Here is a 139881-nt window from a genome sequence, read left to right on the forward strand (position 1 = left end):
ATAAACCCTAACCTTAACCCTAATATTAAGTGTATGTACTATATGTATAAGCCATAAACCCTAACCTTAACCCTAATATTAAGTGTATGTACCCTAAACCTAAATATATATACTATATATATAGTGATAAACCCTAACTCTAGGATCAAATGATAGTTCGACCAAGTTTTGAACATTGAACTGGATCAAATGAAAGAGGCATGCAATTTTATACTTGTGTAAGGTATGCTATAATGATCGGGACCACAAGGCGAACACATTCAAATGGATGTTCTACAAACCCTAACCCTGAGAGTATGTACTACACATACAATAAATTAAGTCCTAACGCATAAACCATATTCAAGAAACTCAACCTGCATGTAAACCCTAAAACATAACTATAAGTACAATACATACTAAATATAGCACAAATTTATTGTTGGGGTATATAATAAGAATTTTTTATATAAATAAATTCAAAAATATTTAACTACAAGTACTGTACAAAACTAATTAGTTTATAAACTCTAATTTGGTATAGGGTACATAGTAATATTATCATGTACATACTATTTGTTTTTTTTTTTTTTTTTTTTTTAAAAAAAAGGAATTCCAAAAATATTTTTCTGGAATACACCAGTTAGCCACGTGTATTTTTATACACGTGTCAAACAGAATGCCACGTGTAATTTATACACGCTGCCATCTGGCCGCGTGTTATTTATACACGCGGCCAATTGTTTCTACGCCCCATCTGGCCACGTGGCCAGAGACACACGCTGCCATTTGGCCGCGTGTCTACAGTACCGGTACCGGTTACTGTAGACACGCGGCGAGTTACAGTGTTTTTTGTAGTGTTATCACCGAAAAAATCTCCCCCATTCGAAGAAACCGCTGATGGTTAATGCCCACGAACATCTCAGCCAAACCCACATCCCATGATTATCGCCAACCACTGACAGTTGAAATCCAAACACACGACCAAACCTACAATCCTGTGAAAATTGCCACTAGACCCACCAAAATCGGCCTTACCCACATCTTGTTCCCACCGCCCCATCGATGGTTCTGCACCTATGGACGTTGCAACAACCGGTCCAGGTGGGAGATTTGAAGGAAGGACCCAAATCGCAGTCGAAGGTGCCGCACCCAAGAACGTTGCAGCAACCGCTTCCGATGGGTGCCCCGACAGCGATTCGTAACGAGATCTGGACCCAAATACCACCAAACTGCCAAGATGATCTACAAGCATTCACCAATCATTCGATCTACATCGAAAAACATCTCAATCCCAGAAAAGGACGAGACTAAACATAATCTTCTACAATAAATCATGTTTACTATCAATCCATTGTCACATTTTCCAAAATAATCTACAAAACATTATAAATGCCACTACTACAAAAGTTTTGAACAAACATTATAAATCATGAGATAATGGTGCGGAAATCAACTACTTCCATATCATTTTGAACAAATTAAACATTACACATCAAGATTGTGATGCAATATATATATATATATATATATATATATATATATATATATATATATATATATATATATATATATATATATATATATATATATATATATATATATATTTCAATAGAGAAATGTGCAAAAAATACTTGCATCTTCCATATCATTGGCTCTTCGGCATCCGCCCAACCAATCCTCTACCTTTTCCATATAGCCTAATCAGCAACACATTCAACTCTATCTAATTAATTGTCTAAAAATCTCATCGCCATTTGGCACAATATGCGGATGATACATCTCTTGCATACCATCAAACATTCATTTATCCTTCCTCCACCCATGTTCCATTGGCAAGAATTGCATATGCCCAATATAGTAAATTTTTTCTCATGTTTAAATTAATTAGACTGTGTATTATTCATACAATAAGGACATGCAAGATGCCCTTTTGTACTCCATGCAAACAAGTCACCATATATAGGAAAATCATTTATTATCCACATTAAGGGTGCACGCACTGTAAATGCCTTTTTGGAGGATACATCATAAGTTGGTTCTCTGACAACTCATAATTCCTTCAATTCTAATATTAGAGGCTCTAGGTAGACATCTATCTTCATTGAAGGTAAACTTGGACATGCAATAATCAAGGATATAACATAAAAGAAAATTGTTTCACGCACATTCAAGGAGGCAAATTGTACGTACCAACATTACCGGCCAAGTACTGATGTAGTGTTCATGTTGACGAAATAATTAAATCCATCTAATGCTAACCCAAGCCTGACAAAATCCAGGTATTGTGAATCAAATGCCTTCTAGCTTAGACCATAGGTCGGATCCTTTAGTATCCCATCATCTATAAGCTTATCAATGTGCCACTTCATGTGTCTGATGATATAAACAACCTTTGTAATATCGGTTTCAAAGGATCTTATGCAATGTCAGGTATTGTGAATCAAATGCCTTCTTATGCCTTTTAGCTAGAAGGATCAAATGCCTTTAACCAACAGAGGCAAAATCCAGGTATTGTGAATCAAATGCCTTCTAGCTTAGACCATAGGTCGGATCCTTTAGTATCCCATCATCTATAAGCTTATCAATGTGCCACTTCATGTGTCTGATGATATAAACAACCTTTGTAATATTGGTTTCAAAGGAAACAATTGTAATACCTCAGTCGGATTTCTTTTCAATTTTAGAGATGACTTATCAGCCCCACTCATGTTCTGCTTCTACTTCAACTCTCTACAGGCTGTACATATTTCTAATTTCTCGAGTCCTTCCAAAATAACATACAACCATTGCGACATGTTTTGGAAGGCTCAAGTCCCTCACATACTTTTTCACCTCATATGTGTCTTTAGACAACGATACTTCCGATGGAATCAACTCATTGATAAATCCAAGCAACCATGTAAATGAGGCATTACTCCATCTACTCATACACTTCAAATTATATAGACCTACAATAGCACTAAACTTACTATGTTTCGGGAACCATTCATATAGCGGCTTATCAGCATCCTTAAACAAATCATAAAACTTTCATTGATCTTCTTGTACAACAACTTTAGCTTCCACACCCATTTGAGACACACCTTCATCTACTAGAAGATTATGCCTTCATGTATTGGCTCCCTATTAACGTGAACGTTAGTAGCCTGACTAGTACCACTTAAAATCTGTTCCCCATGGGCATACCATGTTGTATAACCTTGCAAAATCCCCATTCTCAAAGTCAAATGGTTATATACGTCACCGGGGGCGTGCGGGGGAGTGGGGGGAGGTAATATCTTGTGAATGCCACACTTCTTACATGGGCACTTAACTAACCCGTTTGTAGTCAAGTTGCTAACTGCAAACCTCAAAAACTCCTTAACTACATTAGAAATAAAAAAGCATATTGGAATTGAATTAGACCGTCTGGGCTTCTTTTCTCTAGGTAATAAGGAAAAAAAAAAAAAAAAAAGGAACACAATATAATGCTCTAGCATATTCTTTATTAATAATTATCATAAAGTTATTATAGTATTGTTGTTATAAGTATTTTAATAAGTACAAAATATGTTAAAGTTACTATAGTTATTTGTAACTATTATGTAAGTAATATAATTATTTGTTATAATTTATTACTAATAATTATTATTAGCTTCTTGTAAGTTTATTATAGACTGTTTGTATTTTATATTGGCAACATTCTAGTTGACAAAAACACTTTATGTAATGGTTGCTTTTTAACAGGATTATCGGTTCTATTCAGAGTCTTCAAGTAATATGGACAGTGTCTCATTTTATGCCATGTGTATGGTCACAAGTTTCTAAGAAAATGTCCATGAAGATTCTATGCAATTTCCAAGTCAAAACAACCGGTTCCTGTGCAATCATCCGGACGGGCCTTTGAAGGCGTCCGGACGCCCTGCAATGTCTAGAGGCTTCAGTGTTGAAGACGTCCGGACGTCAGAGCAACACCGTCCAGACGCTAGGTCAAGCTTCTCCAAATACTACATGAAGTTGGATTTCAGCAGTCGACACTGTTTGGGAAGTTTCTGCAAGACGTCCGGACGATGTCCAGCATTCCAGAATGTTCCGGGTTTCCTTTATGAGCGCGGAAAGGAGATATAGCAAAGACCGTCCGGACGTGGAACTATTATAGGAAGAATTGCGCTATTTTGGAAAGGCGGTTGCAGTCCGGACGCCCTCCAATATTTTGATCATAACTTTCTGCTCAAATATCAGATTGGGATGAAATTGGTGTCATTGGAAAACTAACAACAAATGATACAACTTGACTATCTGGACGACCAAGAGAAACGTCCGGACGCGCCCCCAGAGTCCGAATCTTTGTTGGTGTAGGACTCCTTATTTGAGTTGAAATAGGATTTGTAAAGCCTATATAAAGAGGGCTCTAAGCATGTATTATGTATAGAATTCGGTCTTAAATTCTCTTAGCTTTGAGAGGATGTTTAAGGAGAATCGAAGATCCGCTAGCTCTCAAGTCGTTGCCGGTTTGTGCTCAACAATTCGTGTGAAGTCTATCTTAGGGGTCGGCCCTAAGGTAAAAGAATCTATCAAAAACCCCTTCAGGTGGAAGATCTAGTTGAGAAGCGTTCACGATAGGTTTCGTGTCAGAGTTAAAGGTATAACTACTGCATAAGGGTATGTGAGTACGAGTGTCTTGTAACTAGCTTTGTTTTTGGATAATGGAGTTCCTGGGTTTGGTTGCCTCGAAGTGGTTTTTCTCTTCACAGAGTTCACTTTGTAACAAATATCTTGTCTTATTTAATTTTCGCATTTAAGATATTTTGTTGCACACAAACACACACACTTGGTTAAATTAGAAGTCAATAATTATTAACATAGACTATTCTTGTAAGTATGCTATAATGTATTATTCTTAAAAGTTTATTAATAATTAGCAAAAAATACAGTTTACCCCCCTCCCCCTAGAAGTTGGACCTCTATTTCTATCTTGCCTCCAATGTTTAAAAAGTGGTAATCAACCTCCCATCTCCCGACTAAAGTTTCAACCATTGGCAAGTTTGCCCATCTGTTAGCCATTTCTGTCTTCTATGACAAAAAATTACCCACGTTTGCACATGGGTTTTTAGGTAATAAAGTCCCCAAAATTCCCTTATTTAAAAAAAAAAAATTTTAAAAAAAAACTGAAAAAATTGGGAGTGAATGAAACCACCCAGGATGCTTACCCAGCAATAGGAGGAGATCACATTGTTGTGTCATGATTCGAGGCGACTCACTGAGAGCTTTGCTGAATAGTGGGACAGGATGACTGACACGTGACACATACATGGGACCATGGCCGAGAGGATCGTAGAGATACATACCACAGTGCAGAGGAGAAGTGGACTTGATCTTGACGTTGATGACTATATGCCAGAGGACGGCTTCTTTCCTAGAGATGGGATGATGCAATAGTTGTTTTGAGTTAATGATGTTTCTTTTTTGGATGACTATAGGCATTGGCCTAATGGTATTTTAAGTTGGCTAATGCTAGGGAGCATCACTCTCCATGGCACACTTGTAATTATTCATGGCACATTAAATTACAAATGTGCCATGGAGCAGTACTTTTTCCGGATGAATTCCGAAAAAAAAGTGCTGCTCCCTAGCATCACTCTTTTAGGTTATGTTTGTACATTTGGGTTGCTTCTTCTTGTTCTTTTCCCACCATAATGGTAGTAACTATTGTTAATTATTCATATTTATTATGCTTAATGTGGTACATTACGATATTGTTTTGATTAGATTAACTATGGATTTCTCTCATGTATTATTTTAAATTTATAGCATGCTTGCGAAAGGTTTAAGAGATTTTGTTTTCACAAACCCCAAGAATTTTGATTTACACTGATATTTTGAGGATAAAATTTTTATAAGGAGGGGAGAATGTAACGCCTTTCCTAGACAAGTGGCATTAATGTCTTTAAAAATAATAAAAGTAATTTACAAAACCCAAAGCCCTTACATATTATTTGTGAGAAAATAATTTCCAAACGAATACTCGAAATATTTACACTACAAAACAAATGTTTTAAAGGAAATTAAGGTTCTCGAACGATTGACATGCAACCTTAAACAATCGAAGACAACTGTAACCGAGCGTTTGGAATCCAACTTCGAACGTTCAAAAATAACTGCACGGAATGATCGATCACATAATGATAAATATTCTTTAAATTAAATGGTAGGAGAAAGAGAAAGGAAAAAGAAATTATTTAAATATTGTTTCAAATAAATGATAGAGGAATAAGATATGAAAGAGATAGTTTTTTATATTAGAATAATTTTAAGGGAACTATTTTTGCTTCCCTAAATTTAGGGTACAACTATTGGTTCCCTTGGTGTTTCCTTAGTTTAGGAAATAAGAGAATTTTATTCAAGGGTTTTTTAGGAGTTTTTCTTATATCTAGGAAAATGAATGAGATTTAGACAAGCTGCTGCTAGTGCTCTAATATGGTTAATGATGATTGTTAGGACTTCTAGGATCGATAGGAGTTGTGTTTTAAGTTTGAGAATAGATTTACAATTTGGATTCTGTTCACTATTTTTATTTTAAAGCATCAAACGTTCGACCCTTGAGGATCGAATGATCGACATTAAACAAAAATCAATAATTAGGGTTTATGTTGCATGATTAAGAATCTATGTGTAAGCTTAGGATTTCCATGCCAATCTAATATATCCCAAATACTATTGTATGTATTGCAGTGATGGGGAGGTTGAGATGTCCGATAATGAGGACGATCATCCAAGGTAAGTAAATGCTTATGGAACGGTTCTTATTTCTCTATGCGACATGTTTAATGATTTGAGCATACTTTAATTCCATTATGCTATAAGCCTAACTATTTTATCAATTGTTCATAAATGCTACCAAACGGATATTTGTTTATTAAATGGTTTATAATAATAGAACATATGATATAGATTGTCATGTACGGATGACGGGCACATGTATATATATATGGGCTTGTCATCCCTATGGTCAAGAGATTTATATTTATTTTTTGACATTGGATCCAATAGTTTTAGTGTGACCGACACAATCATGTTTGATTGGTGGTTACTACGAACAGACGTCATTAGCGGCGTGGGGCACCCGATGTCGGACTCGATCAGTTGCTACTGATGGACTGTATGCGAAAACATTCGGGACCCCAGTATTGTACTACAGGTCCCTCGGGATAGCGTCAACCTTATCGAGAATGGGTAAATAGCTTGAATAGACCATACAGAAAAGAGTTATGACTATTAAGCATATAAATTATCTATCAAGCATGATTTGTTGCATTAAAATAAAAGTGAATTGCTATTGGGGTTATGCTTCCTCTTCGATAAAAACAAATCAATCTTTTATTTTTATTGCCATATTAATGAAGGCAACACTCATTAACTTTGTAAAACAACCTATGGCATTCTGGTTCCCAAAGTTGAGGATTTCGAATCGGTACTAAAGGCTCATTGTATAGTAAGTTCCGTAATAATTTACTTATTAAGTCGTAGACTTATGTAAAACACATGTAAAACACCTCGGTGTTTTGCAAATTAAAAGGTTTGTCAAACTGTTGATGTGAACATTTTTCCTAGGATAAAGATGTCGAGCGAGGGACTCGTATTGTCAGGTTATCGTAGATAGATAGAAGTTGCTAATTTTGTAGTATTTCTCTTTGAAAGCTCTGAGTTTGTATTGATGATAATTAATGGTAATTGAAGAAAATTATAGATGTCTCAGATCATTCTTTTTTTGCTTTCTGCTATAGTTTACTTTGATAATTGGTGCTTGTGTAGTGAATCCAGCTAATTACAAATTAATTAATGTGGAGGCACTAAGAGTGACACTCCATCTTAATTATTTCAATTAATTAATTTTGGAGGCGTTAGAATGCTCTTTATCTCCTGAAACACCATAAACACTCTTTTCCTTGGACGGTTCTATTCGCCATGGCTTTTTGGGCTTTACAGGAACAAGGCGGTTTTCCATTCCACAAAGAGTAATGCTATTTAAGGTCTGTTTGGGTTTACAATTTCAAAAAGTACAATTTAAAAATGTGCAATTTGAAAGAGTGATTTTTAAAAACGCAGTTAAGCGTTTGGTTAAATCGCAGTTTGGCCTTTAAAATCGCAAATTAGCTTTTAAAATTCAGCATTTTCAAAAAAACACCTCCTTACCTGCGATTTGAAAAACCAGTTTTCTGTGTTTTCAATTCGCAATTTTATAAAAAAAAAAAAAAAAAAAAAAAAAAAAAAATTCTCAAACGGTTCATTTTCTGCGATTTGGTTTAAAATCGCACTTTTTGTCTACGAAATCGCAATCCCAAATACACCCTTAGTAAATACGACAATCATATAACTGTCAACTGTGATGACGTGGCAGTAAAAATCAATCCTTGCTTCTTTTTTTACAAGTGCTACAAGTGCTGATCCAATGACTAATTTTCACTGTCACATCATCAAGTTGTATGTCAGTCAAATGCTCACCAAAACACCATTTCCACCTGTTTAAGCCTATTGGGTTCTATTTTACCACTCAAATCTCCAATGTAGTTAGGCAACCGATTTAGTAGGCCACAATCTAGTGGGGTTTCAGGCTTCCAGCCAGGTCGCCGTTGTCTTCTGCATGGGCAGCCTATAGTCTGCAGTCTGTTACAATACCACTAAAGGTTTCTTTTGTGGTGACACTTCTCTACATGATTCACATAAACAGTACTCTTAATTACCTTGAATCCAACTTCACGAGATGAGAAGAAAATAAAATTACATGGGACAGAACTATATTGATCAAGTACTTCACAAAATCACAGCAATTCAAATATATTCTTTCTCAGACTCTTTAGCAAGAGTTCAAGGCTACACATTATAAAGGTGAGCAAAGGTGAGCAAAAGTCAAAATGAAGATTCGTGAAGCAATTTGTACTGCCTTAGCTTCTAGAAAACATGTTCGAGAACCAGAAAAACACTCCAAAAATGGGATCCTGTAAAGAGCTTTGGGAAGAAGACTAATTGTGATAATTAGGGATGGTCTATTGCAGGTCCTGCTTGCTCTTACTTCTTTTCATCTTTGCCTTAAATCTCGACTTGACCATGAGTGTCTGTACTGTATAAGCAAAGTTTCCTACAGCCATTAGAACTAAAAGGATCCCACAAAAAGGCACCTGCCAATAACAGCTTTCTATCAGTAAACATTGCTTCAGCAAATGCAATAATGTAATTTCTCATGTCCATTATTATTTCATTTGGTCAAACTGATGAACACAGGAAGTTTCTCCACAAAAATTACCTGCCATTCAGAAACAACCCCAACCAATGCAGTCTTGAGCAACAGTAGTCCAACATATGCCTCAAAACCCTAGATAAAATTCAGAAACACACAAACAGAAAAGCCATGAATATTAACTTAAACAAATTATATATAACAAAGACGAAAATTTTCTCATGATGTCACTATCAGGCAGGAAACCATACTCGTCTTGCTATATTTTTAGCACAAAATATCATTGATTTTTATGCAAATCTCTCTCTCTCTATCAAAAATAAAAAATAAAAGGGGGCACGATCACACTCAGGTCATTGTGATAACTTCAACAAATATTAATATGTTAACAAAGATGAAAATTTCTTCACAATGTCACCATCAAGCAAATTTCGTTCGAACAGAACCATTAGATGATGCTCAGCACTAATTCCAAAGAGCTTCAGTCGATAGTTCGATCGTAGCTCATTCGAACGAAGTTATGAGGTTTACTAGAACAATTCCTGTGAGCTTCATTCAATATTTTGATCGAATTTCGTTCGATTGAGAATGCGATGTTTGATCTCATTCGATCAAACTTAATGTTCGTTTGACCAAACTTACGGTAGGGTAGTTTTGTAATTTTATATTCAGGGCCGCGACCCTACTATTTAAGCTCAAAAGGATGGCCTGGCTGCCCAGACTTTATATTTTGTCAGTTTTCTCAATAAGAAACATTTAGGGAGTGATTTTTCTTCAATTTTCATGCAATTCCTCAATTTTTCTTTGAATTTGTGGAAGAGTTGAGTTATAGTGCTTGTAAATTCAGCTTCCCACTACGCCACGTTGTATCAGTTAGAATCAGAGCTTAGGTTCCTTTCCTGTCATGGGATGCTGCTCAGTTTCAGTTGATAGTTCAATCGTAGCTCATTCAACCGAAGTGATGATGCCTACCAGTATAAATTCCTGAGGAATTTGGTCAATATTTCGATTGATCAAGAATCTGATGTTTTGTCTCGTTCGATTGAACTTAATGTTGGTTCGACCGACTTGTGGTAGGATAGTTTTGTAACATTATTTTCAATGTTGTGACCCTACTTCCATTTAAGCTAGATAAAGACGGTCTAGCTGCCCAGGCTTTATATTTTTTTAGTTTTTTCAATAAGAAACTCGGGGGGGTAATTTTTCTTCATTTTTCCTGCCATTCCTTGATTTTTCTTGGATTTGTGGAAGAGTTGTGAGTTACAGTGCTTGTAGATTCAGCTTCCCACTACGTCACACTGCATCAGAAAACCCAACACACACTCGAAAGAAAAATAAAATAAAATATATATCAACTTACCTTCATCTGACATGACTTTTAGGTTCCCAAAACAAACCTTTTCACTGCAATTGTGTATATAGGTCATGCAATATATATTATATTACCACTTAGTAACCAAAAATAAATAAAAAAATCACATAAAGCCTCAAAAAACAGTTTTATTTGTAGGAATGATTAGCTCGAATATTCCAGCAAACTATGAGTTCCCCAATATTCTACATGCGTGGACACATAAAACCCCACCTGAGGATCCTAGAGAAGGAGAAGTGAAGTTGCACAAAATTTAAAGAGACGGACCGCTTCCAACCTTATCACGGGAGGCATTCTCACTTTGTCCCTCCTCCCTTATCCCTCCCCCGATCAGTGACCTTAAACCCTCTTGACCCCATTACTCCTCCCATGGTTCTTTGTTATCTTACCTTTGTATTTGCTCAGAAAAAATAAATAAGAGTTCCCCAGGATGGTACGTGATTTCACAATCCTACTAGGCTACTAGCTCAATGGAAGACAGAGAACTGCAATCCACTTGGGATTTTACTTATTTTATTAATTAAATATCATTGCATGTTATGCAAAACATATAAAGTTGTGAAAAATAAGTCTATGCAATAGGTTATATTCATCTTTAAATGAATAATGCTACTAACATGCTTCAGTAAATTTTTAAAAATTAACGACCAAGATTTTGTGTAAATTACCTGCAAAATGAAAAGTATGGGACACAACAACCACAATTGGCCATCCACGCCGGCCGTTTCTCCCCAGACAACATCCATTCTCTTAGCCTGAAAATAAAAGTAAAATAAAGCGGGAAACCATTTGTTCACAAACATGGAGATCTGTAATTGCAATAACATAACATGGATGATAAAAGGACAAAGAGGAGAGAGAGAAGGGGGGGGGGGGGGTGAAGATTAGGGGTCAAAATGTGCATGATGACCTATAACTGAGACAAAACAAGGCAAGACAAAAAAAAAAAAAAAAAAAATGGAAAAGTTTTAGATGCGGAGACAATTTGGAATGGCACCTTTCCCAATGCAATACGGGTATAGAGTCTCTGGCGTTGATATCTATTTTGTAAAAGCATTGCAACTCCTTGCATCATTGCCCATTGTAGAAAAAGTTGAACCCCTCTCTGCACAAAATTTAACTAGAAGTTATATACAGAACAAGTGTTATGGTTAACACATAAGCAAGCAAAAATAACCTGCTTTTGGGCACAATTTGGTTGTCCTTTAATCTCCCATGTCAAACTAACGACGGCCATAGCCATAGCACAGTAGTGATGGTATATCCACCTGTGAAATCAAAACAATATCTTCAGTGTGCTGCTCAACCCAGCCAAAACAAATAAGTACCATGTCAAGGGTGACAACACTGATGAACTAGAACATATACCATTCAATGTGGATTTGACAAACATACCACATTTATTTCTTTTCAGGCAAGTATAGAAAATTTTTATCAGTGAAAACAGGTGAAAGCCCTAGTCAGAGGAAGTACACAGGAAAATAGCGAACCACAAAGAAACACAAAATGCTAAAGTTCAAGGTATTTGCAACACCTATAAAAAATAAAAGTCAGAAGCAATAAGCAAGACATCAACTTAAAAATGATCGCAAGAAAAGAAACTTCAGGCTGTGGTTAACACGCTCCAAAGTATGACTTTTACCTCCCACGCCATTTACACAAAAGCAAGCGCATTGGAACAGCTTTCGTATCTGAACTCAGCCAAACTCAAACTCATATGGAGCTCAATCCATTAATTGTTCAGCCAAAAAAGTGAGTTTGGCTAGATTAGTTCAATTGAAAACCCTAGTCTCAGTACCAAACAAAGCTTGACCTCAAATTTCTCATTCCTAGAAAAACTCCAAATCATAGAATCCTCTCCAACTCTTCATGGATTTTCTTAATACAAAAAGTCAAAAAGAGTTATCTACCCATTCCAACTCTCAATCTTGCACTTTTCCAAATCATGGGTTCCAAGAAAACATTACACCATAACTTTCTCTGCAGCTAGCCATTGATGTCTTCCAATCTGTAGTACTTCAAAAGAAACCCAGAGAAACAGTTCTAAGGAATCTCTAAAGACCAAATATCATGCTAAAGTGAACTCTCTGACCATCCCCAACATCAAATCTAGCGTACAGATAAAACACATCCCAACCTCTCTTCACTCCCCTTTCAAAGACTAAACCCCATGTGAGAACATTCACTATGTTAGACTTTTTATGAGAGCAATGGGAATGACTACAATTGTTATATTACACATTTATAGTACTCTGTATTGTAAATTATAGTCTCTTTATATTCATTCACATGCTAGATGTAGCAAAATTAAGGAGCTACTCAGATTGTTCCTCGCTTCACCCCCCCATCATGCATGCAAGACCTAGATTAAATCTTCTGGTAGAAGCCAAAACCTTGGAATACTCAAGGTTTGAACATCCTTTACCATGAATAACGTGAGATAACCAACTCAAAACAATAAAAAGAGTGCATGTACTGAATAATGTCAAAAACAATGTATGCAATAGTAGGCCAGAGTATCAGCACAGATAGATTCTTTATACTAAATTACGAAAATACCAAAAGCAAAGTGAGAACATGAAGATACAAAGCACCAATAAGCTTTAGTTCAAATGGTACTTCCTCTCTTTGTAACAAGGTGGAGGGTGAGGTCATGGGTTCAAGTCCCACCGGGTGCGTAACTTACCAATTAAAAAAAAAAAAAAAAGACAAAGCAATGGCTAGTTTGTCTCAAAACATCACCATTGAACCTCTTTGACTCAAGCTTTGATGTTCAGACTTTGTTTTTGGGCCTCAAAACTTGTCAAGTTGCTAAAAGCGGGATGGTTAACATGCTCAAAAGGACGACTTTACCTCCTGCACCATTTACACCACATTGAACACAACAGATCATCTTTCATCTCTGAACTGCCCAGAATATGATTTATCTGGCATGGGCTACATGAGCTCCCAGTAATTTACCGGATAAATTGAGCTGAACTCAAACTCATAGAACTTAATCCATTATTTTGGAGCCAAAAGTGAATTCTCTGACCATCCCCAAAATCACACCTAACATGCTGATAAAACACATCAGAACCTCTCCATACCCCCTTTTGAAGACAAAATCCAGCGTAAACTTTCATTACGTTGACTTTTTCAAGCCAAACCAAAGCAATGGCAATGGTTACTATTGTCACCAGACAAATTTATGGTACCCTATATTGCACTTTACATCCCTTTATATTCATTTATATGGTAGATGCAGCAGAACTACAGACCTAGCACAGATTTTCCTTCAACCCTCATCACGCAGGCAACACCTAGACTAAATCTTCTGGCAGAAGCCAAAACTTTGACATGGATAAGATTCGAACATCCTTCACCATGAATAACCTGAGATAACCAACATAAAATCACGTATAAAGAGTGCATGTACCAAGTAATGACAAAAAAACAATATATGCCATAGTAGGCCCGAAAGTAGCATATAAATACTGAAAATACAAAAACTAAAGTGAGAATATGAAGGGATAAAATGATGGCTAGTTTGTTTCAGAACTTCACCATTCAACCAGATTGATTTGAGCTTTGAGGTTCAGACATAGCTTTTAGGATTTGATACTTGTCAAATTGCTAAAAGCTGAGTAAATCAATCCCAATTAACTTCATAACCCCACATACCACTATTTAATAATTTCAGCCATTTATAAAAGCTGAGGAATCCAAAACTGTCAGCCATTTATACCACTATTTAATAATTTCAGCCAAGTGTTGACTACCACCAACCAATATGCACTGGAATAAACTAAATCCAAGGCAACACTACTCAATACTTCATAACCCCACATTTAGGATGGGATGGGAATGAAGCAGGTTCTGAAATTCTAGACTTCAGACAAGAAAGCATAATGGGCAAGAGAAGATAGAAAAATTAGGAAAAGTGCACCTAGATATTTGCATGTTATTCTCTAGTCATCTAGATGGCCTGAAGAACCCAAATGATAATAGACGAAAGCTTACTTCAAAAAGAAAATACAAGAAAACAAATCCTTTGATCCCAAAATTATTTTTGTTATTAAATAACAAGTGAGGAATCTGTAGAACACCTCTTATTCCATTGCAAGATTCCTTATGCCTTTATGGAATTCTATCTTCGGCCTTTATGAGTTAATGTGGGTCATGCCTAGGCGGGGTGGTAGATCTCTTTGCTTGTTGGAAAGGGTAGTGTGTCTCTCTCAAAGGGTAGCGGTGTGGAAGATAATCCCTTTGACGTAGCGAAAGCGATAGATGTGAAAGAGAAATTGTGTTCTCAATGCACAAAAATCAACACAGACGTTGATAGAGAAAACTGATATATTATTGATGGCAAAAAAAAAAAAGGACTACTTATTCCAATAAAATTGATCCAAACTTATAGTAAAACCCTAAAGCTACGAAAGGTAATAAAATTCTCCTAAGAATGGAAATAAAAAAATACAAGAAAAATATAATAATTATAGAAATACTTCAAAGAAAACCTAAAGATGGAAAATTCAAATAAACGGTAAAATCCTAATCTAAAATAGAAATCAATAAAATTGATTTTCTTTGTCAACCAAATATGGTTGAAAATCAGCTGGGATATTGACAGATCCTCTCCTTCTGTATTTGCCCCGTCTGAAACCGAATAGAACTCTTCTAAAACGACGCTTTCCCAATATGTTCTTTGTTATTTTTCTCAACTTAGAAAACACCGAAAACATGGGTAAATGTTGTCTTACATCAGACACCCCACTTGAAAAAAACTCAAACTCAAGTTTACTTGGAGAAATCTACGTAGATAGCACCAAGACACATATGTTCCTATTTGTCTCATTCCATAAAATTTTCTACAGCAATTTCTTCTTGGATATCATCTTCAACTTCACCGTTTTCTTTGAAGGAATCGCCATTGTTTATTTCCGTGGTGATCGTGATAAGTTGCGCATGTGGTTGATGGGTTTCCATTGGTTTCATAGGCGGAATAGAGGATTGCAATGGTACGAATTTTGCACCAATCGCAATTCCGTCTTCATAGCCGAATTAACAGCCTGTGGTATAGGACCACAACCAACAATTGGTCGGCCACAAGCCATCTCATCGACGCAATTGTGATTGTGATAGTGATGCCTTCTGCCGCCGAGCCCAAGCCCAACGATGATTTGTCAAATCACCCGCAACTCGCGTTCGATACCACCCAACTGCCAATCATGAGCACAAACAAATGCCCAAAGGGCCTACACTCTACGCTCTTCGTCGTCGGAGTGGTTGCTTGCATTTTCCTCGTTTGCCATCAGACCAGAATAGTCAAGGCTCTAATACCAATTGACATAGCAAAAGCGATAGACGTGAAAGAAAAACTGTGTTCTCAATGCACAAAAATCAACACACACGTTGATAGAGAAAGCTACGAATGGTAATAAAATTCTCCTAAGAATGGAAATAAAACAAAATAAGAAAAATTCAATAATTATAGAAATACTTGATAGCAAAGAAAACCTAAAGATGGAAAATTCAAATAAACTATAAAATCCTAATCTAAAATAGAAATCAATAGAATTGATTTTCTTTGTCAACCAAATATGGTTGAAAATCAGCTGGGATCTTGACAGATCCTTTCCTTCTGTATTTGCACTGTTTGAAACTGAATAGAAATCTGCTCAAACGACGCTTTCCCAATATGTTCTTTGTTATTTTTATTAATTCAGAGACACTGAAAAATGGGTAACTGTTGTCCTACATCACTTCTTGCTTAATGTGGTGTATTTAGTGAAAAAGAAATAGTTGCAGCTTTGAGGATTGCGAGAGAGTGGTCGTGGAACTAAAGGCCTTTTCCCTCAAAACCCCATACCATTGGACAACCGCCTTTGAGTGCCTTCATATCACTATCCTTAATGAGTTCTTTTTTTTTTCTTTTTCTTTTTTTCTTTTTTATCTTTTTTCTTTTCTAGTTAGGTGTCTCTCTTGCATACTTCATGTGTACTTGGCTTGCGCTATTTTGCATTTTAATAAAAGAAATAAGCAGGATGGGTGTCACCTAGACCTGAGTCAAAGAACTCCAAAAAACCAGGCCCTGGATTAATGTTGGTGAACCATTAGTCCCAAAAAGTGGACCAATCATGTATATCATCAAGCATATCACACACTGAATCTCCTCCCTTCCCCCGCCCCACCTACCCAAAAATAAATAAAAATATTGCTAACTACAACAAACATGATTTAAGTTCAGGGCTTGCACTTGCAAAACCATAAGAAATTATCCAAATGGGGATCACGATGACCTAACACCAAACCCCGATCTATAATAACCTAGGGAAAGTGCTAGTCACTTATGCGCTATCATTCAAAAAAGACTAGTCAAGTTGCAATTGGTGCTCCCTACAATCACTTATAAAACTCAGTCTCATCTAGTAAGGAAACCAATGTGGGATTTAGTGTTATGAGTGCCTTTATAATCTACCCACTCAATGTGAGCAATTCATCCTCCCAATGTAGGACTGGGGTGTTACAATACTTACCCTTTAAATTCCTGGTGTCCTCTTCAAGACCACGTCATGCAGTCCTCCAATATCACATGGCATTACTAAGTTGCTCTAATACCATTTGTAACAACCTACAAAAAGTGGTAACCACATATGTACTATCATTCCAAAAAGACAAGTCAAGTTGCAATTGGTGCTCCCTACAATCACTTATAAAGCCCAAGTTCACCTAGTACAGAAATCAATATAGGACTTAGCACCATGAGTGCCTTTATAATCTACCCACTCAATGAGAGCTATTCATCTTTCCAATGTGGGAGCAGGGTGTTACATAGTTCATGTTATACTAAAACTAGAACTATATTCAATCAATTTAGTAGTAAGTTTGCTTATCTCGATAGCATATTGACTCTAACATATCCTTTTGTAAGTCACCCCAATTTTGGCTTCATCAATTCTACGAACATTATCAGAAGATGGTCTACAGAAAATTGCGTGTCCCCAACATTTGAGGGATTCCCAATTAGTTGAATAAACTCTGCCTCAACAAAACAAATGGCAGGCTAAATCAGATTGTACGTCTAAGTCATAAACCATAAGTCTGTCTATATGCAAGATTCAACCATCACAACATAAACAAAGTCATCTCATGTAGTTCATAAAGTTTCAAACAGTGCATCTCCAGGGTGAAAAGCATTCAGCTTCATAAGGAACCAGTAGGAGCCAGATAAATTGAAGATTTAGTAAAGAGGTATTGTAAATTTAAGTCATCACTGAAATTAAACATTGATATTTTGTGATATATAACATACAGACCATTGTTCACACATTATCAATACAAGAAACGTGCTATTAGAGCCGCTGAATGTGACAAGAAGCATGGTCATTGTTAAGCCAAAACTCAATGTCAGGAAAGATTGTGTGCATGTTTACCATGGACGAATATCACTTCCGTTCACCCTCAAAATGTTTTCTCGCAATGCCAAACCAGTATAGAGGAACAAAAGCCAACCCTGAAAGTGTAAGGTCCATATTAAACTGCAAATGAATCTTCAAATCAGACGTGGAGAACTTTAAGTAGGGGGATACCTGGTACAGCTGAACAGGAAACGCTGGCAAGCATCCATCCCAAATCCAAGATCTTAGAATAAGTAGCATTGATGGGAAAAAGAGAAACAGAAGGGCGGTTCTATCCTGGTCCAAAGAGATAAAGAGATTCAACTGTGAGTGAAGGTTCACTTTGGCATTTTTTTTTTTTTTTTTTTTTTTCAGTTTGGGGTACACGGAAAATGCACAAGAAAGATGATAGAAAAAGCTCGATAGCAATTAAGCAGAAGTAGAAGAAGCTTTATCTTTATAGAAGGTGAAGTCTGCTTCTGCTCAAACATATCGATCAGATTTTGATGAAAAGAAAAAAAAAAAAAAAATGAATTTGTTCGCATGTGTCATCAATCTGAAGGAAGAGAATATGTCATGCAAACGTGCTTCGAGAATAACAAAGAAGACATGATGCGGTTGAGAGTGAAAAGAATAATCTGGGTGTGAAATTAGAAGCAATACTCTGTAACTGTTGTACTCCTCTTTAACCTTCAGCTGGACGTCTTTACGAGAGGCACGCACATTGATAGGACCCAGAAACATCCTCAGAAACCCGCCTGCCCTCAAGTATCAGACAGAAATTAACAGAATTTATAATCAAAATACTACTTCTACTACTAATAATAAAATCATATAGGGAAGGAGAGGAGAGAAGAGAAGAGAAAGGGAAAAGCACCCTGAGCTTTGCCAGGAAGGAACGAAGCGGCATCTCCATCAACCACAACACATGTCGCTCTCTCTAATTCTTCTTGGAGCTGTTCAGAAGGGAAACAAAGAAATCTAATTTAAAGAGAAAAATCATATATCATTGAAAGAAAAAAAAAGAGAGACAAATATCGAGGGATGAATCAATCGGATCCAATTGAATGAATTGCCTTGTCGGCTAACTTGGGCTGAAGAAGCTTATGGGAGAGAAGAGAATGGAGTAAGGAGCGGAGGCGGCGGATGGAGGAGTCAAGGGACAGTGCGCGGTGACGGAGAGACTGCTCATCGGAGGAGGTCCTGGAGATGAAGGATGCGGCCGAGTCCTGCAGCTCCTTTGCCTGCTCGACGACTCTACCTACTTCTTCCTCTATATTCTTCGCCGACTCCTCCAACGTTGCGTCTGAATTCTCCCCCATCTCTTCTATCCGGATCGCCCTCTGATTTGATTCGATTAGACGGTCTGTTATTTCACGCAGAGAGACACTTCGTTTAGCTCTTACGCAATTCCTTTCTCGCGTTGTGCTCTCGTTTTCTTTTCGGAACCTCAACTTAATTGGAGGAGAGCCTCCCGATATCCACCGCTGCTTATTACGACTAAATTGTTTAGGCTACCAACCCTCTGGCCATCCTAATCAGAGACTAGGCATCTTATATACATACATATGTACGTTTAGTGGTAGCCCATTTACCAAATTTGATATGATTCTCATGAACAATGTAAATTGTGTAATCAACGTAGACCTACGTTGAGCCGCTGCATCAATCATAATTATATTTATTTTATTGTTTTAGTAATTAATATGCTAAATGTCACATAAACTTACAAATTGATAAATTTAATTACTCCAAGAACTGACGTTATTAGTGTTATGTGAACAATCGCATCAACTTATAGCAATCTTCTTTGTTTCATACTCTTTTTTATTAATGTTTCTGATGACTAGAAGTCTAGATCTGTACCACAGTACACTATCATCACCACCAGTAATTCACACTAGCGCCATTGCCATTTTCTCATGGCAATTACAATTATACCAGATCAATTTAGAGAGCCCTTCATGAGGCTATTAGAAATGCTGGGGCTGTCTCCATACTTTTCCCTGAATGCATTCTCATCTCCCCCCAATCTTGGCTTTTCATCTTTTTAGACAGTTAGAAGGATCCCCCTTAATTCTCTTTGGTTTCTGTATGCCTATGAGTCGTTAATATATCATAATTAAAAGTTAATATAAAAAGTCTAACAAATAAGTGGTTAATATATCATAATTAAGCTGAAAGCTATGAGTTTAAGTTTTAGATTAAATGGTGTCCCAAGGACACCCAAGTTAATCTCTCGCAAACATACTTAGAGAGGGGCGTACGTTAGTAACACCACTGCCGAACACAACTACTGTCCATCCCAAACAACAGTTTAGAGAACAAGAGGACACACCAAGATTCCAAACCAAGAGAGATAAGGGCATGGATAGAGTGGGCGAGAGTGTGTGGTGGTCAGATCATGCTTGGACTCTCTTTCGAAACCACCTATGCCAACTTGTAGAGTTAAAAGGAAATTGGCCCCCTGACCATGAATGTCAAGGACTTTCTATGCTAAATCCACTATCCTTATCTTCTTTCTGTAGGGGTTGTAACTTGCTCCAGTTTATCAACAACTTAATAGAACAAAGTACATGATGACTAAGCAAAACTAACCTTTTTTTTTTTTTCATTTAAACAGCAAAAGTATGCTTTGGCAAAACTCAAGTAAACACGACAATTCCCATAGAAGAAAAGAACTCCCGAAAAGCTGCAAGCAGAGACACAGATGCAGCAGGGGAAAAAATGGAAAATACGCTACAGCTCTTTACTAGTCTTGTTTCTGTGTAGCTTCACCAGTCCAGTAAGTTTTGACAGCAACAAGAATTTTCTCCGGATTGAAGGGCCCGCTTTCATGGTCCATAATCTGGCTCTTCCATCTCATTCCATCTGTAATACCCTGAATCTTCACAAGGACTTCCACTGTGTCCCTAAAGATAACTGTTCCTTCTGGCCTCAGAATTCTATCCATTTCTAGCAGAATGTAGGTGATATCGCACCTTCAATACACAAACACAAATTCAATCACAAAATGAATAATTATAAGACCAAAAGATCATTGAGCACATAGTGTGCAATTGTGCATCTGTCTCTCAAGTTTTACCTGTCCTGATATATGCTGAAGACTCCGCCTGCATGAATCAGATCGTATGTTCTTGGATACGTTGAGAATGCCTGACACCAATCCTGGTATGTCCCAATGAAACCCCGTTCATAAATGACGCCTAGAGTGTCCTGCTTCGAATTGGCAGGAACCACATTCATGACCCACACTGGATACTGTACCAAGGCAGCGGCGAATCCACCAAGGTAGGCATTCATGTCCATTATGTTCCTGTATCGTCCGTTGGATAGGGGAATGATCCGCTTGTAATGTGTCACTCTGTCTTTCCATAGTTCATTGTCCTCTTGGAATTTCTCAACTGTGATCCCTGGTATTGAACCAATAGTAATTCTAGGAGGGTTGGCAAATGCGCGCTGGGGCCACTTTTCCAACGCTCCACCAGCAACTTCATCTGAGCTGCTTACTTCCGGTAGCGGGGTTATGCAAGTTTCCATATTTCTGTACCTTTTCAGCACAAATGATACAAAGGTAAATGGAGTCAAACCACAATAGTTTTTATATATCAAATGCAAAACTAATAAGAGTGAAAGATGCCGTGGGAGTACCAAGCAGTGTCTGGATCATCCGACTTGCATAAATGCGGTGTTTTATACAACTTCCTGCTCTTAATGCACTCAATGTGGTTGATGGGCTTTTGCCAAATTGAAAGATCCTTCTTTTCAATAACTTTCTTCCAGCACAGGCTCTTGGCAACATCCTCAATTGCATCTTGCTCTTGTTTCAAATCTTCTTGTGTTCTTTCCCATCCTCTCCAGTATTTCTTCCAGTTGATAGGAGGGCCAGAAAGAATCCAGTAACCACCAGGCCTCAGAATTCTGTCCACTTCAATTAGATACATACCATCTGCAAAAATCAAAAGATGAGATGGGTACAAAATTTTCATACTGCAGTGTTAAGCATATTTATGTTTTTGCAATTTGTAATGTTAAGCAAGAAGGACAAAGTTTCTATCTTCCTTATTGTTTGATTGTTTTAAGTTTGTGAACTGAAATAGATACATACCATCTGCAAAACTCAAAAGATCAGATGGATAGAAAATTTTCATATTGCAGTGTTAAGCATATTTATAGTTTTTGCAATTTGTAATGTTAAGCATGAAGGACAACGTTTCTATCTTATTGTTTGATTGTTTTAAGTTTAAGAATTGACAAAAATACATAAATGCTTACCATATTTATGCCAAGGAATCAAGCAGCGGGAACAATGAGCCATATCAAAAGCCCTCGCTGGGTAAGGAAGCCTCTGTGAAGCCATAATGCCAATCATAGCAGGAACTCCCCGCTCCAATGCAAACTGGACCTGTGCTTCGTGTGTGTCCCTTGGTGCAAAAGACATTGCCAGGATGTCCCTCCTCAACAGGTAAGCACCCCAGCTTGCTACCTTAATACCCACAACCAAAACAAAAGACATTAGCAAATTGCCATCCCCGTCTATTATACACTTGGAAATAAAAAAAATTACACTCAACGACGGGTAGCTTAAACATGACATCAAGTAGAAGTCTTCGGTGAATGTGGGGAACTGCGGCCTTCATACTTCATAGGCCGTCCCAAGAAGTAAATAAGTTAAAATGAAATATAAACTACTTACACCACAGCCTGTATCTATTGCAGTTCTGATATTCCCGCTTCTGAGAGGAATGAGCTCGTCAATGTCATCAATATATGCATCAGCTCCACGGGGGAACATGGTGCCTCCTCCAGGGAATCTGAAACGCTCACCCTCGACTTGAATCCAATTCTGAACAGCCTTCTCAATGCTGAGTTCTCTATGGGGAATATTGCCATACCAGGCATAGTCTCGGCTCTGAGGCCATTTGAAAGGGGTCTTGTATCTTGGTGGAGCAGGTATCAGGCAAAGGAGGAGTTCTTCCTTTTTGGGGCAATGCCGCTCTCTGTATTTCAACATGTTACGATCGAATTTCCTTGCCCTCACTGGATCTTGGCAAGGAGTGTATTCGCTATAGGACAAAGCACAAGGCGGGAACTTCTGGACTCCGCCGGAGTTGTTGATCTCAACTTGATGATGGCTTTGAAAGTCCAATCTAAATGATGATGGTGATGACGACGACGATGGTACACTGTTGCCTGCGGGAGGTGATCCACCATCACAACCGACTTTATTGTAGACCTCCGATCGATTTGTGGGGGCAGAAGTATTCTGCCAGGCGCCAAAAATGTAAGACAAAATGCAGAGCCCACTGACCCCTAGGATCCAACTGAGGCGCTTCCTCTTGGATTCCAGCTGATGATGCTTTGGGGATCCACTGTACTCCTTTGCCATTTTTACTTCTGCAAAAAATAAAACAAATTTAGAAAGGAAAAAAAAAATCTCAAGAGAAACAGAGGAGGCTGCAATGTCAATATGGGTAATGAAGTGTTGTTGGGCTTACATATTTCTTGGAACATAGACGTTAGACCGAGTATAATCTTTCCATAACCACTCTCTCTTGTTTCCTAAAAATTATAAGGAAAGGAAACAACCAGTGGACGACAATCGGAAAGGGGAAGAGGCAGACAAGTTTTCAAGGGAGCTGGACGCAAACGGCTAATAAATCAACCGGAAAGATTCAAAGAACATGAAAAGATTGAAACTTTTAAGGGCGAAAAAAGAAATCTCAACAAAAAAGGACAGAGTATTAGATCCCACAACAAACAAAGCTAGCTGGTGCGCGGTAGGAACTGAAAACATTACCAAGTGAAGAAAAAAAAAAAAAAAAACGAATATCATAACCAAGAAGCAAAGGAAATCAAGAATACGTAAAGCGGTAAGAGAAACGTACCTCTTTCCAACAATAGAAAATTAAAAGCCAAAAATTAGATAAAGGTACCCTCTTCTTCAAACTTTATAGAACTCTTAACAAGAAACGAACTTTACAGAACTTTTTTTCTTTCTTTTTTGTTTTCCATATTTTTGTCACAAACGCACAAAAAGAAATGGGAAAAAAAGCCTCACTACATCTATGTAGTGGATTTTTTACCCGGGGGGCGGGGGGGAAGAGAAAGAGAAAGAGAAGAATCATACCTGAAGGTGATAGGCACAGCTAAAGATTCCCAGACTCTCCCAATGAAATGTTATTATTACAATGTGAAGCAAACATGGGCCTCCGTGGTATTCGAGTATTCTCCTCTTTTCTTTAATAAAAGTTGGGGTTTAGAAGTTAGAAAATATAGAAAATATTTTTTTCCTGAGCTAATAAATGTATATGATAAGTTTTGAAGCAAGAGAATACATGAATGAAGCTTGGAACAGGAGTTAATGGAGAGAGAGAGAGAGAGAGAGAGAAAGAGAGAGAGGCTAAAAGGTTAGAATAATGGGTAACAAAAAAAAGAAGGGTGTAAAGCCTCCGCCATTACAGGAAGTGATGGTGGTGAGCGTACACAAATAATAAACAATAAAAATAAATAAATAAATAAATAAAAGAGAGAGAAGATGAAGCAGATAGGACTTAGGAGGCACAAAGTGGACATTGTTTTTATCTATTCTTTAAATTTTTTTTAATTTTTTTACTAAGAAAAGAGAAGTGTGGATTTAGTCTACGACCGCATGGCCAGTGGCACCATTACCAAATGAGCGTTCCGAGGAGACCTGCTAGCCTCATTTTCCTCTCCACCCTCACTCTCTCATTTCCATTCCTTTTTTTTTTTTTTTTTCTTTAAAAACAAATATATCAACAAACAATTCACAACACAATCTCAAACTACTTTTGTCCTTACATTATATTAAAATATTTCTTCAAACAAAAAATACCCTTTAAAAGTATTAACAAACTAAACCTATTATTTTTCCAACTTCCTCTTAGTCTTGGAGCATATCATATATATATATATATATATATATATATATATATATATATAGAACCTGAACAGCTAGCTCTCCGTATACATGATGAATGGGATCATTTGCATTTCACTTCTTGTTCTGGTTCAAAACCACATTTCCTAATTCTGTAATCCTGTTCAGTAATAACATTCACAAACAATGGGATTTTGCAGTAGCTGATTAAAGTTGTAGTCACACCCATGCAGGACAAGGAAGCACAATAGTAATCAATAGGACTAATTAATTATATACTTAACCTCTTAAAAGATTAACTAAATAACAAATATATCAATCCGATCCTAGATAGAAAAGTTTTCTAAAAAGATATATATTACTTAGTTCCTATTAGTATTGTAATAGACCACCTCAGCACATAGGTATATTAAGCTAGCCTGAAAGGGATCAATGATGGACACACCGACACACAACACGTACAACATCATTATTGACAGAGATTGAGGTAAACAAGAGATCACGAGAACCTTGTGAGTGGCATACATGTCGCTGTTGCTGCAAATAATATATGGTCCCAGCACTTTGGCTGGTCTTTGCTCCAAAAGGCCCTGGAGAGATTATTGCTAGGCCTTCAAATTACCTAGAAAATACGACCAAAAAATTTACCTACCTAGAGAAAGATATATATATATATATTATCCTATAAATCAAAGTTTATGCTTCAGAGTAATGTTAGATTTATTGGTCTACAATTCTTTTATAATTTGTTCATATGTTTTAGTATATGATTGGAGTCCGGTTAACCACTAAAACAAATTTTTATTCACACATTTATCATCATTTCAGAGTCGTAAAGATAGAAACACCATTAACTCAAAAAGTTATCTGCATTATTTGAAAGAAAATAAAAATCATATGTGCTAATTATTAGCAACGTACATTTTTGAATTCAAAGAACTATAATATGTAAATTAATTGATTTATATTGTGAAGGGCTGCGGGCTTAAAAATTAAAGAATGGAAGCCTCCTTCCTCCCCCATTTCATTCTCGATCTTTCACATCCAATAATGACATCCAAGCAGCGCCATTATTGAGTTGCTTCAAATAACTCTTCTACAAAAAATCACCAATTTGGTGGCTCTTTTCTTGGCCTTATTGTAGGGTTTTTCTTTTTCCTTTTTTTAAATGTTTTCTTAGTGTACTATCTTGACTATATTGGAATGAGATTTGATTTAGGTGCGGTTAAAAAAAGCTATAGTATATTTTTTTATAATTTTGTCAATGGTCGAAATTATATTTTAAATTTTTTATATAAAAATAAATAAATTTATATCTGAACTGTTGATATAATTATATTATAATTTTTTTTTTTTTAGTACGTAAGTCAAATCCATTGGGTGTTTGTTAAAACTAAAAGCACATCCCCATTTGTGTATTTTTTTAAAATAAAAAATAAAAAATTAATGCAACTCTACGCAGTCAGCCGGTCGGGACTCAGGACCATACCATGCACAAGAAAGCAAAAAGGTCAAAGTAAGACGGAAAAGCAACATACGCAGTTTGACATGATGAAGGAATTTGATGCGATGTTGGTGAATGGTAGCCACGTGGATGTGACCTCACATATTCAGTCAAAAAAGCGACTGCATCTTTTGTCATTTTCTTTTTTCTTTTTCTTTTTTTTTTTTGAGCAAATTCGTAGTTTCCTCAAGTAGTCAAGTTAGGAACGAACTTATCCCCAACTTACTTTAATATATATATATATATATATATATATATATATATATATATATATATATATATATATATATTATCCCCAACTCCCGAAGTTGAAGGTTTGTTTCGATTTTTTGTCCGTTTTTTTTTTTTTGAACAAAACTCATAATAACTTCTTCATTGAGAAAACTGATCCCAAAATACAAAGTTTTTCAGGATCTAGGGACTCTTTGTTCCCTAGCAACAACATGAATAATACAAGCTGGAACTTGATCAAACCAAGAATCATTACAAAGAGAAGCCGTTCCTGATTTAGCAAGGTTATGAGCTGCTTCATTACAAGTTCTCTTCACATGAACAAAGGAATAGGAAACTAATTTTCCAGCCTCATGCTTGATTCCTTCTAACAAATGTCCACTTCGAGAAAGATAAGGGGGGGAAGAGTTAACATCATTTATGACTTTCAGTGCATCACCCTCAAGAATTACATTTATAAAACCAGCTTGGTTGCAGAAAATAACAGCTTGAGAAGCTGCCATAAGTTCAGCATTGTAGGCATCAGTTAGAATTGGAAAGGAAATACGCTTAGCTGCCTTTACATGACCCAAAAAGTCCCTAACAACCAATCCCACCCCAACATAACCAGCTTTACTATTGATGGCTGCATCAAAGTTTACCTTAAAGATTCCCACCGGAGGAGGCTTCCAACATGACAGTACAGGAGCATTTTCATATGTAGGCTTGGATTTCATTTCATCACCTTTAAGACACCTTTTATAGTCATCAATTAATCTGACAGCCTCTTCATAAACCTTATTTGGGTGTACAGAGATGCCTTCAAAAATCAAAGAATTCCTCCTCATCCATATTTCCTTATTTGTCCGTTAAATGCACGAATTGTGAACTCTGACAAGAGGATAGCAACTTCCTAGTTTCCTACTGGGCCCTTTTTCTTTTTTTCTTTTTTTCTTTTTAATGAATTAAACCATTTTATAACCGATTCAACATCTTTACAACACTCCAAAAAACTGGAACTCCAACCCTCAAGGCAAGCCTTAGTCACTAAAAAAAAATAAAAATAAAAATGCAACACAAACCCGCCTAAATCTGTCAAACCCAGCAACACAACACTGAAAACAAACAATTACAGAAAGGAAAATGTTAAATTTACAACACCAACACAACAACCACACAACAACCCCTCACATGAGGGTGGACCCCACACACTGGGGTCCACCCTCATGTGAGGGGTTGTTGTGTGGTTGTTGTGATGGTGTTGTGTATGAATCAAATCCCTTACAGAAAAGAGAAAAGATTCCACATAACTACAAGAGCCATCTACAAATCTGATATATGAAAATGCCCTTTAGCCATAATTCTCGCTCTGACTTCCCAACGAATATGTGCCAAGATATCTTCCTCCAAACGTGGATTGTTTCTATACAAGAGAATATTATGTTGCTTCCATAGGTGATACACTACTGCAGCAAAGCAAAGCCTACCCAAACAGGTCTTCAAGCTTTTCCCCCGAAGCGTTTTAGGGCCTCAATCTTCAACCTCATCCCTACTAGTCAGCACATCAAAAGAACAATCCCCCATAATAGCTTTTTAGATCCAACCACTAAAGCTACACCAAAAGAACATATGTTCTCTGTTTTCCTGAGCAGCATAGTGGAACAAGCATAGGCAAGGGCCCGAGTACCCCCAAGCACTCATCTTCTACCGAGTGACAACCGCATCCCTAAACACTAGCCATAAGAAGAATGAATATCTCGGGCTAGCCATAGAAAACCATACAGTCTTCCACCAAGGAACAACCTAATGTCTACTCCTTAGCTTCTCCCAGGTTTCTGCACAGAAGTATTTACCATTTTTGGACTCCCAAATATGAAGATCTTCTCCCCCCAGCTGAATATCCAAAAGGCTGCACTGGATTTCAACAATAGCATTAGATCTAGCTGAAGACCAAAACCATTCTCCATTCCTAATTGTTAGTTTGTAATTAGCTATATTCTGTTGAACAAAATCACTTCTATGTAATGATGCTTTTAAACAGGGATTTACCTATTCAAAGTTCTTATAAAAGATTCTACACAGTCTACAAGCCAGAAAAATCGGATCTCTTGAATCCGTCCGGACGACATGATATACCGTCCGGACGTCTAACTATCTAAAGCATCATCCGTCCGGATGACGAGAACTTTCCGTCCGAACCTTCTTCTGTGTCAAGAAGCTTTGAACTGTTCTAGCTTGCATCCGTCCGGACGTTTCAGCAGCACGTCCGGACGACGCTCAGTGTTCGACCAGCTATGAGATTTCTTTCCAAAACATAGATATGGGAAGATCGCTGCAATCGTTTGGACGATGTGGATTCCCGTTCGGACGCGCTCATCCATAAGGCAAGTTGCGCATTCAAAATTCAAATGTCCTGACGACAACATTCATGGTCTAGACACGCGAGCTACATATATGGAAATTGTGTGCATCAAATCAACCATCCGAACGACCATTCCCTTGGTCCGGACACGCGAAGCCTTAATATAAAAATTGCGTGCAGCTGAAGTGCGACTGTTCGGACGATAAGGCAACACTGTCCAGACGCAGCTCAAATCAGGAAAGAATTTCAACGAAATTTTGGAAAGCCGATTGCACAGTTGTCCGTCCAGATGCCTTATGTCTACCGTCCGGATGGTGCCTAGGTCTATCAAGCCAGATGCTCATTTAAACCTGCAGCCTATAAATAGAGGTCCATAGGCTTGAGAACTACAAGAATTCGGTATTAAATTCCTTAGTGCTTAGAGAGTTATATTGTAGATTTATTGTGCTGAGTTAGTCTCTCTTAAGCCGTTGATGTGTGTGATGTTGCTGCGCTGATCAGAAATCTATCTTAGAGATTGGCCTAAGGTAAAATATTTCATTAAAGACCCCTTCAGGTAGGAGACCTAGTTGGGAGGCGTTCGTGTTGAATTACACGTTAGAGTTCAAGGTACGACCACTGCATCAGGGGTATGTGAGTGCTACTACTTTGTAACTAGTATTGTCTTCTGAATAGTAGATATCCTAGATTTGGCTGCCCCGAAGTGGTTTTTCTCTTGACTGAGTTTTCACTTTGTTAACAAAATATTTGTCTCCTTTAATTCCGCGTTTTGATATTTTGTTACACACATCTTTGCACACACTTGTTTATATTAGAAGTCATTTTAATTTTTCACTAATTATATTTGACAGTTTAGCATTAATGGAAAAACCAGAATCATAGACGACCTGATAACCAAATTTGTCCAAAAGGCACCTTGCAGGATGCCAAGTGTCCAACCAAAGAAGGATCTTCTCACCATCTCCAAATTTGAATCGAATTAAGCTCTTGACAAGCTCACGGATCTTCAATAATTTCTTCTAGCTCCAAGAGCATGAGGTAGGAATAGAAACTGTCCACAAGCTCCTGCCCCTAAGCCAATTAGTTTCAGTCTAAGCAACCCAAAGAGAACCTGCTTTGGTAAAAAGGATCCAAATATGATTAAGCAAAGAAGCTTGGTTCCAAACCTCAAGCTTTTTGATCATAAGACCACCTTCTTTCTTAGGAAAACAAAGTTTATCCCAAGCCACCTTCAAGCTAGTGAGCTTTAGCATCAGTACCACCCCAAAGAAACCTATTAAGTTTTTGCTCAATTAGCTTGATAACCTACGTAGGGAGGATGAAGACCTTTGCCCAAAAGACTTGCAAACTGATTAAGACAGAGGACAAAAGCTTAAGCCTTCCAGCAAAAGAAAGTTTCTGAACTAGCCATGTGAATCTATTCGGGCAGTAATCTTAGCCACCAAGCTCTCATAATCCACAGAGGAAAGCTGTTTTGTGATGAGAGGTACACCCAAGTACCTTGCAGGCAAAATCCCTTCAAGCATGTGACCATCTCAAGAATTTTCTGTTTCAGATAGTTAGTTTTATCTAGTATACAATTAATGTAGGCCTTAATAAATAATTTCTTTTTTTCCAATTCACCCATTTTATTTGAGACTTAATTTTGACATTGATAGAAATTTCCTACAAATTGGTTTGTAGGAAATTTCATACAATCTACATATAAGAGTGACATGTGTCCTTTAAACATGTGAAAAACACTTTTTTTTTTTATTAATATTATTAAAAAAGCATGTAAGAAGTACACGCTTGAGTTCCATGCGTTCTGGAAGGCTCTATTTGTACTTTTGAATTTTGTTGAGTTATATAAGTTCTACTTATTCATAAAAAAAAAAAAAAAAAAAAAAAAAAAAAAAAAAAAAACATATGCAATTACGACTGTACAAACAGGTAGTTATTAATCGTAACTAACTGCTAACCGCATGCAGATGTAGTTAGCAAAAACTACTAACCGTATATGTAGATGCGGATTGCGATTTATCATAATCAGATACAAAGATTTGACACACGTATTCATAATTCACCCACTCAATGAACTTCACTTTCACAATCTAGAATACCACAATTTCTTTCATTCAAATCCCTAGTGTTCTCATCCGGACCCAATCAAACTATAGCGTCTTAGCGCCACATGGGGCTTGACACAAAAAATGATTAGCCACATTTACACTATACTCATAGATTAGTTTCACCTACTGCAATATGGGACTCGACACATACACGCTTTCATAATCTATTCACCTAATGTGGGACTTAATTTTCACAAAATGGTAGGAGGAAAAATTTTAGATGTATCAAATATCTGAGAATAATGCTACATACTATGCCCACATTTCACTCCTATCTTACTGGGTTGATGTGACACTACCATCGACCCTTAATTAACAAAGATTAATCCAAAGATAGATGTACAGTGCCACATCAATCCAATAAAATGGGTATGATGGAGATGTAGCATGTAACACTAAATATCTAAACATATGAATAAAGATAAACTTCAAGGGAGAGCCTCCTAGTTGAACTCAAGCGTGTATGTAACACTAAATACCATTTTTGGACTCCCAAATATGAAGATCTTCTCCCCCCAGCTGAATATCCAAAAGGCTGCACTGGATTTCAACAATAGCATTAGATCTAGCTGAAGACCAAAACCATTCTCCATTCCTAATTGTTAGTTTGTAATTAGCTATATTCTGTTGAACAAAATCACTTCTATGTAATGATGCTTTTAAACAGGGATTTACCTATTCAAAGTTCTTATAAAAGATTCTACACAGTCTACAAGCCAGAAAAATCGGATCTCTTGAATCCGTCCGGACGACATGATATACCGTCCGGACGTCTAACTATCTAAAGCATCATCCGTCCGGATGACGAGAACTTTCCGTCCGAACCTTCTTCTGTGTCAAGAAGCTTTGAACTGTTCTAGCTTGCATCCGTCCGGACGTTTCAGCAGCACGTCCGGACGACGCTCAGTGTTCGACCAGCTATGAGATTTCTTTCCAAAACATAGATATGGGAAGATCGCTGCAATCGTTTGGACGATGTGGATTCCCGTTCGGACGCGCTCATCCATAAGGCAAGTTGCGCATTCAAAATTCAAATGTCCTGACGACAACATTCATGGTCTAGACACGCGAGCTACATATATGGAAATTGTGTGCATCAAATCAACCATCCGAACGACCATTCCCTTGGTCCGGACACGCGAAGCCTTAATATAAAAATTGCGTGCAGCTGAAGTGCGACTGTTCGGACGATAAGGCAACACTGTCCAGACGCAGCTCAAATCAGGAAAGAATTTCAACGAAATTTTGGAAAGCCGATTGCACAGTTGTCCGTCCAGATGCCTTATGTCTACCGTCCGGATGGTGCCTAGGTCTATCAAGCCAGATGCTCATTTAAACCTGCAGCCTATAAATAGAGGTCCATAGGCTTGAGAACTACAAGAATTCGGTATTAAATTCCTTAGTGCTTAGAGAGTTATATTGTAGATTTATTGTGCTGAGTTAGTCTCTCTTAAGCCGTTGATGTGTGTGATGTTGCTGCGCTGATCAGAAATCTATCTTAGAGATTGGCCTAAGGTAAAATATTTCATTAAAGACCCCTTCAGGTAGGAGACCTAGTTGGGAGGCGTTCGTGTTGAATTACACGTTAGAGTTCAAGGTACGACCACTGCATCAGGGGTATGTGAGTGCTACTACTTTGTAACTAGTATTGTCTTCTGAATAGTAGATATCCTAGATTTGGCTGCCCCGAAGTGGTTTTTCTCTTGACTGAGTTTTCACTTTGTTAACAAAATATTTGTCTCCTTTAATTCCGCGTTTTGATATTTTGTTACACACATCTTTGCACACACTTGTTTATATTAGAAGTCATTTTAATTTTTCACTAATTATATTTGACAGTTTAGCATTAATGGAAAAACCAGAATCATAGACGACCTGATAACCAAATTTGTCCAAAAGGCACCTTGCAGGATGCCAAGTGTCCAACCAAAGAAGGATCTTCTCACCATCTCCAAATTTGAATCGAATTAAGCTCTTGACAAGCTCACGGATCTTCAATAATTTCTTCTAGCTCCAAGAGCATGAGGTAGGAATAGAAACTGTCCACAAGCTCCTGCCCCTAAGCCAATTAGTTTCAGTCTAAGCAACCCAAAGAGAACCTGCTTTGGTAAAAAGGATCCAAATATGATTAAGCAAAGAAGCTTGGTTCCAAACCTCAAGCTTTTTGATCATAAGACCACCTTCTTTCTTAGGAAAACAAAGTTTATCCCAAGCCACCTTCAAGCTAGTGAGCTTTAGCATCAGTACCACCCCAAAGAAACCTATTAAGTTTTTGCTCAATTAGCTTGATAACCTACGTAGGGAGGATGAAGACCTTTGCCCAAAAGACTTGCAAACTGATTAAGACAGAGGACAAAAGCTTAAGCCTTCCAGCAAAAGAAAGTTTCTGAACTAGCCATGAATCTATTCGGGCAGTAATCTTAGCCACCAAGCTCTCATAATCCACAGAGGAAAGCTGTTTTGTGATGAGAGGTACACCCAAGTACCTTGCAGGCAAAATCCCTTCAAGCATGTGACCATCTCAAGAATTTTCTGTTTCAGATAGTTAGTTTTATCTAGTATACAATTAATGTAGGCCTTAATAAATAATTTCTTTTTTTCCAATTCACCCATTTTATTTGAGACTTAATTTTGACATTGATAGAAATTTCCTACAAATTGGTTTGTAGGAAATTTCATACAATCTACATATAAGAGTGACATGTGTCCTTTAAACATGTGAAAAACACTTTTTTTTTTTATTAATATTATTAAAAAAGCATGTAAGAAGTACACGCTTGAGTTCCATGCGTTCTGGAAGGCTCTATTTGTACTTTTGAATTTTGTTGAGTTATATAAGTTCTACTTATTCATAAATAAAAAAAAAAAAAAAAAAAAAAAAAAAAAAAAAAACATATGCAATTACGACTGTACAAACAGGTAGTTATTAATCGTAACTAACTGCTAACCGCATGCAGATGTAGTTAGCAAAAACTACTAACCGTATATGTAGATGCGGATTGCGATTTATCATAATCAGATACAAAGATTTGACACACGTATTCATAATTCACCCACTCAATGAACTTCACTTTCACAATCTAGAATACCACAATTTCTTTCATTCAAATCCCTAGTGTTCTCATCCGGACCCAATCAAACTATAGCGTCTTAGCGCCACATGGGGCTTGACACAAAAAATGATTAGCCACATTTACACTATACTCATATATTAGTTTCACCTACTGCAATATGGGACTCGACACATACACGCTTTCATAATCTATTCACCTAATGTGGGACTTAATTTTCACAAAATGGTAGGAGGAAAAATTTTAGATGTATCAAATATCTGAGAATAATGCTACATACTATGCCCACATTTCACTCCTATCTTACTGGGTTGATGTGACACTACCATCGACCCTTAATTAACAAAGATTAATCCAAAGATAGATGTACAGTGCCACATCAATCCAATAAAATGGGTATGATGGAGATGTAGCATGTAACACTAAATATCTAAACATATGAATAAAGATAAACTTCAAGGGAGAGCCTCCTAGGATACCGTCTACCAGTTCTTTTTTTCTTTTTTTTGGAAATACCTTTTACCAGTTAACCCTTTTAGGAATTGTATATCCTGATGGCGATCACTGCGTTGACAAACTATCAGGCAGTTGGATTAAAAATACATACCGTGCATCAAAGAATTTGGAGTTTATCAGTATTTTTAAATGACTAATCAAAAAATGTCAAGTCACTTACCCATTTATAAAAAAAATAAACAAAATAAAAAACTGGAGTACAAGAAATAATTTCTACTAACGGATATTCATCGTGATTATGTAACTATATAGGATCATACTCCCCCTTAATCTTCCCCTTTAACGGATATTCATCGTGATCATTTAACTATATAGGATCATAACATGGGTGATATACATTTAATTAATGACGTGACACTGTGATCGATTGTAGACTAAACATATTAACTTTACACTCTGAATCTAATAACAAAGAGGTTGTATCTTACAAATTAAACTATAGGGAGGTTTCGTATTTTACGGCCCCACCACAGTAAGGATAAAATGAATTTTCCCTTATAATTTAGACACGAGAACACCTGCCATCTAATTTGCATTCAGGTCCCTCCAAATTAGTACCCTAGCCAAGGGCCCGGTCGACCATCAGAGTCCCGAGTATACCAGCTGATGCCTGGACGCACCCGATCCTAACCCCTCACTACTGCATTATGAGGATCTTGAAAAGGATCAGTTTTCTTCATTTACTGCAAGAATCTGTAAGGTGCTAAATCATGGGGCTGGGAACTGCAGTGCGACAGGAACCAACCAAATGACAAGGAAAATCCACAAATTCACTATATGCTGCTGTCCAACTTCTCTAGTTTCTGGACAATTGAATGATACTTCCTGCCTTTGTATACTTCAACAAGCGATTGTATTGCTTTGGATATCATCTCCTTCTTTTGGTCCCGAAGAGACACATTTTCAAGTTCAGAACACGTACTCGTCTCCCCTAATGATGAGCATAGCATCTTCAACCACTCCTCAAGAAATGAGGCTTTCTATGTGGAACACAGTTAAAAAGCCAAAATGAGAAAAATTTGTCATGCACTGAGAAACTATGGGAATATAAAAGAATAATCAGTTAAAAGCAATGCCCTTAAAACTTAAAAGGCAGAGAGATACTGAAAAGATTATATTACTACATGCTAGAGACACACAACATAAGAGCAACCAAAATCAGGCGTGCGAACAAGGTAAATTCTTGAAAACAGAGCATGGGCATAGCACTTTCAAAATGCTACATATATGCATGGCATGCACAAACATCAACATATGTTATTTAGTCAACTCTTCAGTAAGAGCTAAAGTTGTGATAATTTGACATAACTCTAGTGAAATTCAATGTAGACACACAATTCATTTCATTGTCCAACTCTTTGACACGAGAAACCATTGTTTAGAGTACCATAACTTGAACGCGCACACCACTTTTTCTCCACAAACAGTACCATAACTACATATTACTTCATCAAATCTTTAAAAGAACCAACTTTTTAATAGATCTAATATGAGACTACTCGCATTTGAATTTCACTTTATCTTTGGTTGTACGAGGGAGGGGAAAGGGAAAGGAAGTGGGGTGAAGTAGAGGGAAGGGAAAGGAATGCTATCTTCCCTCTAGGTGTTAAATTATTTAGAGGGGAGATTGTTTTGTGGCATCAGAACAGTTCAACCTTGCAATATAGTCTTTCTCACTTTTGTTTCTTCCATTGCCTCCCAAATTGGGAGGAAACAAAATGGTGGGGCAGGGGGAAGAGGATCCCTCCACCTTCCTTTCCTTCCCTCTTTCTACCCAACCGAACAAAGGAAAACTCCTATCTCTCCTCCCTTCCTTTCCCCTCCAATCAAACACAGTTAAAGAAACTTCTCCGTGCTCTGCTATGTCTTCATTGTGTATAGGTCAGCCAAGTGTCCAAAGTTACAGACTTCCATTGGAACATTATAGACAAGTATGAAAAGTGCAAACAAATGTCCAATGTGTAAAGCATTAACGTTTGAAGCATGTCTAATACAGCTGTCAGCCAAATCATAGTTGTGAAACCAATCAACACACACAGCCAACAGTACAAATGCATTGCAGTATAGAAAACCCGTTTTTTAAGCAAGGAAAATGTTATGTGTAACAAGGAACCCCAACATCTTTGAAATACTTACTTTCACAAGAAAATCTTTCAGAGGTTCCTGATCAGTGCTTGAAGCAAGGCTAAGAACATGCAACATGGTTGAGGTTAACTGTATGTGGAAAAACGAATAAATTAAATAACACACAGAGTAAAGGAAAAAAGCTTACTCAAAACATAACAGTTTTCCATGATTCAATAGAAATCTAAGCTCAAGGGTGGAATATAATAATTCAGAGTAATGTTAGAAATCGCATTTTTATACCACAACTATCTTCCAGCCCCAACCAACCCTTAGACTTTTTATATTTTTTATTTTTTATAATGATTGATCTAAGGATTGATTGAGATTGTCACGTCAGCATTGTAGAATAATTTTTATTTTTATTGCTAAGTTTCAGGCACTTGGTGAGACATGAACCCACAACCACACCCTCCACCTTGCTACAAAGGGAGGAAGTACCATTTGAGCTAAATCTCATTGGTATTGTGAAATAATTGTAAGATAAAAATGTAGTTTTTAGCATTATTCATTTAGATCTTATTAGAATTTTCAAAAATTCACATGTCAATTCAAGTGAAATTATGACTCATCATTTTTTTTTCTGCCTTTTCAAATGGACTCGGGAATTGTTGATATGAACTGTAAAACTAGTACTAATATAGAATTGCTCAAATGCAAAAGATACAAGAGAGCGTGACCTGCTTCTCAAGCGCAACCCTATATTTGAAACTTGATGGTGCTGAAATCTGGTCTGAACCTAGATTCTCTATTATATGCTCCAGACCTTGGATGACATCTGGGAAGGATTTCCCGTAATCTGCATTAAATAAAGAGAGGGGGGGGGGGGGGGGGGGGGGGGAGACTAAGTTACCTTCTCATTCAAGAAAACAGGACGGGAAATGTCAAATTGAACAATACAAGGGCATCAAAAGCAGGGTCTATGTTAAAGCATATCACGTGTTATCCAAAACAACACAAATCCAAACCAATTCTAATCCTATACGAGAGTCAAGAGATAAGATATTAGAATCAAACAAGCAAGTGAAAAGAGATTAGAATCAAACAAGTGATAAGTTTGAATACTATCACAGTTAGGAGTCTTTTGATGTATAGCTTTCTTGAGTTCTATTGTAGTTAAACTACACTTGTAAAACCTTATAAATATCAATACAAACTCTCTAGATGAGTACGGTGCAAAGCTAATACAAACTCACTAAAGTTCCTAGACAGAGGCAAAAAGCATTCTACTTAAAGCTTCCATGACGATGACAAACAGAAACGGAGACAAAGGATCTCCCTGTCTCAGACCTCGAGAGCTACTGAAGAAACTGGAAGGATTACCGTTCACCAAACAGGAAAACGCATCGAAGAAATACAATGCGCTATCCAAGAACTCAAAACCACACCTCCTCAACAAATAAAACTCCCAATTGACATGATTGTAGGGCTTCTCAATGCCCAATCTGCAAACCATCCCCAGGTCACCATATTTGATCCTGCTATCTAGACATTCATTTGCTATAGCACTGAGTCAATGATTTGCCTACCTCCAACAAACGCGTTTTGGGGCTTCGAAATAATCCTCTCCACAACTCGTCTCAGCCTATCGGCTAGGATTTTGACAGCAATCTTGTACACTCCACTCACAAGACTAATAGAATGAAAGTCCTTAACATGGCCCAGGATTTTTTTGGAATGAGGGCAATGAAAGTGCCATTAAGACTTTTTTCAAACTTCCTTCTAGCATGAAAATCATGGAACACTCCCATAACATCTGCTTTGATCACATCCCAGTAAACTTGGAAGAATGCTATAGTAAAGCTATCAAGGTCTAGTGCCTTATCACTGTTCATACCTTTGACCACCTCAAGGATCTCACCTTCCTCAAATGGTCTCTCTACCCAAGAGCCTTCTCCTCATCAATGGCATCAAAAGCAAGGCCATCCAACTTGGGCCCCCAATTAAACTATTTAGAAAACAAACCATCATAGAAATGAACAATGCGATCCCTAATTTCAATTTGGTCGGAAGATACTGAGCCATATACCAACAGCAACTCAATAGAGTTGTTTCTCCTATTCGAGTTGGCCACTTGATGGAAAAACTTACTGCATTTGTCCCCCTCTTTAACCAAAGCGTCCTCGACTTTTGCCTCCAACAAGATAGCCCTCTCTAGATCACTAATGACTTTGTTTTTCCTTACCTTCTCTTCATCACATAAAGCTCTCTCCTCCAAACCATCAAGAACCCACAATTCATCCAAAGGAATTTTTTTATGAGTCTCCACATTACCAAACACCTGTTCATTCTAGACTCTTAAATCCACTTTCAATGCCTTGAGTTTACGAGCCAAAATGAAGCTCAGGGAACCTTGAAAATGACAAGAAGTCAACCATTGTCTCACCTTGTCCACAAACCCTTCTGCCTTTAACCATATGTTCTCAAACTTAAACTTAAAGTATCTTCTGCCACAATCAAGGAGAATGGGAAAACGGTCTGAGCAAAGTCTAGGTAATCTTCTTTGAGACAAATCAGGAAACTTGGCATCCCAATCCAAAGAGAGAGAAAACCTGTCAATTCTTGACCAAGAAAGCAGATCCCGATTGTTTGACCATGTAAAATTCCCTCCAACAAGGGGAATGTCCATAAGGCCCAACTCAAAATCAAAGAACCCCACCATGGCAGGACAAAAACGAGCATCACCCAATATTTCACTAGGAAAACAGGTGACATTGAAATCTCCCCCAATGCACCACAGCAAGTTCCACCAACTAAGCATGCCTGCCAGCTCCTCCCATGAATACCTTTTATCACAATACAAATTATGCCCATAAACACCAGCAAAAGCTCAAGAGAAACCATATATGATGTTTCTAAAGGAGCAAGCACCAGAAAACTCCCCCACAAACTCTTCAATCTTCTCCGCAACCCCCCTATCTAACATAAGCAAGATACATCCAGAGAGCTCTGGAAGCTGTGTAATACCCAGGAAAAAGTAATAAACAACAAAAGAATAAAACCTAAAAATAAAGATAAATTCGAACTAGGACGCTCGTTAAAAGAGGTACGGACTAACACGGGTTGGCCTCACAAAATGTCGGATTTCCTTCATAGTCTGTGAAACCCATGCTGAAGACGTTGTCCTTGCATTCTCCTTCTTAGCAGTTGCGGGACAGCAGCTCAACGAAAAGGGTTCCTGAAGCCTCTTCAGAGAACACTTCCACATCCAGGCAAGGCTGAGTGACATTAACATCACAAACCCAATCTCAACAACGACAAAGACTAACCAGGTGGAAGAGCCAGATGCTGCAAACGAACCGCTAGAGACTCCACTTTGGACAGAGGGTTTTCTGTTGGCAAAGACGCATCGATTGCAACCCTTGGAGGAGTTTGCTCAACTCGCGATCCAGCATTGAAGCCGACAAGAACTGGTGGGTCCACCAGAGAACCACTAAGCTAGACGGAGCATGAAGCTACGAGACCCATATCCGAGCTATTTCGACCAGCTTCCACAACCGGGTCTAAAGCCAAAGAAGCAAGTGCCTCCCCAACACGTGATCTCATTACCCACTTAAAAGTGGGCTTTACATGAAAAGCGCATTTCATAGATTGTGTAAGAGGGCCCTCTTCTATTTTATCCGAAATTTGGGTTCATTGGGTTGTCTTTTGGAGTAGGGCTTTGAATAGGGGAAAAAGATACAGGTTGGGCCTTCGCTATAGGCTTCGCCAAAACAGAAACGGCCTGCTTCACCAAATTTAACTCTCCCAACCCAATAGAACGAAATCCCTCATCTACTAACACAACAGCTCAATCCACTTCCCCTTTTAAAGCCTTAAGTTGACTTCTCAAATTTCGAAGGTTCCCACTAACACTTGCCTCGTCACCCCCTTGTTACCTATTGTAGCGCGAAAACATGGAAAAGACAAGTCTGCAGCATCACCATGAGCAACAACCTTCTGAGCTTGAGGTACAGAAATAATAGAGCTAGCGCGGCCCTCCCTACGACGCAAGGTACGAGGAGCTCGCTTCAACATCATTGTCAGCGTTGGAGAACAACTCTAAACAAATGCTCCGCACTACCTAACACCTCTGCATATGTCCCGCCACCACCCATCATTAGCGCCTTACCCATAGAAACCAATGACAATCAGCCCATGCCAGTTGCCTGCGAACCATCATTGGACTGACGAGAAGACATGTCCCTGCTCCCCTCGCCGTGAAAAGAAATCCACCACCTTTCCCAGTTCCGCAGCAAAACTTTTCCAACCCCTCCTTTCTCGGCCCTCCGCACGAAATGGAACTTCTACGACTGCAACCCCTATACACCTCCACCGCCAAATATTAACCAGACCTATTGGAACATCTCTGGGCTATGGGAGCTTTGTTTCCATCCCTTGACGAATTGAAGAACCCGGTCGCCTTTGCCTTACGAACCAACACCTCCACCATGGACGTCCCCCCCCCACCCCAGGCGACAGAGAACTCAAAATTTTTGGCTTCAACAAAAAACCAGTTTAAGAACCCCATCGCATGCAGCCCACCCCAAAAACTACACCCACTCAAACATCAGAGAGCAAGCACAGAAGAAGGAAACTATCAACAAGTGCTGAGGAGAGAGAAAAGAAAAGGAGAAAGAGAGTTGAGTAATCCTGTGCTCAAGAACCCTAATTTATTTTTATTTTTATTTTAAAAAAAAATAGAAAGACAGAAAGATATCTTATGCCATGGATTTACTATGAAAACCAAAATTACATTGTAATCATGACAATGCAAAAAAGGATCCAGCCTACTACTCACCATGTATTGATGCTGGCACAGCCAAAGCAGCAGAAGCATGTATCCTGATCTTAAAGTTGGAAGAATCACGCAATAATAGTAGAAGAATACTAAAAACAGATGGAGCCCTGCCAAAAAAGCGAGAATACATAATTACATTATATTACAAATGTACAATAAGACATTTTCAACAGAAGCTGATAGGGATGTAAATAAACCAGTCCGTTCGACAACCCGCTCGGTTTAGCCTGATCCGAACTCGAGCTCAATGTTGTAGAAACTCGATCGTTACTGTAGAAACCCGCTCAATTAGTAAGTGATATATACCCGACTCGCTCGACAAAACTCGATAGGGGCTAGTGAGCTCAACTCGTTTAAAGCTCGACCAGATTGCTCGCCCGGCTTGTTAGTCCAACTCGTTAGCTCGTTCATATCTTACATATATATTAGTAAATATAGTATAATATTTTTAGTATTGCATATTAATTATAATACTTTGATAACAATATTTAATTAGTATGTTAAATTATCATATTAAGTTATTAAAAGTTAGTATATAACAATATATATATCACATCACACATGGCTAACAATAGTTATATATTATACTTATATTATAGTTACTTAGTTATATAAAATATATATTAGACTTACTATTTGTTCACATTATTTTTTTTTATAAGTAAACGAAATTTTATAAAAGCATAACGCGCCCCTCTAAGTACACTGGAAGTATACAAAAGGAAACGCATAAGGCAAAGAAAAACGAACAAGAAAATCAGAAAAGCTAATACACACGGGAGACAAAAAAGCCTCCGTCCAAAGATACAACGTATGAAAAAACGAAGCAACAAAATTCTCCATGAAATTCTCCAAGTCTTCAAAACACCTAAAATTTCTCTCCTTCCAAACACACCAAAGAATGCAAATAGGCACGATCTTCCAAACTGCAGCACTCCTTGACCTACCCGCCTTCCACCAACATGTGAATAAATCGACAACTCTCCTAGGCATAATCCAAGACATACCAAACCTAGAAAAGACATGATTCCACAAAGTAGTAGTCACATCACAATGAAGAAGAAAATGGTCTACAGTTTCCTCGTCTCTTTTGCACATGTAGCATCTATCCACAATGATGATCTTTCGCTTCTTGAGATTATCCGCTGTAAGAATCTTTCCAAGGGCTTCCGACCACGCGAATAACGCCGCCCTCGAAGCCTGGGTCCTCCACACACTCTTCCAAGGGAAATGACTGCCCTCACAGCCGGCCAAGGAGCTGAAATAGGACTTAACCTTGAACACCCCTTTCTTGGAAGGGACCCACCTAAGCCTATCAGCACGATCTCTACTCACCCTAGCTAAATGCAACACATGAAAGAAGGATGCAAAGACACCCACTTCCCAGTCGTGAGCCTCTCTAACAAAGCTCACATTCCACTGTATAGAGCCGCCCAAAACCTCCATATTATCCGCAACGGAAGCTTCCTTCATCCGAGCTATACCAAAAAGAATAGGAAATGCTTCCTTCAACACCCTATCCCCGCACCACAGATCATGCAAAAATTTTGTCCTAGCCCCATCCCCTACCTCCAATCTAGAGAGACCAGAGAAAATCCCCCACCTTTTCCTGACATTCTTCCACAGCCCCACCCCATGAGCACCAACCGGCTCGCAAGAACACCACCCACCCCACAAACTATCAAACTTGGCATCCACTGCAACTCTACACCAAGCTTCTCTCTCTATCCCATACCGCTACAACCATTTACCTAACAAAGCATGGTTGAACAACAACAACAAATGCCTAATGTGATGTATTAGTCTTGGGGTTTTGTGAGCTGGTTTTGTAGGGGTTTTTTGGGTTTCCTTCTGTTTGGGTTTTTCGGGTGTTTTTTCCCCTTCCCCTCTCCTTCCTGTTTTGGTGTCCTTTTGTATACTTCATGTATGCTTAGGGGCGCCTTTACGCTTTTTATAAAATTCACTACTTACTTATCAAAAAAAAAATTGGGGAACAGACTTTCGACCACCTCACCAAGTGAATTTTAGATTCTTCACCTAATCCACCCCAAAGAAAATCCCGTTGAAGCTTCTCTAAACGAGCAGCAACACTCCTCGGGAGATGGAACAGAGACAAAAAGTAAGTAGGTCATTGGCAAGGGTACTCTTAATAAGGGTTACTCTACCACCCTTAGAGAGATATATCATTTTTCAACTAGCCAAACGATGTTCAATCTTCTCAACAACCCTGTCCCAAATATGAGTGGACTTATAGGAAGCCCCCAAAGGAAGACCAAGATACTTAACCGGCAAAGTAGCAAACCCACACCCTAACCTTCAGACCTAAAGCTGCTTCAAACAGGAGGAAGAGACTCCGCAGATTACGCAACTGAGAAGAATGAGCACTACAAAAAATCATAGTATCATCTGCAAACAGAAGATGCGAAAAATCTACGTCACCTATTTTAAATCCATCCAACAAAACCCCCTTAACTGCAGCTGAGGCATTAGACCTCATGTTCGAGTTAGCTATTCGATGAAAAAAATTTGTGCATTTATCCCCCTCTTTAAGCCAAAGAACCCTAGACTTCTGTCTCCAACTAATCTCCTCCTGCAGAATAGAGTTCTCCAGATCTCTGATGACCTCATATTTCCTTATCTTCTCTTCGGGAGCTAAGCCACGTTGTTCATCCAATCTATCAAGAGCACATAAATCCTCTATAAGCATATTTTTGCGAACCTCCACATTGCCAAACTCATGTTCATTCCATCTCTTAAGATCAATCTTTAAAGCCTTAAGCTTTTGAAAGAAGATAAAACTAGGAGAGCCTTGAAAATGGTAAGACGTCCACCAAAGTCGCACCCTTTCCACAAACCCTTCAGCCTTCAACCACATATTCTCAAACTTGAACGGTCTGGGACCCCAGTGGATGCCTCCACAATCAATAAGAATCGGAAAGTGATCAGAACACAATCTAGGAAGCCTCTTCTGCAGAGTGTTGGCGTGAGTTGTAAAGTCAAAAGTAGAAGACAGGAAAATCTAGGAGATAGACATGCCGTGATTACAGGCGTAATACTAGGCGTAAATTGCGTATAGATTGATAAATGTAACTCTATTTAAAGTGTATTCGATCAAATGAAAAGATAAGAAACAAGATTTTATCCCTAAATTGTTCACATGGTATCAGAGCGGTTGTGATCTTGCCTTTTTTTTTTTTTTTTTTTTTTCCTTTTTTCTTCTTTTCTCTGGCTGGCAGAGCTGGAGATTGAGATGAGGGAGGGGGAGACGACCCACCTTCCTTGAACTGATCGACGTCACCCTCCGACGACCCACTTGCCGAAAGGACCGGGTTCCACCACACCCAAGGCTACCTCCCACTGCCGCACACTACCGCTACCAGAACGGCGCTACTGGAGAACACGCCGTCAGCCCACCACCAACTTCCGTCCATGCGCTCAGCCCAGGGACACTGAGGCTCCGACGTTGCAGCACCGCGCAACCCACGACCCACCGTTGACCGGACCCCGGAAGGATCGGGTTCCTCTATTCGGTCTTCCAGCCTCACTCTCCAGGCATGGGTTTCTTCGGATTTTTTTTTTTTTTTCACCTGCGCTTCCGGCCGGAGTTTCCAAGAAAAAGAGGAAGAAGAAATCAGAAACGGAAAAAAAAAAAAAAGAAGAAGAAGAGGACAAAAAGTGGAAACAGACTTTCCACTTTGTTCCCCAACTTTGTTCCCCACTTTGTTCCACTTTCCCGGATGTGAAGGGGACCAGTTTTTTTAGTAAAAAAAAAAAAAAACTTAGCTGCTCTTACCTAATCCTGTTCTTTCTGCTATGGCCGACTCTGTCACCGATGATAACCCACCACCAATATCCTCTATCCTTACCAACTTCACCAACCAAATGACCGAAGCCCTATCTAAGGTGCAGACCCCGACCTATTCCACCGAAAACGTTGCTGCCCCGATTGGTATCAAGTTGGACAGTTCCAACTACGGCCTTTGGTCCCAAATTGTCGAGATGTATATCTCCGGCAAAGACAAATTGGGATTTATCAACGGTGACTATCCACCACCGCCGACGACAGACCCATCCTTTCGAAAATGGCAAACCGATAACGCCATTGTCAAAGGATGGCTGATCAACTCTATGGACCCGACGCTCATCGGAAATTTCATCCGATTTCCCACTGCTAAAGCAGTTTGGGACGCGATTGCTACAACATTTTTTGATGGAAGTGATACCTCTCAGGTCTACGACCTCCGGCGACGGGTTACTCGTCTGAAACAAGCCGGCGGCCCCCTTGAGAAGTTCTACACCGATCTGCAAGGTCTATGGCGCGAGATCGACTTCCGGCGGCCGAATCCGATGGAGTGCCCTGCCGACATCCACCACTACAACTCCATGCTCCAGGAGGACCGAGTCTACACCTTCCTCGACGGGATCGACGATCGACTTGACCACATCCGGAGTGATGTGCTCCAAATGCGGCCCTTCCCCTCCATCGAGCAAGCCTACGCCCTGGTCCGTCGGGAGTCTCTCCGGCAAGCTGTCATGAGCCCGGACGAACCTCACACCACCTCTGGTGCGCTTCTGGCCACCAAGGGGCTGCGATTGCAGCCGACCCATAGTGTGGGTTCCGGTCGTGGTGCGACTTCCATCCCAAACCCGAGCAAGCCTCTCGTGACCTCTAGGTCACGCAATTCCGCAAATGTCCCGGATGGGACTAAATGCTCCCACTGTGGAAAGCCCTGCTGAGTCAAGAAGCCAAGTATCGCGGTTACCATCACTGGAGGAGGTGGCAAAACCAGAGCCAATTTTACCTATATTTGAGTCTGGGTCCACATTCAGGGGGTTGACTTGAGGTACTAGAGACAGATGAGGCTCAGCTGACATGGCAGCCATGGCAGCCACAGTCCCGGTATTTGTTTCTGCACCCCCAAAAATCTTTTTCTTCTTTGCCTGCAAATCATGCCACCAGTCAGGATACCCATTCTTTTTAAAACAAGTAGCAATCGTGTGGTTAGGCTTTCCACAGTGGGAGCATTTTTCAATTGCGACAACAGATGATTCTCAAGCAGCTTGTATTCGTATAATAAAATATGATGCTTCCTGCTTTCAGGCAAGTGAGGTGAGGCACTATTCGCTTTCGTTCAAAGCCCTCCTACTGCTCCTGCTGCTGATTCTCACATTTGTCACTTTGCGCATTCTCTGCCATCAATACTAAGCTAAGGTCTGCTCTTTCTATTAGCTATAGTAGCTAGATGGGAATGTAGCCTAGCTGCTAGTAGCTCTCTTCTTATAGCTCGGTAGTTGGATGTTTAATAATTCCTTTATGGTTAGAGCAAGCTAGGCAATATAAGAATAGATTCTATCGATCAGTTCTTGTTGCTTTCCTCTCCCATCCGGGACATTTGCGGAATTGCATGACCTAGAGGTCACGAGAGGCTTGCTCAGGTTTGGGATGGAAGTCGCACCACGACCGGAACCCACACTATGGGTCGGCTGCAATCGCAGCCCCTTGGTGGCCAGAACCGCACCAGAGGTGGTGTGAGGTTCGTCCGGGCTCATGACAGCTTGCCGGAGAGACTCCCGACGGACCAGGGCGTAGGCTTGCTCGATGGAGGGGAAGGGCCGCATTTGGAGCACATCACTCCGGATGTGGTCAAGTCGATCGTCGATCCCGTCGAGGAAGGTGTAGACTCGGTCCTCCTGGAGCATGGAGTCGTAGTGGTGGATGTCGGCAGGGCACTCCATCGGATTCGGCCGCCGGAAGTCGATCTCGCGCCATAGACCTTGCAGATCGGTGTAGAACTTCTCAAGGGGGCCGCCGGCTTGTTTCAGACGAGTAACCCGTCGCCGGAGGTCGTAGACCTGAGAGGTATCACTTCCATCAAAAAATGTTGTAGCAATCGCGTCCCAAACTGCTTTAGCAGTGGGAAATCGGATGAAATTTCCGATGAGCGTCGGGTCCATAGAGTTGATCAGCCATCCTTTGACAATGGCGTTATCGGTTTGCCATTTTCGAAAGGATGGGTCTGTCGTCGGCGGTGGTGGATAGTCACCGTTGATAAATCCCAATTTGTCTTTGCCGGAGATATACATCTCGACAATTTGGGACCAAAGGCCGTAGTTGGAACTGTCCAACTTGATACCAATCGGGGCAGCAACGTTTTCGGTGGAATAGGTCGGGGTCTGCACCTTAGATAGGGCTTCGGTCATTTGGTTGGTGAAGTTGGTAAGGATAGAGGATATTGGTGGTGGGTTATCATCGGTGACAGAGTCGGCCATAGCAGAAAGAACAGGATTAGGTAAGAGCAGCTAAGTTTTTTTTTTTTTTTACTAAAAAAACTGGTCCCCTTCACATCCGGGAAAGTGGAACAAAGTTGGGGAACAAAGTGGAAAGTCTGTTTCCACTTTTTGTCCTCTTCTTCTTCTTTTTTTTTTTTTCCGTTTCTGATTTCTTCTTCCTCTTTTTCTTGGAAACTTCGGCCGGAAGCGCAGGTGAAAAAAAAAAAAGAAATCCGAAGAAACCCACGCCTGGAGAGTGAACCCGTGAGGCTGGAAGACCGAACAGAGGAACCCGATCCTTCCGGGGTCCGGTCAACGGTGGGTCGTGGGTTGCGCGGTGCTGCAACGTCGGAGCCTCAGTGTCCCTGGGCTGAGCGCAGGGACGGAAGTTGGTGGTGGGCTGACGGCGTGTTCTCCAGTAGCGCCGTTCTGGTAGCGGTAGTGTGCGGCAGTGGGAGGCAGCCTTGGGTGTGGTGGAACCCGGTCCTTTCGGCAGGTGGGTCGTCGGAGGGTGACGTCGATCAGTTCAAGGAAGGTGGGTCGTCTCCCCCTTCATATTCCAAGAAGGTGACATCCATAGTCACATAGAGCCGACTGGTTGAGGGGTCAGGAAACCTTGTCTGATCCAAAATGGACACAAGCAATAAAGGAAGAAATGGAGGCACTCCTTAAAAATGACACATGGACTCTCGTTCCACTACCTGAAGGGAAGAAAACAGTAGGATGCAAATGGGTATTTTCCATCAAACACAAGGCAGATGGATCAGTGGAGAGATATAAAGCAAGATTGGTGGCAAAAGGCTATACACAAACGTATGGGGTTGATTATCAAGAGACCTTCTCACCAGTAGCGAAGCTCAGCACTGTAAGGATTCTATTATCTCTTGCAGCTAACCTTGATTGGCCACTACATCAATTTGACGTAAAAAATGCATTCTTACACGGCAAACTTGAAGAAGAAGTCTACATGGACCTTCCCCCGGGATACACAGCCTCCACGGATGTCAAAGTTGTGTGTAAACTACAACGGGCCCTATATGGCCTAAAACAATCACCACGAGCGTGGTTTGGGCGATTCAGCTTGGCAATGCGGGAATATGGGTTCAAGCAAAGCAACTCAGATCATACACTGTTCATAAAGCATAATGGAAAGAAGGTAACGGTATTAATAGTCTATGTGGATGACATGATTATTACAGGTGACGATGAAGAAGAGATATTAAGACTACAGGAGGAACTGGCCACTGATTTTGAAATAAAAAATCTGGGAGGGCTTAAGTATTTTCTGGGAATCGAAGTCGCAAGGTCTAAGGAAGGAATATTCCTTTCCCAAAGGAAATATGTACTGGATGTATTATCAGAAGTAGGGATGTTGGAGTGCAAGCCAGCAGATACTCCAATTGTTCAGAATCATCGACTTGGAGAGTATCCAGACCAAACTCCAACGGACAAAGGAAGATACCAAAGGTTAGTTGGGAAACTAATATACCTCTCACATACTCGTCCTGACATTGCTTATGCCGTGAGTGTAGTCAGTCAATTTATGCATAATCCTAGTGAAGATCACATGGATGCAGTAATCCGGATACTAAGATACTTGAAGGGGTCAACAGGAAAGGGACTAATGTTCTCGAGGAATAGCCATTTGAAAATTAAGGGCTATACAGATGCAGATTGGGCTGGAAGTATCTCAGACAGAAAATCTACCTCAGGAGCGGGGAGTCTATGCCAGAAGAGCGGGGAGTCTATTGATCATCTTTTGCTCCACTGTGAATTCGCCCGGGCCCTCTGGAGCTACGTCTTTATACTTTTCGGGGTTGAGTGGGTTATGCCCCGTACGGTGTTGGAGCTGCTGAATAGTTGGGGGGGGACGATTGAGGTTGGGCATGCTGTAAAGGCTTGGCGGTTAGCTCCTGTGTGCATGCTGTGGTGTATTTGGAAGGAACGGAACGCTCGACTGTTTGATGATGTGGAGACACCCATGGTGGAGCTACGGAAGCGGTGGCTCAATACTTTGTTTTATTGGATAGCGCCCTATTATAGTTCGAGTTCTTTTACTTTTGTAGAATTTTTAAATTCAATTTCTGTTCGTCCTTTTTAGGGGTTCTCTTGTATACTTCTCGTGTATAAGGGTTGCGCCCCTCTGCGCTTTTTATTTACATAATTACAATTACTTATCAAAAAAAAAAAAAAAAATCTACCTCAGGTTATTTTATGTTTGTAGGTGGAAACCTAGTCGCTTGGAGAAGCAAGAAACAAAAAGTAGTAGCACTTTCTAGTGCTGAGGCCGAATTTCGTGGAATGGCGAAGGGATTGTGTGAACTACTGTGGATCAGGAGGCTTCTTACTGAACTTGGATTTACTCCTACTTCAGAAATGGAGCTTTTCTGTGACAATAAATCTGCCATTGCAATATCTCATGATCCAGTCCAACATGACCGTACAAAGCATATTGAAGTGGATCGACACTTCATCAAAGAAAACTTGGAAGAGAAGATAATCTGCTTCCCATTTGTGAAGTCTGAAGATCAATTAGCAGATATCCTCACTAAGGCGGTATCAAGTAAAGAGTTTTACAACTCACTTAACAAGTTGTGCATGAAAGATCTATATGCTCCAACTTGAGGGGGAGTGTTGGCGTGAGTTGTAAAGTCAAAAGTAAAAGACAAGCGTGAGTTGTAAAGAGTCAAAAGTAGAAGACAGGAAAATCTAGGAGATAGACATGCCGTGATTACAGGCGTAATACTAGGCGTAAATTGCGTATAGATTGATAAATGTAACTCTATTTAAAGTGTATTTGATCAAATGAAAAGATAAGAAACAAGATTTTATCCCTAAATTGTTCACACAGAGTACCTAGAAACTTGGCTTCCCACTTAGGAGAAACAAAAAATCCATCAAGGCGAGACCAAGAGGGATTCTCCTGATTATTGGACCACGTAAACGACCCTCCTGTAAGTGGAAGATCCATAAGACCCTACTCAAAAATAAAGTCCGAAAACTCCATCATGGCGGCATTCAGGCGAACATCTCTCGATCTTTCAGCAGGAAAGCGAGTGACATTGAAGTTGCCCCAAAAAAACACCAAGGCAACTCCCACCAAGAAGAAAGTCCAGCCAACTCATCCCAAAGAGAACTTCTGAGGGCGTTGATGTTAGGACCGTAGACCCCAGCAAAGGCCCAAGAAAAGTCATCAACAACACTTCTAAAAGAGCAGGCAAAAACATACTCACCCACAAACATGTCTATCTTCTCGACAATCCTTTTATCCCACATGATCAACATACCACCAGAGGCACCATAAGAGGCTAAGTAACACCAATCAACAAAGGGACAACCCCAAAGACTTCTCACTATGTTGTTAGAAATAATCTCTAATTTAGTTTCTTGCAAACAAATAATATTTGCCTTCCATTGCCTCAATAAATTTCTGACTCTTAACCGCTTAACACTCTCGTTTAACCCTCTAACATTCCAAGAAAGGATTTTGGGCTTCATAATAAACTATTGTACACCCTCCCTTTTCGTCTACCACTAGAAGAGCTTCCACTATGTGCCTCATAGTTAACAGAACAGAGTAATCTATTTAGTTCCCTCGTACCTTTGTTAACCGATTTCGGACTAGAACCTGTTACCTTCTTATCATGACTAGTGATGAGATTCTCATACAAGGTCGAAATCTGACCTTTAGAGCCATCACATGTAATTCCCAATGGATGACGAAACTCTAGAGCCATCTTCAACAGCAGCTCCGGAGACCCCTTGCCAGAAAATCCCCTGACCTTGTCACTAGGACAACAGGAAAGAGGAGTTGGCTCTGCCTCAGGGAACGAAACTAATTCCAGCCTGTTCCTTAACCCCAAACCAGAAAAAAGGCTGTGGATAAATGGGCCAAACACCAACGAAGAGATAGAGGCAGCAGGATCTAACTCAACCAAAGAACCCGAAGGACCCAATCCAGCCCAGACAACCATCGCACCCTCTGTGTCTGTCGAAAAATCGTCCAAAACGCCCGATACTAAGGTTTTGGCCTCAGAACCAGGGAAGGGTAACTCTGCCCCAGAACTCTATTCCGATTGAGAGACCATGCTTACCGGAACAGGGACTACAAGGGAGAAAGGCGACCCATCGACGATCTCTGACACCGCCGGAATGCAACCCGTCGACTCAAGCGGACCCTTTCCAACCTCCAGAATCACTTCCGCGCCTGGTTTCCCAAAACCCACCAAAGAGCTCACCCCACCGGTTGTCTCTGAGGTTGCCGGAGACCTCTCTAAATCGCTGGAAACCTTCTCCGACGTCAACCCCATCACTAGAAACACTGCCAACTCAGAAGTCGAAACACTAGGGTTGGGCTTTACAATTTTCGATACCCAAAGAAGTCTTCCCATTTTCTTCTTCGTGTCCTTCTTCCTCTTTCGTCTAATACCGTTGGGCTTGGAGCCCGGCCCAAATAGAAGGAGCCCTTCACTAACACGACAAAGGGCTCGGTCCACGTCAGCCTTCAACTTCTCCAGCTGGCTACACCAGAGCGATAGGAGGGAAAACGTGTCCTCTTCTCTTGTTAGCTGAAATCCTGCAAAGATATTGGGCTGAGCAGAGGCATGTGCTCAACAAATGAACATGATTTATTATTTTGCAGTAGCATGACTGAGACCCACAGGAAGCCACTTAAATCCACCAAAGGCCTAAGTATTTCATGTACTTTACTATCTTTCACTAAGTGCAACATTTTGTTTTCCCCCTATATGCCAAACTGGAGTAATGTCAATTCTGCATGTCATTATCTCTCTCACAAATTCTCAAGATTGAATACCGCTGAATACAACCATGACTTAAAGTGGCAAAGGACAAAGAGAGAACATAAGCTTGGTTACCAAAATATCTACCAATGATATTTTGGGGAACAAATATTAGCATACACAAATACACCCAGCACCGGAACTACAACCCTCATTACACTTGAATCACTATGGTCTTCTCTATACATGCCCAAGTTTCAATCCCCTTATTCAACTACAATCTATAGGTATATGTATGTTTCTTACTTCTCTATCAAGAATTTCAACAATTAGCATGAAACAGGAAACCAGAAACTGAAATCCATCCGTAAACACCTAGATGAAGTATATGAACATCTGCCAGTATCAAGATAAAGTTTCCACTTGCTTATTCACCATTGCAGTTTAATCAGCTTATGATTATTTGTAAATCAGCACATTCAAATCAGTTTTATATCATGTTCTGAAAATCGTGAGACTTCGGGGGAAGAGCTAAAGAATATCAAATTCAAATCGCTTTATACATGGATTGGGGTGTATAATAGCTCACACTTTTCTAACTTTCTGAATTTTTGTTCTTTTTATCCTTAATGGGGGGTTTCTCTTGTATATTTCATGTGTATTGGGGTTTCGCCCATCTGCACTTATAGTGAAATTGATTTACTTATCAAAAAAAAAATTGTAGCATCAGCGCATATCTATATTTTGTTAATAAAAACTCAGGAAAATACGTATGGAAGCAAATAGCATCTCAACCATGCACGCATAAGTACCGTACCAATCCATGTCTTGCAGTCTTAATGTCTCGTTTAGAAATAGGTTGCTCAATGCATGGCAAACATTCCACTGGACCTGTTAGACAGACAGTCAAACTTAAAAGAGTGCCCAACAGACTCAATATTAAGAACAAACACATGCATACTTCTCAATCATGTTCAACTACAAAGGTGGTTCCACAAATGTAACAATGGGGATATGATACCTTAACATTCCCAGTTGTGACACATGAGATAAAAGCTTGGACCATTCTCTCAAGCCAACTTGAATCTTCTATAGAAGCTGGATGGAATGAGCTTGATGCATTTCCATGGCTACCTTTCATATCATTGCTTGATGTGAAAACCTCATCGCTATTGTTCTTCCGAGATAAGCCCACATGGTCCATTGGCTTGTAAAAACTACCAGATAAACTTGTACATTTAACAAATCTTGAGAGATTCCCAAGAGCCCTCACTGCATTTGATTTTATCTGAGGGAAAGGGAAAAGAAAGCACTTGCTAAAGAAACGAACAATGATTAAAAAAAAATAGGTTTGAAAAAAAAAATCATTATGGCGAGCTTGGTAGCTATAAAACAAATCCATTTCAACTTAAAGATCGTAGCGGCTGCTGAAAAAAAAAAAAGAACAAGAAAAAAGGAGTCAAACCTGAAAAACAAGCACCTCAGAGAAATGCAGTAATTTTAACTACAGGGAAGAGGAACAAGTAGAGGGGAAGGGCAAATGTAAAATGAAATTGAAGTGTTCAATACTATATCACCGTATATGTGATTTAGGACAGATGCTCTGCATCAATATGGTAACACAAAACAATTTTATAGACTTCTAAATCCATATAATAGTGACATAGATAATAAAATAAATTGAATTGTATTCCTGTTTTTGGAACTGCCATGTGAAAAGGTGTATGATACTTATGTATTAGATATATGCAAACTCATCTGGACTAATTTAAATTTATCACACGGAAAAACTCATTGAAGTATAAATATCTACCAGTATTCTAATACATGGCTAAAGCATCTATAAGAAAAAATACAAGGTCCTGAAAAAAACAATGATAGAGATTTCCAAAAAAAAATGCATCTATTTTGTTGGTCATATTGGCTAATGTGCTATATAAAGTTTTGAGAATATCTTGATTGACAGGTGGCTCCTGCATCCTGCCTTGTCCTCATCCATATTGATTTATTCGTTTACCAGTTATAGAGAAAATATCCAGTTGACTGAACTGCTGAATGAGATAAAGCCACAAAGAGGACTTTATAACATGACAAACTAGAAAGTGCATATTGAGGCAACATGTCAAGGACTATAAAAATACCTATTGCTTTGCACAAAGGGGGAAGAGAGAGAACAGAGATAGAGACAGACAGAGACGAAAGTATAAACTGCTACTTCCAAAAGTACGCATGAATGCAATGGGTCCAAAAAGAGAGTGAAACAAATTACCAAATAACAACATTTACCTTGTCTCCATCCTTTGTTAGACGCAAAGCACACTCAGTTAATAACGCAATTAATGAAGAGTCTGCATTTGAGTCAATAACAAATAATAATAATAATAACTCATTAGAAAAGGAATACACTAATACTCCAAAGGAAAAAAAAAAAAGGCTTAACTCATAAAAGTACTCGTGTAACCTCAAGCCCACCTTTGGATGGTTTTGATGGAAAATCATCAATACAGTGACGGATTGAATCACATATATTGGCCAATGCCCAAGAGGCTGTTATTTTTACCTGAAACAAGTACTTTCAAATAAGATTTACCTTCTATAGTAACAAATTTCAAATGTGTGATCTGAAATTTAAATTTGAAAAACAAAAATATACCGAGACCAGGGGATCACGAGTATTAATCTCAACAGCATGGATAAACTTGTCGAGGATCTCTGCACTATATGGTTTGAGTTTTTAGTAAAGTCTCTAGCCATGGTTCTTGCACAAAAACCAGTAGATAAAAAATCATAAGAATTTTACTAGACCATTTCATTTCCAAGTATTTCATAATCACCTTTGAGAAACTTGAGGAAAACATGAAATGACACCAATGGCTCGACAAGCAGCAGACCTAACTGAAGGCACCTCCTTGTATACGGAAGCATTTATCTACAATGATTTTGCAATTAAATCTATAACCTAATTAGCAAAGACATTCTGCTACATTCATCATAACACAAAGCAAAACACAGATTCAAGTACACGTTGCATCAAAACTTACTAATGAAGAAAGAATGAAATCTTGTTTCTCCTCCATGAGAGAGGAGAACACAGAGGAAGTTATACCCGCAAAACAAGTAACTGATGCAGCTCTCACCTTCCAGAGAAAAAAAAAACAATTTAGATATTATACGTTTGTGTGCATGTGCACCCATGAGTGTGTGCAAAGAGAAACCACCATCTCAATTTCTGGTACTTCTCAGACAACAAAAAAAACTTGTAATTTCATCTGGTCCAGAAACTTTTTCAGCATTGTTAATAACAAATTCTGCCCCTACATTATAATAGCTGCGGCCTACACCGGCTCTCATCCCTTGTCCAACAGTATTTAATCCCAGATCAAATTATCCATATAGACGATCAGAAGAAAACAGACTTCTTATTTGAAATAAATAAATATATATATATATATATATATATATATATATATATATATATATATAATGAACAAGCAGGTAAAAGGACATGTAAAATAATATTTGAAGAAATTTTAAGTGATGATTGTTAAAAATTTGCTCAGCTACCTTTGTCCATGAATCAAAACCATGAAAACAGTCTGCCGCCTGATTTTTCTATGCATTATACTATACCTCATAATCTTGCTGTCAATTTCCAAAATGAATACAAGGCATCCAACGAAGCCAACCAGTCATGAAAAGCTAAAAATTGTGGGGGTGCCCAGTTTTATCACAAATTGCAATTTCTCCTTTACAATGTTGAAGTAAGTAAGAAATGCTAAAAGAAGCTAACCACAAAAGTAAAATAGGTTTCATATTGACTTTCACTTTGATTATGAGCGCACAGCATACTCCTAGTGTGATTCAATCTCTTAAGAATCCTAGTGAGTGTGCTGATAGACTCCCGGTTGATCAAAACTCCTAGTGAGTGTTGATATCCCAACCGGTTGATAAGGATAAGGTTGTTTAGAGGAGATTTACTTGTAATTAGATTTCTATCTAAGAGTTTGTATTTAGAGTAGAATACTAGAAGCTAAGGCTTATCGTGTAAACTATATACTACCTTGTAAATCCTATATATAATTCAATATACGCTCACTAGATGAGCAAGCTTGAAAGCCAATATATTCGAAAATTCTATATGGTATCAGAGCTACTATAGACGTCTCCAGAATTTTTTTTTTCTTCCGATCATCATTATGTCTAACTCCCAGGATTCCTCCTCTAAGTCTACTTCATCCAACATCCTCTTCACCGTCCCAAATATGAACCATACCTTGAATATCAAGCTATCTAACAGCAACTTTCCTAGCTAGCGTACTCAGAGTCTGGCCTTTGTTAAAGCCAATGATGAGTATGGCTTCCTGGATGGTACAACTCCACCTCTAGCCCAGACCATCTTGAATACTAGCACCACTCCCGGTGCCCCTGTCACCATGGCTAATCCCGACTTCCTTCTCTAGTGTCAACGTGACCAGATGCTGCTCAACGTGTTGATCTCCACACTCACTAAACTGTTAGTACTTCATGCCGTCGGCTCAGCCATTGCTCATCAACTTTGGACAACCCTTGTCTCCATGTTTGCTTCCCAAGCACGTTCACGAGTTATGCAGATTCACTATCGCCTTGCCACAGCCAAGAAAGGTAGTTCTTCAATCACGGAGTATTTTCAATCCTTTAAAGGCATGTGTGATAATCTTGCTGCTGCCGGACAGCAACTCAATGACTTTGAAAGCACCTCCTACCTTCTTGCTAGCCTCGGATCTGAGTATGATCCCTTTGTCACATCCATCACCACTCGGTTGGATCCTCTTTCTTTAGATGATATTTATGGTCATCTACTTGCTCACGAGATGAGGATAGAGCACAATCTTTTCCCCACTGAGGTTTCTCCTCCAATGGCTAATATTTCTACTCGGGCTCCCATGAATCGTGGGAGAGGATATCGTGGTCGAGGTTGCACCATGTATAGAGGCAGAGGACCCTCTTCCGGTAGCCGAGGTAGACGTAATTATTTCTCTCAAGACCCTGCTACTCCTTCTCGGCCAATCTGCCAACTGTGGCAAGATTGGTCACACTGCTCCAAGATGTTATCAAAGACCGGACCCTGCTCTGGCTGCACCGTCTCCTCTGGCTTACTCAAATGCTCAGGCTTATTACTCCTCGCCTTCACTGCCTCCTGAAGAAAACTGGTACCTGGATACTGCTGCAACACATCACATGACAAAAAATTTCCAGAACCTGAATCTCTCTGCAGATGAGTACACTGGCCAAGATCAGATTCGCATAGGGAATGGTACAGGTTTGCCTATTTTACATTCTAGTTCTGCCTCCTTATCTCTCTCTAATCGTCCATTCCTATTGCAGAAATTACTTCATGTCCCTCCTATATGCAAAAATCTCATTTCAGTTCACCAATTTGCTCTTGCAAATTCTGTTTTCTTTGAATTTCACTCCTCATTTTCTCATCAAGGACTACAAGACCAGGCGTCCAATCCACCAAGGTCAACTTAACAATGGTCTCTATCAACTCTTCCCTTCGAAAGTGCCCACATCTCCATCCCAAGCATTCATTGGTGAGAGGACTACATCACATCGTTGTCACAAACGTTTGGGCCATCCGGCTCTTCGGATTGTCAACCTTGTTCTTTCCAAATTTCAACTTCCAGTTTCAACAAATAAGGCACACGCACCCTACACTGCCTGTCCACAGGCCAAGGGTCATCAATTGCCCTTTTCCCGTTCTACTACTACTATTTGTAATCTTTTGGACTTAGTTTATTTGGATGTTTGGGGTCCTACCCCACATCTTTCAATAAATGGAAATCGTTTTTATGTTTCATTTGTGGATGCTTTTAGTAGATTTACTTGGGTGTATCCTATCTCCTCTAAATCTGATGTCATGCTTGTCTTCCTAAAGTTTCAAACTATGGTTGAACGCCTCCTCAACACCAAAATTAAAAGTGTCCAATCTGATTGGGGTGGCGAATATCGTAATCTCAACAAATATTTCCAAACAATTGGTATTAATCATTGTGTGTCATGCCCTCACACTCATCAACAACAAGGGTGTGTGTTACGTACCTAGAGTAATTAGAATTAGGTTTTAAATTAGGTAAGTGTCGCATTATTATTTAAGAGAATAATAGGATTATTAGTATGGTATTATTCTTATAATAAATTAGGAAAATAATGAGTCTTGCTCATAAAGCAAGAATCCCAAGATTAAGGGATTTATATCCCATTATGTTAGGTTTTTTATTAGGAATGAAATAAGGGAATTAATTATCCCATTAGGTTTAGTATTATTTATGTAATATTTATTTATTTATTGTCTCCGTATTTTTAGCTTGTAACCCTATAAATAGGGGTATCAAAGAATGAATAAGATCAAGCAGAAAAATATTATCATTCAGCTCTTGTAGTTGATTAGGAGTTTTTTAGGATTTCTCGAATAATCCTAACTTAGGAGGCCCAGGGTACCTCGAATACCCTACTATCCCACGCACTTCCCCATCCAAATTACCATCGTTCATTCCCCGTTACGGAGGACCGTAACATCTGGTATCAGAGCCAAGTTTCGACATGATGGAACAACAGCTAGATCGCATGTTGAGCACTTTGGAGTCAACAGAAGAACGGCTCAAAAAACATATGGATGAGATGCTAACATCTGTCCTCACTCATCTCCAACAATTCCCTGCAGCCTGCCCAAAAGAAACCCCACCATCCCCCTCACCCTTGGCTAACCCACCCGGACAACAACTCACCAAAACCATGGCCACACCAAAAACCAACCCCCCAGCACACCCACTGCCTAAACCCACAGCCCCACCACAAATCGACCCAGCAGTACAATCACTACCCAAAACCACAGCCCCACCACCATACAACGACCCACAACCCACACCACTTCTGTTAGCCGCTCCACCGCCCAATATCCGCAACACCATCAACACCCATACAACCTCACTACCACGGATCAAATCATCACCACGGATCAAATCATCACCACCCAAATTCGCACCCAAAAATCCAACAAAACCCATTGCTCACGATGCAAACCCACATAACCGTTTTCTCAGGCTATGCCGCAACACTCCATCTCTGGATGTTGCTCAGTTTTCGGGTGCAAAAGGAGCAAACAGACGAGCTTGTGACTGGTTCCGAAGAAGGAAAAGGAAACGATACAAGCCAAGCTGTGTAGTCGACAGAAAGGACAACGTCCGAGGCTTCAAGGTTCCGCCAATTCGACGTTCCGCAAGGAGGCTTGGGAAGCTGACCCAAACTGGGCTGTGGCCCAGAGCGTTGTCCCCTGGCCGGTGGCACGAAACAGGAGTAGGAACAATGGGTGAAGGACTGACGGAGGGGGCTTCTCCTCCGGGCTATTTTTCCGATCGCCGGCGGCCACCCAGACGCCCCCCTGACGGTAATGACGCGAAGGACGGAGATTCCGGCATGAAGAACGGCAGCCCAGACCTTGCCGTCCAAAACATGGAATTCTTCCAGCGAGCTATGGACAGACGAGCAATTTTCGGCATCACGGACGGAGGAGGCCGTTCGAGCTTGCCTTGCGGAGAAAGAACAAAGATCGAGTCCGAGATTTTCGGATTTTTTGCTGGAAGAGAAGCAAGCCCGGGACATACGGCTGGAGGAAAACTGCAACAAATTTTAGCCGGCAAAGAAGGAATGAGATTTTGTGGAACAGAGGGCAGCGTGAAATCAGGGGGCCATATTTTTTGCCTAATCTGTCCCTATATTTAAGATTGCTGCTGAGAGAAATAAGGAATCTATGGGGAAAAGGGGTCACGTGGCACTTGAATATTATGCCATTTTTTTTTTCCAGTGTTACTGCCACATCAGCAGCACCTATTGGAGCAATCATTCGGACCTTGAGGACAAGGTCCATTTGAAGAAGGTTGGAGTGTTACGTACCTAGAGTAATTAGAATTAGGTTTTAAATTAGGTAAGTGTCGTATTATTATTTAAGAGAATAATAGGATTATTAGTATGGTATTATTCTTATAATAAATTAGGAAAATAATGAGTCTTGCTCATAAAGCAAGAATCCCAAGATTAAGGGATTTATATCCCATTATGTTAGGTTTTTTATTAGGAATGAAATAAGGGAATTAATTATCCCATTAGGTTTAGTATTATTTATGTAATATTTATTTATTTATTGTCTCCGTATTTTTAGCTTGTAACCCTATAAATAGGGGTATCAAAGAATGAATAAGATCAAGCAGAAAAATATTATCATTCAGCTCTTGTAGTTGATTAGGAGTTTTTTAGGATTTCTCGAATAATCCTAACTTAGGAGGCCCAGGGTACCTCGAATACCCTACTATCCCACGCACTTCCCCATCCAAATTACCATCGTTCATTCCCCGTTACGGAGGACCGTAACAGTGTGTTGAGCGGAAACATCACCATCTCATTGATACAACCCTGGCACTTCTTGCTGATAGCTCTCTTCCAAAGAAATATTGGGATGAAACTTGTTTAACTTCCTGCTTCTTAATAAATCGGTTACCAACCCCCTTGCTTAGAAATATTTCTCCCTTTCAAAAACTTTTCTCTCAAACTCCTGATTATCAATTTCTAAAGGTATTTGGTTGTGCTTGTTTTCCTAATCTTAGACCGTACAACTCACAAATTCTCTCTTCAGTCTAAACCATGTGTTCTTGGGTTATAGCTCTCACCATAAAGGCTATAAATGTTTTCATCCCAAAACTGGTCGAATTTTTGTTTCTCGGGATGTGATTTTCCATGAAGAAGTGTTTCCTTTCTCTCACGACAAAACCAATTCAGAATCCTCCCCAACAAAAACTTCTTCCTCAAATTCAGTTTCTGTTTCTCTTCCACTCTCTCCTACCCGAGAGTCGGTTCCTAATTCCCCCAACTCCTTTCCTTCCTCTCTTCCACTCTCCTTGTCTTCCACCTCTCCTGCCACCCTTTCTTCTACTCCTCCTAGTCCCTCTCCTACATAACCAGATGTTCAATCAGCACTGACTTCTCCCCGTATTCACCCTATGCGGACTAGATCTCAAAACAATGTCCGCATAATTCGACAGCTCATTGATGGGACTGTTAGATATCTCCTACCTCGGGCCTTACTTGCAGAATCAGCACTTATAGAACCCACATGCTTCTCCACTACTATCAAGGTCAGTGAATGGCGGACTGCCATGCAGGTTGAGTTTAATGTTTTACTTAAAAACCAAACTTGGTCTCTTGTCCCCCCCGGCAGCCAATAATGTACTTGGCTGCAAATGGGTTTTTAAGTTAAAGAGAAAAGTTGATGGTACTATAGAACGTCACAAGGCAAGGTTTGTTGCTAAGGGGTTTCATCAACATGCTGGGATAGATTATGGGGAGACTTTTAGCCCTGTGGTCAAACCAACAACAATTTGAACTGTTTTGTCCATTGCTTACTCTGCAGGCTGATCTATGCAGCAAATAGACATTCAAAATGCCTTTCTACATGGACTCTTGACTAAAGATGTCAATATGGCCCAACCGCCGAGTTTCATTCACTCATCCTATGCTCATCATGTGTGTAAGTTGCAAAAGGCCATTTACGGCCTGAAACAAGCACCTCGGGCATGGTTTTCTCGACTCAGTGGGAAGCTTCTTCATCTCGGTTTTGTTGGTTCCAAGGCTGATTCCTCTTTGTTCATTTATCGTACAACAGCTATAACTATGTTTTTACTCATTTATGTTGATGATATTATCATTGTTTCATCAGTTCCTGCTGCTATTACTGAACTTTTACAGCTACTCGGCACTGACTTTGTGGTTAAAGACTTGGGATCATTACACTATTTTCTTGGAATTGAGGTTATACCTGTGAAGGATGGTCTTCTCTCCCAACAGAAGTACATTAGGGACTTCCTAAACAAAACCAATATGGCAGATGCAAACCCGGTTAACTCTCCAATGTCTTCTTCCTCAACCTTGTTTGCATTCACAGGTGACCCTATGGAAGACCCATCTTTATATCGCAGCACGGTTGGTTCTCTGCAATACTTATCTCTCACGCGTCCAGACTTAGCGTTTGCTGTCAATCGTGTTTGTCAATTCATGCATCGCCCAACAAAGCTTCATTGGCAAGCAGTCAAGCGAATTCTTCGATATCTCAAGCATTCCATCACTCACGACCTGTTGCTGCACAAGAATTCTTCCACCTCTATTCAAGCTTATTCAGATGTTGATTGGGCAGGATGCCCTGATGACAGGCGCTCTACAGAAGCCTACTATGTTTTCCTTAGCAACAACTTGATTTCTTGGAGCTCTAGAAAGCAGCCAACCGTGTCCAGGACTTCCACAAAGGCTGAATACAAGTCTGTTGCCAATAATGCCACCGAATTACTTTGGCTTTGTTCTCTTCTCCAAGAACTTGGCGTTCCACAGCCTAATCCACCAAAACTTTGGTATGACAACATTGGAGCCACTTACTTATCGGTCAATCCCGTGTTCCACGCAAGGACGAAACATGTGGCCATTGATTTTCATTTCGTTCGAGAGTTAGTTGCTTCAAAGTTCTTAGAAATTCACTTTGTTCCAAGTTCTGATCAGATTGCGGATGTGCTCACCAAGCCTCTTGTAACTCCTTTGCTTCAAGCTCAACGTTCGTTCACTCCCACTGAACTTGAGGAAGGATATTAGCGCACAGCATACTCCTGGTGTGATTCAATCTCTTAAGATTCCTAGTGAGTGTGCTGATAGACTCCCGGTTGATCAAACCTCCTAGTGAGTGTTGATAACCCAACCGGTTGATAAGGATAAGGTTGTTTAGAGGAGATTTACTTGTAATTAGATTTCTATCTAAGAGTTTGTATTAGAGTAGAATACTAGAAGCTAAGGCTTATCGTGTAAACTATACTACCTTGTAAATCCTATATATAATTCAATATACGCTCACTAGATGAGCAAGCTTGAAAGCCAATATATTCTGAAATTCTACATTGATTAAACCAAAAAGGGAGAACCTACATATAAGTCATAGGGCCTTTGTCCTCCAGAGCTTAAACGTATGATGTTAGCAAACAGATACAGCACAATTGACATGCAGTGCTTATTATTCACCAGGTATTCCAGTCAATATCAGATCTAACTAGTTATTCCAGATAATATTCAATAACCATTGTCATATTTGGACCTATTTTAAAAACGTATCCCCTTACTTGCGATTTGAAAACGTGTACTTTTCCACGTTTTCAAACTGCAATTTTTTTTCAAACGCACTCCTAGACGGGATACTTTCAGCGATTTCTTTAAAAATGCACTTTTGGCCAGTAAAATCGCACGGCCAAATGGACTCAATCCAGACGAACAGCTTACTGAAAATTAAAGTGGATGCATTATAAACTTTCACTGTCATCATCAAGACGAGATTGCTTCTAAAAATGCCTGCGATACAGAAATCTAAAACTGTAAGAAAACTCAATTTTCTGTCTATGCGAATAATATGACAAATACAGAAGAGATATCATTTTGATAAACATAGAAACTCAAAGCAAACAAGATGAGAATTCCAACAAAACCAAATATGTTAATGACACTTGTTCAAAAAGAATGAAGAGACAAAAACCTAACCAACCATTGCAGAAGTATGGCATAAAATTAGAGGCATATGCTTCTCAATTGCCTCACACCACTGCTCAATTCCTGACGGGTATGCTTTGGCTTCACTTTTGGTAAGTTCTGTGCTATCTAGTTCATAAGATGGGGCTGATGAAATTTTCTTTATCCTTATGCACTCAGAAGTAAATGGGGTAACTTTATCATCCAAAAGATCCTCAGTTCCTTTAAATCCAGATAGTGCACGAAGACATTCATCCAAAACCTGAAAATTTTAACATAAAAAACTATGACAGGATGAACAGAGTAAGCAAAACAACAAGAAGGTAGTCCTGTCACAAAAAATAAAACTCGAGGTTCTATTCTATCTGTCCTTATACCCTCTAAAACTTTAAATACTGAGAAATTAACATTCAAGCCAAAGTTCTTACATCAAAGTCCCTTGGACAGAATTTCAATAGTGAAATAAATTCAGAAGATATAGACATCATGAAAAAGTATAAAACACCAAAAACATGCCTATATCTTATATATATGTGTAAATCCTCCTAATGAAGAGTTCACTGAAAGCTAGTGTCCGAGAAGTTAACCAAAAAAAAAAAAAACAAAAACAAAAAAACCATATGGTACAATCAGTGCACATCATTTAAGGTCGTGCTTGATTTCAGAATATAGCACAATCAGTAGAAACCATAGGAGAGAATGTTTGAATCTAAATGAGTTTAATCTGCCCCTTTTCCTTTGCCAGACAAATAGATTTCACCACAAACCAACAAATAAGGATTTTTTTTTTTTTTAATCTTTTGTATTTTTGGGTGTGCGAGTTGTGTGTGTGTGGTGGTGGGGGGGAGAACCAGACATGGGGAAGACATTCTACCTTGACAGCGGCTGTAATAACTTTATCCCCAATAAACCCAACAGTGTCTCCAGTATGTCCCTTCCATGGCCTTGCGTAAACTTCAGGAGTTGGTACCATCAAGAAGCCATAAACAATGGTGGAAACTTGTCTCCAACATGCAAACACTATATTTGGGTAATTGTGTGACACAGTTTTCAGTGCCTGCAACCAATAAGAAGAAAATGGCAAGAACAGCAGACGGACAGACAAGAATTACTAATCCCGCTATTAATTATAATTGTTAGAAGCCAACCATCACAAATGAAACAATATTAGCTTTCTTAAAATATTACCTGGAGAGCCTCAAAGCATACATTTGGGCTGGTTAGTTGTTCTGCATGTTGAAATAATGTAAGAAGAACACCTGACTTCTTTTCATCCTCAAGGAAGCCTGGAAAAAGGCATCAAATGAAATCCAATGTAATCAACAAGGAAAATATCAAAGGAATGAATGAAATTTCTAAAATTAATAATAAGTTTGGGGTGCAAATAAAAAATCCAGCCTAAAGAAAATAGGCAGTGGCAATGAGAGAAGCAATCTATACTTGCCAGTTTCTTGGCCTGATACTAAAGTCAATTAATAATGGTAGTCAGTAATGAACAAAAACAGAAGTTTGATAAGGACTGTTAACTACTGTTTGATAGGCTCTCTTCTGGTTTTGTTTGTGAAGTTCCCACACACAATTCTCAATGTGTAAGTTCTGAACTCAAAAGGCATGGTAGATGTTCAGCATCCACTGTGTACAATGTCTTTGTTGGGTTATAGGTGGTCGTAACAATTTATTTCAGGCTACTAGTAACCACATCCATGAGCACCTTTAAGAGTTATGCTATAAAAATAAATCAAGTGATGGCAGGTTGAATTTGAAAGAAAGCTTTCTGAGCATCATAGGGAAGAAAAACCAAGTGATTCCAACCAAGCCAACAAAAAAAATAAATGCATATTTTATCATTGATTGAACCTTACTATTATTCATCAAAATAAATCATTGATTGAACCTGGTGATTCATCACCTAAGCCTTGACAGACTGATGAAGTTGAAAGGAAAGTCTTAGGAGAGGCATTGGGTTACACTTATCAAGAAACCTTAAGACACTGAGAATCTTGTTCTTGGTAAAGATTCAGCATCGAGTCATGGGAAACTTATCTCAAAAAGAATTAATTGTGATTGCTTGCTGATTTAATGCAATCTAAATGCTAAAGGGCCCCAAGACAATGAATTCAGATCTGCTAACAACCAATTATGGCTTGAATCAGGGGGTTCACATGAGAATGAACTATCAGTAGCAACGAATTGCAGATCTTGGCAAGGGTTGTCCAGATTGTGTGAGATCAAAGCCAAGTTGTGTCTCAAGTCAATGGCCATGGGGTATCCACAAAGGATGAACCAGATGAAAGTTTGAAGCATGATGTTAATTGAAGATGATTGAGACAAGGGAAACAAAAGTACATAATTCCATGATTTTCTAAGTGCATACTAAACAACTCTACTGTCCCTAACAATGAAGTTGACGGTAAACCTGCCTGGATCTCCCTGTTGAAATGAAATAGGTAAAAATATAATCAAACTGCGTTGGAATATGTTTTTTATTTATATAGGTAAGTAGGATTATGTTCCACGCACAGAAGAAGGAAATGGTGGTGTATTGGGGGTGATTTTAATGTTGTTTGGTTTCCATGTGAAAGATCAGGAGATCCCAAACAGTCATCAGCTATGTTGGATTTTTTGGAATTCATTTTTTAGGGTTAATTATAAAAAAGCCCTCCAAACTAACAGCCATTTTTAAAGTAGTCCCCTGAAAAGTGTAGCACTATGACCCCCCCAAACTACTAAAGAGTGCCAAAAAGACCCCTTTTGTCGAAATATTTCTATAATACCCGTGCCACGTGTCATATATTCAATTTAAAAATAATAAAATTTAAATTTAAAAAACTTCAAATAAAAAAAACTTCAAATAAAAAATTTAAAAAAAAAGGGGGAAACGTGTAGATATTTCCACACAAAAAAAGGGGATTGAGCAAACCTGTAGATATTTCTTCAAAAAGCATTTGTTTGACTTGTATGGAAGGTGAAGTAGAAAGAGCTGCTGTCAAGCAACTAACAGCAGCAGCCTGTTAAAGGAGGTAGAAATATAATAAAACATTGCAGAAAGAGTAAGGGAGAGGGGGGATTCATATATATTTCCACATAACACATATCAGGAGACTAACCAGAAGACCACTCTGATCATTTCTGAATGAAAACCCTTCATTAATCCTTGTTTGTAGAGATGTGATAACTGTTGGCAACAAATCTCCAGGCATTCTTGAATATCTGAAGAGTGATCATGAATACAAACAATATTGTGACTAAACACATTTTCTCAAATAGAAGAAAGCATTCAAAGTATGATCGTACTGAAAGGCTGGAACATTCAGCATCAGAGTCTAAATGTGTAGAAACTCTGAATCAGTCCATTGCACGCTATCAACATGATAACCAGCACTTACCAATGCTCGTTTACTACTCAAAAAAAGAATTGATATCATATGCTCAAATTTGTCACTAGGCCCACTTATGGTATAATTAATCAACTAATTAGGTCCTAATCCTACCCTAACCTATATTTCAAATGGGAAATGCTCTACTTCCCAAATTTTCATCTCCAAAAGTGGTTCCCAAATAATGTATCACCATCTCTCATGAGATGGTGACGCATTTTTCAAAATAGTAGATCTCATCTATGATTGACACGTTATTTGAGTATCAACTTTTGGGAAAAAAAATTTGGTAAGTATAGTACTTCTCATTTCAAATTACTAGAACAAAAAAGTAATAGTGTCCTAATCTTTGTAATATATCATTTTTTTTATGACGAGAAACCCCTCCAAGTCAGGGCCACTTTGTGTACCCGCCCCTATCAGGTAAACCTTGGATCCGTGTAAAGCGCCCCTTCCACACGGATCAAGTAATATTCCGGTTTCGTCGGCGGGCTGGCACAAAAAAATTGTTTGTGATATATCATAGCATCATGTATTATTAATTTATTACTTGTATAAGATAGTTAACAACTTTAGGTGTGTATACAAACATTGTTGGGTAATTTATATTAAGAGGACATGGATCATCTATACACACGCCCAAGCTGCACAAGGTTATCCCAGTCTGACAGGTAGGTGACAACTTTTTTTGTATAGAAGTAATTCATTTCATTGAAAAGAGAAAAGTGGCGCAACCCTAGTACACAGGATGTTTACAAAGATAGTCCCCACTAAAGGCTAAAAGAACAAAAATCCACAAATTTAGAAAAGTTGAAAAATAAGAAATATTATATGCTCCTGTCCATTTAAAGAGTGATTTAACCAAAATGATCTTGAGCTCTTCCTTCAACTTCTCATGATCTTCAAAACTTATTGCATTCCGCTCTCTCCATATGGTCCACATTAAGTACAACGGGGCTATCCTCCACACAGCTAGAACTGAACAACAACCCTCCTTGACCTTGCCAACAATCTAACAGCTCCATCACCTTTTCAAGCATAGCCCATTGGACTCCGATGAGGGTAAAGATCTCACTACATAAGTCTCTTGCCACTTCGAAATGAAGAAGAAGATGATCTGTAGATTGTCCGCTCCTCTTACACATGCAACCCACCCATTCCACCACTATTACTCATCTTTCTCCAATTATCCAAAGTCAAAATCTTACCAAGAGTCGCCGTCCACACAAAATAAATAAATAAATAAAAACTTACTTTCAAAGGTACTTTAACTTTCCAAATACTCCTCGAAGGAAAAGAAGAACCCCCCGAAGTAGATAACTCGTGAAAAAACAACCACACCCCAAACTTCTTCTTTGAAGGAACCTACCAAATACAATCCTCACCACCTTGTCTCCGTCTAAGAGAATACAACCTAAAAAATGCAAGCACCACATCTACCTCTCAATCATGTACAACTCATAAAAAAAAAAGATACATTCCACTAAATAACACCATTAGAAACTTGCATATTGTCCATAACCCACGCCTCCAAAGTGACGCAAGCTTCCCAGAACTAACAGACGAGAAACTAACCCAACCCAAAACCTAGGTCACCATTAGGATCCAGAAGCACTCACCCTAGCACAAAGGGTCACTGTAAAACCTGTCCAGAAGCACTCACCCCAACGCCACCAATGATTTCATCAGCAAAACACACTCGGCCCGCCCCGACCACCGCTCGGAACACTCCTCCACTTCTCTTTGCTAACCGGACACCAACAAAACCAATCTCTAAACAAAACTCAAACGATTTTGCTTCCACATAGAAATATCCTAAGTATCCCATCTCTTGAATCACGTGAATACTTAAACAAACAAAATTCCGTTAACACACCTAAGAAACAAACCTCACACCCCAACACTTACCTCACATGCTAGCCATCATCTCGTCTCTCGTGAGAAGCTAATATATAACAAAATTATTTATATCTATTTCTTCAAATATTATCAAGAAAATAGATGGGAGATCCAAAAACAAGGAAGAAGTTTCCTCTAGGGGCCTTGGCAAAGCTGGTAAATGATTCGATAGGGTTCCAAAAGGACAACATGGGAAGCAATAAGTAGTAGTAAAGCAGATTATCAAGTAGAGTAAAAGAGAAAGGTTTAAAGAATATAAGATCACTAAGAGAAGAAGATTCATACGGTGTGGACGATACTAATAGCATGAGAATCTTGAATAAGGATGCCAGCAATCTACCATGAGTTTCACGCTGGACTAAGAACAGAATCCCTACACAAGATAGATATGGAACAGTTGTAATACTCAAGCATGTAAACAGTAAATAAATAATTTTGAAGCATAGAAAGAAGGCAACAAAAGAAAGCACAATTTGCACCAACCTAAATGAAGAGTACAGCAATGTATTTTGTAAAATTACCAGATGGCCAAAGCATAAGTTGATAGGAAATGATGACATTAATCATTTAATTAATATTCTAAAACTCTCTCTCAATAAATGAGGAATAACGTGTAGAATATATAACTGAAATAAGAAGTAAATTTTGGAGTCAGGGTTCGATTTCAGGACCACTTCCCCTCTCTTTCCTATTTTGGTGTCCTTTTGTATACTTCATGTATGCTTAGGGGCACCTTTACGCTTTTTATAAAATACTCTACTTACTTATCAAAAAAAAAAAGTGAATTTAATCATTTAATTAATATTCTAGCATATTTCAATACCTGTATGTAGTTGCATTAGTATTTGTCCAAGAGAACTTGAAAGTGCCATAAAAGATCCAAACTTAGAAGATCCTTTGTATTCAGCAACCTGCAGAAAAATGGAAGAAGGCCCATCCAACATGACTTCCAGAGCTGAGGCAGATGCAATTCGAGCCTGGGCAACACAAAACAGCATGTATTAGCCTGTTAGCTAGGAAAAACACCAAAGCAAAATCATCATATGAGTGACAAAAGATGTACCAAAACTGTAGCAGATTAAAAGAAGTTTTATGTGTCATATATCAAAATTTACAAAGGAATTTAGATACTAACGGGGGCCTAGTTTTAATTAAATAACCAAAAAAAAAAGAGACAATTACACATAAACGAAAAAAAAAAAAAAAAAAAAAAACCAGTACCTTTAAATAAGGATCATATAACAAACATGTCATTAAAGTTGCTTCAAACTTCCTGTATATAAGAAAGAAACAACAAAATAAGTGGAAGGTTGAGAAATTTAGGGATAGAAGAAAAAAGAAAAAATATAACAAAAACAGGACAAAGTACGACTAATGCTTCACCTAGGTTGTAGAACATCACTGGTTGGAAAAAGCAGAGTCCACTGGGTAGTAAATGATTTGTAATCAGCTTGACAGAGATCCTACCCACCAAATTTAAAAGGAAAACAGTAAAAGTAAGCATTGAAAAAAGTTACCAAAATATTGTTTACTAGAGGTAATGATAATGGAACTGTGCAAGGGGCTAAGCTAACAAGCAAAGCACAACTTTTCTCTTTTGTGATAGGCAGTAATTTATTAACAATGCCAAAGGTAGCAAACATGCAAAAGGGACATCTAAAAATTGAGTAACAAATAAAAATCAGGGTAACTGACACTTCCCTCCCACAAACTACCACCACTTATATCACTTAAACTCACAAAGTTTAACTTAGTGCAACTTAGACCCTATTTTGAAGTTTTGGTGTTAGTTTACCCCCTTCGTCTAAATCAGCTATTAAATTGGCAGAAAACCATATTCTAAATTTCCCTTTATGTGAAAAGAGTCTTAAACATTTAAAAAGAAAAAAGAAAAACTCATCAATCCCATTCTCAAATACCTCTTTTATATTGATTTTCAACATAAGAGATAGAAAATTTTTATATCTCTTAAACAAACATAAAATTAGGATGTTTGTCAATGGACACTAGTGTGGTAAATTTATTGGAGGAAAGCGTCATTTACCCTAAAAGTAAACGGAAAAGTGCTAAACTAAGAAAGAAAACTGACACATGCTGTTTAGAATGAGGGGCCAAAGGAGGGTTGCCATGAAAAGTCCACATGTTAAGCATTTTCACAAGAAGAGGATGCACTAAAGACTCAAACCTGCACACCTGTGCATGGCAGCTAGAGATTTTTGTATAAAACCTATTCACTGAAACCAAGAATATATTACATAGGAAAAACCCATAAGTGCTATTCCAGGAGCGATGGTCTCCTTAACAGACGTTCACCAATAAGTATAATACTTAGTGAATCTAACAGCTTAGTAACACATCTAGATATAGGATATTATACTTGTTGTCAAGTGGTACCTCTGCTCCTCCAAATGGGGGAGATATAGGGTTCAACCTAAAAGAGGAGGGAGGATATTGGGGTAAGGGAGGGCTATCAGTTCTGTATGCTACTATTCCAATTTGATCTTTAAAAACATAGCCAAAAAAAAAGGATGAATGAGAACAAGAAAAAATGGTGTAGTGAGCTTACCTGAATGCAAACAATGGCAGCTACTCTGACCTTAGAGTTCTGAACAGTGTCACTGTCTTTAACCAATACATCACTGTCACTGTAATCAGAATCTGATGATGTGAAATAAACCGTAGAAGATTCATGATCTGAGAAACTTTGAGGATTCTGAGCTTTCTTCTCCTTCATATTTGAAGTTTCCATTTTGCGCAAGTGTGGAGGCCTATATGGACTATGATCTACTCTATTAGGTTCTTCCAAACTTGACGTACTCACTGTATGGAGTTCCTTCTCCTGGTGACCAACAGCTGGATATGTAAGTTGTGTTCTACTACTAAGGCCATAGGTAAAAAACATTCGTAATGCCACTACAAAACCTGTTACCTGCAGAAAACATCACAAAGTTAGAGATTCTAAAAGACAATGGCTGGAGATAAATTCATCAATCGATCTAAAGTCCAAAAACACAAAGAAGTTGACTTACATGGTCAGAAAGGGAACATTTAGGATCCATAAGAACCAAATGCAGACAATGCAGGAGAGATGCATAAAACCTGCAAAGCAAAAGTACCACCAGTCATGAGGACGACAAGAAGATTCAAACAAATACATCAAAACAAACAATCTGAAGGAGCTTTTTTGTTTTTCTTTTCTTTGGATTAAGTTATAGAAAAGAGGAGGAATACCTGGACATAGCATTGTCTTCCACAAGCAAGCTCTTAGATGCCAAGAAATCCACCACTTTCCTAAGAACCTATTGAAAATAGACCAACCTAAGCATGTATATAGATAGACATCACCATATAGGAAAAGAAAGGTATGCCCACCTCAATCATTGATTTCCAAACATCAACCGGAATGGATGTCCCATCTCTCGAGACAGTTTCACCAAGCATAGAAAAAGCGACAGTCTGGACTTCCCATAAACTGCAGTATCTGGGTACTCTCTTTCCCATTTCAGCAGCACACTTTTGGTTTCTGATCGAATGAGATGAGCAAATTAACTCTGAGTGAGAGCTCACAATAATGCGGAGAAGGAATTTCACTAGCTGGATATCTTCAGGTGGTGAACATTTTCTGTGACAGACACTGGTAAGCCGTCTGAGGTGGGAAAAAGGGAAGTTAGAGCATGGTTGTAAGAATACATTTTCTGTGGTATAATGCTGCAATGCGCCTGAGGCCATAGCTAAGTGAATCATAGAAAGACGGAAAAGGAAGTCATAACCAAGTGAAGCTTGAAAATAAAAGAAACCCCGATGCCATTTTATAACTTTGCAGATATAGTAATAGCACTATCATCCCATAAAAATGAACTGGGCCAAAATGAGAAGGGGCAACTCGTAGAACATGTTCGAAAACTAACCTTATGGTCTCTAAGCAGTCCACCATGGAAGTAATTCTAGCAGCATTGGCTAAAGAATCAGCTTTGTTAAGAAGATATTCAAGCATATTTGCAAAAGAGTCAAGTATGAGAGACCACGAAGATGAGCTAATCTCATAGGAAACACGACGACATACATCATGAATCTGCGGCAAACGCAACGAAGAATAAATCAGGGCAAGAATCAATACCGAAGAACAGAGAACCAAAAGTAAAGCGCCGAGCAAATACCAAGTTTGATGTGTGAGAAAATGTCGCGGTCATATCTTGCGGGCCGTGACAATTAGAGGAAACCAATTCCAGCATAAACAAGATGTCGGAGGTAACCTATTCCAGTAGCGAGCGAAATCATACATTCATATTCATAGAAATACAAATGGAAATCCACGTTCAATGTGAATATCTTTTTATCATTGCCATACACAACTGGGAGAGGGAAAAAGCGAACCTCGTGAGGAGGAACATGCGGGGCGGCAGAGACGAGAGAGTGAGAATGGGAGAAGACGAGATGCTGAAGGAGTTGGGGAATGGAAGAGGAGGGCGTGGCGCCGGCTCCACTTGCTAGGGTTTCGTCTCTCAGCGTCAGAAACGCTGTCCTCCATGACCTAACTGCCGCCGATGATGATGACGATGACGCCATCCGCTACCGGAGCAAAAACAATCCAGCGATCCGGAAAAGCCTTAACCGCTACTGCTACTACAACAACAATGCATAGTAAGAGAGCGCGGTCCTCAACGGTAGAAACTACGAACTACTGTATGGTGAATACTGTTTGCTCTCTCAGAAGAAGGAGGCGCCCGCTTGCCTTTTGTCTATTTGGTTAAAACATCCGAGGTTTTCTTTAAAAATATTTAAATAACCAAAAAAGCCTCTCAAACTACGCCATTTTTAAGGTTTTGGGATTGGCCTAAATTACGAATCATTTCTTGTGATATAAAAAGTTCATGAAGGGTCTTTGTAGTAAATTATGATTACGAATCACTCCTTAAACCTGTTTTTCATCCACAAATATAACAGAATCCGTTAGTTTGCCACGTTATATAAATAGTGAGACAACCTCTAAATATCATTTGTATTGTAATCTACTAATGAACTTTGTTTACTTGATAGACAGAAAACGGGTTCGATAGGTGATTTGTAATTATAGTACCATAGAGAGTGATTCATAATTTAGGTCAATCTAGAGACCAATGGTGCAATTATCCTTAAAGTTTTTAAAGTAATCTCTTTATTATAAAGTTTAGCACTATGATCTCCAAACTACCAAAGAGTGTTAAAAAAAATCAATTTTTAAAAAATATTCTTATAATACCCTTGTCATGTGTCATATATTCAAATTAAAACAATTTTAAAATTAAAGAAATATTTAAAATATATATTTTTTTTAAAAAAAAATAGCCAATGCCACCCAGGCCCACCCTCATTTTAGCCAATAAAGATTGCCGGCTACTCCCATTTTGACTAAAGGGGTGGCTCATGGCCCTTGGAGGTGGTTCAATCACCCCCAAAGAGCAAAATAAGAGGTGGCCGAAAGCACCCTTAAGGGCCAAGTCATCCCATTTGGCCTGGGAGCTACTCCCACAAGACCAAAAAAAAAAAAAAAAAAACAATAAATAAATAAAGTTTAGGGTTTGACCTTTGGCGGTGGCTGAACTACTCTTAAGGACCATGGGATGGCTCTCAATTTTTTTTTTCAAACCTTATATATATATATATATATAATTTTTCTTTAATTTTTTAATTTTATTATTTTTTTAATCAAATATATGACACGTGGCATGGTATTCTAGAAATATTTCAATAAAATGAGTATTTTTTGCAATATTTGATAGTTTGGGGATCATAGTGCTACACTTTGTAGTTCATGGGCCACTTTAAAAACAGCCAGTAGTTTGGGGGCTTTTTTTGTAGCTTTTTTTTTTTTTTACTATTATTCCTGGGCTGGATTTTGCCTAAGAAGATCTACTGATATTCGAATTGCAACAAAAATCAGACTGTTTTTTCGAAATATTTTGCACATTATTGAATTTGTGTAAAATGAGTAATTCTATACGTTATATTCATACGTTTCTTACATGCGTCTTTATAAAAATAATGTGGCTTGTAAAATCACCTTCCAATCAAAATTTAATATATAGTGACTTATCATAAATCAAATGATAATTTTACAATACATATCATTTTTAAAGAGACAAAAAAAAAAAACATGAATATGCAATCTAGAATTACTCATGTATGGAAGTCTACAAAATTGCACATATTTGAATTTATTAAATCAACAGAACAACCTAGCATTCTTAGTAGTCTCATCAAATTTTACTCACCAAAGTAATTAAAAATCACTTTTCTCTATTCTGGTGAGCTACTTTTTTAAAAAAATTTCAGCAGCCTCACCATTTTAACTATTCACTGTCAATATTCCATTTAAATTATATATATACATATTTTCAGATTTCTATATTTTTTTTTCAATTTAATCTTTTTATATAACAAGCTACCATATACCTTCATCTTTTTTTTTTTTGAATTACATACACCTTCATCTTGAGATTAGATCATTGATAAAAAAATTTACAAAAGTTTTCATTTGCTTCTTAACTAAATTCAAGAAAGAAAGAAAAAAATAAATAAATGAAATAACCACAAAGTTTATGTCAGAGACAAATAAACCTTCATGTCCATGAAATAAGGACATCATCGTGTGTGAGAGATGGGAGATGAGAGAAGAAAATGTGAGAAAAAAAGGTAAAAAGTGTGCTGATATTGTGAGAGAGAAAGAAGAAACAAAATTGATGAGAGAGTTGATGAGTGAATATTACTCATCAAAATTGGTGAGTATTTTCACCCACCAAAACTTTTTGGTTAAAGTGGTGAGGCTGCTAGTAGTGGTTTTTTAGTGTTTTCATCAAATTAGCTCACTAAAATAGTTAAAAAATTATTTTGGTAAGGCTACTAAGAATGCTCTGATATGCTTTTAAAAAGTATTTTTTAAATAGATGAGAGAGTACGAAAGAACAGAAAAGCCTACAACCATAAACCAAATACAACTCGAAAAAAAAAAAAAAAAAAAAAAAAAAAAAAAAAAAACTAAAGAGAGGCCTATCAAACCAAAGGAAGTACAAAACTACCAAGGAGGATCTTTGTCGTTGTCTAAAGGTAAATCCAACATGAATTATAAATTGGTGGGAAAGTTGCCAATATAATTAGTTGTAGCGACGGAATAAACAATGTTGTGAACAGGTGTTCGCACCCTTATTAATCTTAATGGCTAATCAGCTGCCAAATGTACCAAGTAAACTAAGAGTACCAGAACTAATATGACCAATGCTCGCAGCAAAGATGACTCTTTTGAAGACTAAATATAACAGTTAAGAAATGATCTCCTCTATCCTAATTCAATCTCAAGTATTTCGTTCAACACCAAGAGATCTTATTAATTCAATCAACAAATACCTTGGTAATAGATCGGAATCACTTACATCAAAGACAGAGTATTATCTACCTTCATAAGATTTTGTCAGAAATTTGTATATATGGTAATAACGAAGTCAATGAACTGATTTTTGTTTGACAATTTATGAATTTAATACGTGCGTTAACTTTAACCATCACAGTTAACTTGCCCGCCCGAGCAGATAAACTCCATCGAAAAAGTATCTCACTTCAAGGTAGGAAAGTTGATGATGGCATGTATAGTGCGGAAAGCAGCGTCTACCAACACACATTAATTAGGAGAAATGGGCGTGGTGACAACTGACCAGGCCCCAGCTTTGAAGTAGATTTGACATTGGTATTGGAAGATGCATAATTGGATTTGGTGCTGTTAAGTTGCCTGTGATGCAGGCAACTTCTCGTTTCTATCTGTTATATAATTCTATATTTTATGTCCTATTTTTATTTTTGTGTTGCGAACGTTAAATAATGAAAGTGATGATGATGCACAAGTGGGAATGCCACGTTGACGTTCATTTACTGATGCGGGCCTCTTTTCTCTACCACGAGATTATGAGATGTCCTTCGATGGACACTTATAGTAGCAGATAAATATGGAGGTGGCGCTTTGGAAGTGTCTACGTCTCTGAAATCTTTGAGGTCTCTCTCTCTCTCTCTCTGTCCCCCACCAATGCGAACAACAATAACATAATCACCGTATCTGTTTGTCGACAAGCTCCGATGGTTTCGAAGCCCACTGGTTTATCAGTTTTCTTTATCTTTATCTGCCTTCTGTTTTTATTTTTTTTTCACAGCTGAGATTTTTTCATTTCTCATTCTCCATTGGGGTTTACTGCAGCAGAACGAGGCATATAACAAAGTTGGATTCCCTGTGTCAGTGATTACCAGGCGGTAATTGTGTAGCTAATTATCTATTCCACCCATCAAGGGCACATTATTATGATTACAAGATTTCAATTATCGCTTCTTGGTGGTTGGCTGGTGGTTATGATTCATGAATCAACACCCGCTGACACTAGCAATTTAGAGTTTACACTTTGTACCGTCACACACTCCGAATCGGACAAACGAAAAGCGATGGGTGTAGAAATAGGGAATCGAAAAGATAAGAGAAAAGGTGAAACAGGGAACACTATTAGTATTTGTACAACCTTTACAAGGAAAATGATTACTAAAATGAATTAGAACTAGAAAATAATGAAGGGGAAAGTAGATTGTTATTGATTCTTGTGAAGAAAAACTTTTGGTGGAGCATTCTTAAAAACAAGAGAGTCTGAAAATCGTAAGATGCCTTTTCCTCAGAATTGGTTGAACATCAAGAAATGCCTCCTCTAGTACGTGTAGTTAAGAAGAATGTAGAGGGAAAAAGAAAGAAGTGATTGCAGGCCCCATTCCAACATAAGAAAAGTTTTTTAATTTGGTAATTATGTCCCGATATTACAGGTCGTCCTTTATCATAAAAAAAAGACATCACACTTCTTTTTGCAAAAATTCAAAGAGTAAAATGGTAATCTCCTCAAGCGTACGCATGCATATCTTGATGCCTGGTGCGCATATAAATTATGCCAGTCTCTAATCCTACGCAATCTCTCTCTCACTCTCTCTCCCTCTCTCTCTCTCTCTCTGAGCATAAGTACCTCACCTCAAAAACCAAAAACCAGAAAAGCCATAAACATTCCCCTTTTTTCTCAGTTAGCCGTCAGGCGTACTCGAAAGGCAGAACCAAATGCGACCAGTACCAGACCCAGCAACACTAGCTCCACATGAAATACACCTATCCCCACCACTCGCCGCCCCAACAACAACATCAAGATGTGAGCCACATGCCTGCAGGTGGCAACCCTACTCCAACTCAGGAGATTTTGAAGCAAACGCGGCTGTGATCTTCATCGTCCTCCTCTGCGCACTCATATGCGCTCTGGTTCTTAATGCCGCCATCCGCTGCTTCCTACGCGGTGGCCGTCACCCACCACAAGACAACCTTCCTCAAAACCAGCAGCAGCAACAACAACAGCAACAACTTCATCATCAGCGGAAGAGCACCCTCGAGAAAGATGCAGCTGATGATCCATTGGCGGCAGCTCCCACGCTGGTGTTCTCAGCTGGGATGAAGCTGGCTGGGACTGAGGCCGAGTGTGCCATTTGCTTGTCGGAGTTCATGGAGGGAGAGGGAATTCGGGTGCTGGGAAGGTGTACGCATGGGTTCCACGCGCAGTGCATCGAGAAGTGGTTCTCCTCCCACGCCTCCTGCCCCACTTGCCGCCGCAGCTGTCTCCCTGCCTCTCCATCTCCACAACGAACTTCCGAGGCCTGCCAAAGCAATAGAATCCAGCAGGACCTCCCAACCGCCGATGGAACTCTCTCATGATTACCCATCGGAAGTATACATGTGTACGTATGTACTGCAGCTGGCTAGCTAGCCAGCAACTAAGAGTATCAATTAATAATTGTCATGTTTTTTTTCTTTCATGGAGTAATTCCTATGCAATATCTATGACAACCATCTATATAGTCTTAAGCAGACCTATAACTATGGAGTCTGATCATCCAATACAAACATCCCTCAAGAGGATTGCCTCTGTAATCTCTCGCGTCTTGGGGGAAGGACAGCCCTCCCCGGCATTTCTATCGTTTCGTCGTCTACGATAACTAAAATGATTGTGGATGTTTCTTGAGAAATTGATTTTTCAAACAAGTAGAAATTAAAGGTCAGTTCCAAGCAAACAGCAGTTCTTTCAAGTATGTTTTTTACAGTAATCCTTTCACATGCGCTCAGGGCAGCATTCACCTTCAATCATTATTCAACTGGCAGTCATTACAACCAAACATCCCCTCCTCCCAAAAAGAAAAAAAAAAACAAAAAAAGTAGCGAAACGACAAAAAACTTTCATTACTTTTGCACGACAGTTGAAGGTCCCAAACGTCTTTTATATATATATATATATATATATATATATATATATATATATATATATAGGGGATAATGGAGTTAATTGAAGAGATAAGTATGCAAGTTAATTTGTGGGATAATGGAGAGAAGAGATAAGTATGCAAGTTAATTTTGTAACCGTTTCACTGTTTCTGACACAGACAAATGCCGATCTATATCTCTTCAGTTTCTGAAATTTCCTACCCGAAATTTTTTGGGAAGGAAATGACAGAGGAGCCCGAAGTGTTCCGTGCAGGTGAGGGCACTATGAAATTAACTATAGATAGGGTTGTGCACATTTCATGTATTCGTAATGACCAAGAAAGAAAATCAAACAATATAAGAAACAAACAAATAACACCATCGCTCAATCTGACAACCGAAACCAAACAACAAAATACAATGACAAATCTAGGAGGACTTCCTGTGAACAATGGATTCATCATACTCTGCCCTTAATTTATATCCACATGCATTCCAGCGAGACAGAACATTCTAGCATTACAATTACAGCCTGGTACCCAAATTAAATATATAGACAGAAGTTCAAACAAATAGACTCATTGAAACCTTGCAAATCCAAATAAAAATCAAGAATAATAACGATAGACCAATTTATGGAAGGCTACTTGGCCCTCGGGCCTATCCGAAGCCCTAGATAGGGACCAAACACCCATATTTCGCATTCTCGAGAACAAACAATACCCCGACAGCCCTATAATCAAAACCCGAGGGTTGGTGGTCTCGGGCGCTCCCATCAAGCGCCTGGCGGAAAATCCAAGCCTTCATAACAATCAACAACGAAACTACTCTGACGCACACTTATAGAAGGTAATATTTGTCAGCAACTGCCTATGACCTATTGATAGATTAAGATCCTCTTAAAATATTTGTCCGAATTTGAGAGAACTCAGACATGTGATTGTAAGAGACCACTTATGAAATCTACCTGATCGGATAATTGGTTAATTTTTATTTGGTCAGATGAATCTCATAAGTGGTTTCTCAAAGTTATTAACTCGAATTCTTTCAAATTCGGACAAATAATTTAAGAGAATCATGATCCGTCGGTCACGTCAATGCAAGGAAATCCGTACTCATATGATGCTCCCTAATTCTATGATGCCACGTGTCCCAGGTGCATACACCTTTATAGATAGGCGATCACGGGAACAATATAATTGCGTCGGCGTTGCTAAAATCTTGCAGGAAGATGAGCTCCCGTCCTAAAAAATGTTGACGCCTTTACAAGTGATAATCTATATTTCAGACTTACTGTGGCGAGTTTTCTCTATTTGAGGATATTTAGTCTCGTCTCAATCAATAACATCTTGTAAAGGCGATTTCATAGGCGCTACGATCCTTCTGTTGTGACGAAACCTCTCTGGAGTCTGATGTTCCCACCAACAACAAACACGAACCATTCCACAGGGAAAGAAAGGAGACTCTGATTAAACCAAGCCGAATAGCTCCAAAAGCGGTGACGAACTCCGAAGTTGAAAGTGGCGTTACAGGTGAATATACGACTAAGAAGGATAATGATAGGAATAAGGATGGTGATGGAGGAGTTGAGGGACGCTTTTCATTTCGTTTGCTCTGTAGAATTCTGGAGAATGGCAGTGTTTTGGACACTCTCTCTCCTCATCTCCTATTGTCACCTCTTGTTTGCTCCCAATTCTAAGTCCTACCCACGTTGCGCCCCTGCAACCTCTTCTATCAATATCAAGCCCGTCTGCATTATCACCGGCGTAATCTCTCATCTTTAGATTTTCTTGCCCTCAAGAAATTTAATGAAGATTGTTCTTTTGTTTGTCCGATTGGTTTTGTCATTTGTTGTAGGCCACATCTGGGTTGGGTGCGGCCACTGCCTATGCACTTTCAAAGCAAGGTTTCTGCGTTGTTCTTGGTACATCCCAAAGTTTGACACTTTAAATGGGTGTCCAAACATATTTTTTGTTTTTATGTTTTGACATTGTAAAAGGATACACGAATAATAGTTGCTTTTTAAATCATGAAAGAAACATTTTGTTCTGTTTTAACGAAACATTTTGTATAGCTGAAATTCGTTTTGCCTGCAGTTGGACGGTCCTCCCATTTGTTATCGAAGGTATAGCCTTTTATTATAAGTTTAATGTTGGGCATGGCTTCTCCATTTTAAGCTTTTTCTTACATTTGTCTCTTACTCTTTCTGGGACAGACAGTGGGAGAGATAAAAAGTTGGAACAAGGATGCCCATCTCAAACATTTTGAGGTTGACATATCATCCTTCCAGTCAATATTGAACTTTAAGGGCTCCCTTCAGCAGTGGCTTTCAGATTCAAATATGCATTCTTCAATTCAATTATTGATTAACAATGCTGGGATACTAGCAACATCATGTAGACTCACGGCTGATGGCTATGATCAGTAAATTTCTTTACTCACGACCTTTTTCTTTAAAATAAAATAAAATAAATGAATGGAATCTGGTTATTATCCTGAAACAAATTTCCATTGTTCATGATAAACCCGTGCAGGCAGAACATATTCCACCAAGTTGTATGAGTTTAAGCTTTCTGTTGATTTGTATAATTTGATCTAACTTGTGTAAGTTGCTTGGTGACCTTGGCACCTCAAAATCTAACAGTACCATGCTCATTTAAACTTGAACCTCATGGAGATACCCACAAGATTGTGTAGAAGTCTTTTTTGTTCTTTCTTTTAGGTCTTTTATGTTCAGTATCATATCTTTTTCTATTTTGCAAAATTTGTGTTTGTTTGTGGTACATGTTCAGCTGATTTTGGCTTTACATATAGATCTCATCGCAAATGATTGAATTAAATATCTTAATCATTCCAGGATGATGGCTACGAATTACATTGGTGCATTCTGTCTGACCAAACTTTTACTACCACTTCTCACAAACAGCCCTGTTCCTTCCCGGATTGTGAATGTTTCATCATTTACGCATCGATCTGGTAAATTGGTTCTTGGTTATGTATGTCAAACATTTTTCAGTGAATACTCGGTGGTGATTTTGGTCTTTACCATAACTATCTTCATTTTTGGGAAGAGCCTGTACACCTGTAATTGCTTTCTGTGTTCCACTTGCTCAACATTGATTCTATGCCGACACCATAACTTTGGCTCTGACTCTGAAATTTCTGTTCGTTTGTGATAATACAATCTGCCTTCATGGCGGCCTAAGTTGAAAATGGGGAGGCAAAAAGTTAAAGAAAGAGAATTGTAAATGGACGTTGGTCCCCAAATATTTTTTTCCTGACATTTTGATGTGGCAAAGAGGCCATCAGGCTTAGGTTGCAAAGTTTCATCCATATAGTGAACCAATGTATGTGCTTACATGCTGACATCTGGCTATTGTGCTGCTTGAAAACGGAAAAAGAAAAAGTTCACGTTGATTAGATCCATCAAGCTAAGATATCCTATGATGAGGGTGCTTGTAATATTACATTTTCCGCATGATGATTGATTTGTTTAATATGTTATAGTTTCTGAAGTATTCCACCTAGTTGAATGGCTTTATCAACAGGAGTATATAGTTAGAAGAGTGGAAAGCCGTCATTGCATCTACTAACATACTATTGACAAAATTAATCAATTATTTTTTCTTCAGTTTTTAATATGCAGGTTGATGAGGAAACCATTTCTGGGAAGTGCTTTATAAGATCAAAACGATATCCATATGCTCATATTTATGAAAATTCCAAATGTAAGATGTAATTGTTCCATTAGGTATATCAAATTACCTTTTATCTCAATCCTAACAAACAGCATGTCATTTTCTGATGTAGTATGCCTACTGCTGTTCTCTTATGAGTTTCACCGACAGCTTGATTTGATGGAAAAATCTCATCAGGTCTCTGTCATGTATGTGATTACAAACTTCTTCGTTCTTTCAATCTTTTGGGGCTTTGAACTTATAATACCTATCGAATATGTTATTATCACTAAACTTCCTTGAGTGTAATAATCTGAATGCATCTTTGACATTTTCTGTGCTTCATGCATTAAAACTAGGGTTTCTCTCTCTAGATTTGTCTTGTAGACAGAACTTCTTGTCTGTCATTCTCTTACCATGCACAAATTTTTTCTTTTCAAGGAAATTTTTAATCATCTGCCATATTTAATTATTTATAGCTTTACTCAAATGCTGTTATCCATTATGCTTCATCAAGATCTTATTAACAGTTATTTTTGCTTCTTGTTTGTTCCTGATTTTGTTTGATTTGAAGTGCTGTGGATCCTGGAACAGTAGAAACCAAGATTATGCGGGAAGTTCCTTCATGCCTTTCTGGTGTAGCGTTTTTAGTCTTGAAACTTCTGGGCCTTTTGCAATCACCTGAAAAAGGCATCAGCTCTATTCTTGATGCAGCCCTTGCCCCACCAGTGAGTTTGACTCAGTCTAATTATTCATATCTTCTTGAATTGAATGCTGACACTCTCCAATAAAAAATAGAGTTTGTTATTAATTGTGTCTTTTTAACTTAATCAAAGCTGTTGTGCCTACCATCTCATGTGTCAGTCCAAATTCCAATGCCAATATTTGTGTTAGCAATTTAACTGTGCTCCCAAACAATAGCCATCAACAGCATTTGGCATGTTATGGTGTGATGGTAATGCAGCTTTAAGGGTGCTTTCTAGCTATATTTTCTGGAAGTTTGCAGATGCTTTTTCTCTTTAGGAAGATTAAGCAACTTATGCTCTAATAGAGCTAGCACACCTTTTTTTTTCTTGTTTCATTTTACTGAAGTTGAAAAGGGACATTTTTGGTTCAAGATGTATAAAACTACTCGGTGTTTAACTTATATCTTGAATAGTACACAGCAGATAGGTTACTGAGAATTGATGTAATGACCTGTTAGAGTCATTCTTTCTTCTTGAAGCTATTCCCAAACGCACCCCTTTAGTGTTTAGTGTGAGTGTGCATGAATCCATTTTATTCCATTAGTATTTACATGAGATGATAGATCTAAAATAAGATTGGCGGATGAGTGGTTGGTCAAGCCCTTATGTTATTATATCCTTGAAGATTTCAATTACTCTGCATGTTCCCTTGAGTCGGTTTAGTCAGTGAGTTACTAGAAGCTCTCAATTGAGTCCTGACATTATTTTCATTTGCTGAGAATGAGGAATCTTTGAGTTGGGTATGATTCTCCATTTCTCGTTGCATGTGTTAGAAACACTTTGAAAACTACATTGAAATTGGATTTTGGTGTACTGTTGTTCACTTGCTGAAGAAAGAAATCTAAATAATGTATTCCAAGTCAATTTGTTGATTACTGAGTTAATTAGTTTATTTCTGTTTCAGGACTTATCTGGAGTATACTTTTTTGGTGGAAAGGGTAGAACTCTCAACTCTTCTGCACTGTCGCACAACACTAAACTTGCACAGGAACTTTGGAACACTTCATGTGATCTGTTTTTGCAGTCACAGTTTTTTGTTAAGGAACTTTGTTAAGGATTGCGATAGGGAGGGATTCTTGGATTCTCTTCGTCAACCGAAAGAATGGAGAAAGATTGTGTATCTGAAATGGTGGCAGTTAGCTTATACCAAGTGGGTTGACTGCCTGCTCCTTGAGATGTGTTCTCACTTAGCTTTCGTCATGGATGCTTTGATAAATGAAGATCTGTAATTGGAACTTGTTTACATTTAAGCCTTAGTGAAAGCCTTGAGAGCTTTTCAGGAATTATGGTTCTTTAAAAGCAAGGCTGACAGAAGAAATGTGCAACTCAGCAATGGAAGCCAAACAAGGACATCATCTTTGGGACAGGTTTGTGTTGCCTGTGGGTAAAGTCAAGAAGCAAGTGGAGGTGGAGTCCATATTAATAAAAGTTGTGATATAAGTTTCGCCAGCAAATCTGAAAAATGTTGGTGTTAGAGTCAGCGAAGGAGTACGAGAGTGTCAAGTGAATACATATCGTAGCAGTTCATTTGCATGCCATCTCTTATGTGAATGCGTATGTTGTAGCAAAATTCAAATGAATGAGCTTGTTATCCCCCTTTTCCAGGGATTTTAAATGTATTTTATACCGCTGCAGGGGCGGAGCCAGCCCCACCCCCCCAAGTTGGGGGCCAAATTGAAAAACAAAGTTTTGGAGGGGCCAAAATTAAAAAAAAATAACAAAATTTGAGATAAAATTTTAATTTTTTTGATTTTTTTTGGGGGAGAACCTTGGCCCCCAAGCCCCTGGCTCCGCCACCAGCAATCGTCCTTTTTTTCCAGCAGGTTAATAAAATGTTTAAAAATGCATGTAAAAATTTCATACATTTTAGACGTATTCGCTTAATAAACTGAATTTAATAAATTTCTTTGCTTTAGTTTGGAGAAGAACTATGCTATGTTTGTTTTTTTGGCCAAATAAAAGAGCAAAATTAATTAAACAGGGATCGATTTATTCGGAAATGATTAATCGGGAGTGTCTTAATTTTCTGGAATAATTTCAAAGCAGAATTCTGAAAATATTTATTACCTTTCTCATTAATCTTTTCAACATTAATCGATCTCAACGCTAAAAATAATCGCGTTGTGGTGAAGTCCACGTGAGTAACACGTGCTCCTACTTATGAGTTATGAATGAAGGGTTTCAAGTTGTTACCCTGTCCCTCTGCGAGCCCGTGGCGTGGTGATAGTTGAAGGCCGAAACCCCAAGTAGAAGAAGCATAAGCAGTGGCGAGCGGGAGTCGGAAGAACTCGGCAGCAGAGGAGAGTAGCGGAGACGTGGTTGGGAGGTGGTGGAGCTTCTTGGAGTGGAGGTATTGGCACAATGATTGCTGTTCGTACGTTCGTGAGGCATTTCTCGCGAAAGCGCGCGGAGAATCTTAGGAAAATCAACCCGAAGGTGACCCCTCAAGAGGCCTCTTCCATTGCTCAAGACCTCTACCACGTCATCAAGCAGCGCGGCCCTCTAACCGTCTCCAACACTTGGATTCACGCCCAGGTTCCGCTTTTTTCTCTCTCTTTGCCATTTAGCTATTTCGAATCGTGTTTTGAATATTACGAACCTTGTTTCATGTTAATCATAAATGTAAATTTTGATATTAGACTTAATTTAAGTATCAATATTTTGATCTGTATATCAGATATTAACAATCCAGAAATAGACTTATAGATACAGAGATATCTCTCACAAACTAATTTGTCATCAGTTTACAATAAAAAGATCAAATCAAAATTCATCAATTTTTTGTTATTATTAGGTTTAATTAGACAAAATACAGTAAATGCAATAGAATCACCAAATTTTTGTCTCTGTGGCCCCATCCACAAGCTTAGACAATCCAATCTTAAGCTATATAACTTTTTCACGAAACATTTAAACATGTTTAAGTTTTCCTTAGGTCAAATCTCAATGTCATAATCCAAGGAAGCGTTAGCTACATCTTTACTATACTCAAAAGACTAGTTGTTTAACAAATCTCGGTAGAACTCAACTGCTTGCAAGGGGAAGGTTCTTAAGAGCTTATATACACATAGTTAAGATTATACTTAATCGATGTGAGACATTTAGGATTGTAGCATACTACTACTCTTTGCTGCCAATGTATCGATGGCCCATCATTTCCAGTGGGTGCCTTTGTGGACCTTGTCTATTATAAGTAGCAGCCTTCCCCAAGTTACCCCCTCCGTAACTCAGCCACAAAGCCGCAACTCATATAATCTCATACTCGACAAGCAACATTCAATCTGATACTCGACATGGTAGCTGCTTTGATACCAAATATAACAAACCTCAGGTAGAACTCACTTTTAAAAACTGGCTTGTAAGGGAAGGGCATCTAAGAGCTTATATATACATAGTTAAGATTGCACTTAACTGATGTGGGACACTTAGGATTGTAACAAGTTGAAGTTATGATTAGGGCTTCTTAAAATCTATCTCATGGAGCATTTCCATCAGGTCTAAGATTCGAATCCCTTTGGGTACAAACAATTCTTTGGGGCCAGCCTATTGGCGAAGCTGGAGTATTACCCGATTTGGCAATTCGTGTGGAGGGAGCGGTTTTCATGGATCCAATGTTTATCTGATAGGGGTGGATACATGATGTAGCCTTGGTTTGGAGGAGTTCCTCGTCATTAAAAAAAAAAAAAAGGTCCACACTCATGGAGGGAGTGAGTTGGAGGCAAAAATCTAGGCCCTTGTGGTTAAGGGAGGGCGATAAGTACGCAAAGTTTTTTCATAAAATGGCTTACTCCAATAGAAGAAAGAACTCTATTGATTCCTTATTGATTGATGGTACAATTTCTACCAACCAATCGGAGATTAGGCGAACACATTGTTTAGTTTTATAAAAAGCTGTACACCGAGTAGTTTAGTTAGAGGCCTTTGGTGGACACTGTTTTCCTTGATTCTATTGATGAGGTTGAGGCTAGTTGGTTGGAGAGAAATTTTGAGGAATGGGAGGTGTTGGAGCTAGTGAAAGCCATGAGTGGGGACAAGGCGCCAGGACCTAGCAGTTATTCCATGGCATTCTTCCAAGCTTATTGGGTTGTTTTAAAAGAGGACATCATGAAGGTCTTTCATAACTTCCATACTAGATATAAGTTTGAGAGAAGCCTTAATGCTACGTTCATCGCCCTCTTCCTGAAGATTCCAAGAGCTGACCTAAGGATTTTCGCCCAATCAGTCTTGTGGGTGTAATTTAGAAAATTACTGCTAAGATTCTAGCAAACAGGCTTAAGGTGGTATTGAGGAAGATTATTTCTAAGTCACAATGCGTTCATTTGAGGTAGGCATATCCTAAATCTTGTTCTTATTATCAATGAATGCTTTGATAGTAGATTGAGATATATGCTGAGAAGATGAGTGTTTTGGGGGAAATGGTGCTCTTGGATAGCTCACTGTATTTCTTCGGTGTGCTTCTCGATTTTGTTGAGTAACACCCCCATAAGTTTTTTACTTGCTCTCGTGGCTTGAGACAAGGGGACCCTCTGTCTCCTCTGCTGTTTGTCATTGTGATGGAGGCGCTGGGTAGGATGATTTCTACTGCAGTGAGTAGTGGTTTGTTGTCTGGCTTCATTGTGGGGACATAGATTGATATCTCTCATCTTCTGTTTATTGATGGTACTTTGATTTTCTGTGGGGGCCCACCCAAATCATCTACATGGGCTAGGCAAAGAGTTCAAATATCACTTAGTTAGTTGGTCTAAGGTTTGTTTGCTGATCTCTGGGGGAGGGTTGGGGGTTTGGAACTTGTTGCTGTTCAACTGTGCTCTCCTAGGTAAATGATTGTCGCGTTATGCACTTGAGAGAAAAGTTTTGTGGAGAGTGGCGGTGGACTCTAAATTTGACAGTTCATGGGGTGTGTGGTGTTCTAATGAGCTTGTTGGGGAGTATGGGGTGGGGTTATGGAAGAATATTAGGTAGAGTTGGGGGAAGTTTTCTAGTCATACCAAATTTGAGGTGGGAGATGGTTCCAAGGTTAGATTATGGCATGATCTGTGGTGTGGAGATTTGGCCCTTAAGGAAGCCTTTACAAATTTGGTATTACTTGCACAAAGCATACTTGCGGCTCACATGGAACTTTTTGGTCGTTCTATTCAGTGGAACGTGAGCTTTGTTAGAGCGGCTCATTATTGGGAGGTAGATGTCTTTGTCTCATTCTTTAGAGTGTTGTATTAAGTGAGAGTAAGTCGAGAAGGTGAAGACAAGCTGTGGTGGGTTCCCTTCAGAAGAGGTTTGTTTGATGTTAATTTTTTTTAAAGTATCTTGGGCCGTAATGATGGCTTCCGTTTCTCTTGGAAGAGTGTGTGGCAAACTAAGGTTCCGTTGAGGGTGACATTTTTCGCATGGTTGAGGGACCTAAGAAAGATTCTTACCACGGACAATTTCAAGAAGCGGCATGTCATTGTAATTGATAGGTGTTGTATGTAAAAGGAATTGGGAGTCTATGAAGCATCTTCTTCTTCATTGTGAGGTTGCTTGTGCCACTTGGATTTTTTATTTTATTTTATTTTTTTCCACTCGATTTGTGCTGTCTTGAGTTATGCCTAGACGAGTACTCGACTTGTATGCTTGTTGGTGAATTGCCAGAAGCACTTGAAGTTTTAATGTGTGGAAGATGATGCCTTCGTTCCTTTTGTGGTGTCTATGGAGGGAAATGAACGTCTTCAATTTTGAGGATTGTGAAAGGACTTTGAAGGAGATTAAGTCGTTATTCTTTAGTACCCTGTATCTTTGGACAGCAGCTTTTGTTTCTCATTTGGCAATTAGTTATCATATTTTTCTTATTTTTTTTTGCTCCTACTAGCTAGGTGGTTTCTCCTACGTACCTGGTAGCGCCTTACGCTTTTAATGATATCTCGATTACTTATATTAAAAAAAAAAAAAAAAAAAATCCACTTATGAAGCCCAATTTCATTTAATAATAAACAAATATGGAACTTATGCCACACCTTCACAATCCAACCACCCAATGGGGACTTGACTTTTTCGTGGTTTCACGGTCAAATAGTGGCTCGAAGTTGGTTTTGTTATTACCTATACAAGATATGTTTTTTTGAAAGCCGAGCCCGGGCTCTTTGTTAATGTTGGTTTTTTTTTTGCACCTTTCTCCAGTATTTTTATTACATCGATATCTATATGCATAATTTTACTACTTTTTGTCTTACCATCATGATCAATGTGTCCTTCCTTCCTTCTAGAGTAATGCAACCTTCTTTGGTCATTATAATATGACATCAAGACTTGCTCTTCTAGTAAAATTCAAGCTATCATTATAAAGGATATATGTATCCTATGTTGAAGGTTATTGTTGAGATTTGTGTATAAATCTAAAATACAATAAAAGCGGAATAATAGCATAAGTAAGAGAGAGAAAAGAGACAGAATTTGCGTGGTTTGGTCTATGACTTACGTTCACAGGGTAAAGGCCAAAGGATTACATTATGCTCAATAACTTGATTATCTACAATATATAGGTCCCTATTTATAGTTAAATAAGTCGACCTATATAAATAAACCTAAATCAACTTATACTAAGAAACACAAATCGACCTAGACTAGGAAATATAAATCAATAATATTATATTCAGAATATATTTAAAATTTTGAATATATTCTAACATCCCCCCCTCAAACTCAAGATAGAAAATTCTAGAAACTTGAATTTGAAAATAGAAAACGGAGGTTGGTAGGGAAGATTGGCAGATGCTGCTGGAGGAGACAAGAGGCTGGTGAGCGGTAGGTGATAGCTGGTGGTAAAGACTAACGAACGCTAACTTGAGCTTGAAACTGAAAAAGGAATGATCCACTTATTTTTTCTTTTTAAAGGGGCCGGCAACGGGCCAAAAACTAGAAAGGGGCTGACTGCGGGCCATGAAATAATCTAAGTTAACTTTCTAACCTGACTTTTCTCCAAATTATTTGCCTATGCTTGCATGGACAGGCCAAATAAGCAGACACTGGTCATGTTCTTCATTTACTAAAGCCAGTATGGTTGTTGTTTACTGAAATACGTCATGGAAATACTTCTGTAGCTAGCATTAGATTGTGCATGTCAATGTAGGGAAACTTAGGATAAGTAGACCATCTCTACTACAACATTATTTGTTCTTGAAATTTGAAGTGGTACCAGAAAACTATATCTGCATTTGTATAAGCTTTATTGTTTTGATTTTTTCACAACAGGAATCTGGTATTAGTGGATTGAACAGCAAGACACACCTGAAGTTAATGCTCAAATGGATGAGGGGGAGGAAGATGCTGAAGCTGCTCTGCAACCATATTGGTTCGAGCAAGAAATTTCTGCTGACTACTTTGCCTGAAGAACCTGAAACTGAACAATTGAAAAGTCCCTCTAGTCTGAAACTGCAGACTGAGAAGCCTTCCATAAAGCGGAAGAAAGCAAACTAGATAAGATGCATGTATCAGGGCCTTTTCTTCAGATCGGCAAACAAATGGGGAACTTACCGTTTATGATCCACTGTGACATGAGTGCTTCTTTCAGATGATGTGTGTTTAACATCTTTCGTGCATCATGATTGCTGTCAAAAACTTTTTAGCTCTTCCCCTTTACTATGCATTTAGATCCAATACGGACTACGAAGATCCAGTCTGTTGATTATCATGCTCTTGTGGGATTTAGAATGAAAATTTTGGGATCATAACAGAATTAAATACTATTTTTGTATCTTATCACTCATGGTGTGTCGTACCTCTCTTGAAAGTATCCTCCAAGAACTATTGGCCATATTTTCAACGCTAAAAGTTATTTCCAAATCTTGGTTATATTTATGAAGTATTGGATAATGTTTGGAATGAAGTGTCATCAATTTTACCTCCTTCATCCTTGGGAATGCCATGTAATAGAGGCTTTAGTTCTTTAACTCTCAGGTAGCCTAGGCCTTGTACAGAATCATCCATGCATTTTCCTCCATCCTAGGAATGTAAAGGAGGATGAGGTTCACAAAAGGACTATTTCTTGACTCTGGTGCGGTTCAGGCCCTTCTAAATCATTATTCATTTTCCCTGCTTGCAATGTGGGATTCACCCACAGGGATCTAAAGGGATTTACTTTTGCATAGTGGTATTCACCCCAAAAACGGGCTGATGGCAAGACAACATAATGAATGTCTAATGTATGTCTATAGAGCTAATAGATTTTGGCTAGAACTTTAATGCTTACTGGGGGGTTAAAAAGGTTTATCCTAAACTCTAGGATTTCAATGCCTGCGTCAGGATCAGCCTGCCCTTAATTTTTAAAAAATAACTAATGCTACTAAATGAATGCTAATTGGTGGATGGATTGTTTACCCTAAACTCAAAACTCAAGGATGTCACTGCCTACGTCAGGGTAGGGGTGCAGTTGGCTGGCAATGAGGACTAGAACCGTGAAATTATCAACTGTTGAATTAATATGCCGGCCACTATATATATATATTATACGCCATCGAAAAAAATTAAAAGATGAATTTAAAAAATAAAAAATGATGTCACATTTGGATGTCAAATGAGAGGAATCGAAGAAGGCACGAACGGTTCAAATCCAATTGACCTATAAAGAGACTAAAAAGAGAGGCTTATTCTCGTACTATCAGTCCTAATTAGCTTGTCTTTTATTACGTGGGTTGAACTCTGGAGTACTGTCCCGAGTATCTCTCCCTCTGTCTCTGCGTATCCTCCATCAATCCTGGTAAGCCAACACAATCTCATCTCTCCTCGTCTTTTTATTTGTACTTTCTTGAAGTTCACAACGTGAGAGATGACTATGTTCTGTATCTGGAAGTTTGATGAATACCCTTTGTTTTGTCAAAGGTAGGAGCCTCAGTTTCTTGCCAGCTCGGGCTATAATTTGCCTGCTCACCGGCTATGCACACGACATGCCTTATTTTATTTCTCTAGTAATATAAGGAAGGAGCCAACATTTGCACTGTTACATGTCTTCTGCTAGAACATCAATTTCTTGAATTTATTAAATGTTGAAATGGGAATGCTTTTTTTTTTTGGATGAATTAATACTTTTATAAACCAAACACTTCAAAGTACAATCACTCCAGTAAAAAACTGGATACACCCCATACAAACTGGGAACAACACAAACCAACCAATCGAGAACTTCCAACCCAAACCAGAAACAGTTCATCACAACTCAAAGCTACAACGTAACCTCTCTCTCTGCAATAGGAGACAACCAAGGCAAAAGAGCAGAACCTACAACTTCCACTGCTTTGAGAGCCTAACAGAAAGAGAAGAACTCTTGACCCTTCTGTTGTACATTACTCGAGTCCTAACCTCCCATTTGATACGGGCAACAAGGGCTTCTTCCGACAGAGTACCCCTGATTTCCCCACTCTATACAGATTCCATTCCTGAATAAGCCTCTGATTGAAAACCGTATCTTTGAAGCTGCTACTAGCCAAAATCTTTGTCTTCACCTCCCACCTGATTTGAGCTATAATTTGTTCCTCAGAACGGGGAACATTCCCATGCAGTAAATCATTACGTTGCCTCCATATATGATATACAGAAGCACCCAAACAAAGTCTGCAAAGGGTAGTCCAAAGACTTTTCCCTTTAAGAGCAGATGAACTCCACTGTGCAATGTCCTCCCAAGCCTGCTTGGGATAACGAATAAAACAGGCAGCAATCACCCTTTTCCACACCCTACCACTGAAGCTACAAGAGAAAAACAGGTGGTCTCTACTCTCCAAGCAGCCATAACAGAAACGGCAGAGAAGATTGCCTCCATACCCCCAAAGACTTATCATTTCCTTGGTGGGAAGAGCATCCCGGAAGACAAGCCAAAGAATGAATGAGTGTTTAGGAATAGCATGAGAAACCAGATTGTGTTACACCAAGAAACAGTAGGGAACTTGTCTCTAAGTACCTCCCAAGTCTCAGAACAGGAATAAATTCCCTGTTTAGACCTCCAAACAGGCATGTCACTGCCTCCAATACTCACCTCCGGAAGTCTACTTTGGATGGCAACAATATTGTCAGATCGTGCACCCGTCCAAAACCAATCACTATTACGAATGATAGAAGACACTTTAGCCTCTAGATTACTACCAGCATCATAAACAGTTCGGAATCCATAAGCATCCAGTAAGCAGCCATCCAGATGCCAATTGTCAAGCCATAGAAACACTTTGGTACCATCACCAATCCGAAAGTGCAGAAATTGCTTAGCTAAATCTCTGAGCTTAAGGATTTTTCTCCAGCTCCAAGAAATGGGAATGCTTTATAACCTTGATGGATTTCTTTCCCCCAAAGTATATTTTCGTTTGATGAAACTCATGTTTGATGTTTTATGGCAAATCAGTCAACAATGAGCTCCTTGAGTGCAAATGATGACTGCCTTGGATGGGCTGCAAGAGATGTATCTGGAGTTTTATCACCTTACAACTTCAGCCGTAGGTATGTTTACTTAATCTCTTTTTGGGGAAAAGAAGATTATAGAGCTTGTCTTTTCAAGGAAAGAAAGCAAGAAAAAGCCTTTATGTTTATGCATTATTCATTAAGCGTGAATTTGGGTGTCCCTGAATTTGATTAAATTGTATCAACATACGAATCCATCATCTTGACTGGGGCCATGAAAAATGAAGCCGTCACTGTAATCGATGGGATAAGTAATTCTGTTTCATAAAATGCCTTACTTCAAATTTCTTGTCATGATGGTCATGATTCTTGAATCCCCAATTCAAAATTTCTGATTTATTTATTGAAAGTATAGAAATGTGATTGGAGCCATTAATTAAATTTCAAGGGGGCAACCAAATGAGCCCCAAGTGTGAGTTCTCATTTCAACTCTTTTCAATGTGTCTATGCACTAGTATCAAAATTTCAACACCCTTTTTTTTTTTGGCCTTTTCTTGGATACCAAATGGGTTATTTCATTTTTGAAGAAAAAGAATAGAATTTCTACTATGAAGTTTGTTTGAGCATGCCTTGCAGGTCCTATACTCTTGTTTATGCTTTTGTTTTGCTTAAAAATTTCTTACTAAGGAAGTTGTTTAGCCTATGTTTGGTTCTATACTGTCTTCTAACACATCTATTGATGGTCACGTTCATTTATCGATACAAATAATGAAGTAGCTAGAACATATAATACTTATGGAGTTGTATATGATAGATTATAAGCAGGCACTAGATGTGATGATTTCTTTCTTGAAGTACAACCATAAAAAAAATAAAGGAAATGACCAATTGCGCTTGAAAGAACATAGATAATGTTCTACTTATATGTCATTTTATTTTGTTCATGTGTATTTTATTCTCTTGGATGTTCATAATGGGAATAATGGGAACAATTTACTCACTGAAATTATATAAATTTTTGCCAGAAGTGAATTCCAGATATTGATTTCCCATATAATTAGTTGACAATAATGGTCCTGTACATGATTGGTATATGATTTTTAGAACTGTGATTAAAAAATAATTGAAACTTGGATCACGAATATGTTTTTTATTGATTTTGTGCTGTTTTTATAGGATATTCTGATTAACTTGAGAAACTTTATTCAGGGGTCTTGAAAGTGATGATGTTTCAATAAAAATCACACACTGTGGAGTTTGTTATGCTGATGTAGGTTGGACGAGGAATAAACGTGGGGATTCAAAGTATCCTTTAGTGCCTGGGTAAGTGGACTAAATTGTATTCTATGAGTAGTCTTAGATGTCCTTGAACTAATATATCTGTAATTGCAAACCAGACATGAGATTGCTGGAATTGTGAAAGAGGTTGGTTCCAATGTTCACCGCTTCAAAGTTGGCGACCATGTTGGAGTAGGAACCTATGTAAACTCATGCAGGGATTGTGAGTATTGCAATGATGGACAAGAAGTTGTTTGTGCCAAAGGATGCGTTTTCACTTTTAATGGTGTGGATGCGGATGGTAGTATTACCAAAGGAGGATATTCCAGTTACATTGTTGTCCATGAAAGGCAAGTATTCTCTGATGCTAAACTATGTTCTCTTCCTTTATTTTATTTAAATATAGATTGCAATTGCAGAAGGAAACGCGCCCCCACTCCCTGTACACTGCTGAATGTTTGAAGCTATTTCTCACATTTGCTTAGTTTTTCCATTTGATTCTTTGAACCTTACAATCTCATGCACTTGCAAAATAAGAAGTGTCTAAGTTCATACTAATTGGAGATGATGTGACTCTGTGGAAGTTATTTGCCAACTCATTTGATCATTTATTCCACGGAGGTGCTGCATGAAGGTGATTGATTTTGGTGGTGTAATGCTTGGGGCTTCCCAGGGGGCCTAAGCCTTTGGCACTATCGCCAATGACTGAACATGTGCTATATATATGTGGCTGAGTTTATAAAACATTTCCATTATCATAGAGCTCTCTCTCTCTCTCTCTCTCTCAACTTATGATAGATTTGACATATCATATTCTTATGCATTGTTTCTACTCTTGCTTTGTCATTTACTTGGTATTAGAGCTTTTGATGAATGAAATCAAGGACGGCTGCTCAACATCAATATATAGATCTTGCTGATGGTTGGGTTTTTAGAACCTGCATCTATATTCTGCATGCTATTGGGAAAAGGATACAATTGTCCTTGTTAAGGATTTAGAGCAGTCAATGCAACAAGCAACCATACTTTATAGTTTATACCACTACTTAGAGCTTTTTGATTTTATAATATGACGACATAATTTTGACCTATTGACTTGAAACTCAGGAAATTGGGCAAGTTATTACCAGAGATTGAGAATGTCAGTTTTGATCTTGAATATACAGGTATTGCTTTAGGATACCTGACAACTATCCGTTGGCTTCAGCAGCCCCTTTGCTTTGTGCTGGAATTACAGTGTATGCTCCCATGGTGCGTCACAAGATGAACCAACCTGGTAAATCTCTAGGAGTGATTGGTCTTGGAGGTCTTGGTCACATGGCAGTGAAGTTTGGGAAGGCTTTTGGGTTGAATGTGACTGTGCTCAGCACTAGCTTATCCAAGAAAGAAGAAGCCTTGAGTTTGCTTGGTGCAGACAGATTTGTGGTTTCATCTGACCAAGAGCAGATGAAGGTAGACTTATGTGTGCTTGTTATAAAGTATCCGTTTCTCTGTTCACACAAGCAATGTTGAAATCGATGACCTATCCTAATTGTTGTTGAATTGATGGTTGTCATGTTGTTTGCAGGCCCTGGATAAATCTTTCGACTTTCTAATTGACACAGCATCTGGTGATCACCCATTTGATCTCTATATGTCGCTGTTGAAGATTTCTGGTGTTCTAGTCCTGGTGGGGTTCCCAAGTGAAGTCAAATTCAGCCCTGCAAGCCTAAATATGGGTACTTACGACAGTTTCTTAGATTTGAAGAGCTTCATGAAATTTACTCTTTTAGTTAGAACGTGTTACCTTTGTAAGTTAAACATATAAAGTGTACTGAACTGCATGCGTTGAACTTTTGGCAGGTTTGAGAACCATTTCCGGTAGCCTAACAGGTGGTACAAAAGTGACACAAGAAATGATAGACTTCTGTGCTGCTCAGAATATTTACCCAAACATAGAAGTAATTCCAATTCAGTATGCAAATGAAGCTCTCGAGAGGCTAATAAAGAAGGATGTGAAGTACCGGTTTGTGATTGATATTGAGAACTCCCTGAAATGAAACTGCTGGAGAAACAAGGAATTCCTCTTCTCAATACGTATATTCTTAATTTTATGCATAATATTAAGGTATTGGATCAGATATTGAAACTCAAAAGCATTTGTAAGTAGGTAACTTGCCTGAAATAAGTGGATGGGTTGTAGAGTGGTGTTTTAAGAAATGGTTTAATAAAAATAGAAGTATGGACTTCTAAATATAGTTCTTTTCTATTGTTGTCATGTGCTTGGCAAATGTTATTTTGCACTGGACTTCTAAATGTAGTTTTGTAATTTAAGGTAAATTTGCGACATATAACGTATAGTTGACATATGATATGTCAAACGTGAGTAACATGTCATTAATTTAGTGGTTTGACGTGACATTCTGTCACTTAATTAGACAATAAGTTAATGAAAAGATCGATCTAATTAAAATAGGGGTAAAACCGAATGACTTAATTTTTCGAAATTGAAATCCCGGTAACTAAATAATTGAAATTACAAGAAAACATTAGGACTGACTTCGACATTGGGGAAACTATTTATGCTATAAGCTGCTATTCAAAAGCAATTTGAAATAAAAATTCATGTTACCATCAAAGCTGTGAAAAGCCAAACAGTAACTGTTTTCATTTTAAAAGATAAAGAAAACACCATTAAAGAAGCCGCAAAAAGCTTCATCAAAAGAGGTATAAGAACTTTAGAACTAAGGCTCCATTTAGTGGGGCTTTTCTAGCTTGGGGTGATTTTGCTAAACCTGCATCTTGTTTGGTGAAGTAAATGTTGCTCAGCTTTTCATCACCAAATTTGTGAAGCAGTTTGTGCCTTTTAGACGGCTTTTTGGAAGTAGTCCAAAGATGGGTTAAGATTCCTAACAATGCTTAGGATATTCTACGGAGTTAGTTTCTTTAAATCTCAACCATTGTCTTGAAATCAAATGGTTGAAATTATGCCATATAATTTATCACTTCATTAATTACCATAGCAAGTGATAAGTATGGTAAATAATGAGATGATGAATATTGCTGTTATGGAAAAATCTCAACCATTTAATTTGAAAATAATGATTTGAGATTTAAAGAAATTAATCTACTTTGTAGAATACCCTAAAATTTCATGAAAATTCATATCGTCAAAAGATTGCTTCTAAAAGCAATTGAGCTTTTTTAAAGTTGAAACTCTATTTAAAATGATGTAAATTTCCTACAAATTGGGTCGTATGAATTCTTCCATCTCAGTCTCTAAAAGTGGCATGTGTCCTTTGAATATGTGAAAAATACTCTTTTATTTTTTTATTTTTTTTTATTACTATATAAAAAAAAAAAAAAAAAAAAAAAAAAAAAAAAAAAAAAACTTGTGTTTCTCGCATGCTAAAGAACAAATAACACTTTTAGACACTAAATTTAAAGAATTTTCCTACAACTCAATTTATAGGAAGTTTTTGTATGCATGGTAGATTTGGTCACAGGTTTCCTCAAAACAGAAATATGGACGTGGGAAAGTCCATTGTTGTTATGATTTTCGTTAGGTAAAGTCCTTGGTACCAGATCTTGTGTTCTTTGACTTAGCGTAGCAAGGAATATCAATTTGGGTTCCAGAGCAACCAACAAAGGTTCTTTGTGCAGGAGGGGATACAAAGGTTCTTTGTGTTTGTCTGAAATTTGTGTTTTTTGAAGTTTTGTTTTCTGCGTTAATCTCCTGCATCATGTTTTTAATATTTCTCATAGATGCCTAGATGGGAAGATCGATTTGCTTTTTGTTTCTCATAGTTGGGTTGTTTATTTATTATTTTTTATTATGACACTAACCGATCACGGGGGATTGCTAATATTTTTTTTGGGATAATTGCACCGTTGGTCCTTATGGTATGCCATAATTATTTTTCACTCTTTATGGTTTAAAAAGTTCATGGAAAGTCCATGTGGTATGCAATAATTACGTTTTACTCCCTGAGTCGATTTTCCGTCCACCATTTTGACGGACTCTGTTAACCTTACACGTCAGCGCCACGTGTCGCCAATAAGATGGCCACACGTGTCATTCTTAATAAAAAATAAATAAATAAACTTATTTTTTAAAAAACAAAAACAAAAACAAAAACCAAAAAAAAAAGAAAAAAAGAAAAAAGGGCAGGCCAGCCACCCCTAATGAGCTGGGGGTGGCCTTCGGGCCACCCCTAGTAGATCTAGGGGTGGCTAGCCTGCCCTTTTTTCTTTTTTGTTTTTGTTTTTGTTTTTTAAAAAATAAGTTTATTTATTTATTTTTAAATAAATTTATATTTTTTTATTAAGATGGACACGTGTCGCCATCTTATTGGAGACACGTGGCGCTGACGTGTTGGGCTAACAGATTCCGTCAAAATGATGGACTGAAAATCGACCCAAGGAATAAAACGTAATTATTGCATATCACAGGGACCTCCCATGACTTTTTAAACCATAGGGAGTGAAAAATAATTATGGCATACCACAGGGACCAACGGTGCAATTATTTTTTTTTTTTTTTTTATTTTTTTATTCGGCATTACTAATATGTTAAACGAGAGTCATGAGACATATGTGACAAATGGTTATTTTTTATGATAAAGTGACCATGGAACATATTTTAAACAATATTAATAGTTAAGATATAAGAGGATTAATTCAACCACGTCGAAAAAAGTTGATTTATGGAGAAGTTGTGTACGTGTTGAGATATGAAAATTTGTACACACTTTGTATACACACTCACATTAGGTGTGAGATTCATGCATACGAGATAGATCTTAAATGCATGGATCCCACACTAAATGTGAGTATGAAAAAAAAAAAGAGTATGGATAATCATTTTTTTATATCACATTAGTACGTACATCAACTCTAGACCAAGACATATAGAGTGTGAAATCTATGCACATGAATCTCACATACATGAATTCTACATCTAAGACTTAATATAAACCAAAATGATGTAAAAATAATATATCTTTAGAGTTTAATTCACATTTTGTGAGCGAAACGACGTACGTTGGGTGAGAGACACAAACCGTCGCATTTAGGGAACGTCCGAAGTCTACGAGTGGTGAGATCACACTGTTGCCACATATTGGCCCAGCAATTGGCAGTTGGTTCTCAATTTTCGTTTTAAAAAATTCTCAAAAGGATGACCGAGGTCCGAGACTCCGAGGACGTCATTGCATGCGTACGTGGTCTGGATGTTCATCTGATACTATAAATAGTAGACAAAGGAGTAATTCATCCTTTATTTTCATTTTCATACTACATATCTCTCTCCCTCACAGTCAAACGTACATGTTCTCAGGTGAGCCACTTTTCCTTGTAGAGGCAATCTTGTGTATGTCCTACAGTGTTCATGATGTTCATCATGTCATGATATCTATATATTTATTTTATTTTACTTTGAAGTTAATGGTGGCTACGAATACGATCGATGTTGATGGATTACTTTCTGTTTGACCCTATATATTACTCTTAAGAAAACTGATATTTTTTACTGCCTTACATATATATGATGGACAGTACTAGTCAACAATGAGCTCTGCAACTGCAAATGAAAATTGCCTTGGATGGGCTGCAAGAGATGCATCTGGGGTTCTCTCACCTTTCAAATTCAGCCGTAGGTTTGTTAACTTAATTTTCTCCTAGAGGAAGGAAGCTTAATTACAGAAACAAAGAGAAAGCCTGCAATTTGATATAGATAGCGTCATTCTTTGCTTGATGATACATATGGTGCATAATAAAGATTGATTAACAAGTACTTAGGAAAAAATCATTCAGGGCTGTCGGAAAAGACGACGTTTCTATAAAAATCACGCACTGTGGAATCTGTTAGGCCGATGACCAGGAATAAATTTGGAGACTCCAAGTATCCTGTAGTGCCTGGGTATGCATGTGCACTGATTTAATAGAATTGAGTAATTTTTACATTTGAGTTCACTGACGTATATATGATGAATCAATGATTATTCGCATTGCCAGACACGAGATTGCTAGAATTGTGAAAGAGATTGGTTCCAATGTCCAACGTTTCAAAGTTGGCGACCATGTTGGGGTGGGAACTTTTGTTAACTCTTGCAGAGATTGTGAGTATTGTGATGAGGCGCTAGAAATTCATTGTCTTAAGCGAGCTGTTGACACTTTTAATGCCATCGATGTGGATGGTACAATCACAAAAGGAGGATACTCCAATTTCATTGTTGTCCACGAAAGGCAAGATTTTTATGATGTTACAGTGGTTAAATGGATGAGGAAATTTTTGCAAATGCCATAGATGATATGAGGATACTAGTTTTTTTTTTGTCTTGAATTCGCAGGTACTGCCTTAGGATTCCTGAAAGCTATCCATTGGCTTCAGCAGCGCCTTTGCTTTGTGCTGGAATTACTGTTTACACTCCCATGATGCGCCATAAGATGAATCAAGCTGGTAAATCTCTAGGAGTGATTGGCCTTGGTGGTCTTGGTCACATGGCAGTGAAGTTTGGGAAGGCTTTTGGGTTGAACGTGACAGTTCTCAGCACAAGCATATCCAAGAGAGAGGAAGCCCTGACTCTACTTGGTGCAGACAAATTTGTGATTTCATTTGACCATGACCAGATGGCGGTAAAATACACAGAGCTTCTTAAAGTAGACTACTAACCACTTGATTTTGTTGAATTGATGGTCATGAGCAGTATCTTTTTCTGCAGGCCTTGGCTAAGTCATTGGACTTCATAATTGACACAGCACCTGGTGATCATCCATTTGATCCCTACATTTCGCTTTTGAAGACTTCTGGTGTCTTGTCCTGGTAAGTGCCCCGAGTGAAGTCAAGTTCAGCGCTGTAGCTCTTTTGCGTGGTAATTTGACAATTTCAGACTTAAAGTTCGTATTTTTAATTGGAGCTAATAGTTGTAGCTTGGGAGGTTAGAAAAATGGGGGCCTAAAGAACTCTATGCTTAGCTTCTTAGCAGGCACGATAACTATTTCTGGTAGTGCAACTGGAGGCACGAAAGGCACACAAGAAATAATAAACTTCTGTGCTGCGCGCGACATTCATGCCAAGATAGAAGTGATTCCAATTCAACATGCAAATGAAGCTCTTGAGAGGCTGATAAAGAGTGATGTCCAGTACTGGTTTGTGATTGATATTGAAAACTCCCTGAAATGAAACCATGTAGAAAAAAGAGGGATTCCTCTTTTTCAATACAAACACTAACAAGTTAAACGCGGATTTGAGGAATTAGACCAGATAGAAACTCAAAGAATAAGGTCATTGACTATCTCATAGCTTGGTTGCAGTGCATTTTCTTCTATGTAACAATATGCACGTTCGATCATCTTTAAAAAGCATGTGGTTCTATGTAATTATTTGCAATTTAGTTATGGATGTGTTTTTCTATTTAGAATATATTTAGGTAATAGTATGTAATTTCGGATGGTCAATCTTCTCATTTTTTTGTACTTTGCTTATGCTTATATGTTAGCTTGCTTGGGATTGCTTTATTCTGCTCTATTTCAAGGAGATGATGGTTTGAAAGGGTTTAAAGCACTAAATGACGACAAAGTATTAAGGGCATGGCTGATGGAAAAGTTTGATCATTTATGTTATTATTTTGAATCTTCCTGCACTTTCTTCTCCTTCAGAGTTACTTCAACCAAATGATGATATCGGTCGCCTTGACAATCAAGTAAAACTAATGCATCTTTCGCTATTCTACCCAGCAGTTTGAATGAAAGTATAGACTTTAGCTGGTTCTAAGAAGTCTATACAGAAAAAGAGATCCTAGCATGACTTAGTGTTGTACTGATAATAGCTTCTGATAATCATATATGTATCTATTTACTTCCCAACAAATGCACCTATTTCATTTCGTTTCAGCTGTGACAGAATTCCTTGCTGTCTCGTTGATGGATATCTCCACCATTTTCTTATCATCGCATCCTTTTCCATTCTCTGGTTGCCCAGTGACAAGATTTTCTGCCTTTTTGGCCCAAAGCACACAATAAAGACCCACAAGGATGAGAAATGCTCCTACCAAGCTGGATAAGACCAAGCATACCAAAACTAATTAAGATCTGTAACGTTTCATATATATATATATATACTCCAAAAAAAGAAAAGAAAAGAAAATATATTTGTGAGAGAACTAACATTCAAATTGTTATGGTAAGAAAAACCATGAATTAAGTTACAAGTGGAAGAAAGAACTTTTGTGAACCTGCCCAAGTGTAGTCGCTCTGCAAAAGCAATAGCTGAGAATATGCCAACGACAATTAGGAGTAGTGGAGGACTAAACATTGCTGCAAAAACTGGTCCCTTATGGCTGATACACCATGTTTGCAGGTAGTAGACTAAAGCTGATAACACCACTCCCTATTACAAAAGTTAAGCAGGAATATATGAATTTGGCGGTGTTTCAGGTTCAACTAAATCATATCCCATTAAAGGGATGCGTTTGTGAAGTAAGCACTCACAGAGTAGATGATGGTCAATCACCATCTTCTTCATCAAAGTCACTCTCGGCACCGGCAGCCTCGGGGGGTAACTCTTCCCTCGGACGACCTCCATGGGGGTTCTTCTCGGGGGCATCTGGCAACCACTTTTTGCCAAGCTCGACATACTCATCTCTAGCAGAGGCAGCAATCATTTGAAAAGCAGACATACAGGTAGTCCGATGTACGTTAAATCGTTCCCGATGCTTATGGAAGTACCGGAAGTTCTCAAAACCAATTTGAAAACCGCGTGTCCAAATCATATCTCGAAGCCACGGAAAAAAGGACAGCTCCTGCAGGTAGCGGGTGGCCTTCGCCTTCCAGAAATGGAGTCCTCGCCGGAGCCGTTACACTTCTCCCGAGACTTCCGTAAATCGGCCTCGGCTTTCTCACGACCCCCCTCTGCCCGTGACACCGCATTCTCCAAAGTTCCGCACAGCTCACGAAAACCTTCCTTCGAAGTCCGGATTTGATTCAGATCCTCAAGAACCCTGAAATGCTCCTTCGTCGCTCGCTGGGCGCAGATATCAACTTCTTTGGCATGCTCCACAAGCTCCCGATTCTTCTCAGTGGCGACATCCAAAAGCTCCTGAAGCTGGGAGTTGGCGACCGACAACTCAGTATTCTTCTGCTTACTCTCCAGAAGCTCCTGTTCCTTTGTAGCCAGCAAGAGGCGAAGATTTCCCACCTCAGAGCTAGGCGATTCCAAGGACGGTACTCTTCGGGAACCAGAAGCCCGTTCCGGTTTGCTCAACTCCCGAGGATGACCTGACTCATCAGGGTACTCACTCATAGCCCTGTGAAAATCGTCGTACCAACCAGCCACTCGAAGCGTGGACTGCCAAGAAAATAAGTAATCAGAAGTATGAGGCCGAAAAAAAATTAAAATAGAAGTTTCAGAGACATACCGCGTAATGCTCGAAGACCAGTTTATCTACAAACATGGCCGGAGTAAGCCGACCCTCTCCTCGGGTGTAATCTTCAGGCAATAGGTTGGTAATAGCGGTAAGAGGATGCCCTTTCAAGCCTTTTGCCAATGATTTCATTAATGGCGATTTCATCCCACAACGACCTTGGATTGGCCCGCCTCGGTAGACGGGGCCTAGCTTCTTGGACGCAGCAGTAGAAGGGATGGGATCAGCCTCAGAGAAATCAGCCCCAAAAGCATCCTCGGGAACAAACTCAGAATTTGGAGACAACTCCTGAGGACGAATGCGCAAACGTGTAAGAGTAGTCCCAGCCTCGAGTAGCTCGAGGGACTTGTCAGCTCTGGCTTTCTTCGATGGCTCTTCCAAGGAAGCCTTGCCCTTGTCTGCTTTTTCCTCTTTGAAGCTGGATGGGCAACCTCAGCAATGGAAGCATCCTTCTCCGCGGCAGGGGTCTGGGTCACAGTAGTCACAGCCTCGAGGAGCTCTTGGGACTTGTCAGCTCTGGCTTCGTTTGAAGGCATGGGGCGAGAAGAAGAGTCACCTACTCACCTCCCTGGCGAACAAAGGGGACCTCCGGAGAGTAGCCGCCGGAAAGCTCATCTTCAGACATGTTTTGTAGAGTTGAGATTTTGAAGGGAATTTGAAGAGAAAATCGAAAAGCAGCAGCAGAGGTTTGGAAAAGACGGAAGCAAGGCTTGGGTAAGTCTAGCATTTCAAGAGGAATGATGCACGGGAAATGATGCACTGTGACTGTGACTGAGCGGCAGCGGCGGGGACAAGGCGAAGAGATACGTCTACTCATCAAAAGGCGAGACGAAGTTGCCACCCAGCAGCCGACACCTGTCTCAGAATACCACGCGCCTAAATACGAACAGCTTGAGGGTGGACGCGTGGAAGCTACAAAAAAATTTCCATGTTAATGGACAACAGGACAAGGAATTCAGACGGGCCACGAACTTCAACAGACGGAAAGCAGTTTTTGGCTCCCATAAATGGTTTTTTTTTTCTTTATTCAAAGCAAAACGACCTCGTGTAACGTAGAGACAAACGTTTAAAAAATAAAAATAAAAAAAATAATTATACCGTTAATCTATGTAGTATGCCATAATTACTTTTTACTTTTTATAATTTAAAAAGTGAATGAAAAGTCATTGTGGTATGCAATAATTACAAATCGATCCATAACATCAAATTCTGTTAAAATTTTTAACAGATTCTATCAAATACCACGTTAATGCCACGTGTCGCCGACATGCACATCTTAATAAAATAATATAAATTTATTAAAAAATAAATAACCCACTTCTCCAGAAACCATCACACCGCTGGAAACTCAGCACGCCGGCCACCACGACTCCAACCCCGACTACTGGAAACCTAACACCCCAGACAAGCTCGGACTAAACCACGACCTCGACCACACTTCTGGTCGGGGAAGGGCCAGATCCTAGCTAGCCGGCTGAGGATGGGCTGGATCCTAGACAAACGGCCGAGATCCGGCCATTCTGGCCGGGGATGGGCCGGATGCCGGACATACGGCCGGGATCCGATAGTTGTGGTCGGGGATGGGCCGGATCTCGAACAGACGGCCGGGATTCGGCTGTTGTAGCAGGGGGTGGGCCAAATTCTGGACATACGGCTGGGATCCAGCTGTTTTGGCCAGGACGACGACGCTACTGGACTAATAGAGTGATCCGTTCGTGGCTGGAAGGGTATTTTAGTCTTTAGGTATAATGCCATGTCAGTTTGTAAAGTTTTCTTTGTAAAAAATTTTGTACCCCTAACATTTCTCATATCAGAACACTCTAGTGATTTTAGAATTGTGTGCCTATAAATAAGTTGCTACCCCAGATATAAAATTACCCTCTAATCTCTGAGTTTATTCTACTCCCCAACCTCCCAAAAAATTGTTTATCAAAACTGATTTAGGCATCGGAGTGGGTGAAGTCAGCACCCCCGACTTGGCACGGATCTACACTCGTTTGTGACGAATTTACGCAGATGTACAGTCTGTTGCTGCCTCTGCAACTTTGTAAAGCCCATTCTATTATTATCATTTTCAGACATGTCTGTTGCTACCTGTAAAATATTAAAGGAAAATGTTTTAAAAGTGAAACTATCTATCCAAATGAGATGAAATCAGTTTAAGAGATGATAAAAGGGAAGGGCCAATGGGCCAATTTTTTTTTTTGCTTGGGACCAATAGACAAAAAAAAACCTTATAATTTTTTTTCTTCTTCTTATGAGTTGAGGAAGGGCATGGCCTATACCGCCCCCCTCCCTCGTAATAGTCCTTTCGATAGTAATCCCAAAAGCCCCTCGGATCTTTAGTAAACCCTTCAAGAGGCTCAAATCGGTCCTTGTACGAACCACCATGTGTTTCCTGTTTGTTCCCCAAGAGGGGGGCTTCCTTGTCCTACATCATCCTTTTTTTTTTTTGGGGGGGGGGTATCCTTTAGCCACAATAGCTGCAATGTATCTCATTCTCTAAATGATTGGCCTACCGAGGTGGTAGTCTAATCTTCCGAGCGTAGTGACTACCTGCCGGGGGCCAATGACTAATCCCCTAGTCCAATGTCTGACGTCACTTCAGGCATTGGGCCTTGAATCGTGAGCAAATGATCAAAGGTCTGAAAAGCCCCCCCACATAACTCGAGTGGCTGACCCCATGAAGGAGGTAGGATCAAGCAAATCTCAAACTCGTGACTTTATGAGTATCACACCATAGAAACCGCGAACCTTAACCGCTAGGCCAACCCCTTAGAGTTTCCTACATCATCCATGCTGCCTCGTTGATGGATATCTCCACCATTTTCTTATCATTGTATCCTTTTCCATTATCTGGCTGTCCAGTGACAAGATTTTTTGCCTTTTTGGCCCGATGCACCCAGTAAAGACCCACAATGATGAGAATTGAGAAATGCTCCTACCAAGCTGGGTAAGACGAAATATACAAAAACTAATTAAAATATGTAAAGTTTCATTTGTGATTTAAAAAAAAGAAAAAAAGAAAAAAAAAAAAAGAGAGATTTTTGTAAGAGAACTAGCATTCAAATTGTTATGGTAAGAAAAGCCACGAAGTTGTAAGTGGAAGAAATAACTTTTGCAGGTCAAGTTCTTTCTCAAGTTGTAATTAATGCTAGGCGTAAATATATAAATTACAAGTTACAATTATATGTTTTATAAGATAATTAAATTTCTTTAAAATTATAGCTATAAATAGAGACAACGATGGCCAAAAGTGGGCCTTATGTGTAATATTTATATTTTTTTCATATGTTTGTTTCGTTATCTTCTCGTGTTACTAGTAATATGATGTCCAAGATTTTTAAAAATCTTGGATTAAAAATATATTTTTTAATTACTCGACCTTGGGTTGAAAATATATTTGAAGCTCATCCGAGTGTTTGAGCAAATGGTCAGGTTTTGAAGAGTCAAAACGATTTTTTTTTTTCTTTTTCAAATATTTGTTGCACAATTGTCATATTTTGTACAAATGTTTATATCATGGGGTGCGAAATTTATTAAATGCAGAGCAGTCACTATTAAATATAGTCGGTAACTAATTAAAGAGCACTCACAATGAAATAGCTTAACAAAATGTGAAAAAGTGACTCCATTGAATTATCTTTCCTAACTCTAAAATAGAATTTTCCTCCATCTATAAACAGTGCAACGCTTCATGTGCCGTTGCATCGTTCACATATGGATCTTTATTCTATTCCTTCTCTATGGGCGAAAAAGGCGGAAAAGTGGGAAGTTGTATTTTTTTTTTCCTTTCCTTTCATCTTTTCTCCCGCTTCTTTCTCTCGTCTCTACGTCCTGAGCTCCCTTTTTTTTTTTTTTTCCCACATCTTCTCTATCGATTTGGCAAGGTCACTGCTGTAACAAGCTTGTTACTGATCAAGGAAAATAAATAGAAAATGTAGGAATGCAATGAAAAAGAGAGAAGAAATGGATTAAGGAAAGAAGGAACTGTATAGCTATATTGATGGGGGCAAGATTTGAGGTCGCTATTCTTTGAGTTCGGATTAATTACTTTTTCTTCCGTTCAGATCAGAAGTGAGACAGATCCTCCCTTATAACCCTTTTCCTTATTCAATTAAAGAAAAAATTGGATGCCCCTCCCTCTCATCTAGCTCCCCTTTATAGAGTCTAATTCCAAGACCCGCCTAACCGAAATGAAAACAAATAACAAAAATACAGCTTCAAATCATAACAGAAACAGTTTGAAAGGAATTAAGCAAACGGCAACGTTTTATTCTCCAGCATGAAACATCCACGCCCGCTGCCAACTAACTCCTCATGCCCGAACCTTCCACGTAGCCCTCCACGTGTCAGTCCTGCATGAGCCCCAATTGGTAGGTTCGTTACAATGCCTTCCCCTTTTAAGCACCTTGTTCTCAAGGTGCTGGATGAACAAAAACTAACTCATCCTCTTCTTATCCACCCAAGCAGCTGGTTGTAAATCCCTTGGATTTCCTTGGCATTTTTTTTTTTTTTTGAAGCCTCCACATTGAGCCAAAGTCTGCACGTCATTCACCAACTAAATCACAAAACTCAACACTTTGACTAAAAACCACAGGATTCGTTGATTTGAAATTGAAGCAAGACCATTCATCAAGTTCAGCCACCTTTAAGTGTTCAAAAGCAATTGAAGATAAGCTTCTCAATATGCTTCCGCGTAAAGCTAATAGCATTGGATCAGTATTCCCTTAAATTTCTTTTGACATTTGAGATCTCAAATTGTTAAATCACAACCCTCATTTGTAAAGCTTCAGAATGTGTCAAATGTCTACATGAAATAAATGCTAAAATAATCCAAAATAAACTCAAAAAAATATAGGCGAAAATGCCCTTCACCATCTCTGGTTGAACACCAACCGGAGATAACCAAACCCGGCACAGCCCAAGTGGAAGCCGCGCTACCACGTGACCGACCCGACCCTGACCCCGACCTTCGCAATCATTGTCGACGTCGCAGTAGGGGTCCCAGGAGAGGATGATGCTCGGGGCTCAAGGGCGTACGATGCTCGAGGTTCGCGATCCATCGTCATTGGCCGACTCCTGCCAGCTGAAGTCCCGGTCCTAATCTCGCCGACCGGGACTTCAGCCGGCAGATCCAATTGGGACGGATCAGGATCCCGCCAGATCTCCCCGACTGGGACACAGGGGTGTGCGGCGTGTGCGGGAAGCCCGAGGTTCAGGTCGGGGTCAACGACATGGTGGTCTGCGACAACAATGTGGTGGTCTGCGCCGAGAGTGCATGGGTTTCTGGCAGATCTGCGCCGGTTGTGCGTTGGTTTTCGGTGTGTTGTATTGGGTTTTATTCTACATTTAAGAGGAAAAGACCTCTTAATGACATTTTCATCTTTATTTTTGTGAGATTGTTTTGGATTATTTTAGCATTTATTTCATGCGGACAGCTGGCACGTTATAAACTGTTAGATGTAAAGGATAACTAAGATTTAAGAATTTGAGAACCTCAAATGTCAACAAAAATTTGAAGAGATCCTGATCCAATAGCACCCACGAGTTTGGACTAAACCACAAACAAATCCTTCAATTACTTTAATCACTTGCTGCCAGCTAGAAGCATGATCCACAGATTCCAAACGTGGTCACTAGCTTTTTCTCACCATGCTTCAACTTCAGCCTCCTGATGCCACGTCCCCTATTTCCCCACCGGCCGGTCTAGGGGCGACCGAACGACCTTCGTGGCCCTTGGAGGTGGTTCGGCCACCCACAAGGGCCAAAACCCACCTTCCTATTTTTATTTATTTATTTTTTAATTTTTTGAAAGTTTTTAATTTTTTTTAAGCTTTTTTAATTTTAATTTTTAAAGATTTTTAATTTTTAATTTTTAATTTTTTTTTATATATTGTGCCACGTGTCATTGGTTGACACGTGGCAGTCAGTTAAAATTTGGACGGAAAAATAGACAAAGGTACCAAGTCAGTTTTTTCTCAAAACCCAGGTACCATCTATGAAGCAAAATGAAATTGAAGTATCAAAAAATAAAGTTTTTAAACCACGTGTATCAAATATGTCTTTAACCCTATAATTTATCACTTCATTAATTACCATAACAACTATTAGCAAGTGATAAGTATGTTAAACAATGAGATGCTGAATGCTGTTATGGAAAAATCTCAACTATTTAATTTGAAAATAATGATTGAGATTTAAAGAAATCTACTTTGTAAAATACCCAAAAAAATTCATGGATATTCAGTGTCAAAATATTGCTTCTTAAAGCAATTGAGCTTTCTTTAAAGTTGAAACTCTTTAAAATGATATAAATTTCCTATAAATTGGGTTGTAAGAATTCTTAGAGCCCAGCCTCTAAAAGTGGCATGCATACCTTGAACATGTAAAAAATACTTTATTATTATTATTATTATTAATGCTATAAAAAAAACATGTGTTTCCTGCGTGCTAAGGAGCACATAACACTTTTAGAAACTGAGTTTAAAGAATTTTCCTACAATCCAGTTTGTAGAAAGTTTTTGTATGCATAGTAGATTTGGTCACAGGCAGGGACGGAGGGAAGGGGTGGCTAGTATAAGCCATGGCCCCCTCTCAACTCTTAAGAAGAAAAAAAAATTAAGGTAAAAAAAAAAAATTACAAGGTTTTTTTGCCTATCGGCCCCTAACAAGAAATTTTTTTGGCCCATTCCCTTTTATTATCTCTTCAACTGGTTTCATCTCATCTGAAACGATAGCTTCATTGCCAAAACTATTTCCTTTAATATTTCACGGGTAGTAACAGACATATCTGAGAAGGGTAACAATGAAAGGAGCTTTACAAAGTTGCAGAGGTTTTGTTCAAAGTAAATGAAAGGGGTTTAGTAAAACAGTATATTTAGAAGAAGACAGGTGTGGACTCGAGGAGTCACACGCCTAGCAAAGCTTGGTTTCCTAAGGATGTGTGGCAAAGGTAACGTAAAAGGGGGATTCATTCCAATATAGATAGATGGCATTAGAAAAGTCTAGAAGATATGTTTAGCAGAATGTGTTTTGTATAGAATATAGTGTGTTTTGTATAACAGTTAATTAGCTACTGTGTTAATTAGAGTGAGTTGTTCTAACAAAAAAAGTAAGAAAATGTTAGCTTCAAGAGCTATGTCATCCACGTAAAGCCTTGCGAGAATGTCGAGAAGCACACAATTCATCCAATTGAAATTTCTCAATTTCAGTACAAAAAGAAATTGAGACTTTTTTTATTTTATTTTTCATTTTCTAAATCTTTGGACATCGATTTCCTTTACTTTTTCTTTTCTTTTCTTTTTCAAAAAACCTTCTTTTCAATTTTGCTTATTGATTTTTAATTTGAATGGAATAATAAAAATATAAAAACTGGATTAAGTTTAATTTACTTAAAATTTGACTTTATATATATATATATATATATACACTTTAACCCTTACTTAAAAAAAAAAAAAGAAAAAAAATTATTTGACCTCTTCCCATTAAAATATCTGACTCCATTGCTGGCCACCTCAAAACAGAAATATGGACGGGGGAAAGTCCATTGTTGTCATGATTTGTCCTTGGTACCAGATCTTGTGTTCTTTGAGTTAGCGTAGCAATACAAATTTGGGTTCCAGTGCAACCAACAAAGGTTCTTTGTACAGGAGGGGATACAATCATACAAAGGTTCTTTGTATTTGTCTAAAATTTGTGTTTTTTGAAGTTTTGTTTTCTGCGTTAATCTCATGCATCATATTTTTATTTCTCATAGATGCCTAGATGGGAAGATCGATTTGCTTTTTGTTTCTCATAGTTGATTTTTTTTTTTTTTTTTTTAAAACATGTAGCATGTGATACTATATATATTGCTTAAAAGGCCCGAGGGCATATATCTTGAAAAAGAGGTACAAGACCCCTACACTCTAAGCCAGAAGGATCTGACTTAAAAAAATCTGCCGGAGCAGAAACACCAAATTTTACCAGAATTACATTTAAGCCTCTCTTACATTAACGCTCACTCTCAAATAAAAGAGGGCTGATCTAGCAACTAGCCAACAGAAATTCCAATAAAATTTGAGTAATACATAGACAGACTGTACCGAAGGAAACAAGAGGAATACACAACACAAAGTAGAAAAAACAAAAAAAAAAAGCTACTGGCAGTAGACGCAGAAGCAGTTTCTCCCTGAGACGGCTACGCGTGGAGGACACATGCCGTCACCGATACCACCCAGCCGTAGATCAACCACCGTAGACCTCATCCAGCACCGTGCACGGCCAAAGAAAGTGGGGTGTGGCCGTCAGGCACGCTAAAGAGCAAAATGCTCTCTGGCTTGTGCAGGCCATGTGCCAGACACTAACAATCGTGGCCTGAGCTTCCGGCGACTGGAGCGAATGATGAAGGGGAACACGGTTGAGGGGCGCGTATCTTGGAAAAGCAACGGAGTTGTATAGATTTGGCTCCAAAGTTGAAGATGAAAATCTAGAAAAATCGGCCAAACAACCACTGTTAAAGACACGATCACCGCCACACCTTCAAGCTAGATTATCTAGATTTGAGCCTTTTTGCCTGTTAGGGATAAAATTAACCCTAGAGACACGTGGATTCAGAAACATCTCGGAGTTATGCCTCGGACATTTATTCCGACCAGCAAAGAAAAGATTGTCTAGGTATAAATACATCTCGGAGGCATAACGATGTCTCGGTCTTAACATTCCAGGTTACGGTATCGTCTCGGTCTTAACATTCCAGGTTACGGTATATAGAACATCCCGAGATCTCCTAGTCTGAATGGAGCGAACATATCTCGGGTATTTGGGTCTCGGAGTAATAGCGTCTCGGAGGTGACATCAAGTCGGTATAGTAACGTCTCGGAATAATAACGTCTCGGCCTTTCACAACCCAGTTATGGTGCGGCGATATCCCGAGATCTCCAAGGCGGAGCGAACATATCTCGGATATTATCACCTCGGAGTTTGGTTGAAAGTTTGCCGCGGATGTCTCAGAATACGATAAGGATAGAATTCCATAAGATCAGGGAAAAGAACCGCAATTCCATGATTAATGGGATAAGGTAGTTACTTATCTGAAATCAAATTTAAAGAGATACAAGCGCAATCAAACTGCGGATTCTACAATCTCATTCAAATTCTCTGAAGATAAGATTCAACTAAGCTAGGATTCAAACTCCTAATCCAACTAGGCGTAAAGAATTCTAGTAAGGTAGCAAGTCTGGTAAGACCACAAGCCCGGCCTATAAATAAAGACCACTGCACCAGGTATGAGATCACGCATTCTCTGAGTTCCTGAGATTGAGATATTCTTCAAAAAATTGATTTGAACTGACTTAGGCATCAGAGTGGGCGTAGTCGGCACCCCCGACGAGTTGTTTGTTATTTTTGCAGGATTGGAGTGGTTGATCAGAATCCAGTAGCGAATCACCAGGCGACACGTCACCATACCGGAAACTGTACCAACAGTTTGGCGCCGTCTGTGGGAACGATAAATTGTTCTTACGAAAAACAAATCCGCGATGGTGACTACGAGACGTTCCAAGTCGATTCAAAACGATGCACCACCTACCAGCCGAGATGACGTACGTGGAGAAGCAGAATCTGCTGGACCAGAGGCCCGGATAACCCAACTGAGTCAGCAGTTGGCCCAGGCGCAGAAGAATGTGGAGGACTTGCTGGCTCAGAATGCTGTGCTCCTGGCCGCTCGAACTCCGCCGCCATTCAATCATGATGCGGCCGATGGGACAAACCCTGAGGGAAATCCCGAAGGGTCAGGAGAGAAAGAAGGGCCGCGGAACGAAGATCACGGAGAGCCCATCAACCCGGTTCCACCGACGGAAGCAGAAAGGAGGTTGCAGAAGATGGTTCAGGACCTGGGCGCCAAATATGACGTGCTGTCAAAGACGATTGATCAGAAGCGTGGTGGGAAGGAGTCTCTTGTAGACAACCTCTTTCAGCACAAGGAGTCGATATTCACCGAAGAAGTATCCAACTTCGACCTACCTGTAAGATTCAAGGTACCTGATATCCCTGTTTTTTTGGGCAGTGAAGATCCGGTGGAGCACTTGGACAATTTCCGATCCCATGTCTCCTTGCACAAAACACCAGATGCTGTGGCATGCCGAGCTTTTCCTCTCACCTTGTCAGGAAAGGCCCGAGACTGGCTCAGGAATCTCACACCAAGGTCGATTGATTGTTTCGATACCCTTGGAAGGAAATTCCTGGCCCAGTTCGTATCTGGGAGAGCTAGAAGAAAACCCCGAGGATACCTACTCTCTGTGCAGCAGGGGCCAAACGAGTCTCTAAAAGACTATCTATGGAGATTCAACCAGGAGAAGCTGGACACAGAGAGTGCGCCAGATGATTTCATCTATGGAGCAATCTTCCAAGGCTTGAAGAAGGATGGGCCTCTGATGGCAGAACTGGCGTTGAAACCATCGAAAGACCTTCATACCTTTATGGTAAAGATGGACAGATACATCAATCAAGAAGAAACGCTCCGAGCTCTTCTCGATAAGTCCCAGCAACAACAACAGCCATCCACAGAGAAGCCTAAGAAGAAGAAGAATCCTGAACCTGTACAGGATACCGGTCTCGGAGAATACAAGAAGGTGAAAAAGAATTTTGTAGATTACAAGTGGACACCATTGAACGCCTCCCTCACCGAGGTGCTCATGGAACTCAAAAAAGATCCGAATTACCAGAGACCAAGACCTATTCCAGAAGATCCACCCACGCGATTGGCTCACAAATACTGTGCCTTTCATGACTCATTCGGTCATCTGACCGAGCAGTGTGTATCATTGAGGCAGTTGATTGAGAAGTTTATCGAGAATGGGAAATTAGTCCGATTTCTTGCCAATGAGAGGAATCATCAGGAGCGAGACCATTATCCGTGGCCTCGGAGGGAAGAGGATCGGAATGAAAGGAGGAATTATCAACTGAGACAAGAAGACAGAAGAGGAAGAAGCCGAGAACCAGTACCTCGACCTCGGAGGGATGAAGGAAGGGAGAGAAGTAGGAGCAGACCTCGGGTGGCGCAGCAAGGAAATCTCCCAATCATCCACACTATCTCGGGTGGATTTGGAGGAGGAGGCGAGTCCAACTCGGCTCGGAAGGCGTATGCCAGGCAGCTAAACGATTTTGAAGTTTACTCGGTCCAGAAGCCCCAAAAGTCTCGGAAATATAACCCTCTGGTTATAGGGTTTTCTGATGATGATTATGCTGGAGTCTCGCTTCCGCACACAGATGCCCTTGTCGTCACCTTGACCATAGCAAATTATCAGACTCGGCGGATCCTCGTTGATACAGGGAGCTCGGCTGATATTCTGTTTAAATCAGCTTTCGATTGCATGGGCGTCCCACGAGAAAAGCTGGTCCCGGTCTCATGCCAGTTACAGGGTTTTGCTGGAGAAAAGGTGTTGCCTCTTGGTTCTATTGATCTTCCTGTGACGGCAGGGACCTATCCGAGGCAAAAAGTCATAATGGTGAAGTTCCTGATAGTTGATAAAGTCTCGGCCTACAATGCAATTATCGGACGGACAGCTCTCAACGACTTCAAAGCTGTGACTTCAACACCACATCTCAGCATGAAGTTTCCAACAGAAGAGGGAATTGGAGAGGTGAAGGGAGACCAGAGGGAAGCTAGGTGGTGCTACAATCTGTCCTTGAAAGATGCCCCGAGGCAGCACAGTCGGGGGGAGAAAACTAAGGAAGATGGAAAATAGCAATCACCGTTGGGGGAGCCTGTGGAAACCTTGGAGGAGTTCGAAATAGGCGACTCGGGAAAGAAAATTCATATAGGCTCACAACTCCCTCAACCCATGAAGGAAGATCTGGTGGCGTTCTTGAGGCGCAACAAAGATGTATTTGCCTGGAGCCATGAAGATATGTCGGGGATTGATCCCTCGGTTATTGTCCATAAGCTGAATGTGAACCCAAATTATCGCCCTGTGAAACAGAGAAGGAGGGCCTTTGCCGCCGAACGGAACACGGCTGTTGCGGAAGAAGTAGATAAGTTGCTAAAAGCTGGATTCATTCGAGAGGTGGATTATCCCGAATGGCTGGCCAATGTGGTGTTGGTAAAGAAGTCTAACGGCAAGTGGAGGATGTGCGTAGATTTCACCGATCTGAAAAAAGCATGTCCGAAGGATAGCTTTCCTCTGCCTCGGATAGATCTATTGGTTGATTCGACGGCCGGAAACGAGCTCTTAAGCTTCATGGATGCCTTCTCGGGATACAATCAGATCCAAATGGAAAAAGCAGACCAGGAGAAAACCGCTTTCATCACAGACCGAGGACTGTACTGATATAAGATGATGCCTTTCGGACTGAAGAATGCGGGAGCCACGTACCAGCGACTTGTGAACCGAATGTTTCAAGGTCAAATTGGCCGAAACATTGAAGTATATGTTGATGACCTACTGGTTAAAAGTGTTCGGGCAAACAGACACATAGAAGACCTCCGAGAGACTTTTCGGACTCTAAGAAAATACAACATGAAGCTCAACCCCGCGAAGTGCGCCTTTGGAGTTTCTTCAGGCAAGTTTTTGGGGTTTATGGTGTCTCAAAGGGGCATTGAAGCCAACCCAGAGAAGATCAAAGCTGTCCTCGAGATGGAGGCCCCGAGAACAACGAAACAACTCCAACGACTGATAGGAAGAGTTGCGGCCTTGAACCGTTTCATATCACGGTCGACAGATAAGTGCCTTCCCTTCTTTAAAATTTCACGAAAGGCATTTATGTGGAGTGAAGAGTGTGACGAGGCTTTCAGGAAGTTGAAGGAATACCTAGCCAATCCCCCATTGTTGAGCCGCCCAACCGAAGGGGAGATCCTTTATCTCTATCTAGCAGTATCTCCCTCAGCAGTCAGTTCGGTGCTTGTCCGAGAAGATTCAGGAGTTCAGAAACCAATTTACTTTACAAGTAAATTACTTCATGGTGCAGAAGAAAGGTATCCTCGGATCGAGAAGCTGGCGTTCGCTTTGATTGTTTCAGCCAGAAGATTGAGGCCATACTTTCAGGCTCACGCTATCAGGGTCCTAACCGAGTATCCAATGAAGAAGGTGTTGCAGAAACCTGACCTCTCGGGAAGACTAGTCAACTGGGCGGTGGAACTCGGACAATTTGATATCGAGTTTCATCCTCGGACGGCTATCAAAGAACAGGTTCTAGCAGATTTCCTGGTAGAATTCTGCAACGTCCCTGAAGCAGAAGAACTTCCTAAGGAGTCAACTTGGGTTGTGTTTGTAGATGGCTCTTCCACACAGGGCAGAAGCGGAGTAGGAGTCCTCCTCAGGAATCCCGAAGGACAAGAGTTCGATTTTGCTGTAAAACTGGACTTTGTTACAACGAACAATGAAGCTGAGTACGAAGCGGTGATAGCGGGTTTGGCATTATCCCGAGAGATGGGGGCAACTAATGTCGAAATCCGGAGTGACTCTCAAGCGGTTGTAGGCCAAGTCCAAGGGCAATTCGAAGCACAAGAAGATAGAATGGCCAGGTATTTGGAAGAGGTACAGCGATTCCAATCCTATTTCGAAAGGTTCGTCATCACAAAGATACCTCGGGAGGAAAACATCCGAGCCGATGGGTTCTCAAAGATTGCATCAGGAACGGAAGAGGAGATTGAAGCATCAAGAAGGCAAATTATTGTTCTGACCGAGCCTTCAATAGCCCCGAGGACCAAGGTTATGGAAGTAGATTCAGCACCAGATGAGCCAGAATGGGCAAGGGACATCATCCAGTTCCTCAGAAATGGGTTGCTGCCCGAAGATAAGGTCGCGGCTCGGAGGGTGAAGATACAAGCAGCACGGTTCTGCCTTCTCGGGGAGACACTGTACAAAAGAGGATATTCCGAACCCCTGCTCAAATGCCTCTCCAAGGCCGAGTCGAATTATGTTCTCAGGGAAATTCATGAAGGTGTGTGCGGAGACCACTCAGGAGGAAGGATGCTGGCACAAAAAACCATCCGAGCAGGCTACTATTGGCCTACAATCAAGAGAGATTCAGCTCTTCTCGTCAGAACCTGTGACAAGTGCCAGAGGTTCGCAAGAATCATGAAAGCAAGTCCCGAGAAGTTCACCCCCCTCACTTCTCCATGGCCATTTGCAAAATGGGGGGTGGATATAGTTAGTCCAATACCGAGAGCAGGAAAAGCCTCTCGGTTAGTCCAACACCGAGAGCAGGAAAAGCCTCTCGGTTAGTCCAACACCAAGAGCAAGAAAAGCCTCTCGGTTAGTCCAATACCGAAAGCAGGAAAAGCCTCTCGGTTAATCCAACACCGAGAGCAGGAAAAGGAAAAGAACATTCAAGACGGTCTATTCCTCAAAGGAATTGCATAAAAGAAAAGTGCCTAAAGTAAAAGGCTCCTCCGAATGCCATGATCAGAAAAGAAAGAATTGAAAGGTAAAAGTTTCATTCAAAAGATTTTATATTTGAAGTTTTATACAGGTTGAAAAAAAAAGAAAAAAAGAAAAAAAAAAAGAGAGTTCAGAGCAAAGCACAGCTCCTAGCTTGCAGGATCGTCAAGAGGATCTTCTCGGGGATCTGGCGCGTCATCACCCCAACTCGGAACATCAGGCATAAAGTCCTTACCGAACTCATCCATCTCTAAGATGGGTTCTTCAGGAAAACCAACAAGCATCGGATTAACCGTTGCGGGGTCGAACTTATATTGGGGATTCGTTACTAAGGTTCGAAAATTTTCAAAACCCTAATGGCACCCCCGAGCCCAACTGTGATCCCGAAGGTGTGGTACATAGCTCAACTGCTTGAGATAACGCTTAAGCTTTGCCCGATCTGTGTCGTATCTAGCCCTAAGCCTAATCAAGAGACTCTCCGAGTGATCTTGCGCCTTAACAGCTTTATTTCTCTCGGCTTCAAGTCTTTCAACCACATCTTTCAGCTTGTCCTTTTCGGCTTCGGCATTCATGGCATTTTTGCATGCTACGGAGCATTTGTTTTGCACGGCCGACAGACGAAGAGACAATTGATCTGCACGATCCAGTTCGGTTGAAAGACTTGCAACAGAACGTGCGTACCGGTCATTGGCCTCTAGCACTTCTTTCTTCAATTGAACATTGGCAGAATGCATCTCGGATATGATCGAGTCCCGAGATGCGAGTTCCTCGTCCTTAGAACGAAGAAGAGACTTCAATGCCACAACTTCGTTTTCTAGGCCCGAGATACGAGCTTGCACTTCGGGGGCAGGAGCTGGCGGGGGCGCCGCACGATTCTCGTACTTCTGCCAGAGGGCGGTCATCTTCATAAGGAGCTATAAAGAGAAAATTAAGCAAAGTCAAACTCAAAGATGCGGGAAGAATGAAAAGGCTTATTTTCATAAACTTACTTGATAGTGAGAGATAAGAACGCCTTGAGCAATCTTCTCGGGAGAAGACACCCCAGCAGTTCCCAGATATCCCTCGGGAATAAGGTTCTTTATAGCCTCCATTGGATGCCCCAGAAGGCCTCTGCCCAAAACCTCGAAACCAGCTGAGACCCTGGAGGAGGAGCTAGGACCCACAGAAGGTACAGCCCCTGTACTTGGAGCCGCTTCGGACCTATCAGATCTTAAAGGGCTGGCCTCAACACGAGACCCGCTCCTAATAGAAGACTCGGGAAGCACACCTGCTTCAGGAATAATGTTCTCGGAGCCGATCCGAGACTCTTCAGGAACTCCGAGAGGGGAAGTTACTTCGGGTTGACTTAAACTTTGAGCCTCGGAAGCGACCCCAGGCATATCCTGATCAACCGCTTCCCGAGAAGTTCTAGGTTCTTCAATGTTTTCAACCTCAGGTGCCCCAGCATGAGTTTCAGGTTGTACAGGTGCAGAGCATGGAGCTTGGGGGGTGATATGCCCTGTTTCACGATTTTCCTCAGGAGGCGGTGGAGTTTCTGGACGTTCCGGAGAAGGAGTTCGGGGAGTACCCTCGGCTTCAAACTCCTCAACAAGAGGCTCAACTCGGGGGGTGCCAGCTTCCTCCTCTATCTCTTCAAGAGATTCACCACATGAAGCAGAAGGCTCTTGACGCACTTCCTCGGCATCAGAAGGTCTTATAACCGCCTTGCCCCACATCCGCTCGGCCTCCAAAAGCTTTTCAGCAATTCGGTCCTGGGCCGTGAACTTCCGCTTCCTGGCTGGATGCTTCACCCTGCGCGTGACTTGTATATCTCGGGCCCCAGGAACAGTCTCATCTCCTTCTCCAGACCTCTCCGGCTCCAGGGCATCCGTTGTCGAAGTTCCAAGAGGAGGTTCGGCAAATGAAGTTTCTGCACATTGGTCACCCTGATACGAGGCCTCGGAGCCAGACTCATCCCTTAGAACAAAAGAAGAAGCAGCACTAACCTCAGGTGTAGAAGAAACCTCGGGAATGAAACCCCGAAAACTTGCAGATCCCTCTTCAGCGTTTACTCCAGATGACGGAGCTGAAGGGGGAGTTCTTCTTGCACCCAAGGCAGCTAGAGGAATGTTCCGTTTCTTCTGCACAGGGACATCCTTGGGAACTTCTTCAGAACTTTTAAACGACCTCTTCTTAGTAGCAGGCCTCGGGGATGGAGGGGCGTCATTCTTCTTCTTAATAGCTCCTCTCTTGGTGATGAGCTGTTTGTCTCTCAAGATGTCGTATCCGAGGAACCGCCTTAAGTTCTCCTCGGTAACAAGACTGTCAAAATCCACTTCCTCAAATTTGTCAGCCTTGACTCTAGCTGCGGACCATCCACTTATCTCCTTGACATCCTCCAGCTCGGATATACTGAGTGAAGGGGGATCGCTTCGGTCAGGTCGTAGCAGCTGCCAGGTCCGAGGCATCCTACGGTTTTCAGGCAGAAGAGTACCGTTAGGGCATTCCCAATCCCCAGAAACTCTGAAGAACTACATCTCCCAGAATTTGTTGTTTGTTAACCCACTCTTAAGCTTGATGAAGACAGGCGGGTGACGAACACAGAGTTCAACCATCCCCTCTGAAGTTTGCCTCGGCCTGTAGATGTTAAAAAATTGCGAGATCTTCATCTCCTTCTTCAACACAAGCCTCCAAAGGATGTAAGAAGCAAACAGATACCGCCAGGCATTGGGCATAATCTGACTGGGTGCAACCATCAGAAAAAGGACGAAGTCCCGAGCAATCTCCGGAAACGGTAACCGGAGCCCAGCAAGAAACATCCTCTCATATAAGGTGATGTCGCCGCCATCAATGAGCTGAGATCCAGGTGCTTGATAGAACATCTTCACCGTTGGAGGGATTTCGTAGTTTAAACGAAGAACACCCTCGTGCTTCGCAAAAATGGCGGTATCCACCCTACTCTCCAAGGGAGAGAGATCCACGAAGCCGTCGGACTTTTTCGTCCGAGCCCGAGACGTAGCAGGAGCAGCCGAGACAGCTTTCTTAGGAGCCATGGAAGAAAGAAGAAAGAAACAGAGGATACAGAGAAAGAAAAAGTTTAACAATGGAGGATCGCGAGAGAGATTAGGTAAAGGACGAGGAATGAACAGTGAAAGTGTTCAAAACTTTAAACCCCCTCCCCACGTGTCCAAAATATCAAAAGGCGCCATCATTTCCAAGATCTCCGAATTTCAAAAGGCGCGCGTTCCGTATTCCCGAATTAAATGCGTTACCTCGACAGTGCCGTTTCATGATGACAAAGGGCGGCGGTACAGAGCTGACGTCGTCATTGGAAAAAGAAGCGGTAAGATTTAAATATTTGAACTGTTGAAAAGACGCGCCCTTCGCAGTAGCAGGTACAGGTCGGCAGATAAAAAGTAATTCTCCTATTTCCAGTTCTTTTTCTGGAAACAGAGAATTAGGGGGGTAACTGTTAGGGATAAAATTAACCCTAGAGACACGTGGATTCAGAAACATCTCGGAGTTATGCCTCGGACATTTATTCCGACCAGCAAAGAAAAGATTGTCTAGGTATAAATACATCTCGGAGGCATAACGACGTCTCGGTCTTAACATTCCAGGTTACGGTATCGTCTCGGTCTTAACATTCCAGGTTACGGTATATAGAACATCCCGAGATCTCCTAGTCTGAATGGAGCGAACATATCTCGGGTATTTGGGTCTCGGAGTAATAGCGTCTCGGAGGTGACATCAAGTCGGTATAGTAACGTCTCGAAATAATAACGTCTCGGCCTTTCACAACCCAGTTATGGTGCGGCGATATCCCGAGATCTCCAAGGCGGAGCGAACATATCTCGGATATCATCACCTCGGAGTTTGGTTGAAAGTTTGCCGCAGATGTCTCAGAATACGATAAGGATAGAATTCCATAAGATCAGGGAAAAAAACCGCAATTCCATGATTAATGGGATAAGGTAGTTACTTATCTGAAATCAAATTTAAAGAGATACAAGCGCAATCAAACTGCGGATTCTACAATCTTATTCAAATTCTCTGAAGATAAGATTCAACTAAGCTAGGATTCAAACTCCTAATCCAACTAGGTGTCAAGAATTCTAGTAAGGCAGCAAGTCTGGTAAGACCACAAGCCCGGCCTATAAATAAAGACCACTGCACCAGGTATGAGATCACGCATTCTCTGAGTTCTTGAGATTGAGATATTCTTCAGAAAATTGATTTGAACTGACTTAGGCATCGGAGTGGGCGTAGTCGGCACCCCCGACGAGTTGTTTGTTATTTTTGCAGGATTGGAGTGGTTGATCAGAATCCAGTAGCGAATCACCAGGCGACACGTCACCATACCGGAAACTGTACCAACATTGCCAAAAATAAAAGAAAGAGAAAGAAAAAACACAAATACAAACCTTCATAGCCTAACAAGGTTAGGAGAAAAAAGCTCCACAACTCTAATTGTTGGGAGAAATCTAGCCTCCACTGAGAGAAGCTCAAGGAGGAAACAAAAGACCTTAGTCCAAGAGGACTAAGGGCCAAGACAAGAGCGGATGGGGGGGGGGGGGGGGAGGCCTCCCTCTCCCAGCAACGACGAGCTCTCCTTTTTTTCCTCGCTTCTTCTCCCTTTAAACAGCAGTCACCTTATGATGCTCAAAAGTTTTTTTTACGACTATCTGATCACGTGGGATTGCTAATATGTTTCTTTTTTTTTTTTTTTTTTTATTCAGCATTGCTAATATGTTAAATGAGAGTCATGAGACACATGTGACAGGTGAGAAACAGTTATTTTTTATGGTAAAGTGATCATGGAACGTATTTCAAACAATATTAATTGTTAAGATATAAGAGGATTAATTCAACCAATCGGAAAAAAATTGATTTCTAGGAACGTTGTGTATTGAGATATGAGATGTGTTATTTGTACACATTTTGGACACACATTTACATTAGGTGTGTGATCCATGCATATGAGATAGGTCTCACACTAAATATGAGTGTGTATACAAAAAAGTGTGTACAAATATCATTTGCCGTTGAGGTATAAGAATATGGGTAATGATTTTTTTATATCACATTAGTGTAAATCTACTCTAAACCAATACATATAGGGTGTGTATAAAAAAGTGTGTACTAATATCGTGCATATGAGTCTCATATATAGAAATTTTACACCTAATTTGTTTTGATATAGACTTAATGTAAACCAAAATGACATAGGTATAACATATCCCTTAGAATATTAATTAAATCGCATTTTGTGAGCGAAACGACGTTGGGTGAGAGACACAAACCGTCGCATTTAGGGAACGCGCGTCCGAAGTCTACAAGTGGTGAGCAGGGCCGGCTCTTCCACTAGGCGACTTAGGCGGTCGCCTAAGGCCCCCAGTGGAAAAAGGCCCCCCAAAAATAGTATTGCCCTATGGATATGAAAAAATTAAGACAGATTTGTTAAAAAGAAAAGGCCCAATTATAGTGCACAACGATTTTGCTAAAGAAATGGAACAAAAACAGAAGAAAAAAAAAATGCATCAACTCTAAATCCCATGGATAAATCAACTGTAAGGCCCAGGAACACAAGATTTTGCTAAAGAAAAATAAATACAATGATTTATCAGTTCCTTCGATAGATTAAAGAACCCTCACATAGAAAAACCAACCGTCAGATGCCTAGGAACACAAAAAGTTGGTAAAAAAGAGAGAGCAATCTCTCCATTTGAGACTCTATAACTCCCGCACAGAAAAATCAATAGAAGAAGCAAATAACACTTTTTCTTTGTTTTGAAAAAAAAAATACAAAACAATCTCTTTCAGCAAATTACCAAAATCACTCTCTAAAATGTGCTGCAATTTCCTCTGGCAGCCAAGAAGTAGAAGCCTAGGAGGCGCAAGACACTGCTACAAGCTCGCCCGCTTGACCACCAGCCAACTCTAACCTCCGGCCTCTCTCCTACGCTCCATTCGTCAATCTCTCGCACACAGTCGGCAATCTCTTCTCAGCTCCACTCTGGCTCTAAAGAGCAAAGCCTTCCCTTTGTTTTCCTGTACAGAGATGGCTCTTTTTTTTTTGATACATTAAGATAAGATGAAAAGTGAAACAGTCACACGGTCCACATCTTTGACAAGAGATGAAGGTGAAACATCTTTTCTTTGTTTTTACTTTTTCTTTTTCGGTCATTTTCCCATAGGAAAAAGTAACCTCTTTTTTTTTTTCTTTTCTTTTTTTCTTTTTTAATTTATTTTTAACAATAAGGGAAAGGAGTTACTTTACTTATAAAATAGTATTATTATTTTTTTCAACAAAAACTTATGTTAATAAACTAATATTAGGCATATGAAATTATATAAGCATGCCAGTTTATCATTTTGTCTGTATAAATTAGTTACTAATTATTAAAAAAAAATGTCTTATGCAGGTTAAAATTGTTACTTGATTTTCTTATAGTGTAAAGCGTCTTTAATAAATCAGGTTCTATTTTATTATTTTTTTATGTCTCCTTTTTATTTATAATATTTTTTAATTATAAATATATGCTAGAAATATGATTAGTTATGACTTATGGAAAGCTTTAAACATAGAAGAATAAATAAAATATAATTGAATCTAAAAAAAATCTGCAGACAAATTTATTACTGGCAATAAAATGTTAAATATTAAAAGTAAGAAAAATAATTATTATATATATATATAAATTAAATATAAAAAAAGCCCCATCTAAAATTGTCGCCTTAGGCCTAATAACATATCGAGCCGACCCTGGTGGTGAGATCACACTGTATGTCACATATTGGCCCAGCAATTGGCAGTTGGTTCTCAATTTTCGTTAAAAAAATTCTCAAAAGGATGACCGAGGTCCGAGACTCCGAGGACGTCATTGCATACGTACGTGGTCTGGATGTTCATATGATACTATAAATAGTAGACAAAGGAGTAATCCGAAGACAAATTCATTTTCATTCTACAAAAATAGTCAATACATATCTCTCTCCCTCACAGTCACACGTACGTGTTCTCGATCAGGTGAGCCACTTTTCCTTTGAAGTTAATGGTGGCGACGAATACGATCGATGTTGATGGATTAATTTCTGTTTCACCCTATATATTACTCTTAAGAAGACTGATATTTTACTGCCTTACATATGATGGACTAGTCAACAATGAGCTCTGCAACTGCAAATGAAAATTGCCTTGGATGGGCTGCAAGAGATGCATCTGGGGTTCTCTCACCTTTCAAATTCAGCCGTAGGTATGTTTACTTAATTTTCTCCTGGAGGAAGGAAATTTAATTACAGAAACAAAGAGAAAGCCTGCAATTTGATATAGATTGCATCATTCTTTTCTTGATGATACATATGGTGCATAATAAAGATTGATTAACAAGTACTTGGGAAAAAAATCATTCAGGGCTGTTGGAAAAGACGACGTTTCTATAAAAATCACGCACTGCGGAATCTGTTATGCCGATGTAGTTTGGACCAGGAACAAATTTGGAGACTCCAAATATCCTGTAGTGCCTGGGTATGTGCACTGATTTAATAATATTGAGTAATTCTTACATTTGAGTTCACTGACGTATATATGATGAATCAATGATTATTCGCATTGCCAGACACGAGATTGCTGGAATTGTGAAAGAGATTGGTTCCAATGTCCAGCGTTTCAAAGTTGGCGACCATGTTGGGGTGGGAACTTTTGTTAACTCTTGCAGAGATTGTGAGTATTGTGATGAGGCGCTAGAAATTCATTGTCTTAAGCGAGCTGTTGGCACTTTTAATGCCATCGATGTGGATGGTACAATCACAAAAGGAGGATACTCCAATTCCATTGTTGTCCACGAAAGGCAAGATTTTTATGACATTACAGTGGTTAAATGGATGAGGAAATTTTTGCAAATGCCAGAGATGATATGAGGATACTAGTTTTATTTTGGTCTTGAATACGCAGGTACTGCCTTAGGATTCCTGAAAGCTATCCATTGGCTTCAGCAGCGCCTTTGCTTTGTGCTGGAATTACTGTTTACACTCCCATGATGCGCCATAAGATGAATCAAGCTGGTAAATCTCTAGGAGTGATTGGCCTTGGTGGTCTTGGTCACATGGCAGTGAAGTTTGGGAAGGCTTTTGGGTTGAACGTGACAGTTCTCAGCACAAGCATATCCAAGAGAGAGGAAGCCCTGACTCTACTTGGTGCAGACAAATTTGTGATTTCATCTGACCAAGACCAGATGGCCGTAAAATACACAGGGCTTCTTAAAGTTGACTACTAACCGCTTGATTTTGTTGAATTGATGGTCATGAACAGTATCTTTTTCTGCAGGCCTTGGCTAAGTCATTGGACTTCATAATTGACACCGCATCTGGTGATCATCCATTTGATCCCTACATTTCGCTTTTGAAGACTTCTGGTGTTCTTGTCCTGGTGGGTGCCCCGAGTGAAGTCAAGTTCAGCGCTGTAGCTCTATTGCGTGGTAATTTGACAATTTCAGACTTAAAAGTTTATATTTTTAATTTGAGCTAATAGTTGTAGCTTGGGAGGTTAGAAAAACGGGGGCCTAAAGAACTCTATGCTTGGATTCTTGGCAGGCAGGATAACTATTTCTGGTAGCGCAACTGGAGGCACGAAAGACACACAAGAAATGATAAACTTCTGTGCTGCGCACGACATTCATCCCAAGATAGAAGTGATTCCAATTCAGTATGCAAATGAAGCTCTTGAGAGGCTGATAAAGAGCGATGTCAAGTACCGGTTTGTGATTGATATCGAAAACTCCCTGAAATGAAACCACGTAGAAAAAAGAGGGATTCCTCTTTTTCAATACATACATAAATGAGTTAAACGCGGATTTGAGGAATTAGACCAGATAGAAACTCAAAGAATAAGGTCATTGGTGATATTTCATAGCTTGGTTGCAGTGCATTTTCTTCTATGTAACAAATATGCACGTTCGATCATCTTTAAAAAGCATTTGGTTCTATGTAATTATTTGCAATTTAGTTATGGAAGTGTTTTTTTTATTTAGAATATATTTAGGTAATAGTATGTAATTTCGGATGGTCAATCTTCTCATTTTTTTGTACTGTGCTTAATTATGCTTGTATGTTAGCTTGCTTGGGATTGCTTTATTCTGCTCTATTTCAAGGAGATGATGGTTTGAAAGGGTATAAAGGACTAAATGACGACAAAGTATTAAGGGCATGGCTGATGGAAAAGTTTGATCATTTATGTTATTATTACGAATCTTCCTGCACTTTCTTCGCCTTCAGAGTTACTTCAACCAAATGATTATATCGGTAGCCTTGACAATCAAATAAAACTAATGCATCTTTGCTGTTCTACCCAGCAGTTTGAATGAAAGTATAGACTTTAGCTGGTTCTAAGAAGTCTATACAGAAAAAGAGATCCTAGCATGACTTGGTGTTGTACTGATAATTGCTTCTGATAATCATATATGTATCTATTTACTTTCCAACAAATGCACCAATTTCATTTCGTTTCAGCTGTGACAGAATTCCTTGCCGTCTCGTTGATGGATATCTCCACCATTTTCTTATCATCGCATCCTTTTCCATTCTCTGGTTGCCCAGTGACAAGATTTTCTGCCTTTTTGGCCCAAAGCACACAATAAAGACCCACAAGGATGAGAAATGCTCCTACCAAGCTGGATAAGACCAAGTATGCAAAAACTAATTAAGAGCTGTAACGTTTCATATATATACCCAAAAAAAAGGAAAAAAGAAAAGAAGAAAAGATATTTGTGAGAGAACTAACATTCAAATTGTTATGGTAAGAAAAACCATGAAGTTGTAAGTGGAAGAAAGAACTTTTGTGTACCTGCCCAAGTGTAGTCGCTCTGCAAAAGCAATAGCTGAGAATATGCCAACGATAATTAGGAGTAGTGGACTAAACATTGCTGCAAAAACTGGTCCCCTATGGCCGATGCACCATGTTTGCAGGTAGTAGACTAAAGCTGATAGCACCACTCCCTATTACAAAAGTTAAGCAGGAATATATGAATTGGCAGTGTTTCAGGTTCAAATATATCATATCCCATAAAAGGGATGTGTTTGTGAAGTAAGCACTCACAGAGTAGATGATGGTCAATAGCTGCATGTTCCATTCCAGCTTCCATAAGGTTGGATTCCTTGCAAAAAACAGGGCAAGGAAAGAAGATTGCAATGATGCAAAGAAGCAAATCAAAGTGTTCAGAGATAATCGAGCTGGGTAGACTTTGTAGACCACAGCCTGAGGATCAGTAGGCCAAAATTGGAAAAAAGAAAAAGGTAAAAAAAAATAGAAACTTTTCATAAATTACTATGATGTAATATTTGAAAGTATATTGTTTATCACCTGGAGAATCAGCCATGCGCTCCATGCTATGTGACTGGTCAGAATAAGTGCAGAACCCTTGATCCAGTTATCCTTGCCATGGCTCAACTTGCAAAGAGAACCATTGGGGCCACAGATATTTATCAGAGGCCTGGGCACAAAGCCTATTAATAGGTATCCTCCTTTCCAGAAGGTAAATGTAAGTGCCCCACCAATGCAAATGAGTGTCCCCAACACCTTAGCTTGACCTCTAGCACTTTTTATCTTCACTGTCTCCATCCTTAATTAAAGACGTAAACAAATCACTAAAAAGGGCTTTTTGTGAACAAGTACTGATGTTTAAAGGGGTTTTATAGGAGGAAAGTAGAGTAAATACCTGAGTGCAACTGCCATGAGAAAGGTCAGACTAGGGATAACATTACTCAAGGCGGTTGCAACTGTTGGAGAAGTGCACGCTAAACCAGCATAGTAAACATTAAGATGGATGGTAGTCCCAAGTGATGAAAGCAAAAAAATCTTTGTGATCACAGAGAAGGAGAGTGAAGGGCGATGTCTCCTGCTTTGCAAGAACAAATAAGCAAGCTTTCTAAAATCCTCTGGCAACTAATCGTGAACCCACTCAGGCATATGATCTAAGAAATAGAAGCAAATGCACGCACACATCAATGAAGACTGACGATGACAAGGATAGCTAACCTTTCCAGTACATAAGCAAAGGGGCCTAACAAAAGCATAGCAATTATATGCCGATAAACCACGAAGACAAGTTGATTGAGTCCTCTTTCAAGAGCAATTTTAATTAAGATATTTCCTCCACCATATGCGAACTGAACTAATACCATTGCCCCATAAGAAGCACAGGCTTCCATGGTTATGCACATCCTCTTGAGGTTCATCTGGTTTGAGTAGTGCACATCCTCTTGAGGTTCTTCTGTTTAAATAGTGGAAAATCAACCTCAGCCACTTGTTCAAAGAATCATTTTTTTTTCAGTCTCATATGTTGGAAGAATGACATATGAATAGCCAGCTGCTAATGGAATGCATTATCAGGTTACCAATATGCTTGAAAAGCATAGAACCCCCTTAAAAGCTATATGCCGTAAATGAAAAGGGAAGGTGGAAATGAAACCGTATTTATTCGGTTTGCAACCTTACACTTGAATAAGAAGCCAAGGAAGATGGAAATTACATCCCTTGAGCCATCACGTTGTCACCCCTGTCCACTAGATAACTTACATTAATGTGTTAAAGTATTGATTAAATGATTAAATTTACTATTTCTTATTAACTTAAATTTTTGAAATAAGTGATGATTTAACATGGCATCAGAGTAAAGATACTGAGTTTAAACCTTATCTCCGTCATTCTCATTCCATTTCACGTATTGGATCTCACTTATTAAGGGGAAGTATTAAAATATTTATTAAATGTATTCTTTCCTATTTAAGCTTTTGGGATAAATTATATTTAACATGATGGACTAAAAAAAATAGAAGCTATTTAGTTTCCATTTTTCCTCCATTCCTAACGCAAGATAAAAGAAAGAACATAAGAACTGAAGAATCACACATAAGTACTGCGATTTTAAAATAGAGAAATGATTTATTTCCTCCAATGGTTCTTCTCTTTATCTTCCCACATTTCAAAATCACCACTTTTAATACTAACATGAACAGAGTGTTCCCTGTTTGCGTGTGAGGAAAACGAAGTGATGGGCCTGAATTGATCAGCTTCTTTCAACATCTTGGCTCTTCTCACCGGGAGCCGGAGGCTCGCTTTTGAGCATTTGTTGAGTGCCCTCCTTGCTCCTTCCCCATAGAACAGAATAAAGACCTCCAACAATCATAATGCCACCCAATATACTGTTAGCAAGCACATGAGCGGTAAGAAAATCGGCCAAGTGTTGCCTTTCCAACATAGCAGAAGAAAAAAGAAGTAACGAACCTTCCCCAACGTAGCCGCTCAGCCCACACAAAAGCTGAGAAGATAGCTGTTATAAGCAACGAAAGTGGAGAAAACATGGCCGCATAAAAAGGTCCTTTCTTCTCTATGCACCAAATTTGTAGCCCGAATGAAGCCCCAGTTACAAGTACACCCTTCATATTATTCAAGCAAGCCATCAATCCAACAACGATGAGGAAAAACATAAAGAAAATGGTGAGGAAAAAGATATTATGGAGACATACACAATACGCAAGGGAAGCAAGTTGAATATTCCACCCTATCTTCCATGAGTCAAAGTTTCGCTGAAGGCGACCGCTGCCACAGTGGCTTGCACAGAACTGAGGAGACACTGCAGAGTGGAGAGGCGCAGCTGAGCAGGATATTGTTTAAGGAGCTTCGGTTGCACGATGAGCCATAATGACCAAGCTACGGAAGAAAGAAAGAGAAGAACCGGGCCTATAATCCAGTTCTTGTGACCCCCTAGGCCTCCACCAGAGGATGTTTCTTTGCTGCTTCCCATGGAATTTGTAAAGCTAAGCAGCACAGCTCCTCCAACAGCTATCACCATCCCGACAATCTTTAATATACCATAAAAAGAGCTCCAACCTGGAGTCTCCATCCTACCGTTTTGGAAGAGTGTTGGATAGAATCAGAAAACTAACAAATGTTCCATAAATTAACCATTTCAGATAACTAACAAATGATTTATCCAACACCCATATGATTATATGACACAATATTCATGTAAAAATTTATTCTTTCTTGAATACTAATTGTTTACTTATATATAAAGCAAATTCAATTCAAGTGAAAAGCAAAATTTCTGGCTCACCTCAGCAGGATAGACAGGAAAAATGTGACTACTGGAATGGTATTGAGAATCGCAGTTGCAATTGTGGCTGAGGTAAATCGGAAGGCCATGTAGTATAGATCCAGGCTCACCGTGGGTCTGGATTTCAATCACCACCCAGTGGAAAGAGCTCAGATCAGAAAGAGCTCAGATCACCCCCAAAAAGGAAAGAATTGGAAACAGTAAGCAAGCTAATAAAGGTAGTCGATCTAGATTTGCTCAAGTTTTCTTATTCATCAGAGACAGAGACATGCATCATTAATTTGGTTACATACGGCTAAGTATCGGAGCCAAATTAAAGTTCTGAATTTGAACATTGTCTCTTTATTCTCCTTCCATTTCAATTCAATATTTTATGTGTTGAGCATTATTTCTTAAGATGCAATTTGAGCCCTCCCACATCTGAGAATGAGTATTAAAATATTAATTAAATCAAACATTATTTGTTGTCCTGTATATACATAGTCTTAAAAGTAATACAAGTACAATTCTTAATTCATTCTGTATATCCAATTATGTTGCTAATTATTTGAAGTTCTATCTGAAGCAACCTCTACTCACCCACATAAAGCAGCGAGGAAGATTTTGAAGAAGAGGCTGAATGACAGCAAACTATGCGTTGTCCTATATATAGAGAATAACGTGATGAGGAAGAATATTACAACATATACTGGCAGGAACTGCACAAAAGTACATATTGTTCATTTGTTGCTCAAAAAAATTGATTATGAGCAGAAAGGAATACCAACCTTTCCAATAGAAAAGCAAAGGGTGCCAAAACGAGTGTAGCAATGGCTTGTCTATAAGCGTTGAACACCAGAGGGCTGAAACCATCGTTGACAGCAGCCTTGGATATTAAGGCCATACCTGCATATGCCAACTGTATGAAGATCATTGCCAACAAAACTTGATGATTAACCACTGCTACTTGTATAGCTTTGTAAAGGTTCATGGTGTACGTAGGCTTGTCATTTAACAGAAAGATAGAGCAATATATGATCAAGCAGAATATTTTATTTTGAAATGATCAGATATATATGATAGAATTAATCCCACTTTGCACTGAAGAATATAAGATAGCACAGTCGGCAAATACCAGCATACAGTTAGGGTGGTACAAGATAAGCTATGAGCCTATGAAGGTGTGAACATGCATAATTTTGCTGGAGAGAAGAGCATGACTTGGGTGGAAAGAACTGTTGGATTTCTTTAGAACACATTGTGGCTTGTGCATCAAAGGTAGAGTCAGCTATCAATGACTTCCGAATAGGATGCATTTTCATCATATCTCTCGCCCTCGCCCCTCTTCCTCTTGTATTGCCCCCCTTCACTTCCCGTTTCGCCCTTCGTAATTGTAAACTGTAATAGCCCAATAAGAACAAAAGGGTTCTGCCTCACTATATTTACAAGGGAGAAGCTCATATTCTTTTCTTTTTTTTCTTTTTCTTTTTCTTTTCCTTCTTCTTTTTTATTTTTTTATTTTATAATTTGCCCAGAAAGGTTGGTGCTTTGTTAATAGTGGCCATTTTCATGCGCGCCCACTAAATCAAAATACAATAATTATTAAATTTGCATGTGGGCTGCGACCTGTAGACAACCGTTTCTTGAAAGGTTAGGCTTCATTAAATAGTACAATTATACAAAAGGGTAGACAATGAGTAAAGATAGAAATATCTCATGTGTCTATTTAAAAACTTTTGAAGTACTTTTTAAAATCATCATTTGACTTATAATTAATTACTATTGAATTTTGATCAAATAGTTATTTTAAAAGTTTTCTCAATTTTAAAGTGACATATAAAAAACTTCTAAAATTACACGATGGAAAAATAAGGCCCCAACGCAAAAAACTCGGATGTAGTGGTTGCCTTCTAAGCCCATTACAAGTTTATCAACCGTGGGCCATGAACAATAAACAAAACAACTGGTTGTGAGTCCTAGAAAGACAGCCCTTTCGCATTGTTCATCGGTTTAAAAAATTAATAATGATAGTAAAAAGAAGTCAATAAAAATATGACTTCAAAAAAATGCTTGGTTCAACTTCTAAAAAAATTGCAATTTTGAATCCCGACTCTTGTAAGAACATAGGTGTAATTAGCGTTTTCAAATCATTACAAACAGTATTAAAGCCAAGGTTAATAACATGAGTAGTGCTATACGTGCGTTAAGAGTCCGGCTGGTGTCCGGCTCTTGACCCACGTGGCACATCTTTTTTCTTTTTTTATTAAAAAAAAAAATCAAAAAAAAAATGTTGAAAACGCGGGTGGAAGGAAAGCATTTCAGATTCACGAGAAGAAATTTTTCCCCAATTTCCCAAATCTCCCCCTCTCCACCGTCCCCTCCCCCATCGACCCACCGGCGCCTACCGACCGCCCACCGCCTAACAACCGGCACCCACCGACCCACACCGTCCCTCAGCCAGCTCTCTGTCTCTCTCTCTCGCTAACCCAGCATACCGGCGACCACCGACCGACCGGCGCCCAACCACCATCTCTCCCTCGCCCAGCTCTCTCTCTCTCTCGGACCCAGTTGCCCGAGCGCCACCCCCCCTTCGGCCATCCTCCCAGCCAAAAGCCCCAAAACAACCCAAAATCAAACAATCAAACACCACCCCCCCCTTCGGCCATCAATAGTGACCGGCCATGGAGAGAGAGAGATAAACATAACAAAAATCCAATGGCCGACCGTGGAGAGAGAGAGAGAGAGAGAGAGAGAGAGAGAGAGAGACTGTAGAGAGAGAATACGATGGTCGGAGATCCTGGTCGGCGGTAGGAGGCGAACTGCGGTAGGCGATGCTCCGAAAGGTGGCGGGGAGATGGCTGTCGGTGGGGTGGAGTGAAAAAATTGGGGGAAAGTATTGGGGAAATCCGTGTGTGTTTTAACGCTGGCCAGCTTGTTTTTGAATTTTGTTTTTTTAATAAAAAAATAAAAACTTGCCACGTAGGTCAAGAGCCGAACACCAGTCGGACTACTCTTGAAGCACGTATAGAGTTACTCTAATAACATGGCGACACTGAAACACTGAGTGACATAAGTATGAAGAGATTGTAAGACCTCTCAGATTGAGACTAAAGACAATAATTAATACAGATACTCAATATTTCCCAATCCAAAAATTCCAGACAACGAAAAGAAAAAACAAGTCCTCATATTCTGGGATCAAAAAAATAAAGATAAAACAAGTCCTCATATTCTGGGATCAAAAAAATAAAGATAGGTGGCAAAGAAAAGAAAACCCAAAACTTGTAGAGATCTCAACAAGACATGAAACAGTTTCAGCACTATATCCGTCGCTTAATTATAGAAAGTAAAGAAAATCAATTTTCATTTTCATCAGCTACTGTGCCTTTCTCACTGACATAGATGCCGTCGAGGAATTTCCTGATATCCTTATTCTTGACATGGCATTTCTGTTAAACAATCAAAAAAACCCAAGTGTTGTCAGAACAGGAAAGCCGCGCATAAACAAGGCAAATGACACAGTAATATGATAACTTGCATCCAAGAAGTCTGTTTGCTCGATTACCTGGTTTATGAGGGCAGCCGAGCGTGAAACAAGTTCGACATCATTGCCATCCAAAACGAGTTCATCCTTGACCTTCTCAGATCGCAGAATTGACACGCCGTTGAGCATATCCACTTTCCTGACCTGATATCAGCACAAGAATGTAAGAAAATAAGCACGACAAGTCAAAATTGGTTTCACTATACCAAGCAAACATCTACCGCCCGGCGAGTCTCCAGGCTAACACTCAAAAGTCAAAACTAAAACACCACAACAAAATTGAGAAAAATACGTCTTATACAAACTTTTACCAATTGCAAAATCTTCAATAATCAATTCTATCATCATATATCACAAATATAAGAAAATTTCTATCTTTTAGAGAAACAACATAAGATTCTAAAGATCTTAAATGCGGGCTCTTGAAATTAAAGCTTAATGAATAAAAAACCATCCAACTTTACCCAAAACCACATAAAACGAGAGCGAATAGAAAGAACTCTGATTTGATCCTATCCTACAGGATTAATAAAAAGTTTTTTTTTTTTTTAAAGAGAAAGAGAAAGAGAAAGCGAAAGATACCTTCTTCTCGCCAAGAAAGTTACGGATCTCGATGGAACGGTTGGAGTTGGTGATCGAGGCGTTGATGGGGAAGTGGGCGTAGACGAAGCGCATTTTGTAGCGGTAGCCCTTGGTGACGCCGGTGATGAGGTTCTCCACATGGCTGAGGGCGGTTCGAATAGAAGCGGAAGTCTTCCTCGACCCGAACCAGGCCTCCACCTTCAGCTTCCTCTGGCCGTTCTCGTCAGTGATCAGCTGGAAATCCAAGCTCAAGTGCTTGAAGTTCCGGGTCAGCTTGCCACGGGGGCCCTCCACCTCTATCACCTTCGCGTTCACCTTTATCTTCACCCCTTCCGGGATGTCCATCGTCGCCGAAGATAGTATAGTCTTCATTCTCTCGCACTTCTTCCTCTTGCTGCGACGCCTCCACCAAACCCTAATACCACTTTGCCAACTGCTACTTCTTCGTTTTTATATATACAACCACATATCCGTCGGTTCTTGGGCCCAACCTCACCCTAGGCCCATTTCATCAACTTAATGGGTCTTCATGTTCAGTTTCCTTTTCTTTTTTCTTTTTTCTTTTTTCTTTTTTGGGCCTGCGTAGTCGCTTGGTTTTGACATTTTGATATTTCGTTCAATTTCTACAATTCTACAATTCAATTTGACACGGCTGATTTCTACTTTTCCTCCAACTTCTTACATCCCTTTCAAGTATCTTAAAAAAAGGGTAAAACCCGTGTTCTATTCATTTATTCACAGCATATTCTTGCAGAGAACGCACTTCTTATGCAGGTACGGGTGTTTAAAAATATTTGCATTTTTCAATAACCAAATTTGAAATACAAATTCTGTCCATCGAACATATATCTATTGCACAACCGCCAAATAAAGTGGAAACAGAACTGAAAAGAATAGATCACATTGATTGAACATGTAAACGAAGCGCATTCTCTATTCGAGCCTGGCCGAAAGATTACACCACACTGTAAATCCACAAAACAAAAAGAGGCCGAACAACACACTGGCAGTCTGGCACGGCTAAAATTCATATACCACAACTTGGTAAATTCTATACAAAAAAAAAAAAAAAAAAAATCAATCGTCATCGAGGACAAAACCCATAATGCATGACACACATCATCTCCCAATATCAGATATGTAATACATTACTGTTGGCACTCGCTTGTATGCGAATTGGAGCAGCACACGTCCCAATCATCTTCAGCTCCCAGCTCGTACTCAGAAGTGATTGACTCTGAACTTCCACTCTCCTTTAATGGGGTCGTAAGACACAAACTCGGCACCTTGGTCCTCCGCCTTCCTCTTGAGCATCTCCTTGTATTTTTCAATTTTGGGCCCTTCTGTATACTGCTTTCCAGTCTTCTTGTCAAAGCATTTTATGTTGAGAAGCGTTACCTCGGCTGGCTTATTTAGACCTTGTCCAACAGGAGGTTTCTTGCTGTCATCCATGTACACGATCACCTCACGATTGTTAAACTGAACAAGAGCCTCAAGATCAAGCCGCCGCACATCTGTCTCACCCAAGAATTTTATGCTGCCGAAACCATGACGTCCAACCACAAAGTCCTTCACATGGCGGCAGAACCCTGGCTCAGCCCTTTCTTTAGCTGCAAGTTCTTGGATTCGAGGCTCCGTGTAGTAATCTGAACGTCGCAGCTTTGGCATCAGTGCCTCAATGTCAGCCCCATGCTCATAAACTATGGCAGCCTCACCGGCTCTGTGTCCACTGAGTGTCATATAAGAATCCCCTTTCTGAACAGAATGCTCTTCATGAACTCCATTTGGTTTATGGTTGCCTTTGAGAATATGAACACCTTCCTTGGCAAAACCATTTTCCACTGGATTTTCTGCAATATTTCCAAAAATTAAGACAAAATTAGTCAAAAAAACAAAGATACTGAGATACATATTCAACCAAAGATATTGGTTGCATAAGTCTCAACTCAAGTTATTACCTCACAAAATTTACAAAAACTCTGTTTTAATTTTGAGATCCACAATTTATATTAACAAGAACCTAAGGAAAAACTACAGTACAAGGCTCAGAAGCCTGTTTACTGTGGACATTGCCTTACTGAAAATTGAGATCTTTAAATATTTACTTCACATTTCTCCAAGTGAATATCACATACTCGGAGAAAAAATGAGATTACAATCCTTTGGCAGCTAAAGAACAGCAAAGAGAAGGATTCCATATATCTGATGTAAAGTAACTGACCTTCCAAACTACCCTACTGCTGAACTTCCAGCAAACAAGAACTAACAGTTAGTGGAAACATAAGCTTTACATACAGTTCCCAGCACTACTCATGAATTTGGCAATATCAGTTCATGTGATTTTTCATATCAATCTAATAACAAGAAGCATTCTTGAAATAGAGAGAGAAAGAATGGCATAGAATATCAAGTTATAAGGAAATACTAGTAAAAATGAAGTCATAAAGAGCCATATACTTACTATCTTTATCTTCAGAGTTGGAGCCACCTTGAGCTTCTTGAGAAATTTTCCCTGAATCAAAATTGCAATTGAAAGAGTCAGACATAAACTACAAGGACTAAATTTGCGGTGAACCACAAAGATCCCTGGATCTTAAAGGAGAGAAAGAAAGAAAGAATAATATTCCTGCAAAGATAAAATCTTGACGGGAAAGCATGTTTCCTTTTGTGTGTGTGTGTGTGTGTGTGAGAGAGAGAGAGAGAGAGAGAAGCATCAACACTATGGTTCACTTTTAAAAAAAAAAATCATTGGTGGGACATTTAACCCAACACTACCAAGAAGAAAGAACAGGCATCACAAAAGTATCATCCACAACTTACTCCTCAGAAATAAAGTGCTATCAACATCAGGGTTTGAAGCATTCATATCATTTTAAGGCTGTGCCAAAGATCCTAACAACGCAGAAAAATGAAAGTGGGGTGCCCAAAAGGAGGAAAGAAAAGCTTAAAAGAATCAATTTTAAAATGAATTTCAAAACGAATTCTATTAAACAACAGACTCTTTTTGCATGCAATTCTTTGTTTCTTCCCCCTAATACATCTCAAGTACACCAGAAACCACATGGCGAAAATGTGACAGGATTTTACCATTCTCATGCACTGGACTAGATAGATCCTTCGATGCAGATGCTTTCTCAGCACTAGCTCTCATAGGCCACTGCTCTGCAGGACGAATG

At 39.4% G+C, this 139881-nt stretch overlaps 14 protein-coding genes across 28 annotated transcripts in view; 6 read left to right on the top strand and 8 right to left on the bottom strand.

The window, feature by feature from the left end:
• Window positions 1-8676: 8676 nt before the first annotated feature.
• On the bottom strand, window positions 8677-19495 carry LOC133854360 (uncharacterized). Its single transcript, XM_062290532.1, has 10 exons — window positions 19024-19495; window positions 18825-18903; window positions 18611-18705; window positions 18140-18244; window positions 17984-18063; window positions 11746-11836; window positions 11566-11673; window positions 11237-11323; window positions 9263-9331; window positions 8677-9137 (listed from the first exon to the last, which is right to left on the bottom strand). The coding sequence occupies exons 1-10, from the start codon at window positions 19267-19269 to the stop codon at window positions 9006-9008; spliced, it is 1092 nt and encodes a 363-aa protein (XP_062146516.1). The 5' UTR covers window positions 19270-19495; the 3' UTR covers window positions 8677-9005.
• Window positions 19496-20527: 1032 nt separating this feature from the next.
• On the bottom strand, window positions 20528-24348 carry LOC133854662 (probable methyltransferase PMT18). 4 transcript variants are annotated; one of them, XM_062290909.1, is made up of 7 exons: window positions 24078-24348; window positions 23446-23734; window positions 22644-23344; window positions 22223-22433; window positions 21599-21896; window positions 21033-21497; window positions 20528-20928 (listed from the first exon to the last, which is right to left on the bottom strand). In XM_062290909.1, exons 3-7 carry the CDS (start codon window positions 23334-23336, stop codon window positions 20700-20702), a joined length of 1896 nt encoding a protein of 631 aa, XP_062146893.1. In that variant the 5' UTR covers window positions 23337-23344; window positions 23446-23734; window positions 24078-24348; the 3' UTR covers window positions 20528-20699. The 4 variants fall into 4 exon arrangements, with proteins under 4 accessions (XP_062146893.1, XP_062146894.1, XP_062146892.1 ...); XM_062290910.1 differs by lacking the exon at window positions 24078-24348 and adding an exon at window positions 23836-23968; XM_062290908.1 differs by lacking the exon at window positions 23446-23734.
• Window positions 24349-26759: 2411 nt separating this feature from the next.
• Window positions 26760-27410, bottom strand: LOC133854494 (uncharacterized). The gene has a single exon (XM_062290727.1). It carries the CDS (start codon window positions 27408-27410, stop codon window positions 26760-26762), a length of 651 nt encoding a protein of 216 aa, XP_062146711.1.
• Window positions 27411-34936: 7526 nt separating this feature from the next.
• Window positions 34937-74132, bottom strand: LOC133854051 (uncharacterized). 2 transcript variants are annotated; one of them, XM_062290079.1, is made up of 27 exons: window positions 73775-74132; window positions 73558-73653; window positions 73309-73472; window positions 72773-73046; window positions 72632-72699; window positions 72430-72499; window positions 71967-72329; window positions 70784-70863; window positions 70622-70673; window positions 70224-70377; window positions 69686-69773; window positions 67232-67334; window positions 67045-67132; window positions 65313-65410; window positions 64999-65181; window positions 64141-64386; window positions 55580-55675; window positions 55373-55467; window positions 55192-55255; window positions 55011-55098; window positions 54825-54886; window positions 53560-53826; window positions 53356-53429; window positions 41527-41633; window positions 37427-37545; window positions 36759-36836; window positions 34937-35602 (listed from the first exon to the last, which is right to left on the bottom strand). In XM_062290079.1, exons 1-27 carry the CDS (start codon window positions 73964-73966, stop codon window positions 35396-35398), a joined length of 3576 nt encoding a protein of 1191 aa, XP_062146063.1. In that variant the 5' UTR covers window positions 73967-74132; the 3' UTR covers window positions 34937-35395. The 2 variants fall into 2 exon arrangements, with proteins under 2 accessions (XP_062146063.1, XP_062146064.1); XM_062290080.1 differs by having other exon boundaries at window positions 35425-35598.
• Window positions 74133-78268: 4136 nt separating this feature from the next.
• LOC133854405 (RING-H2 finger protein ATL79-like) lies at window positions 78269-79283 on the top strand. The gene has a single exon (XM_062290602.1). It carries the CDS (start codon window positions 78507-78509, stop codon window positions 79146-79148), a length of 642 nt encoding a protein of 213 aa, XP_062146586.1. The 5' UTR covers window positions 78269-78506; the 3' UTR covers window positions 79149-79283.
• A 1623-nt stretch (window positions 79284-80906) lies between these two features.
• Window positions 80907-85710, top strand: LOC133853974 (uncharacterized). 2 transcript variants are annotated; one of them, XM_062289993.1, is made up of 9 exons: window positions 80907-81457; window positions 81549-81615; window positions 81788-81816; window positions 81907-82115; window positions 82549-82667; window positions 83324-83419; window positions 83502-83577; window positions 83943-84096; window positions 85019-85710. In XM_062289993.1, the coding sequence occupies exons 1-9, from the start codon at window positions 81248-81250 to the stop codon at window positions 85166-85168; spliced, it is 1110 nt and encodes a 369-aa protein (XP_062145977.1). In that variant the 5' UTR covers window positions 80907-81247; the 3' UTR covers window positions 85169-85710. The 2 variants fall into 2 exon arrangements, with proteins under 2 accessions (XP_062145977.1, XP_062145978.1); XM_062289994.1 differs by having other exon boundaries at window positions 83502-83566; window positions 85019-85159.
• A 587-nt stretch (window positions 85711-86297) lies between these two features.
• On the top strand, window positions 86298-91848 carry LOC133853976 (uncharacterized). Its single transcript, XM_062290000.1, has 2 exons — window positions 86298-86649; window positions 91339-91848. The coding sequence occupies exons 1-2, from the start codon at window positions 86476-86478 to the stop codon at window positions 91561-91563; spliced, it is 399 nt and encodes a 132-aa protein (XP_062145984.1). The 5' UTR covers window positions 86298-86475; the 3' UTR covers window positions 91564-91848.
• An 840-nt stretch (window positions 91849-92688) lies between these two features.
• LOC133853975 (probable cinnamyl alcohol dehydrogenase 1) lies at window positions 92689-98002 on the top strand. Of its 5 annotated transcripts, none has more exons than XM_062289995.1 (8): window positions 92740-92842; window positions 92965-93050; window positions 94472-94566; window positions 95677-95790; window positions 95865-96095; window positions 96912-97197; window positions 97313-97463; window positions 97588-98002. In XM_062289995.1, the coding sequence occupies exons 2-8, from the start codon at window positions 93030-93032 to the stop codon at window positions 97782-97784; spliced, it is 1095 nt and encodes a 364-aa protein (XP_062145979.1). In that variant the 5' UTR covers window positions 92740-92842; window positions 92965-93029; the 3' UTR covers window positions 97785-98002. The 5 variants fall into 5 exon arrangements, with proteins under 5 accessions (XP_062145981.1, XP_062145982.1, XP_062145979.1 ...); XM_062289996.1 differs by having other exon boundaries at window positions 92745-92842; window positions 92969-93050; XM_062289997.1 differs by lacking the exon at window positions 92965-93050 and having other exon boundaries at window positions 92689-92842.
• A 3275-nt stretch (window positions 98003-101277) lies between these two features.
• Window positions 101278-103110, top strand: LOC133855053 (probable cinnamyl alcohol dehydrogenase 1). Its single transcript, XM_062291346.1, has 6 exons — window positions 101278-101381; window positions 101539-101644; window positions 101740-101970; window positions 102075-102360; window positions 102447-102547; window positions 102700-103110. Exons 2-6 carry the CDS (start codon window positions 101598-101600, stop codon window positions 102905-102907), a joined length of 873 nt encoding a protein of 290 aa, XP_062147330.1. The 5' UTR covers window positions 101278-101381; window positions 101539-101597; the 3' UTR covers window positions 102908-103110.
• A 413-nt stretch (window positions 103111-103523) lies between these two features.
• LOC133854495 (uncharacterized) lies at window positions 103524-105771 on the bottom strand. The gene is made up of 4 exons (XM_062290728.1): window positions 105711-105771; window positions 105141-105577; window positions 103959-105070; window positions 103524-103779 (listed from the first exon to the last, which is right to left on the bottom strand). The coding sequence occupies exons 1-3, from the start codon at window positions 105769-105771 to the stop codon at window positions 104492-104494; spliced, it is 1077 nt and encodes a 358-aa protein (XP_062146712.1). The 3' UTR covers window positions 103524-103779; window positions 103959-104491.
• A 20602-nt stretch (window positions 105772-126373) lies between these two features.
• Window positions 126374-128584, top strand: LOC133854291 (probable cinnamyl alcohol dehydrogenase 1). 2 transcript variants are annotated; one of them, XM_062290415.1, is made up of 7 exons: window positions 126374-126518; window positions 126650-126744; window positions 126903-127016; window positions 127108-127338; window positions 127443-127728; window positions 127815-127965; window positions 128081-128584. In XM_062290415.1, exons 2-7 carry the CDS (start codon window positions 126656-126658, stop codon window positions 128275-128277), a joined length of 1068 nt encoding a protein of 355 aa, XP_062146399.1. In that variant the 5' UTR covers window positions 126374-126518; window positions 126650-126655; the 3' UTR covers window positions 128278-128584. The 2 variants fall into 2 exon arrangements, with proteins under 2 accessions (XP_062146399.1, XP_062146400.1); XM_062290416.1 differs by lacking the exon at window positions 126374-126518 and having other exon boundaries at window positions 126538-126744.
• Window positions 128585-128794: 210 nt separating this feature from the next.
• On the bottom strand, window positions 128795-133942 carry LOC133854290 (WAT1-related protein At1g43650-like). 5 transcript variants are annotated; one of them, XM_062290410.1, is made up of 13 exons: window positions 133715-133942; window positions 133368-133485; window positions 133180-133242; window positions 132601-132717; window positions 132011-132388; window positions 131769-131920; window positions 131493-131686; window positions 130521-130755; window positions 130201-130380; window positions 129846-130104; window positions 129582-129740; window positions 129330-129481; window positions 128795-129156 (listed from the first exon to the last, which is right to left on the bottom strand). In XM_062290410.1, the coding sequence occupies exons 8-13, from the start codon at window positions 130718-130720 to the stop codon at window positions 128982-128984; spliced, it is 1125 nt and encodes a 374-aa protein (XP_062146394.1). In that variant the 5' UTR covers window positions 130721-130755; window positions 131493-131686; window positions 131769-131920; window positions 132011-132388; window positions 132601-132717; window positions 133180-133242; window positions 133368-133485; window positions 133715-133942; the 3' UTR covers window positions 128795-128981. The 5 variants fall into 5 exon arrangements, with proteins under 5 accessions (XP_062146394.1, XP_062146395.1, XP_062146398.1 ...); XM_062290411.1 differs by having other exon boundaries at window positions 133368-133498; XM_062290414.1 differs by lacking the exon at window positions 130521-130755.
• A 1804-nt stretch (window positions 133943-135746) lies between these two features.
• LOC133854294 (large ribosomal subunit protein uL6) lies at window positions 135747-137131 on the bottom strand. Its single transcript, XM_062290421.1, has 3 exons — window positions 136706-137131; window positions 136145-136267; window positions 135747-136028 (listed from the first exon to the last, which is right to left on the bottom strand). Exons 1-3 carry the CDS (start codon window positions 137075-137077, stop codon window positions 135936-135938), a joined length of 588 nt encoding a protein of 195 aa, XP_062146405.1. The 5' UTR covers window positions 137078-137131; the 3' UTR covers window positions 135747-135935.
• A 459-nt stretch (window positions 137132-137590) lies between these two features.
• LOC133854053 (nuclear pore complex protein NUP98A) overlaps window positions 137591-139881 on the bottom strand; it is an 8864-nt gene continuing 6573 nt past the window's right edge. Inside the window, exons 11-13 of the mRNA XM_062290081.1 lie at window positions 139793-139881; window positions 139167-139217; window positions 137591-138555 (exon numbers count right to left, since the gene is read on the bottom strand). The exon at window positions 139793-139881 is cut by the window's right edge and continues 86 nt beyond it. Coding sequence (XP_062146065.1) covers window positions 137927-138555; window positions 139167-139217; window positions 139793-139881 — 769 coding nt within the window. The 3' untranslated portion in view covers window positions 137591-137926. The remainder of the gene's footprint in view (window positions 138556-139166; window positions 139218-139792) is intronic.

This window comes from Alnus glutinosa, chromosome 13, assembly GCF_958979055.1.
Source record: "Alnus glutinosa chromosome 13, dhAlnGlut1.1, whole genome shotgun sequence".
NCBI lineage: Eukaryota > Viridiplantae > Streptophyta > Magnoliopsida > Fagales > Betulaceae > Alnus > Alnus glutinosa.

What these genes read in the sequence shown, in the direction of transcription:
- LOC133854360 (XM_062290532.1), bottom strand. Translation starts at nt 19,269, where the DNA reads ATGGGGGAGAATTCAGACGCAACGTTGGAGGAGTCGGCGAAGAATATA. An exon ending in AGGAGTACAACAGTTACAGA is followed by an intron (nt 18,245 to 18,610) that starts GTATTGCTTCTA and finishes TCTTTGGACCAG; the next exon opens with GATAGAACCGCCCTTCTGTT. An exon ending in GGGTTGTTTCTGAATGGCAG is followed by an intron (nt 9,138 to 9,262) that starts GTAATTTTTGTG and finishes TGTTATTGGCAG; the next exon opens with GTGCCTTTTTGTGGGATCCT.
- LOC133854662 (XM_062290908.1), bottom strand. Translation starts at nt 23,336, where the DNA reads ATGGCAAAGGAGTACAGTGGATCCCCAAAGCATCATCAGCTGGAATCC. An exon ending in CAATAGATACAGGCTGTGGT is followed by an intron (nt 22,434 to 22,643) that starts GTAAGTAGTTTA and finishes GTGGGTATTAAG; the next exon opens with GTAGCAAGCTGGGGTGCTTA. An exon ending in TTCAGCATATATCAGGACAG is followed by an intron (nt 20,929 to 21,032) that starts GTAAAACTTGAG and finishes TGTGTATTGAAG; the next exon opens with GTGCGATATCACCTACATTC.
- LOC133854494 (XM_062290727.1), bottom strand. Translation starts at nt 27,410, where the DNA reads ATGAGGAGGAATTCTTTGATTTTTGAAGGCATCTCTGTACACCCAAAT.
- LOC133854051 (XM_062290079.1), bottom strand. Translation starts at nt 73,966, where the DNA reads ATGGCGTCATCGTCATCATCATCGGCGGCAGTTAGGTCATGGAGGACA. An exon ending in TTTCTCACACATCAAACTTG is followed by an intron (nt 73,473 to 73,557) that starts GTATTTGCTCGG and finishes CGTTTGCCGCAG; the next exon opens with ATTCATGATGTATGTCGTCG. An exon ending in TGTGCCAGCATCAATACATG is followed by an intron (nt 37,546 to 41,526) that starts GTGAGTAGTAGG and finishes TATTTAATGCAG; the next exon opens with ATTACGGGAAATCCTTCCCA.
- LOC133854405 (XM_062290602.1), top strand. Translation starts at nt 78,507, where the DNA reads ATGCGACCAGTACCAGACCCAGCAACACTAGCTCCACATGAAATACAC.
- LOC133853974 (XM_062289993.1), top strand. Translation starts at nt 81,248, where the DNA reads ATGATAGGAATAAGGATGGTGATGGAGGAGTTGAGGGACGCTTTTCAT. An exon ending in CCGTCTGCATTATCACCGGC is followed by an intron (nt 81,458 to 81,548) that starts GTAATCTCTCAT and finishes CATTTGTTGTAG; the next exon opens with GCCACATCTGGGTTGGGTGC. An exon ending in ATGCAGCCCTTGCCCCACCA is followed by an intron (nt 84,097 to 85,018) that starts GTGAGTTTGACT and finishes TTTCTGTTTCAG; the next exon opens with GACTTATCTGGAGTATACTT.
- LOC133853976 (XM_062290000.1), top strand. Translation starts at nt 86,476, where the DNA reads ATGATTGCTGTTCGTACGTTCGTGAGGCATTTCTCGCGAAAGCGCGCG. An exon ending in ACACTTGGATTCACGCCCAG is followed by an intron (nt 86,650 to 91,338) that starts GTTCCGCTTTTT and finishes TTTTCACAACAG; the next exon opens with GAATCTGGTATTAGTGGATT.
- LOC133853975 (XM_062289995.1), top strand. Translation starts at nt 93,030, where the DNA reads ATGCCTTATTTTATTTCTCTA. An exon ending in CCTTACAACTTCAGCCGTAG is followed by an intron (nt 94,567 to 95,676) that starts GTATGTTTACTT and finishes AACTTTATTCAG; the next exon opens with GGGTCTTGAAAGTGATGATG. An exon ending in TACATTGTTGTCCATGAAAG is followed by an intron (nt 96,096 to 96,911) that starts GCAAGTATTCTC and finishes TTGAATATACAG; the next exon opens with GTATTGCTTTAGGATACCTG.
- LOC133855053 (XM_062291346.1), top strand. Translation starts at nt 101,598, where the DNA reads ATGACCAGGAATAAATTTGGAGACTCCAAGTATCCTGTAGTGCCTGG. An exon ending in TTCATTGTTGTCCACGAAAG is followed by an intron (nt 101,971 to 102,074) that starts GCAAGATTTTTA and finishes TTGAATTCGCAG; the next exon opens with GTACTGCCTTAGGATTCCTG. An exon ending in ACTTCTGGTGTCTTGTCCTG is followed by an intron (nt 102,548 to 102,699) that starts GTAAGTGCCCCG and finishes CTCTATGCTTAG; the next exon opens with CTTCTTAGCAGGCACGATAA.
- LOC133854495 (XM_062290728.1), bottom strand. Translation starts at nt 105,771, where the DNA reads ATGTCTGAAGATGAGCTTTCCGGCGGCTACTCTCCGGAGGTCCCCTTT. An exon ending in CCCCTTTGTTCGCCAGGGAG is followed by an intron (nt 105,578 to 105,710) that starts GTGAGTAGGTGA and finishes TCCATTGCTGAG; the next exon opens with GTTGCCCATCCAGCTTCAAA. An exon ending in TGGTCTTCGAGCATTACGCG is followed by an intron (nt 105,071 to 105,140) that starts GTATGTCTCTGA and finishes TTTTCTTGGCAG; the next exon opens with TCCACGCTTCGAGTGGCTGG.
- LOC133854291 (XM_062290415.1), top strand. Translation starts at nt 126,656, where the DNA reads ATGAGCTCTGCAACTGCAAATGAAAATTGCCTTGGATGGGCTGCAAGA. An exon ending in CCTTTCAAATTCAGCCGTAG is followed by an intron (nt 126,745 to 126,902) that starts GTATGTTTACTT and finishes AAAATCATTCAG; the next exon opens with GGCTGTTGGAAAAGACGACG. An exon ending in TCCATTGTTGTCCACGAAAG is followed by an intron (nt 127,339 to 127,442) that starts GCAAGATTTTTA and finishes TTGAATACGCAG; the next exon opens with GTACTGCCTTAGGATTCCTG.
- LOC133854290 (XM_062290410.1), bottom strand. Translation starts at nt 130,720, where the DNA reads ATGAACCTCAAGAGGATGTGCATAACCATGGAAGCCTGTGCTTCTTAT. An exon ending in CTCATGGCAGTTGCACTCAG is followed by an intron (nt 130,105 to 130,200) that starts GTATTTACTCTA and finishes TCTTTAATTAAG; the next exon opens with GATGGAGACAGTGAAGATAA. An exon ending in GAGCGACTACACTTGGGCAG is followed by an intron (nt 129,157 to 129,329) that starts GTACACAAAAGT and finishes GGTCTTATCCAG; the next exon opens with CTTGGTAGGAGCATTTCTCA.
- LOC133854294 (XM_062290421.1), bottom strand. Translation starts at nt 137,077, where the DNA reads ATGAAGACTATACTATCTTCGGCGACGATGGACATCCCGGAAGGGGTG. An exon ending in ACTTTCTTGGCGAGAAGAAG is followed by an intron (nt 136,268 to 136,705) that starts GTATCTTTCGCT and finishes TGCTGATATCAG; the next exon opens with GTCAGGAAAGTGGATATGCT. An exon ending in CGGCTGCCCTCATAAACCAG is followed by an intron (nt 136,029 to 136,144) that starts GTAATCGAGCAA and finishes ATTGTTTAACAG; the next exon opens with AAATGCCATGTCAAGAATAA.